This window comes from Hetaerina americana, unplaced genomic scaffold, assembly GCF_022747635.1.
Source record: "Hetaerina americana unplaced genomic scaffold, ioHetAmer1.1.p SCAF_5, whole genome shotgun sequence".
Classification (NCBI taxonomy): domain Eukaryota; kingdom Metazoa; phylum Arthropoda; class Insecta; order Odonata; family Calopterygidae; genus Hetaerina; species Hetaerina americana.
In genome coordinates this window covers 16,451,010-16,573,649 of record NW_027287095.1, presented here as the reverse complement: position 1 = coordinate 16,573,649, position 122,640 = coordinate 16,451,010, and the positions used below count along the sequence as shown (strand labels likewise).

The following is a 122,640-nucleotide window of genomic DNA, read 5'->3' as shown; positions in this document are numbered from 1 at the left end:
ATGAAAGACTACTGACACCTTTTCACTCAGCTAATGGCATCCTTTCTCAAATAGCAATAGGCACCGAAGTTAGGGAATTACCTTCAGGGTGTCCACGACAAACCACTCTGCTCATATTACTGCTAAACTTGGTTCACATAAAATAGGGAATGTTTAATGATTCCTTAGAAAATCCACAAGATGGCACTTTAAGTATCGGAAAAGGTTTGATTTTAATAACCCTCATATCTCTCTAGACTGATGTTAAAGTTTCAACTATTCCATTGCGTGGTTTTATTTTCATAGTCAATTGAAGCTACAAACGATTATCTAGAAAAATCGAGTTTTGTGCATTGATTAAACAACTATTTAAAAGGCTTAACACCAAAGGGATTGGAACCATCTACATTGATTTCTTGCAAAAACGACAAACAATAATTGAAGAGTATTATGCATCGTTTTTGTACCTTTTGATCTAAGAAATCAATAAAATGTATCCTCATTTTGCGAAGAAACAAATTTTCTTCCATTAATACAATGCACAGTTACACACCCGTGCAGTTTTGATGGTGAAAATTAATAAATTTGAGTACGAATAATTACAACATCCACCATATTCAGCAGATGGGGCCCCGAGTGACTTTCTTTTATTTCCAAACTTGAAATAAAGGCTCGGCGGAAGACAATCCATGTGGCAGAAGGAAGTAATTGCAAACACATCTATTTTGAGGACCTTTTGAAACCCTACCATTTGGATGGCTTAAAAATTTTGAGAAATGCTTGGGAAAGTATATTGAGCTATCAGGAGAACATGTTACAAAATAAAAAAATATTCAAAATAATTCGTTTTTCTTTTTTTTTCCAAGGACTTGTTGAATGAACTACCTTGGTTTCTGAGACCTAAACTTAGGTTTTGCCTCCATAGCACATCACCTTTTCAACCAGAATAAACAACAAATTTTGTCCCTGCAACTAATTAAGGAGAGGGGTAATGATATTATTTCAGTACTTTTATTGGAGCAGACTAAAACAGATCTGCCCAGGAAGATCCAAAGGAACTATCAAGAGAGGGGTCGGTCCCTGAATTATTGTCATGATACTATACATTTATTGTACAATATCACATAGTTGTCTATAATTTTCAGTCTATATTCACCAACGAAGCAGTAAAATGAAAGTTAAAAAATGTTCACATTACAAAAAAGTGGCGTACTTTATTGAGGGAAACTTATAAAGCCATCCATGGCATAGACAACATCCCCAAATGCTTGTCTAGTAAAAATTCAGCAAAAGATATTCCTTTATTTATTTTGCCTTAGTCTGAAAGCAGCACTTTTGCCTTTACATCAGACTCTGAACAATGATACAACAGTTGACACAATTATATACACCCAAGCCCTATTACAACTGTACCACTTTCTTGTGACTCATCGTATGAAAGAATCACCTGCAAATATTGAAATAGAAGAGGTATCTCAATTGAAGACTAACCCACCCTCGTGGGATTTACAAATGAACAACTTTTCAATGATTGCAAGAATATTTATTTTAACATCACCAATTTTTAATTCATAATAACCATCAAAGTGCAATAGACATGGGATGAGAATAATGTTAATAAAACAAAGATTATGCATATGGAATGTGCTTTTGTAAGATGCAGAAACATGGCCATTGAAGCAGTATGATGGACGTAGATTGGAGGCTTTTGAAATGTGGGTGTGGAGAAGGTGAAGTAGACAGAAAGGAAAGATTGATGCAGAGCATAGGGCAGCGGGATGTTGAAGACCGTGATAGAGGGGACAATGTTTGGCAAAAAAGAAAGAGGCAGGAGTAGGATAGGGGTGTTGGATGGTGGGAAGGGAGGTTAGAGGTAGGAAGGGGGGGTTGGAGAGAGAAAGGATGGTTGGAAGTGAGGAAGGAAGTCGGTGGATAAAGAGGAGCTTGTGTAGAGTAGGATTTTAGGTTGTGCTGATGTCCATCCAAAACCTGCCTTACCCGGTAGATTACCGATAATAACTTTCTAAAAATAAAATTCATAATAATTTTTCTAAATGCAGAACTTGGTTTTATGATCTTGGTAGTAGTGTCACTCATTAAACTATGCTATCCTTTTATTATGCCCATATATTTAACTGGGCAGAATAAAATGATAGCATAGTTTGTTAAGTTACATTTAAAATCAAGAGGAAATGGAAATCGAAGTGTTAAGTTTTTTATTAGAAGAGTAACATGATTATTCCAAGAGTCTCACTAATGACTAAGCCAAGACATTTTGTATATGATGATTTTGGTACTGGGAGGTTACTAATATGTGTTATGGAATGTAGTTCTGTGACATGATCTGGGTGAGAATGTAGTTTTTTTTGCAAATTTAAAGACGAGATTTCGACTATTTAAATATTTTCTTAGTATCACCTGATATATCATATGTTGTTTCCAGTTAGGGGAGATGATTAGTTGTGACACAAAATCCGCAGTGTGCTTTAGAAAAGTTTGTTACTTGATCAAGATATCATTGATGTATAATTGGAATACTAACGGGCTTATCCCCTGGGGAATACCGTGGTAAGTTGTATTTGAGGCTGATTGAATCTAACTTTTCCAGGAAAATATGAGCATACCGTAATGATTATTCGTGGAGAAGCGTCAGTAATTAAACTAATGGAATAGTCGTATGGAGCAAATGCAAACGAGTAAAAAAATCAGACAAATCTTATTCACATTTTTCGTGAATAAAAATGTTATTTGGATTGGACCTTACACCTTTGTAAGAAACAAGGGTAACATAAAATAGGGAGACATTGTGAAGCAAAATAACTATGCGATGCAATTAATGAATGCAATAACATTTTTTCTTGCTAGTTTAAATTATACGATTGTCTATCATTAATCCGACCACGCCTTAATTGAGAAACGTCACCGATTGGCTAAATACAAGTAACCGGAAATAAAAGGAAATGTTGAATGACGATATTTCCGGTACAGAAAGCTTCAATCACTCCATGGCTTCAACAACCGTCTGTGAAACCGGTAAACATTTAACTATTCAAGTATAGCGCCTTAGATTGTTTATTTCGCCGTCATATAGCGCATATTCTAAATGCCCTGATATATTCCGAAATCGAAAAGCAGCAAAATGTCCAGTGAATCCGTGAAAACCGTAAGTAAAATTACTTGTCTGATTGCTCCGAAGTTCAATAGGTGCTCTTTTATTTGATGTTTTCCTCGTTGAGTTAAATTTATATGACATTTTTCAATTTGGAGAGGGTATTTGCTGATTTTATTCTGATTCAGTTTTCAAGCCTAGAGACACCAGGTTACGTTGGCTTTGCAAACTTACCAAATCAAGTCCATCGAAAATCTGTGAAGAAAGGGTTTGAATTCACACTTATGGTCGTTGGTAAGTTCATACACCTTATCCTTTTGTTCGGTATGCATATCTGTATTGCTTTTTTATCTATATGGACAATTTATAGGCGAATCCGGATTGGGGAAGTCAACTTTAGTCAATAGCTTGTTTTTGACGGATTTGTATCCAGAACGAGTAGTGCCTGATGCAGTTGGTGAGTTCACTATACCAATGGTGTTACCTTTTTTAAGAAGTGATTTTTAAGTCCATCATTGTGATTTCAATGAATGAAGTTGTCATATGATGACATTTCGCAATCAGAATTATTGCATGTAATATGGGGCAGACTTATGAAATGTTACCAAAATATAACGAAGTGAACCCCATGTATTTTTTATTTTAATGTCTTTTTAAAGTTTCTGGCCCGTGAAAGTAATCTGTTGAAGTTACTGAAGGTTCGAGGTGGTTGAGTGATGTTTATTTGCGTTTTCAGAAAAATCTAACAAGACCGTAAAGCTCGATGCATCCACAGTTGAAATTGAGGAAAGAGGAGTGAAGCTTCGTCTTACTGTAGTTGATACACCAGGTTATGGAGACGCGATTGACAACACCGACAGGTAATTATTTTCAGCATTAAGTTTTGAGCAGTTAATTAAAACCCAAAACCATTGTTCCCCCATTTGTAAATTTCATGAGTGGTAACATGATCGTGCCAAAAGGTAGTTGGCAAAAATAAATAATTTTCAATTATTTTAGAAACTGATAATAGTTTTGATGGTGACTCTAATTTTGATTTATTTGATAATACAGAAAAATAACTGTGTGCAATTGTTGTATACCGCGGGCACTTAGTGTAGTCATCAGATAGCTTTTACGGATATTTTTCCATGACTTGGGTAAATGGAGTAGTGGTTGGGTTTTTTTTAAATTTTTGTGTTGTCAACAGCAGTGATTTTGCACTATGCACAACCCACCAGTTTTTCCATAGGCAGAGTGAAAAACAAACTTGCAGTAGACATATATCTAAGTAAATGTACATAGGTACATGAACTTCATATTTACATCGATGTTGATACAAACTCCTAAGTATTATACCCACAAAGACGAACACTTGAAATGTTAATGAAATGGGCATTTAAAGAGTTTTCTACCGAAAGTTTTTTTATATGTATGATGCATGGTAAGTGAGAGGCATGAGATATGTGGTTTTGTTTTTTGTAGGCATAACCGTTCTAATCACTTTGCTAGTGTGACTCTTCCTCCCGCTTCCTCATCCAATATTCTCCCTTCAATATCTGCTCACTTAAGTGTAACAATTTGCCTCTCATTTTCACCTTCATCCAATCCTTCTGACATGATTGGATTTTCACTCACATATTCCCAATCATTATTTGTAATTAGTTGGCCTTTTTAATTCAGGTTTATTATCATTTATCTTCATCCCTCTTCTCATATTCTTGTCATTAGCATACATGTCAAAACACTCCAAATGGTACACTCCCACTTTTGTCATTTAGAAGATTTCAGTGCCTCTGCTCTACATCAAAGAGTTAAAACGAATATTCCCCCAAGGAAATAAATTAAAAAAAATGTTGAAAAATTTCTTTTTAAATAATGTTTTTATAGCGTCCAAGAGTACATAGAAAGAGCCAATGTATGGAGTTCTGTTTTTTAAATCTTTAATACTCATATATTTCATGTATATTATTATTCCTATGAATTTGTATATATGTTAATGCAGCTATAGATGTAATTGAATCTGAAGGAAGCCCATACAATTATGTATTGTTCTATGGTGAATAAATCTAGCTATCTACATGTCAAATACTTAATTTATCCTTTTCTCACCGTGAAGTCCCTGCAATTGACAACTCTCTCTTCTATAGCAAAAAAAAAATCTTATTTTAATATCCAGTGTATAGCTAGAATTGTGCTGCATAGGGCGGTCTCTGAGTTTGCTCAACCCCCCTCTCTGAGGTTATCACAGTGCCGCTCTTGGGGTTACTCCAACCCAATTCCCTCCCCTTCAACTGCATGTCCAGTCCTCCCTCCACCTTTCTTCCCTTCCAGCTATGCATAAACTATTACCTTAACAGGGTTAACCTTATCTGTTAGATCATTAACATAAATTAAACTTAAAATATGGCCAAGTACAGAACCCTGGGGAGCACCCAGGGTTATTTCTTTCCCAGGAGAAATAAACGTGAAGCCATTTCTTGAGAAACTTGGATGTCCCTATTTCTCGCCAAGGCTATAGTTTCACAGGAAAAAATCTGCGCCTGGTTATTGACACCATTTACATGAATTCTCCATGTGAGCCTTCATTTGATTGGTCAGAAAGGCCACAATTATTACTCCTTATGCCCTAAAATTGGTTGACTCTAGTCATTGATGGGGTAAAAAGTATAGATAGGCTAATGTGTGCCATGAGGGGAAAGAAATAGTGAAGGATGAAAAAGAGGAATATGGATGCGTGGGACCTAGGGAGGGAGGAGGGGGGCTGTTGGGAGTGAAGTGTAGAGGGTTGGAAGAATAAGAGGGGGGAAACAGTGAGGCTGATTCCTAAAATTCAAATTGTTGACTGATTTGCTGCTGAAATATAGCCACTGGGGTCAAAGAGTTGATCAGGGGAAGGATTGGGGGTGGGAAATCTTTAATGATTTAAGCAGCGAGAGGTATGACATGTTTGGTATTACAATTGTGTTACAAGTTAAGTGCTTGGTATGGCTGGATTTTTCTGGTATAGTGTATCTAAATTGGACTGAATGTTTCTCATCAGATAGAAAAAATCAGATAGAATAATTTTTTCGTCCTCTCTTACTGTTCTTACACCATCATTATTCCATTAGAAAGTAGTGTTTAAGCTGATTCCAATCTGTAAAGTAATTGTTGCAAGTGATCTTGTGATTACTGCCTTAGAAATTTTTATTGGGTTACAAAATAATAATTGAGGCCAAGTTAAAAGATCTTTTATCTCTTTGACCCAATCATGGTATTCCATATGAACTGTATAATGATTTTGAATAGCATATATGCAAAATATTCATGGCATATGTCAAGATTTGACGGTATATATTGCCTGAAAGGAAACTTCCCGCAAATGTTTCTAACTGTCCACTAATGGTTCCATTCACCCATGGAGTATATTAGTTACCTAGGTTATAATTTATGCATCAGGAATGGTGGGAAATTTATCATTTTTTTGTTTACACATTCAGAGTATATTTATCTTGGGAACATAAAAACCATAAAATATTTTCTAAACTAGCAAAATGTTGAGCGAGGGAAGTTGTTTAAATGCCAAGGGAGCTGACAGCTTGATATAATTGGGGTGGGCTTGAAGGAATTTGACCCAGCAGCACTTTATTCCAAATGCACAATGAATTTTAAGCTAATGAGAAGTAGTAGCAAGGCAGTATGTGCACGAGATAGGATGGAGAAATGCTTGAATGAAAACTTTGTCAAAAACTTCACAACCCTGATTATGTTCCATGTTCTCATTTCTTTTTCATAGCAAGCCTTCAACCCCTAAACTGTTATCTTGTCATGAATCTTGAAATAAAGTTTTCTTGCCTGCTACTGGTTATCTGTTAGTAAATTCAATGTCCTCTCCATTATTTGCAGTTTCCGAGCCATAATACAGTATATAGATGAGCAGTTTGAGAGATTCTTGCGAGATGAAAGTGGACTCAATAGAAGAAATATTGTGGACAATAGAATACATTGCTGTTTCTACTTTATTTCTCCATTTGGCCATGGGTAAGTGTCATTAACATGTTCTATCCTCTGTTGTGCCATCTGATTTTTATGAATGAGATAGCCTTTGTTTTTTAGGCCTTATTGTTTGAAATTTGCTATTTTTTCCATGTTAGTATTTCATAGTATTATAATTCCTAAATCTGTCCTATAACCACTGATTTTCGACCAAAATATGCTATTTGTTGAGCAAGTAGCCCCATTTTACAGCTAGTTGATCTGTCTAGACTTAAATCAGTAGTTTGCATTTAGTGGATACCTTTAATTGATAAATACAGTCACGTGTGCCTTTGTTTGAACAATGGATATTTATACTTAATAGGCAACATCGTACTTTTACTCTAAATAATTAAATTATGGCTGCACAAGGTATTTTGCTGCCCTCAAGCCTATTCAAGTGCACACTGCATGGTAAAAAGGTGGGAAGTTATAGAGACAAGAGAAGGGAAGTGTTGGGGAAGGATTGCATCCTTCTGGGTGGGGAAGAGGCAGAAGGCAAGGCACTCAAATCTAAATCAATCTTGCCACAAAATGTGTGCGCCTAACTGGTGAATTTTTGCCATTCATTGTGTACAGTATGCAGGCCTGTTTGATGTACATTTTTCAATCTTGACCATCGTAATCAAGTAAGCAGCTAGTTATCAATGATGCATGCTTATTGGATGAAGATTATAAATTAATATGGGCAGGTATGACCAGTAATCCAGTAATTTTCCATGTGGTTACTCTTGCCAAAACCACAGATAATGCACATTTAACCTCTACATAATCCAGATAAGTAATGGTTTACTGTACTATCATTTTATTTACTTATTTTAATGTGAAATAATCACTTTAGAGGCTTCAATCATGAACTATCATGCGGCTAAATGTTTAAGAATAGTGATGTTGTGGAATTCAAAAAAAATAGGAGCCCTTTTCCATAAGAGGGTTTTTATTTAAACTATGTCCAGTTTTAATGTAATATATCATCTTCAGGATGGAATCTGTAGATGATGTAGTGCATTGAAAGCGGTTATGATTTAAATGAATATCTAGGTGAAAAGTGCTACTAAGTTGAAGATTAGAGTCTTGTTTAAACCCTGCTATGGATTGCCTTTGTACATATCTCCAATCCAGCAATTAACACATTCTTCCACTCGAGATTTGGCCAGTGTTCTAGTGTATAGTAATTCTTGATTTTAATTATATGGTTTTCAGTGAGAAGTACCAATTTTTTCTGCAAATGGTGCTTTAATCCCCCATCAGCCATAGATGAAACCAAATTAAAATGTTTTGAAGTGTGTCAATCTCTTTTCTTTCTTCTTTCAGACTAAAACCTTTGGATGTTGAGTTCATGAAGCAGTTACACAACAAAGTAAACATTGTGCCTGTAATAGCCAAAGCTGATGTACTCACCAAGAAAGAAGTGCAACGTTTGAAGAAGAGGGTGAGCTATTCAGTGATTTGACTTAAGGAGTCATTGATGGTCCTATCTAATTGCACAAAAGTATTTGGAAAGAAAGAGTCAAATTATTTCCACTCTAATGGCTTAGAAATATTGCATAAACCAAGTGTACAAGTGTGAAGAGGGGATTTTTTTTGGGAGAAAAAAATTTGGTAGCATGATAAAAAGAGCTTTATTCAAAGTATGCTCCATTGTTATTAGACATTTTTCGGGCAATATGTGGATACCACGCCAGTAAAAATCATTCCCTTTTGCCACCAACCATTCATCAAGCCATATTTTTCACATCTCTGTACGAACCAAAGCACATGTCAGGGAGTGCGAGACATATTCATGGTGGTATTCATATTTAAAGTGGTAATCGGAAGGAGCCAAGTCTGGTGAGTAAGCCGCATGGGGTAGAACTTCCCAACTAAGTGCTTCACACGTGTCGTGAACTGGTTTTGCCATATGTTATGGAGCATTTTCATGAAGAAAGATAACCTCGTGTTGCCTCTTTAGGTTATCTGATCTTTTTTCGAGCTGTGAATGGTTCAAATGGAACAATTGTCGTTGTTAGTGAACAGTATTAACTGTTTCACCAGGTTTTAACAGCTCATAATAGATGACACACTTCTGGTCCCACCAAACACAGAGCATCTCTGCCAAAGCAATTTGGTTTTGCAGTCAATGTGGATGGTGTGCCTGGGTCTACCAATAATTTTTTGCCCTTAGGATTCTCAAAAAAAATCCACCTTTCATCCCCAGTGACGATATGATGAAAAAACGACTTCCTTTTGCATTGTGCAAGCAAAATTTCACATTTTATTTATGCTCCCCACCATCTGCCTGTCGCTCAAGTCATGTGATACCCATTTACCGGTCTTCTAAATCTTTCCCGTCTCTCGTAGGTGATTGGAAACAGCTTGTTGACTAACGCTCAATTGCTCTGTAGGTTGCTTTTGTGTTTGTGAGTCATTTTCATCCAACAGTGCTTGCAATTCCACATCTTCGTAACTTTTTGATGGTTGACCGTGTTCCTTGTGTGCAACATAGAAGTCACCATTTTTGAAATGCCAAAACCATCATTCACGCCTATCTTGCGATGGAGCATGGTCACCCTAAGCTTCTTGAAGTACTTTGTATGATTCAGCAGCAGTTTTCTTCAAATGAAAACAAAAATTTAATGCTGTCCACAAATGATTTTTGTTTAGTATAAATTTCAACATATTGAGTGCAGCTATGTAACGCTATTCAACCACTTTTTCAATTTGTCACTCATGCACGCCTGACACTTGTTGATGGCACAACAAAATGCCATAAGTGTCAAATCTTCAGACCACAAACTGCATTGGTGCACCGTCTGGTGTCTGTGATCTGCATTTCATACTTGTTCTCAGGGAATATCTGTTCTAGAGAAATATTGCATATTTTGGCTTGAAATTAATGCAACTTGAATAAGTAATGTGCCATCATCATCATGGAAATAGTAGAAATAGACTCTTTATAATGTGTGTGATAATAAAGGAATGTACAGGATATGGTGCTTTCCGGTCATATCTGTTGAGTGAAATACTCTCAGGTCTTCCACTGTGTTAGTGTCTCAATTGATTGCTTCCGACGTTAAGAAGACCACCTTGGTCATCATCTTCAGGGCTTCTCCTTCATTCAGACTGAAATGGAATACACCAGATGATTCATAATGATGACAGAGTTGGTTATTGAAATGTTGGCAGCAATGGAGACCCCAACCCGGTGGAAGACCCGAGAGGATTTCACTCAAAGAAATATTAAGTTCATAAATATAGTCATGGTACATGTATTCATTAAAATAAAGGCGTAGGAATATCCGGTGAGTGTTCCAATAGGCATTTAAATGAAACAAGGACATTGTCGTGGACTATTTTCATTGCTATTTCATGAGCACACTTTCACTCCACCTGTTGTCATATCGTAGTGTTCACACTTGATGAAGCCGTCATTATAGCAGTGCACTGGGTATTCCATCCCTTCAATGATGAAAAATGATCTCTGCAGTAAAAGTTATTGGCTTGTTTGATTTAATTCTCTTCGAGGAGCTGCTAGGAAGGGTTTTGGATTTAGAAGGGAGACGTGAGGGAAGCACGAGGTCTAATTCCCAGATGGAGGGGCTTATGAGGAGATGTTTACCACAAAATTCATTCTGGAGAGACAACGTATGCCTTCGTCAAGTATATTTTGTCATCCTTCATTCAACATTCAGGCCCATCTCCGTATCATTGAATGACCCCATTCCTTTCTTCACAGATTTGAGGGGGAATATATGGATTTCAGTAACATATATTGTTGCTTGCTGTATTCAAGACGTGTGTCACTGACTGAATTTCTCATGCAGTACCCATCTTGATTTAATTAAACTCTATGAACCCACAAGACAATATACATGGGGATCGTGATGGTGCGGTGGCTAATGTACAGGCTTCCCACCGAGAGGGGCCCAGCTTCAAATCCTGGAGACAACAAACGTTTTTCAATGGTATCTCGATCCCTACTTGAGGTGCTGTGTGAAAAGCACTTTGAATGCATACGACATCCATCGGATGGGACGTTAAACTGCATACCTCTTGGTGCCTTTTGATAAGAGTATGCCAATGCCAGGTTTCTCTCCACCCTTCCTTTCCCATCCATCCCTAATGGCATAAATGACCTCAGCTGTCGGTCGCCTCCCCAAAAAAAACTAAAAAAACTTCCAAACACATGTGCTCATTAGCTCATGAATGCCATAGAATAGCATTAGTTCCATTCCAAGCTCTGCAGTACATAATTTGAAAATGTATCTGATTTCAGAATATCATTCATGTATATTTTGCATTCAAGAATCACATGATAGAATTTGTGATAAGTAATGAAAATGTATTCTCTAGATAATGGTTTGAAGAATATATAGCATTTTAAACCAATGTCCTCATTGCTGGGTGGGATTCTTTCTTAATTTCCTGATGACTGCAAAAAATCTAGGACAACTTCACATTCTTGAATGTCATCTGATTTAGTCACCTAAACTTGAGTAATAATTTCACTTTTTTGTGAAAAGTGAAACCTCGTCACAGCAAATATAGTTTTTATGAAGAGATTCTGGTATGATGTCCATGATGTATTCCTGAATTTACTTAATTTCCAATTGCTAAGATAATGAAACTTATTGTTCATTTCAGGTCATGGATGAAATAAGTAGCCATGGAATCAAAATATATCCACTGCCAGATTGTGATAGTGATGAAGATGAAGACTATAAAGAACAGGTGAGTTATTTGTGTAAACAGTAAGAAATACTGCAACTTTGTTAATTCTACTTAGTGTTTAATCACACGACCCAGGTTGCAATTGGTAGTAACATCTTCAGATACAATGTCAAACTTTCTTTTAAATATTAACATTGGTCATTGGAGGAAAGAGAGGGGGGCAGAGGGAGGTGTATTGGGATTGGATGGGAGTCAGGTTGGAGGAGTTTTTTAAAGGAAGAGATTTCTGGGAGATCCAAGATCCATTTTGGCCGCCATTCATTGTGAAATTCACAAAGTCATAATTTTTCTGTCTCTAATGAATAAGTTCCATGCAGTCAAGCCTGAAATTACCATTTTATTTGTGTAAACTTGGTTGTTTTCACAGAATGCATGCATATTTGAGTGGAAATTAAAAATATTCAAGAGGATCTTAATTTAGTCGAGAAATATTTTGGTTTGGTTATTTTATTTCTGTGTGAGTTTTTTTTTTAACTGATGACCCATGCTGCTCACTGCCCAGTGACTTGAAGTGAAAGGTCTTTTTCTAATTTGCGGTCAGTTAAAAGTACTTGGGAGATCATTAAAGCAACTGCAGATGTTTAGTTAATGCATACTCTACTTGTCCTCTCACTTCCTGGATATTCCTTTTTGATAGTTAGTTATGAAATAAGATGAGCACATTCACAGACACTATGAACAGTTTGCACCCAGACATGTGATTCTTAGTGTGAGAATCACAGACAAGAAAAATATTTTAAAACATGAGCTAGGGCCCTAGTTCAAGATTTTAAAAAAGTGACTGAAAAAAGTAAATATGGTGAAATAACGTAAACCGTAAGTATTTGTATCTTGATAAATAAGTCCATGATAAATACATGATAATTATGATCATGAGAAGGGAATTGATTGCAAGGACGTTGAGTAGGGATGCTAAGAAAAGGCCTGTTAAACTTTGATGTGGGGTGTAGCTATGTACGGCGCGGAAACATGGTCACTGAAGCAGGATGATAGATGTAGATTGGAGGCTTTTGAAATGTGGGTGTGGAGAAAGTGAAGTTGGCAGAAGGGAAAACAAATGAGGAAGTGCTGGGTATGGGGATTGCTGGGAGAAATCCTAAGAAGAAAGGAAAGGTAGATGCAGAGTGTTTTGATTGAAGTTTAAGACAATGTGATGGTGGGGAGGATACTACAGTGTAGCAAAAAAACATTTAATGTAATATGTATTTACACATTGATGTATAATGATTAGTGGGTCGTGGTAGTCCAGTGGGTAGAGCATTGGACTGCTGACCGGAGGGTCCTGGGTTTGATTCCCGGGCAAGGCACCCTGGGCACCTGCAGCTCCACCCAAGCTAAAGTGATTTTTCGGGTACCAGGTCTTCCTGGGAAACCATAACCGGCACAGGGAAAGGAACTGGCCCCCCTACCCTGATGTGTGAATTTCACACGCCGTATAGGGCTTAGTACTGGGTGATCTCTACCATCACCTACTAAACCGACCTTCGGGTTGATTTCTGTGTTTATGGTTTTTTTTATGGTATAATGATTAACAAATAGAAAAAACACGAAGTTGGAGAAGGCAATATCAATGTAAAATTGCAGTGCTTTTGTACTCAAATATTACAATAAACTCCTGATTTTCCTTGTTAATGGCTGGTCATTTGTTCATAGAAAATGGGAAAACATGGGCTGTATGCTTTACACAGGCTCTTTCTGGATTCCCTTCCCTGTGGTGTGCCAACAAAGTGAACTCCCGAAGATAACATCACCAGCTGCCAATGAGTAGATCCTCATTGTAATTGCATTTTGTGGCTGAATAAAATCTGGGAGGGCGGTCCATGCCATGAGCTGAAATGTATGCAAGCCTTGGAGGGGGGCAGGGGACTGAAGCATGGTGTGTGGCAATGAATTAGGTGTTAGGGCCATGATGAAAGCCACAATCAGAGAAAAATAACCAAAGTTCACCTACCTTGATTTAGGAACTTATTTAGGAAGTTAACCTGTCAACATCCGTACCTATACAAGTATGCATGGGGAATGATAAGCAAGGTATGGGAAGGAAGGGCTGGAGGATGGAGTGCCAAAAACTTTCGTAGGAGAGGAACTCATCAAATCAGTCAGTTTTGGGCATGATCAAACATTAGTTTGCCATTACAATTCAACAATTTCAGAGTGTAAAAATCATTCGCTTTGACTGACATTTGAACCATGATCCCTCAAATGTCCAGCCGGTCAGCCAGGGTTTACAATCGTTATCTGGCACATTGCAGAATCAATGTGATAGGTGTGAAATTAGAATCATGATAAAATAAAGGTAATGAGATTATCAAAAAGTGGGATGGGAAAGCTAAGATAAAGATTTTTTGAGGGACATAAGCCAGGAAAGTTTATCTATTTCTAACGTGTTTAGGAGGAAGGTGGGTAGAGAAAAAGATGGTTTGCATCAGGTAACTTAATGAGGAGGTGGGAATTTTCTGGGTTCGAGAGAAAGAGAAAAATTATGTAAAATGCCTAAAAACAACACAATTGTGGTTGCTGTTTCTAGCACACCCCACACAAGTACTGTCAGGTTAAGGAATGTAGAAATAACATGAGCAATATGTATCTTATCTTAAAAGATAGTAACTTTGTAATTCCACACACACTTTGCTTAAAACACGACCTAGGTTTTGATGTTGGACATCATCATCAGATGAAGCATCACAGCCAACATCAAAACCTAGGTCATGTTTTAAATAAAGTGTGTTGGTATGAAAAATTAATTTATATCTTTCAATATGTTGTGTTAATTCCATAAAGTCACGCTTAAGGCAACAAATTGTAACACAACCTGAGGCATATGTGATCATCATATACACATTTAAGTGTGCTAATGGTATTTTTGGTCCTGAGCCTTAAATGAAGATGTTTAGGGTGATGCAAGGTATTTTATAACTTTGTCCCCATGGATTTGTTCTAAATTTCAGGTGCGTCAGCTGAAGGAGGCTGTGCCATTTGCAGTTTGTGGTGCCAACACACTGTTAGAAGTCCGTGGCAGGAAAGTGCGGGGGCGCCTCTACCCCTGGGGCATTGTCGAAGTGGAGAACCCAGAGCACTGTGACTTCATTAAACTGCGCACGATGCTCATGTGAGTCCTCAAAGTGTGATAGATTGTTAGGATAGGGAAGGGTTTGTCAAGTGTTCAGTGGTATAGATTTTGTCATTGGATGCTGCCGAATTTGTTGCAGCTGAATCAACATGGCCATTATAACCTAAACCCATCTCTTATGTTAAAAATGCTTTCATTTTTATTTGCTTAAGATTGCCAACTCATGCTGTTGGCTTTCCAGTAGTTATAATTTTGAATTGTTAGGTAATGCAAGTGGTTATGTGTTTTATGCTTGGGGGTGGTTCATTGATATATTTTGGGTTTGCTGCAACAAATACTTAATGAGATGTGTTTTTGTGGAGAACTCAGTAAAAATTATGTTATACTAATCTGGTGAAAACAGTAATGAGTGGCCAGTGACAGTGCTACTGAAAAATGATTGTTAAGAGGAGGGCTGGTCGTTTAATTGGGGGACAGATTCTGGATAGATTTGTTTGTAGAAATATGATTGCAATGGAACTGTTGCATACTTTGAAAAATGAAACCCTACAAAACTCATGATTTATTTAAAACTGGATTAATTTTAATGTTTTATCAAATATGATCACATTACATAAGTATAACCTATGGGAAGCAAACTAGAGCATTCAATTAATTACAGTGAAACCTCGCTTAACGAGCAACTCACGAAATGAGTAATTTGCATTATTAGGGAAAATAAAATTTAAAAAAATGACTTGTGTAGAGTGACGTTTATCATAACAAGGGATGAGGGCAGGATGATACTAATGATCACACATTTTTCCAAACTTGTGTTCAGACATATTGTTTGTGATTTTTTTGTTTATTGTTATGTAAAAGGGAGCGACAATAATATCTATGCAATGGTTACTTATTCTTAATAATGTTGAAAGGTTGGTTCTCATATGTATGAACAAAAAGCAGTTGCAATGGACATGATTAACTAGAATATCATTTGTGAGAAGGTGTAGATGATTTTTCCCAGCGTCTTTAAGATGATGCTAGGGTCATAAACGACCAAAGAAGAAATATATGAGGGAAGCTGTGAGTGCTTTAAGAGATTGAAATGATGAACGAGCATCCACAGCAGTGTGAGGAAGGGTGAAGCAGGAAGGTCTGAAACAAAGGCAACAGATAACTGCATCAGCGACTTCAAGAAGTTTGTAAATTCCGTGGGTTCATTGCTGCCACACATTTTAAATTATGACAAGACAGTTTTCTTCTGGAAAAATATGCCAAAGTGAACCTATATAACAGTTCATTGCCCTGCCACAAGCCAATGAAATACCACATCACGCTGCTATTATGTGCCAATGGAAACAACAAATATAAAATTAAACTGGTGCTTGTTTACCATTCAGAAACTCCAGGAGCCCTCAATGGAGCGTAACGTCCAGAAGAGCAGGCTAAATGCGATTTGTTTTCTGCAAATCGAGTTTGCTTTCCCAGTAGGTTCATTGCATGATAAAGGAAAAGATGAAGATGATCATGATCCTTCTACAGTAATTTGTATGGGAAAAATTGTTTCACTAAATGAGTGTTTCACATTATGAGTAAAATTCTGGAACATATATTCGTTAAGTGAGGTTCCACTCTATCAATAGTAGTTGATCATCTAAGGGTAGATTTTTGGTGGACCCTGACACTGCACACTATTGTACTTATGAGCCCTAATCGATACATTTTGAAAGGACACAGCCTGAGCATTCATACAATTCTTAGCCTTGCCTAACAAGGCATAACTGGACACACCACAATGCAGTTGCCTGATCTTAAATTGTGCCATGATCTATCTCCCTTACCCCTTTTCTCCCCTACATAGCCGTTGATTTGTTTTCCATTCTGTCCACTCCTCCAATTAGCCTCCAATCTACACCTACCATCCTGCTTGACATGGAAAACACTCGCCATATTTAAGTTTTAGGATCTTACCTTTATTATGTTACTCTTCCATGTAATGATTATGAAGCATCTTTGCAGTGAAACTTCTTGAACCAAAGATTTCTGATGTTGCATTGAGGATCATTACATAGCCATAACAGCACTCACCCGCTAAGTTACATAGTTATTAAATTGTTGGCATCTGAAGGCAATCACCTACCATATTTCCCAGCCCAAAAAGCAAATTGATTTTTCTGGTTAGAATTTACACAAAATCCTTGTATCAGACTGAAAATTATTTTATTGTTAACATTTTATGGAAATAGCTACTTCAAAATAACATTGAAGTGTTATGTTGAAAAAATAGCTACTGTATAAATGTTTACTCATGATAGAATCCCAGAAATTCACCATCACTGCTGCTTAAATCATCATTGCTGACAAATCAAATCTTTCCTCATATGCAATGTAATCTTCATTTCCATCTAGTTCACTGCCAATTCTACGTTTTAAACAGACATTATGATAGTCTTGCTTTTAACTTTCTGTCAGGGTTTTTTCACCCACTCATCACTAGAAATTTACAGCAGTTAACTTCTTCCCGTCAATGTGATATGACCTGAGTTGGTGCCTCCTATCTGTTCTTGCATGGATACCTTGAATGGTTTATCGACTGTAACATCCAGAGGCTAAAACAGGAAAAAAGATGATTTCTTCAGAAGACCACCTCGGTGGCTGATCCACACCTTCCGTAACCACAGCTTCATACCCTCTCCATCCATCCATCCTTGTGGATCAACATGTGGAATTTTACATTCAGGCAGCATTTTTTCAAGAGATGGAGGGAGTTTTGAACCATCAGTGCAACGCGCAAGAACAACGTGGTGCATCTTCTCATTACCTTCCTTTGTCTTAATCATTTTTGACTTTGCACCTTTAACTTACACTGTTCTACTTGATGGCATGTCAAATGTCAAGGGTGCCTCATCCTTTTTCCCTACTTCTCCTTTCTTAAAGCACATCGTTTGTCTCAAATTTATGACATAATTGTGGAATTCCGTTACCTTCCTTTTGCATTGAAGTGACAGTTTCTGGGCTGCTGTAGTTTTGGGTGCAGCATTCTATGCATGCGCAGACTATTTCTCCTTATTAATTTCTCGCGCCATGGCGTCCCAGAAAAATTGGCAATAGACGCACTTATTGCTAATTTACTTGCTTCAGTTGAAATAATTTTTGTTGAAACAGTAATCCTGTTCTTCCTGTGATTTATTATCCAGTTCTTAACAACTTCCACAAGCTCTGGCCATTTAGGAGCGTATGGATGTCAATTTTTTACTCTTTATCTTCATTCACTAAATCAACACTCAATTACCTCAATTCTTGCGTCATCTTGTCAGTCTTTGGGCTGAAATGCCTTTCGGCTGCCTTGTTTCCCACCTTTTGGTGTTTAGTTTAAATCCAATACTTCATGATAATCTTCACTCCTTAGATACCATGAGGTAATTGTAATTTTAACATTTCATGCTACTCCAAGTTTCTCTGTGTTAAAAGAGACATGCAAACTAAATAGAAAGGAATAAACGTATTACATATTGAGCAACACTATCATTCTACTTGGGGTTGGGTGCCTGTAGACTCTTCACTGCAGCAGGATGGGGCGACAGCCCCATCAGCCCAATGCCTTTTGTAACAGCACTATATATGAGATTAAACTAAGTGTATTACATTGTGTACATTTATGATTTATTTGGGAATTTTGTTAGGAAATTATGCCAAGGAAGTAGTAAAACTCTGTTTCTTACTACTGGCTCCAAACACTTTTTATCGAAATTTGTAATAAGGGCAACCATTTTCGATTCCTAATTAGGGAAAAAGTTCTTAATAGTAAGTATTTTTCCTGGCAAATCAGCTTCTGACTTATAGGGGAAGTCATACCCGTACACCATAGGACACTCATAAGATGCGGTTTTGGAGCACACATTGCAGTAAAGATAGTGCATCTTATGGGCCAGAAAATATATATGGAATCTTCTGAGATAATAATTCAAGAAAGCTTTAATATTTAGGTAGATTGATTGAAATAAATGTACTTGAATAAATTTTTTCCTGTTGTAACAGTCAATACATATAATGTTATATGTCATGACGTCAAGATGATCGATGTACAATTAAACTCGTTCAACCGCTTCCAAGTGTACTGAGTTGTAATAAGTGGATTTTTCCCTCTTTCTTCTTTTCAACCATCATAGAACACACATGCAAGATCTACAAGAGGTGACACAAGAGGTTCACTATGAGAACTATCGCTCAGAGAGGTTGGCCAAAGGAGCTGCCGTACCCAAGAGGCAGACTGTGTAAGTAAAACCTGACAGTCGGTCTAGATGCTGGTGCTTAAAGAATTGTCATAGGGGTATTGCGTTCATTTGGAAACCATGGCTCAGGGATGATGATTGATGATTCATCTTATGGTGACATATTTTGGTGTTACATAAAGCTGGTTATTGGGGTTCTCCAGAAGTTTGGCCTCGTCAATAATTCACCATAAGTCATTTTGGAACGCATGAAAGTGGTGGGCAACAGCCTCCACTTCCAATTATATCCCTTGACTCTTTTGTCCCGTGCGGTCTTCCTAATGAGGAGAGTAAGATGCCCAAATTTAACCAAGATCACAATCTTTTTCCTCAATTTCATGGTGCAGTGATGTTGAATTATAACACGTGTGGACCTCCCCCTCATTTTCTCCTGCTCTCTATTGCGCAGGGCCACGCCTTCGCACGCAACCGAGGAGAAGGGAAGCGACAAGGACAGGATCCTGCAGGAGAAGGAGGCAGAGCTGAGGCGGATGCAGGAGATGCTGGCCAAGATGCAGGCGCAGATGCAACAGCAGCATCAGTGAGTCAGCAGTGCAATAGCAGTTGCCATGGCAATGGGGCAAGTGCAGTGGTGCATGGTGCTCGGATGTGGGGCAGGGAAGACTGTCGGGGGAATGGTGACAACTGGTTTTGGGAATGCTTGGATTGTGTTCCCATGGAAGTGAGGCACATTGGGATGGAAGTGCTCTCCTCTCTTTTGCACCGTCTCTGCCAACTGAAACCTGGGTAGGATTTCACTGTGTCGGTGCGCATCCAATTTGAGGTAGAATCCACCTTATCTGGCATCTTTGGATGTATTTTTTTTAGTGTTTAATGATGCTAGTTAGTTGGAATGTCACATTGGACTGGATCACAGAGCCACAAACATGTATTTCGGAGAGTTTTGTGCAGCAGATGCATGTCTAGTATTTGAGCCAGCAGTGTTCGTCTCCAGAGCCTTATATTGAGTAAGTGCTTTTGTGGTAAGGAGCTCGATGCTCTCTTAAAGAAAGCTATCTTCCATTCCTCTTCTTTGTAGCAAGTGTGTATGGTGAAGTACTTAAACTAAGCGGACCAATGCTCCTGTGAGTTCAAGGAATATGTCCTTGTGTGAAAAATAATGCTTTTGAGTGGGGGTGAGACTCCCTGTTCTATATTTCCTTGTATTTCTGTCCAAAACTTGATTTGTCAATTTAAAGAATAGAAAATGTTCTGGACAAAAGCGTAACCTGATTGTTGCTCAGGGTAATGGCTTGCCAAGTTTGGGTGGTAAGGCTTGGCAGTGATTGGCTAGTGGTGAAATGTGAGCGGGGAGGCCTTCGGTGGTGTTATTTTGGCACGGGATAACTAGGATTATATGCAGGGGAATATTTGAAAGAAACAAGGAGGGAAATGTTGTTTGACAATATATTTCCATTTCTAATGTTGATTATATTTTATTTTGCTTGCCATTTGAGGGTTACACGATATTTAAGTGTTTATATTCCAGAAGGTTATCACTAAAACCTCAGTGACTTGCCCTCTTTTAAAATATGTTATGTATGCTTGTATTTTTTGTAAAGAATCATAAGTTAGTCATATTGTATGTATGGTTTTTAAGAGAATTGGTGTCTCTTTCCATCATTCAAAATCCTGTGCAGTAAAGGGAACGTTTGGTGCATTACTTTTGTGCAAATGTTATGGTGCATTCAGTTTCGACAACATTCTCTCGACGTGCATGGAGTTTCATAACATGTGTGTACAGTCACAGTTCTGCCTAAAATCTTGGAGGTTTTAACAATTGTCAAAGCAGATCTGTATACCTATTTCTCATAGATTGCAATTGCATTATTGGATATTGTTGATAACACTTAGGAATGCCTAGTCTGTCTTGTTGGAGTTACAATGTATCCAAAGATAAAAATGTATTTTTCATTTATGATCTATGAATTAAATGCCATGAGGATATGTTCCTATAAAATATTCATATAGCCCGCATGCCTTTGTCATTCACAACACTTGAGTAGAGGATAGTATAAAAAACCATGTATGCAGTAATCAACCCGAAGGTCAGTTTGATGGGCTATGGTAGAGCTCACCCAGTGCTAAGCCCTATGTAGCGTGTGAAATTCACACTTTAGGGTAATATTTATTTATTTATTGACTTAATTGGGCAAGGTTGAGACCTATTGTCCCTTCTTCCACCTAACCCTTACATTACAGACATTACATTGAAGACAATCACATATAACCAAGCCCTAGATGGAGGAAAATCCACCTAGGCAGGATTCGAACCCTCGACCTCTGGGTTGGTTGGCAAGGATGTTACCCCGCCGCCACCGGGCTAATAAGGGGGAGGGGGGCAGCCCTGTGCCGCCTCTCGTTACCCTGGAAGATGTGTTATTCAAAAATTCACACAGCTTAGTTGAAGCTGAGTGTGCCGGACCCGGGCCCTCCGGTCAGTAGTCAAACGCTCAACCCCTGGACTACCACATCTCTAGAGGCTAGTACCAGGGGCAATGAAATGAAAACCAAACACCCACCATAACACAGTCTGCTAAAAGCTACAAGGTTTTGAATTTTCCGCCATATCGTAGTTCCACTGGAGGGCGCAATTGGCGTTCTTGAAAGCTATAGGCATCTAGTAAACAGTGATAACCTCAAAATGGCCGAGATGTTATGTACAAGTGTGGAGTACAATCAAATAGCCACTATAATCAAAATTGTATGTGCTGGACATTATATTTCAAAATAGTTCGATTCTTCTGATACCCCAGATCAATTGTTTACGATATTGTGGCTAAGTATAATGCTTTGGGGAAGTCTGGGGAAGGTTTCGCTAGCCTGGCGAGGAAATCTCAATCGAGAAAATGCAAGCTTGTCAGGATTTAAGAGCCAAACCCTGTCTTTTTGCATATCAATGTTGCCATCGCTGTGGTAGGAGAACTGCATTGTGACAGCTCACAGGCACATGCAGTTGTTATGTCCTTGTTGGTTCGTGGACTGGTTGTTGTAGCATGTGTTTGGTTTTCATTTGAATGCCCCTCATGTTTTATCTATATTTCACAGGGATCAAATCCTGCACCAGTACTTTGATGCTCTTTTGCATGGTGATGGAAATTCACTGTAGAAAAGTCACCTTGACATTCAGGGAGCACATCACTCGAGCCATAACTCTCTACTCATTGTCCATTTTTGCCTTCAGGGTGAATGTGGGTAATTAATGAGTATGTATGGTCAAATATTGCTCAGTAAATTACTTCATGAATCCTCGAATGAAGTCTTGAGCTGATATTTTTCACTTCACAGCAATGAAAAGTGATCACATCATGAGAGTTTTTGACTCTGAATTTGGATTTTTGGAAAAATATATTTGGCCTGGCTACTTTTCATTTTAAATCAGATGTTTATTCATGAAATGAAAATTCATATGCTGATATGTCGCCTTTGTGGGATTTTGCTGATATTGTTCAGCGTGGGATTCCCCTAATGGATAAGAAGGAAGAGCTTTTGTTATGTGCAGCACATGAATGCCTCTAAATGGATAAATTATCCTAGCCTGAATGCCATTGACTGCATCTGAATTTTGTTTTATTAGTAGTTATGAAGTGCCATTTTGATGACACCACTTATTAAAGCATCATCAATGCTGTAAATCAAATTTTTAATTATTATAATGTTTCATCATCGACTTGGATTTTGTTCTTTGGCCGATGTATGGGAAACTCATGGGTGTAAGCAGTGGTGCATTTAAATTAAGTGCTGTTGAGTTTTGTCTTTTTTTTTACACTCCACCATTACATATTTTTATCTCTGTCTGTCTTGAAACTTAACCCTTCGAGTGCCATGCATAATCGTGTGAACATTGCCGGGCTATTTCAATAAGAAATGCAGCGTTTATGAAAAGTGTCTGTGAAAACATTATTCTTTAAATTATTTGCTAAAAATTTTACAACTTATAGTTAACACACTATCCTTTGTAAGCATCTTGATTTGAAGCCATTAAACACATATAACAGTAAAATTATTATACTGCTCAGAAGCAGAGTGAGGCTAACACTCAGCATTTCTGCAGTTAACGACATCCCCTCTATTTGGAAAGTCTGAATCATTGCCTGAGGATTATTATTAGTACTTTACCGGTTAAGGTAAGTTTTGGATGGACACAACTACCAAATAAATATATTGTTTCTCCTAACAAAACACAACCCAACATCCCACTTGACTACAACCCCCTCCTCACCGCCACATACTCCCTTCATCCCACCCTATTTCCGTATCCAAATCCTTCCTCTCATTTGCCCAACATTCTCCCCTCTATCAGTGTCTTTAACATCCCTACCAATCCATATGCTTTGCATCCATTTTTCCTGTCTTCTTAGAATTTCTCCCAGCGATACCCTCTCGCCCAACACTTGCTCATTTGTTTTCCTTTCTGTCCACTTCACCTGATCCATCCTTCTCCATACTTACATTTCAAAAGCCTTAACTCCATACCTATCATCCTGCTCCACTGACCATGTTTCCACGCCATACATAACTACGCTCCATATCAAAGTCTTAACGAGCCTTTTCTGAACATACTTACTCAACGTCCCTATCATCAATTCCCTCCTGGTGAAAGCTTTGCCTAATGCCATTCTTCTCTTTGTGTCCTTACTACTTTGACCATTTTGGTCCATAATACTTCCGAGATAACACTTCCTGCTCTGGTATTTTCCCTCGTATTTGAATGTTTAACTTAGCATTTCTTCATCTGGAAAACTGCATAACCTTTGTTTTATTTACATTTATTCTTATCCCATATCAATTGCACTGAATTTCCTATTCACTCATAAATGCTTGCAATCCCTTGGTTGTCCGGCAAACTAATGCTTGGTAATCATCAGAGCAAACTGATTTTATGAATTCCCTGCCAACTTTCATACTTATCTCTAGTTCTTCCCGTGCCTCTTTAATCTTTTCCTCTGTGTATACATTGAACAGCACGGGTTATAATGGACCCCCATGCCTTACTTCTCTTCCTGACACCGGCCATCCTGACTCCTCCATCCCCCACTCACACCTGATAAGTCTGAGACACATAAATGTTGCGGATTAGTCTCCTACGTCTTCAATCTATTCCTATTTTCTGCAATACAAGGTCTTTCCCGAAAGTGGTAGGACTGAGTCGGTTTAAAATAATGTATTGCCAGAATTGATACATTCGCTCAAAAGTCTTCAAAGTAGCACCCTTGTGCATCAACACAAGGCAACCAGTGGGTTTTCCATTCCTCGTGTTTCTTCTGAAAGGTGGCACCCGGAATGCTGCTAAGCTCCCTTGTCATGGTCTGTTGTAATGCTTCCACCAAGCCGTGGTGGCATTCATTAAGCACGGATTTGAGGTAGGGGAAGAGGAAGAAGTCTGGTGGGGTATTGTCTAAAAAATTTGGATCCTCACTCACATGGTCAAGAAGCTCTAGGCAGATCCACGTTCGAGCTTCCTTATGTTTAATTTAGAGCACTTGTGGCACCAACTTTGCAACCACCTTTCTCACACCCTCACAAGGCAATGCACATCACTTTTAGGAATGTCAAGTTCATCAGAAACTGTGCGAGCACTTAATCTGCGATCCCTGTCCAGCAGGGGTTGTTCACTATTGCAAGATTTTTGTCACTTTTTGAGGCCGAAGGGCATCCTGAATGTGGTGTAGCATTTCCGGGAACTAGTAAATGACAGTGAGGTCATGTAATAGAGGTTTCACAAACAAAAGATGCAAACTCTGCAAAGGCTGGGAGCCACTGGCCTCAAGCCTTTCCTGAGACTCCTCTCCCTTGAAACCACTGCCCACCCGTCTGTCTTTCCGGTAAAAATAAATTCGACTACCTTTGGGACAGACCTTATCTATTCATTAGTTTTTCCCAATTTGCTCAATTAGATGCCTTCTCTAAATCTACAAAACCATTATAAACATCCTGATTGTATTCTATGTTCCTTTATTAATGATCTCATTACTGCAATGGTATCAAGCATGCCTCTCTCCTTCCTAAACCCAAAATGGTCATCCACTAAGTAATCATTTATCCTGCTCTCCATCCTTTGGTTGATTATCCTGAGAACCACTTAAGCTGTGTGAGAAATCAAACCTATTGCTCTAGAGACCTCACATGATGTAGCCACCAGCACTGATCTGATAAACTCTTCCGGGCATATTCGTCATAAATTGGAATATAGTACATTAGAAAAGGGATATTGAGAGCTAAAAACGAACCTATAGGGACAATACATAAAAAAAGTACAAGAAAATCGTGGGTAACAGATGAGATGACAAGAAAGATAGGTGAGAGAAGGAACTAGATGACTGTAAACACATGATATAGGCGGAAAAAAGTACAAAGAATGGAATAATTGAGGTGGGATATTATGGCTAAAGAGTGCTTCCACACCGATGAAAAAACCAGTTAAGACTATGGATAGTTAACCATTGAAGGGTGAAATTGAGTGCTGTACAGGAATGTCTTGAAGTAAGAAAGGAAAATCCATGGACACAATCAAAGATAAATCCAGGATAAATTATTAATTGAACCTGCGAAGTTTCGAGAATGATGGAAGGAACATATAGAGTAACTATTTGGTAAAGATGCGAGGCCTAATTCTTGCCATGAAGTGTGCGAGTAGTGAAATTAATACCATTTGATGTGTAGGGCAAATATAAATTCCTAATATTTTTCAAAATTATAAGGCAGTTTCCAGTAGTTTTTGTATGGTGTGGAATGATTAACCAATACTCTTGGATAAGAAAACAAGGCTGTAAAATCAATTGGATTGCAAAAACCTTTAGAATGAAACAGATTGCAGTTAAATATTCAGCAGTAATGTGATACTCGCTTTTTAGTATTTTTGGCTCGGAGTTCACTACAAGGCCGTCAATATTAGCTAGGCTTGATTGTGATGATTTTAATTTCACTTTTGTAAATAATTCTGATTGTCTTGCGTATACCCTAGCCTACTGATATAAGAAAATTGTTCTGGACATTTAGAAAATTATCCCTTCTCAATATTGATTTCATCTACTATGCTGTTGAATGGAAAGTTGTCATCACGCATGTCCTCCCTTTAACAAAAAAGTCATTTCATTCACGGAAAGTTGGATGATAAATGCCATAAATTATTGAAAGTTTCTCTTCACCTCCCACCATTCGTAATCACCTCCTTTGCATTTAAAGGTGAGAGGGGGTCCATCGCCTCATCTATTCCCAGATCCCCCTTTGGATTCCCATTCATCTTTCTCTCCACCTCTCCCTCTACCTGTGCACGAGAAGGAAAGAGAATGGGGAGTTTGTTGGTTCTATTCCACCCACTGGTTCCTCCCCTCATGAACCTCATCCCCAAAATAGCTAGCCCTTTCTTCATGGATATGACAGACGTAAATGTAAAGGAAGTGCCAGCGGGAGTAAAGAGTAGAAGCAAAACTGCTATGAAAGAATTTTTTTCAGACCAGTCGTCAAACTGAAGGGAGGCTACCATTAAGATATGCTCACACTCATACACCCATTGCTTCTTTTCTCAATCAAATGGGAACGTTCCTTCAAGCTACATGTGGATGCCAATTTCTTCACAATTAATTATAAACAAGTTTGATGTCGAGGGTGAAAGAAAGAGAAAAAAACAACTTTGTACTCGTACTTCCACACACTTTTAATACAACACGACCATGGTTTCGATGCTGCGCATCATCATCAGGTGACCATGATTCAGTACACTGTGATGCACTACATCATTTTCAAGACTTGAAAATGATGTATTTTCAAAACTTGAAAATTATATAGTTCAAGGAAACTAGTCGGGAATAAATCTTTATTAAGTGGAAAATTGTAATAGTCTTCATATCTGTTATTATTGAACAGTTCCACCACATCACATCTTAATTTCATTTATATTCCTCTGTATATTTCTTCTATCTCTCTTTAATCTCCTGGTTCATTTAATACTTTCCCTGATTTATCTTTGACTGTTTGCAAGGATTGTCTCTTCTTACTCCCTGACCTTCCTGTATAGCACACCAATTTCACCCTTACTTTGTAAACTTTCTGTGTGCTCACACTACATCTTCCACCATGCTTCTTTTGTTTTATATCTTACCCACTTCATTTTATTATCTCAATCTTATTTATTTCTTCTACTATGTTTCAATTCTCCTAGTTTCTCCTCTCATCTATATTCATATTCATTTCGTCAGTAATCCACTGAACCCTTTTCCTTTTAACTGTTCATTTAGTTTTGTATTTGGCTTTATATTTCATGTTCTTCCATTTTCCCACTACTGTACCCGTCTCCCTGTTCTCTCTCACTCCACTTTTTTTTTTCTTTTTCACATCTTCTCCATACCCTCCCCGGACCCCTGCTCTAACACTCTCGGGAAGAAATCTGGAAATTTTTCAACTAAAATCATGGAATTCATGGCACCTAAATTGGTTGGATTCAGGGGCACTTGAATAATCCACCTCACTTATATGTTATGGAAATTTCACTAAAGCATCTCTGGGAGACAGAGGAGAGTGAAAGATTTCAACATTAGGTAACTCAACGTTTGTGGTGGTTCAGGTGACGAGGTCAGGGCACTGCCGTACAAGTTCCCTCGGCGAATTTATATCGTCGAAGGAACTCGTGGCTACGAGGAGCCTTCACCAGCAATGGGAGAAGATCAAGCCGAGTGTCTCCGAGCCGGCAGCGGAAACCTCAGGAGCCGCTGCACCTGCAGTAATCGTCAGCAACACTTCCACCTCTGTGGGGAAGATATCGAAGCCACTGCCCGCGATCATCTACGGGGTCATAACCTTAAAAGAGTGAGCCACGGCCTTGAAGCTGGAGCACGGAGACGAGTTTGGGATTGAGGTCCATCGGGGCTCAATCAAAATCGTCACCGAGACAATCGACGGACTCAGGAAAGCCGCGAAATTTTCAAGGCCAATAAAATCAAATTCTTCACCCTACCCACCGAGGGGGTGCCCGGGATAAAACTTTTTATCAAGGGCACCTCACGGTGGATAGCTGTGGAGAAATTATTAGCGGGGATAAAATCCCTTGGATAGAATTTCGGTCCCATTGACCGGAATAGTGCGGAACCCGGGTGCTGTTCACCCAAAGGACATCAAAAAGCTCTGCCTATGCTTTGTGAGCGGCGAGCGCTTCAAGGGGTAAAAAGGACCGCTTCAGGGCAGGCGCATGAACTTCTAACACATTGGCATTGCATGCGTTGTGCTAAAACACACGCAGTGAAGGATTGTTTCCTTGGCCGTGCTGACGTTGCGAAGTGCGCAAAATGCGGGGGGCCATACGCCGCCGTGGCGAGGAAGTTCCCCACATTCATCGAGGCACGAAGGAGACAGCGGCAGAAGCCAGCGACCGCACTTGAAAAATCTGCTTCGGGGCCGCAGGCCAAGAAGGTTTCACAACCACAGGTCCAGAGAAGGCTCCCTCATCCTTCTCCGTTGCGCTCCGAGGTCCCTTAAAGGAACAAAAGGGGCAGGCGACGCCAACATCGGCAGAGCCCTCCCTGGACGCTACAGCAGCTGAGACGATTTTCCAGCCTTCTACACTTCCATGACCGGCTGACGATGCAGCAGCCGTTCAAATAACCACGCCATCCATCGTGCTGGGGAATTTTCACTCTCGGAAAAATACCTCCCGGTGTTGGCAAGAGAACCGCCTACAGAGGATAAGAAGGGTGGAAGAAGAAGAAGGAGGTGAAGGGTCCAGCCACCACCAACACAGCAGCCGCCACATCATCCAAAGCGTGCTGGAAAGCGTACGCGAGGACCTTTTCAGGGCCGCGTCTCCCGAAACCTCCATGAATACGCCAGCCTCCATGGAAGCAGTCCTTTCGGAGACCAAGGCGTCCATAGTTGTCTATAATTACATCGACCACCGAGCATGTCGGAGGATTCATTATCTGCACGTAGAGCCTGTCTCGGTGGATTGACCATCTGGGTCCGACGATACAGACGCACGTGATGGGGAACGTCCTGGATTTCGCGATTGCTCGTGGTATCAGAACCTCCGTAAGAATGTACTCGGGCGTCGAAATGTCGTCTCACTACAATCCTGCTGCTGCTGGCGGGAACGCGAGCGCCTGTCCTGTGTTTTTCACACTGCCTTGATCTGCCGTCCGCCGATTAAAAATCCTTCCGAAGGATTGTCGCCGGAGAGCCGTACAAGGAATCGCCGCCGCCAACATCCGTGGACGTGGCTGATCAGTTGGTCATCCATCGTTCCGCGTCGGTCTCTTTGAAACCCCCCGGAACAGTATCCGGCGGCATTGGCAACGATGCACGACCGATATCTTCGGCTGCAGCTCTCCGAACTCAACAAAGCGATCCAGAGCGCCCTCCGGAAAGTTCTCACGGATTACTGGGAGGCGAATCTGCAAGAGGAGGTCATCTCGGAGGACGGCAAAGAGGACATCAACGGCATATGGAAGGTTTGCAGGAGGTTTTGGGCTCCTTGGCGGCTGGACCCGATCATCGTCAGCGGGGATTATGTGTCTAGAGCTCCCGAGAAGAAATCGGCAATGCTTGCGAACTATATCGCGAGCAGCTTTTCGCCACAACCCGGCAATGAGGATTCTGCCGACATTGAGGAGGAGATGGCAGTGCCAGAGGAAACAGCGGTTGCGGCACCCGAAGACGCTGCGGGTGCCCTCGAGTTCTGGCCGAAGGACGTCATCGGGGCGATACATCTCCTCCGCCCAAGGAAGGCCCTGGTGTTGAAAACATTCCTAATGTTTGTCAACCGGTAGCTTCCAAAGGTGGCGCTGATGTATTTGACCAGCACACTCAACGGGTGTGTCAGAATTTCCTACTTTCCGACCACTTGGAAGAGAGCGAGGGTCGTAAGTATGCTGAAGACGGAGAGATTGGAGGTGGATCCCGGAGACTTGCGGCCAAAATCCCTTCTCTACGGATTCGGCAAGATATTCGAACGACTGCTGAAACGGCCAATATCTGACTTCGCCCGGGAGAATGACATCGTCCCATAGGAGCAGTTTGGCTTTCGCGAGCAGCATTCCACAGTCCATCAGCTGGTGAGAACAGCGGATTTAATTACGGACGCCTTCAACAAGAAGATGGCGGTTGCCGGAATATTTTTCGACGTAAGCAAGGCGTTCGATCGTATCTGGCATCCGGCGTTCCTGTTGAAGATGAGAAGAGTCGATTTTCCGACTTGGATAACCAAGTTGATCCACTCCAACTTACAGGACAGGACTTTCATCGTGCGATGGCTCGAAACGGACTCTGGGGTGCGACGGATCTCCGCCGGCGTACCCCAGGGGTCCATATTAAGGCCATTGCTATTATACATCTTTTCCCACAAAGTTCCAACACGGTGTGGGAATCATGAAGTCCTGTCCCTGTACCCATACGACGCGGCACTCATGTGAATGTCCTTCAAGAAGTGGACAGCTGTGAAGAGACTGCAGGACTCTGCCGATGAGCTGCTGCAGAGTGCTTTCGTCGATGGCGTTTTGCAGTAGAAAGTAGACAAAGGCGATCGTCTTCCAGACGGAGCATGAAGTGCCGCCAGGAGTGGACCTGACGTTGAATTGAATCTTCTTACCGTGGGAATCCGAGGTTCTTTACCTCGGAAGTGCTGATGGACCGGAAACTCCTTTGGAATTCTGAAGCGCTTCGTGTTCGTGCGAAGGTATGGGCGGAGCTTGGTCGGCTCTGGTCTATTATCCGCCCACCTGTCCTGAGCGTGGACACGAAGCGTCGACCGTACCGTGCGTGTGTGTGTTTCCTGTCATCACGTATGCAGCGCGGTATGGTCAGGAATGTCGTAGACGAGCCTCGCATTCGAATTCAAGTGGCACGCAACTCTGCTCTCCGGTGGATTTTTGGGCGTGGTTGTTACGCTCAGGCCTCAGAATTGCACGAATACGGGAAACTGTAACCACTGGACATCCTTCTACAATATATCTTGGGGACATTCTTTGAGCATTCGGCAGAATCGGAGGCGCCGCTCATCAGGAGAGTCAGCGAAATTGCAAGCTTGGACACAACCCAGACCCTCCCAGGGACAAAACGTATGGAGGAGACATTATGCGATGAGACAAAACGCATTGACGACGCAGAAGAATACTCCTCGCCTTAATAACTGTGGCGGCCGGGAAGGGAACCAGCTCGTGGCCCCAAAAGGATCTAGGCATGAATAGACATCAGAACTAAAGCATCTCAGCTTTATCAATATTGGCCCTTTCATTTACCTCCCTTTCCGCAGTGAAAGCCTTTTTCTCCTGCCTCCTGTAACTCCTCTGTTCGTTAATGCCTCTGCATTCTTTTTCCTCCTCCATCTACCCTGTGTTGTCCTCTCAAAATACGTCGAAGTTTTGAAAATATTGCGATTGTCTAATGCGTACTATTATATATCCCACCGCCTCCAAATCGAAACTCTTAGACCCAGAATGGGAGGGGGCGCAAGAGAATGATTTCACGCGGGATAATGGCGCCCGCGCCATTTCACTCTTTCGCTCACTGGGTCATATCGGCGATATCCCTGACCTCTGCCCTTCTCCCACGCCCCAAACAACTCCCCCCCCTGCCGATCAAAAGGAGTATCGCCTTCGTCCTGCCCCCTCTGCTGGCGCGCGTCGAAACCCACTTCTATCCTCCCATTCGTAGTCATACCGTCGGTTCCAACAGAGCTACCAGTCCACAGACGGCGGTGCTGTTGTTGGCTTTCGCTTCGGAGTGCACACCCGATTGTGCGGATTCGCTTGCAGGGAGGAGGAGAGCGAGTGCGGGGGGCTGATCTTTTGGTGCTTCGAAGGAGGAGACGCGATGCTCGTCTGCACCTGGGCCCTCGCCCTCATCGCCGCCGTCGTCCCTTCCGAGGTCCTTGGGGAGGTCAAAGGTAAGAGGCCGTCCCACGAGTCTCGTGGAAAGTGCACAACTTATTCAGAGTCCATCTCTCCTCCTTTGCAGCGGTGCTCTTCTCCCAAGCGTGCTTATCTGCTGCGATCCCACGTGTGTCAATACTCTCCTGTTGGAGAGAACAATGTTCCAGGAAAGAAGGTTATAATTTCCTCGTTTCTTCCAGTCATGTGTTCGCAGATATTACAACGTCTGCTAGAGCTGTTAGTAGATTTTGGAGTGGGTTTACCTGTAGCACCTTGCAGTAGACTTTTTGTTTGCTCTCCTCATGACTGCATTCAGAACTCAAGTTAAGTGCTTTGATTGCAGACTGTGTTACGTATACCCGTCGTGTCTTCCTCCCCCGAAACCTATTATCCTCTCCTTATTATCGTATTAACTTCACCGACTCCCCCCCCCCGGTTCATAATTAAGTTCGTGTTATTCGTATGAGAGACGTTATATTGACTCAGGGTGACCATTTGGTGGGAAATGTTATTCCATATAATTAACCTACTGGCTTCCCACCCAGAGGGCCCGGGTTCGAATCCCGGTCGCGGCGGCATATGTTTTCAGGGGTATCCCGATCCCTAATTGAGGTGCTTTGTTGAGGGCACTTAGAGCGAGTACGCCATCCGTCGGATGGGACATTAAGCTGCGGACCCCTTGCCGTCTTTCGTTAAGAGCAGGCTAATATCGACGCAGAGTTTCTCTCCAACCTTCATCCTTTCCTGTCTATCCCTAATAGCACACAAATGACCTCAGATATTGGTCGCCTCCCTTAAAAACTACAACCACCATATAATTAAAGCCGGCAGTGGTTAAATAAACGAAAATTGGCCATTATCACTGTGTGCCTACTCGATAAAAGGGTTTTTCAACGGAGCTGCTAAGTTCGTCTCCGATGGCGATCACCTCCTTGAGTAAAAAAGGGTCGCAAGCAATCGTGGCCTAGTGTATCGTCCGGCAAACAGAGGCTCTTAGCTCGGGACTGATAGACGTTCTGTGCTTCAGTGCTAACGTCTCTTCAAACGTGTTCAGTACGTCGTGGGGAAATTGCCAGCCTTATTCCAGCAAATATTCTTAGTTTTGTGCGCACAAATACAATATCTATGCTGCGCGAGAGTAAACTTACGAGAACCAGGTGGAATAACAAACGTATTTCCCCGTAATCAGTTTACTTTCCTGACTTGCAGCCAATCATGAGGTTGTTAGAAAGTTGATTTTAGTGAAAACCTTTACTCATTTACTATATTTTTGTCAATATTGTCTTTCGTGACTATACGCAAACGTGCTTCGTATGGTTTCCTTGCAAAACTAAGGACATTAATCGCTTTCAGTTGAAAATAATTTGATGTAAATTTCCTCTTGCTATAACAAAAGTAGGTGTAAATGCACTAAGTTGCAGTCTTCATTTAAAAAAATATTATTGTTGTTTCCTGCAGGACTAGGAGAGGGTTGAAGATCCTTATCAGATTCCGCTTTTCGTTGGCTTTCCTATCACACGTTATTGAAAAATCAGCTTTTATTCTGAAATATACTGACAACGTATGGTAGCTGTAGAAAATTAATTACTACAGTCCGGCAGTATGACCAAGATATGTTGACTTGACTCGCCCCCTTGTTTCCGACAGCCTCATCGTTCCCAGAAATCAACTAATGAACTTGAGTTAATGTTTCTGCTTTGCCTATAGTATGTAACAGGACTGATTCCCATATGTGCCTTGCATCTTGTTCACAACAACTAGGATTGCCATAATTTTAATGAAAGAAATCAGTACATCGAAACTCGTTGCAAGTGAATTATTCTGCAAAGTCCAGGTTACGCAATTAAATTGATATGGGATAACCAAGTTATGCTTCTTAATTTAAATAATTATTCTAGACCTGTTAACTGCGTTCCAACTTAGTGAGCGGCACTAATATCTGTACATATCTAAAATTCCATTGGAGAGTATAATTGATAGAATTTTTATGACTCTTTCTTCCTTGTTGTGTATTTTTTTCCTCTTCATCTGCGCAGGTGATCGTTAAATTTTTGAAAAACTAAATGTCGTACCCCTTTCGCGGCCTATGAAGTCACTACCTCTGTCGTAATTTCCCCTGGTGTCATTCTTTTCAGTTTCTCAATAAATAGTATGCTAGAAGCTCCAAGTTAATTATTTAAACTCCACGCTTGTTATTGTGCGCGAGTTTTTTAGTCCACGACAATTATACATTAATATGAATATCCTTGACGAGCGAAATACGGATTGGTGCGTGGAAGAACGAGTCTGGCCCATTGAGCCACCTTTTACAGTTAAAGAGATTGGTGCAGCGGTTGTCAGATTGTTGATGCATCCGGGGACCGCTTACACTTCTAATCTCACCTATACGCGATTCGAAATAAATACTCGAAAACCCTCCACGCTGTAATTAAACCCTTCCAACTCGGCATTCTTTCCACCTCCCCTCACTCTGCCCAACGTGCCTATTCCCTTTTCTTCCCGCTGTCTCGCCAGCCCAACATTATCTTCCCCTCGCCACACAGATCACACGGCTAGACATTCCGTTACCCCTCGAATTTTTCCTGCCTCCTCTGAATTGTCTCAATTTCACCGTTTCGCCATGGCGACCCGTCTTCCTTCTCTCCCCGGGTCTCCGCGTCGAATGGGTCGCAGGCGTACCATGAGGGCGAGCGCATTCTTCTGTGGCGGTGAAGATGATACACAATTTAAAAATATGGCCTGGTCCCACAATGTCACTGGAAAATCCTCAGGGGACCCGAAAGTGTCTTTAGCGATATCAATGAATGGCAATCAAAGAAAATTGTGGTTTAAGGTTGACAATTCCAGAAAACCTCATGTTACCTCATCCGTCAATCAACAGATACCATTATCCACTGCTGTGCACACCGTTTCAATGCCAGCATATTTAGAATTTACTAGTATGTGCTCTAAAGCACGATGGAATGTGTTAAGCATAGTAGTTATTGTTTGCATAGATGTGTTAATCATTTATCTCCAAGCTGATCCTCAAAATACCATAAGACGCATCTTCGTCAAAGGTAATCCACGAACATCTTCACATACTATATATCCGTCGGAAGATTGTCCGAGGTTCCAAACAAATTTTGAAAGCAAAGACATAAAATCATTTGGCCAAGATAATTTAAACAAGCGAAAATACAATACTTCGCGGTGAGAAACCTCACCTCAATAAGTCATGGCAAGGCAGTCGCGTATCGGAAAAGAAAAATGCCTTTTTTAATTCACTTTTAAGTAATCATTTCCGTGTGATGGGAGCTTTCCGCTCATTCATTATTTTCCTCGAATAAATTCATCCATGATGTGCAACATCGCAATAATCTGAATGACTTCTTTAATGGAGGAAACTGTCCTACTGACTGACTTGGCCATCGGGTATACTATGGCGCGGTGAGAGCGGTGCACCATTGCGTGCGCCTGTTAAAAATGAGCGAGGAAGTGCGTTGGTCACGTAACACGCCTGACAATAGTAAATATATGTTGCAATTATTAGGAATAAAACGTGTGTGTGTGTGTGTGTGTGTATATATATATATATATATATATACCATAGACACAGTAATCAACCCGAAGGTCTGTTTATTAGGTGATGGTAGAGATCACCCAGTACTAAGCCCTATACGGCGTGTGAAATTCACACACACACATATATTTCTATATATAATATTTAAAAATAATTTCGTTTTGATTTGTAGTTTTATTTTTATCGATATAATTGGTTAAATTGATTTTTTTTAATATGTTTACCATTTTCGTGTGCGTTTGAATGAGTACATATTTTTCTCATATATTTTTTTTAAATACCCTTGATTGATGTGACGCTAAAAATAATTAGCTGCCGTCCGGGATTTTGCCCGACCTCGCCTGCCTAACGTTCAACCGTCAACATTCAACCATGGCAAGCAGGCGCCACTGCCCCCCCCCCCCACGCCCTGCCCCCCCTATGTCGGCCGCGAAGATTCGAAGCACGCGGGTGGCGATGATTGGCGTTCGATTCGGGCACGCGGGACACCCCGCCCTCTCGGTGTGCGCTGATGCAAGAGGCGCGGACGTGCCCGGGAGGAGGGCCGCGGAGTCAAGTGTCTCTCCAGCCAAAGGGGGAGGGGTAGGCTGCGTGGGGTCAAGTGTGTGTGTGGAGGGGAGATGCTCCTTTCGGGCGAGAAACCCTCACTGCCATATCCGATGTGAGGAACGGAGGTGCAGAAGGATATGGGTGGGAATGGCGAAATTGAGACCCAGATGCAAGTGGGAGTTGATCCTTAGCACAAACAATTTCCCCAAAGTAGTAGTAATTTTGGGAGGGGACCGAGAGCTGAGGGTATTTGCTCCAGAAGGGATAGGTGGGTAGCCTGGTAAGGGTGGGATGTTTCAGGAAATGGGTGGAGAGAAACCCGGCGTCAGCATTAGTATAGTCTTAAGGAAAGGCACCAAGGCGTGTCACTGTTGAACGTCCCATCAAACGGACGACGAACTCACTTAAAGTGCTCTGCTGGATTCAAATCCAGGCCCTTGGGGTGGGAAGACTACCACAACTACAACTGTATTAGCTACCACAGCAGCCCGATCCCCAATTTCGATTGAATGCTACCTTAAAATGCCTCCAATTTCTCAAACTAAGAGTGAACTGTCAAGTTGTTCATTGATAATCCATTAGTACATCTTTGGTTAGTAATGCATTCCAATGCAATTTAAATTATTATCAAGGGTTGTATAGAAGCTAGTTTGGGTTTAGGATGAACACATGGACTAAGCACCGTTACACTTCCTCAATCCTCGCCTGACACAACATATTCTGACTCCATGCACTACATCGTTCAAATCTGCACACTTCCCTCTCCTTCCCATACTGTCCCACACGCATTGATCCTTTCTCTCTCCTGACCTCGCCTTCCTAATGTTCTGCCCTCCATCGTAGACTTTGGCATTCCATCGCCAATCAAATTGTGCTGCATTCACTTCTCCTGGCTATATCAAATTTCCCCCAACCACCCTCTCTCATTCCCCACCAAACCTAGTGCTTATTCACTTGCCCAGGAAATGAGTGATTGGAAGTACCAAATTTATCTATAAAGAGATGCATCTCTTTGGTGCTTCCTGAAATCCACCAATCAACTTTACGAGGTGGATGCTTAATTTGATGCAACATAAGTTCATTTGATTGCTCATGACTGAAGTGGTTGTGAAGATAGGGAATGACAATGTGGCATATGGTATTCATCTGTCAACAAGGCGATGAGAGAAACAGGAGTCAGCTCCCTTCTCTCTTTGCTGGCTTCCGTTTGCCAGGAAAGTCTGGCACCAGAAAAGTTGCACAATTGAGGTGAAGCTGTGAGTGTGTGTGTGTGAGTGTGTGTTGGCATCAACCAGATTTGAACCCAGGACCCATTTGTGGAAAAAAAACACTTGAAGTTAAATTTGAAAGAAAAATCATGATTAATTCGTATGGATGCTCTGGACCATCAGACCCGTTACACACTTAGATTTTACTTAAGTAATACTTTAATTGCAAAAAAAAGCAGAATCATTGCAATGATGTACCCAATTGTTGTATTTGTCTCCTGCTCAAATTATTCTCCCAATGCTGCAGGACTTTTCATCTTTAATTCCATCCAGGTCCATTTCATGAAGACTATGTGGAGCTATCGAATTGAAGCTAAGGAAGGCTTTGACCTCTTTTCTGCTGGAGCAAAGTATTTCTGCCTAACAGTGTATTACTGCATTAATCGTTTGAGGAGTGTATAAGAAATTTCTTGAACAGAAGCATGTCTTTTTTTTTTATTTTTAAGTGCAACCTGCAGGGATCTCTCAATCTGAAAAACTATGGGCATTTTGCCCTTTGGGAAAATTCAAGGAATTGGTGAATGTTCACGAAAAATCAGTAAATGGGGCAATTTGTGCAGGAAATTATCCAGGCCATCATTCCAAAGTGCATGCAAGAGAATCTTCTTCTTCTTGTAATTCGCACTTAAAGTGTTCTTCTTTGCAGCCCTTGCCAAACTTGACCTTCTGTTTAGGAACATACTGCATTGAGCCTGCAGGAATTTGGGCAGTGATTCATGGTTTGCATGGAAATGAGGCCCTAAAAATAATGTTTGATGAATATTTTTATTATATATTCAGCCCATTTTTGTTTCACGCTCATTTTTGTCAGTTGTATATTTATGATTTTCGTTATTTTGATAAAACTTTCATTATTGTCCCACAGTTGTCAGATTGTCAAGAAGCGGTTTTCTTCTGTTTGTCAATGACGTGCCTGTGGATCAAAGAGAATGATATGAATGTGAATGAAATGATACTGATCTCACCCCTTTTGGTGCTCATGCTCGGGAGTACTATTTTAGTGGCAAAATAGTACTCCCGAGTGCCTCCTTCCTGGGTGTTACCCTGGATAGTAGACTAAACTGGGATAGCCATATTTCTAGTTTATGCCGAAAACTCTGTTCAGTGTGCTATTTGGTACGTTCTATCAGGCAAACTGTAAATAATGAAGTGCTTATGTCTATCTATTATGGTGAGTTTTATGCCCACGTAATTTTTAGTATTCTTTTTTGGGGCCCATTACTCTGTGCTCATGTTGTATTTAAAATCCAAAAGAGGATACTAAGACTAATGTGCAATGCACCCCTCAGAGCTCCATGTCGCCCCCTTTTCAAAAAACTTTGTATTCTCCCTCTTCCCTGTGTGTATATGCTAAGTGCTATTGTTTATGCTAAATGCCATATCTCATTATATACCACTAACAATAGCATTCACAATCATTATACCAGGACCTGCTGTCATCTACATGTGAACTTCATCAGAACTTGCAAGTCTACTTTTTCCCCCCATAACATGGGACTCTTATTATATAATAACCTTCCTCTGGTTATCAAGAGCATAGAAAAAATGTCCACCTTTAAATTCAAAGTGAGGGACTTTTTCATGCTACACTTATTCTACACTATTGATGAGTTTCTGAATATGTAACAATGTATTGTATTTTATGTTAAGATCTTTGACGTGCCGTATATCTTGGAACATGAATGTACCCAGATCCTCAGCCAAATAAATAAATAAATAAATAAATACATCACCATTTTTTGGTGTTATTATATGGTCCACCATCAATAACTTACAATTTACTCTTTGGGTGCAGCTCCCGATTTGTTTTCTTGCACCTCTGTGGAGAAGAAAGGTGATGGAGCAAATCCCTCTCTTCTGAGGGTAAAGGCAAAGCATAGGAGAAAGCTCCCTCTCAAGAGATTTGAGAATTAATATCGATAAGATACTAAATACAGCAATTGTGACACATGGATCATAAGTGTGGATTGTGTTGGGTACCAATGAGAGTGCATTATATACACTTGAAGAGAAAATGTTATGAAGGACTTAAGTGAGAGGGGGTTAATGGACTACCTGATGAAAGAAATAGGATTCTCAGAGGGGAGCATTTGTGGTGTCCTAATGTCTTGCTTGACTCTGTCTTGTGGAGTGGTGGGGGGCAAAGAATGCTGAAGGAGTAACTGCTTGGGAGTGTGGGAGGACAACAAGGGGAAGAGCAGGAATGAGATGGATTGGTTCAAGTATTGGAAGGGGACTAGAGGATCATGTGGGTTGCAAGGAAGTGGAAGGAAGGGGAGATGCACAGGCATTGAGGGGGGGCTCAGGTCCACCCTGGGATCAAGTACCAATGAAGAAGTCAATGCATAACCATGAGGATAATTTCTGCCTAGGGATTTCTGAATTGTCATAAATATAACGGTCATTTAACTTTGAATGACCTGCACTCATATTCCGATATTACTTGTGTGTTCTTCTTTCAAGTTTTCCCCTTGAATTTGTTTCATTTTCCCCCTTTGGCTTTGCAGCACGGCTGTGTGTGGTGGGTCGACAGGATGGCACTGGGAGTGCAGCCAAGTACTGTCCCCAGCTGAATGTCCCAGAGAGCCCAGCAGTTTGTGTCGTTGCCTTTGACAGGCAAGTGCCCTTTGATTACTTACATGACCATTTATGTTTACTGAAACAATAAAAATGTGGCGTTCTAGCAATGCTGTGGGCCAGTCAATGTACCTTGTAGTATATGAGGGTCATCCGGAAAGTAGTACCCGTTCGTGAAATAAAGAGACAAAAGTAAATATTAACAAACATAAAAAATTTTATTTGAAAGAGGATACTTTAAACTACTTCTCAACATAATCTCCAAGCAAATTAAGGCATTTGTCATAACGTGTGACAAGTTTCTGTATTCCTGCTGCATAGTCCTTCGCCGCCAGCTCATTGAGATACGCGAGGGACCCATCTTGCACAAATTTTTGCATAATGCAGATGGTGTTTAACAATTTCATGAACAATTGTTCGAGAAACATTGGGAAAATGCTCACAGATGTCATCAATTGTGACGCGCCGATCGTTCCTCACGAATTCGTCAACTGAGCTCACCAGTTGGTCTGTAATGACAGACGGTCTCTCCGAACGCTCATCGTCGTGTGTGTTCCCCCTCCCCATGTTGAAGTTGCGACACCACCGCCGAACAGACGACTCGTCCATTACATTGTCTCCATACACCTCCTTTAATTGGCGATGAATATCACATGGGCGAACGTTTCTTGCATTGAGGAATTTAATCACTGCCCTCACTTCACAACTGGCGGCGTTCTCAATTTTTTTAAACATTGTAAACAATCACAGAAACAACACAGGCAATGCTAGCGTCACGCAACTTGGCTCAGAGAAGGCAGACAAGCCACTGAAGCTATCTGACCTCGTCCAGCGGCTACTCGCGTCGTCAGCACTTCATGCGGCACGAACGGGTACTACTTTCCGGATGACCCTCGTATATGGATAGAATTTGTTTTATATGCCATAGAGAATAAAAGTTCATATTTAACGATAATAAACTATATCAGTATGTGCCAACTAAAATGAATGGAATATAATACATTCTGGGGTTACAGGATTTATTTGCCCAAACTCTGCTAAACTTAACACTTTTTCTCTGCACAGTTTCCACTGGCACTTTCTAGCAACTGAGTAAGCAGTAAAAATGCAGTGGAGAAAGAAAATGGTTGATCACCATGATCATCCTTAATTTTATTATTAGGTTTGGTTTAGCATGCAGTTTTCCATGCAAGTTGCCCATCAGCTAACCACTTTGTCTAAATGCATAGTTCTCATTTATATCTGTGATTTTTTTGTAATTTTGTGTCAGATACACGAATATTTCCTTCATTCACTCCATATTCATTCATTTTCAGAATTTTGATTTTACCATTCCCCAATTTGTATTGAGTTTTGTATTCTTTCTAGTAATTTCTCACGGTCTTCTAGGCTGCACTATCTTTTTACTCTAGGTACCTGATGTGTGTATTATGGTACATTATTATCACTGAGAACTATTGCTTATAATTGGCTGAAAATATTTAATGGTCCATTGTTGTTGGTCTGCAGAATGATTGAGTTTATGATTTCTGCAATAAAAGTGACAAGGAATGGACTTGTCCTGTGTATGCTTAAGAGGGTTTCCCTATATCTGGGATGCCTATGGAATGCTCTCAACAGGAAAACACATCTTGCCTGGGACCATGACTGTGTCGCAGGGTTGACATGTCTCTCCATTGGATTCTTTCAGGCTCGAGTGTTTGAGGCACCTAACAGAAGGGAAGGCTGACTTTACAGTCCTGGAGGCAGAGGATCTCCTGGTTGCTTCACGATCACCTAACCCTAAAATTCTTGTCACAAATGAACTTCGCATCTGGAAACAAAGTGAGGGTTAAATATTTTTTCTTAATTTATTTTGAATACACATAGATTTAATTTTGGTAAAGCCATTGTTTCCTTTATGTCATTGAATCTGGATGAAGCTATGAATTTGAGGGCCCAAGTCCCCTTTGTACATATAGGGGATGGAGGTGAATGAGGAAGAGATGCGAAGTGTAGCTTTTTTGCATGGTGGCTCCATATAAAGGGAAAAAACAGACCTTGGCTCAATCTAAATAAGTCTTCAATTGTTGTAGGATCAATGGTCAATGGTCCAATTATTCATAACTTCAAATTATTTGTTCTAAACTTCAGTATTTCAAGTCCTAAATATTTTTCCTACTTTCTTTTCTGTTCATATTTAACAATCCATTATTATTTTGGGATTTGTGCAAAAAATACTTTTCCCCGTCAGCTTACATAACTATCCCATCATAGACTAAAACCTTAACATTGTGGAAGGACTAATATTCTAATGACCTCTAAGGCTGTTGTAGCTGGGACAATTATAATTACTCCTGGTAAGGTCAGCCATGCCAGATAGGTTGAAGGGTAGGAAGCAGATGGAAGGTAGTCTGCTCAGTTCCTGTTCCTCATTGAGGTGGCTGCCAAGTAAAGGCAAATGATTATTCAATGATTCAGCCTCAGTGTGTGTGTGTGTGGCTGACTGACGAGCTAGAGCTTGATCATCAACAAAGCTAACTGATTTTATGAATTCCCCACCAACTTTAATTCCCATATCCAATTCTTCCCATGACTCTTTAATCAATTCCTCCTCATGTACGCTGAACAGCACAGATGATAATGGACACCCGTGTGTTACTTCTCTTTCGAAGACTACCCATCCAGACTCTGTCCTCCACTTGCACCTTAGCAGTCTGAGACTACAGGTGGTGGATAAGTCTCTTATCCCTAAATTCTACTCATATTTTCTGCTACACCTACATTAATTCTACCCAATTCACTATGTCAAACAATTTCAAAATCTACAAAACTGGCAAATATATCCTGATTTTATTCTATGTTCCTCTCTATTAGTGATCTCATTACTGCAATGGCATTATGCATGCCTTTCCTCTTCCTGAACCCAAAATGGTCATCCCCTTAGTAATCATTTTCCCTGCTCTCCATCCTCATGTTGATGATCCTGAGAATTACTTCAGCTGCATGCAAAATCAAACTTATTGTTCTGAAGTCCCAACATGATGTAGCCTTGGGCTTTTTTGGGATAGAAACTAACACTGTTCTGACAGTCTTCTGGCCTAATCCCTCTCTCATAAATGCTACAAATTAGTCTATGAAAACTCTTCCCAAACCTTTAAGTAAATCTGTGGGAATACTGTCAACCCCTATGCCCCAATTTAATTCCAATTCTCATAATGCCCTTTCTATCTCACCATCAAGCAAGTCTGGACTTAAGCTACCTTCATCCTGGTCATATTCTCTCTCCATGTTCTACCTTCCTGTCCCAATGCCTTTACCTTACAGTTCCTCTATATACTCCTTTCATTCCTCTTGGATATTTTCTGGTTAAACTAATATTTTGCCTGACTTACTTTTGATTGTTTGCTGCAATTTTTCCTTCTTATATTGTGACAGTGCTTTTGCCTTGCTGTACAATGCACCAATTTTACACTTCCTCTGCAAAATCTCCATGTCCTTGCACTGCATCTTCCACCATGCTTCTTTTGCTCTATTTGTTACGTCTCAATTTATTATTTAACTCTTTGGGCTTCCTTCCACCTAGCTCTGTATTTACATTCTTCCATTTCCTTCTCTCATCCATCTTTCTAATCATTTCATCCGTGATCTATAGTTTCCTTCTCCTTTTCCTATTGACAGATGCCATAGTTTCTTTTGCAGCTTGATTCAAACCAAACAAAAGTGAATGTTTTCAGCCCCTTTGTTTGGAAGTGGAAGTTTTATTTTGGGGAAAAATAATTCATGATAATCAATTGAATGCAAAATTTCTGTTACAGGGTTAAAGATGGTAGCAAGGTTTGAAGTCCTACATGCATTAAGAAGTGGAAAAGAGGAAACCTCATCTTGAATATAAAGAATAAAAAGCAGTTTAAATGCCAAATGATTTTTGGAACACCTATTCATATGGTGAAACATTATAATCCTAGTGTACGAGATAATCCTCGTAATTACTTCCTTACTAATTATCTCTTTGGGGCAGACTTTGTGCCAAAAATGATTCAAGGAAACCAAACAAACATGAGCCCCTTTGAACAATCTAGGAAGAGCATTAAATATTTTTGGCTCCATGTTGCAGCAGTTCAAATTCAGTTGTGATCTACATTATAATTATAGTATATATCGTATTACATAAGTGGTATTGATTGCATCTGACCTGTAAGTAATTACATGTGATATTCTTACCCAGGTAAATATGAATACCAAATGTTGGTGATTGTGCGCAAGACTCTGAATTTAACAGGCATCGCAGATCTGAGAGGAAGAAAATTCTGCCACCCGGGATATGAGCTCTCAACAGATTGGCCAGCAGTTACATCCAAGGTGACGTAGTTCGATATGGGAGAAGTGTTCTATGTTCTCCAACTGGGTTGAGAAGTCAAACAAATACAGGGTCCGTACAAAAGGTATCAGGACTGGTTCCAAAAATAAAAATTTATTGCAGTTATCATTACAATTTATAAATTATCTTCAAAATACATTCTTCCTGCATCAGTACACTTAGTTCAGCGCGTATGCCACACATCAAAAACCTGCTGGAAGTCAGTTTCCGGAATACTGCTGAGAGCCTTTGTCGTTGCCGCTTGAACTGCCTCGATGGAGTTGTACCGATATCCTTTGAGCTCCCTTTTTATTTGTGGAAACAAGAAAAAGTCCGGTGGAGCCAGGTCGGGGCTGTAGAGGGGGTGAGGCAAGGTTGCCATGCCAAATTTTGTCAGCAGCTAAATTTCCATCCGCAACAGTTTTAGTTCCTCGCTCAAGACTTTCGGCACCAGCTTCGCGCACACTTTCCTCATCGCAAGATCCTCTGTTACAATGGTGTGGACGGTCCTGACTGAAAGGCCGATCTCCTCGCTGATAAGGACGATGGTTAAATGCCTGTCAGAGTCCAAAACTTTTTTCACTTTGGCCACTGGAGCATCGTCTTCGACGAGCTCCCGGCCTTCCTTAAACATTTTGTGCCACTCAAAAATTCTTGTGCGGCTCAAGGCATCATCCCCATAAGCCTGTTTATTGAGTTCAAGGGTCTCCGACGTGGAATACCGGAGTTCAATGTAAAACTTCACAGTGTAGCGTTTCTCGACTGTGCACTCCATGCTGGTGCAACCACACCACAAACAATGACACGTCACAAAAATCCCCCTTCTGTCTCAATGCATGCCCCGAGGCAACTGAACTTAAGTGCGCCTGAGTGGGGACCCCTCTACCGAGCCGACCGCTTGGACCCCCATCCACCGCTCCGTTGAAGCTAGAGTGAACCAGTCCCAATACTTATTGTACGGACCCTGTACATTTCAAAGATTGAATCTCCAGGCTATCTTTGGGGTCCTTACTGACTTGGCAGTCTGACAATGGCATCATCTGCATTAAAACCTTTAATATTCTGCTTTGAAATCTGATTTGAGAATGTTCAACACTTTGCCCAAGCAATATGTTGGGAAGAACAGTTCATCTACTTCTGTTAACTGCCCTATTTAATCATCCAGACTTAATATTTCATTGTAGAATGCACTGCTTTTTCACTTTAGTTGGGAACATGAAGGTAACCTTAATACATAATGTGGTCAGAGGGAGGAAGGTTTAAAGTACATGAAGGATGTTGAGTTTAAAAATCCTTTTCATTGCTATCAACAGTTCTTCGAGTCACAGGTGGCTCCACAGGTTTGCCAGCCAAATATTTCTGTTGCAGAGAACTTCATTAAATCATCATCTGAATACTTTGGTGCTGCCTGCAAGCCTGGCCCCTGGGTTGATGATGAAGTTCTGGATTCAGAATTGAGTAAGTAACAGTTTGAATGGAGTAGAAAACTCCTACTAGTGACCTCTATTTCCATGGGTACTATCGATTAATTATCAAATGATTGTATTACCACCAAGCTACTTGAAAGAGCATGTGAGAGTACATTTTGTAAGATCAAAGATGCTACATGATGGTTGCATTGTCTTTCATGTAGAAATAGTTCAGTAGCTATGCAGAAAAAAACTGCCATACTCCACTCTATCCCACCGAATACCACTCAATCACACGACTCTTCTATTTTGTCTCAAATCTCATCAGTTGAGTAAAAATGTCCTCATATGGTCATGCAAAAGAGGAACACAAGCTATTCAAGCTATTGGACAAGGCCTTTTAGTATCCCCCTTAACTTCCACTCTGTGCCTAATGAGGGAAACCTTAATGATAAAATTGCAAACACTTAGTCTCTGAATTTACTTGGAAGAATTTTGGCAGTACTTTTATAAGAGCTCTGAAAGGAGATAGAATATGGCATCATAAACAGTTGTTACTCTTTTCTCCTCTTCTGCTATTGATTATGTCGTCTCCTTCCTACTACCCCCACCACAGGTGGCTACCAAGTCTGCATTCACTGCCCACCCTCCCCACGAGACCCCAATGTCAATGGTATAGTCTCTTTTGTCCATATAATTGACTGAATGAGTGAAAAAGTTAGGGAAAGAATAAAACCCTTGCACCCAGAGTGCAGGTTAAATGAATGTAACATGTCATGGGAAATTCTGCTAGAGTCTCAGGGCTGGGTGACTTATATGAATATAAGCCTTAAATGTTGTCCCCAACATTTACTTGATACAGTCATTCATCCTATTTCTCCTTCTGAAATGTCACATTATTGAAATGGCTGTTAGATGATTAATGGCATTCCCTTTGTCTCATTATTAAGCAGAAAAATCAACAGTCATTGTGTGTGGATGTGTGAATGTAAAATCCACTCAAAAGACTTATCCCACTGCAATTTTCTAAAGTTTTAAATAAGTTTGGTAGAAATTTTTTAAAATAGATATTTATTATAAATATTGTACTCATTTTCCACGTAATTTGGAGCATCAATCACCATTGATTAGGACTCTTAATCTTGGCCAAGTGCAGTACAGCACACACTGCATAGTCATAATGATGCTACTTGCCGGTGTTTGCTTCCTACATTCCACAAGCATATAATCTAAATGAATAATATGAAACAGTAGCAGAGACTGCAACCCTCTGACTTACATACGCAGTGGCACATGTTCCACCATACAGGGCCCTGTCAGGGCCATCCCGGCCCAATGCTCTCTACCATGATTGTCCTCCCTCCCACGGAGCAAACTATTGACCTCCCATATTCCAAAAGTGGTGCAGCTATTTGTCTTCATCTACTGGATGGTACTTACATGAAGAATGTTCAAATGAATGTTTTCCAGGTAAACTTTACAGCTGTTCTAGACCTTCCCTCCCCTTTTTTGAAATTGTTTTGATGTAGAGATGAATTAGATACCTCTATCGTCTCTTGACGAAGAGTACTTTGTAACTTCTTGTCATAATAATCTAGTCTCTATTTTTATCGAGTGTAATTGTACATCTGTAGGCTAGTAAGTATATCACTTGCATGATGCAGGAGAACCTTATTTACATGATTAAATGCCATTAGCCATTAACAATGCAGTGGAAGAGGGGGAACCTCCTCTTGGAGCACCAAATAACCTACCTCCCCATCAGATAATTGGGTATCAGATAACTAGTGTTCCATTATTGGATAGTTTCAAATATTTGTGAGACTAAAGCGTGGGAGACCAAGATGAAAAAAACCTGTAACTGACATAATGCTGTGGATCGTCACAAGTTTTGCTGGACCGGTGGTGGTGGGGTAAAGTTCTAGTCTGCCAACCCAAGGGTCACGGGTTCAATTCCCACCTGGGTTGGTTTTTCATCCACCTAGGGCTTGGGTGTTTGTAATTGTGTCCATTGTTATCATTGCTAATAGTCCGATGTAAAGGCCAAAAAGTGTTGTTTTTGGGCTAATGGGCCTAAATAAATATCTGCTTCAGGTGGTGGGCTTTTAAAGGTGTCAAAACACAAATAAACGAGATGTTGTAAAATATCAAATTAATTTTGTCTTTCAGAGGGAGTGCAGGGGATGATTGCTTTAGGAGGTAAAGTATGGGTCAGGCTTTATTGCTCCAATGTGCTTAACATCTCATGGCAGACTGCCTCTTAGGAAACTACATATCCACTGACCTTCACAAAATACCGTTCCCTCACGACATATTCCAAAATTCACCTGGGTCAGTATGGGTATGCAACTATAAGCATGGGTAGGATGGGGCAATGAAAAGTCATTTCTTGCAAAGGGAAAGTAAAAGTTGTGGGCCTAAGTCTCGTGCGCTATGGAGAAAATTACTTTCCTCCCAAAATGAGAGTAAGTTTGGAATAATGAGCATCTGCTTCCATTCAAGACGTGAGCAGTGAGGCTGTGTGCAGAGCACTTGACTATACATGTCTAATGGTTGATAGCCAAACCTCCCACTCATGGCCACTTTCTTCCCTCCTGTCTTCCACTTTCATAGAATCCAAGTACAAGAACTTGTGTCAACTGTGTGATGTCCCCAGGCAATGCAGTACATCAGACAAGTACTGGGGGCGAGAGGGGTCGCTCACTTGCCTATCGGACGATGCTGGGGATGTTGCATGGGCAAGGCTGTCGGATGTCCTCTTCCACTTTGGGGTGAGTGCTGGGGGTGAGGGCCTTACGCTCATTAATCTGCGCACATGACTGAAGTGAATGGAAGTGCTTATGAAGAGCTGGGAAAAATTCAAAAATGGCTTTTAAAGGGATGTTTGATGCTTTAATGGCAGCGTAGTCAGATGGTTAATACTGTAGAGAGATTTGATCAGAGAATTCATTTTTGAATGTTTTATTTGCATTCGTAGTCACCTTTACACATCAGCAATTCAAAAAAGATTATAGTAAAAAAATTCTTTATAGAAAATTTCAAAATATGTATCACTATTTAATTATACCTTACCAATAAATTTATTTTATGGCATAGAAATATTTTCTATTAAAATTAATGTTTCACAATCTGGTAATTATATAGATTTTTCAATTAATCATCCTGCCAGCTGATTAGATTTTTCTCATTATCATTCGTGAATTAGGGTTACACTATGTGAATTTCAATATCCTCCAGAGTAAATTTGTTCTGGAAAAGAATTGTTGTGGATAGAAAATGAATGTTTAACCTTGTAAGATGTGAAAACAATATATATTAAAAATGATTTTCATTTGCCACATCTGCACCTTGTGGTATATTCACTCCTAAGTGAAACACTTTTTCTGTTTTATGCTAGAATGACACACTCACTCTTTCTCTACAATTACTGGTTATCTGTACTGATTATATGTAATTCATATATGTAGTAGTAGTATTTAAGGGAGGCGACCGACCGCTGAGGTCATTTGGGCCATAGGGGATGGACAGGAAATAATGAAGGGTGGAGAGAAACCCGGCGTTGGCATTAGCCTGCTCTTTATGAAAGGCACCAAAGGGTCCACAGCTTAACATCCCATCTGATGGACGGCGTACTCACTCAAAGTGCCCTCAACAAAGCACCTCAAGTAGGGATCGGGATACCTCTGAAAAATATTCAACACGCCGGGATTTGAACCCGAGCCCTCTGGATGGGAAGCCAGTACAATAGCCACCGCACCAATCCCGATTCAGTAATTCATATATTCTAGCACAGGCTACATAATTAGAAATTTGTGCAATTCAAATTCTGATTATTATGGTTGAGGCAGAGAAATGTAGCAAAGAGCTCACAGCAATGTTCATACATTGTTGCGAAATTGAGCTTATGAGTATCTCTTTTTTAAACGTAAGCAAGCAATTAAATATTGCTGATGATGGCACTTTATCAATTGTTGTTCAAAATATGTACACTGAAAATAAAACAAAGCACAGTTTCTGTCATCATAGTATTTCTAACTTCTTAGGAAATACCTGGCTATAATCACAAATATATGATTACAGTATGTCACTTAACATGGCCCCTGTTCACTTCTCCACTCCCAAACATCTTTTCACACAGAATCACAGGGATGTTAATGGGACCAAGGACACCCATCCTCTGTATTATCGACAACTGCTGAGGTGGAAGGGTATCATTAAATTTCAGCATTCCGTTGCTTTTGTAATCAAAATATAGTGTACACTTTATGTACTCAGTTGGACATTGCTCAACGATTGGATGACTGGAAGTTTTTCCTCTTGAGGCTTTTGTGTCATTAGGAAGTGCAACCTTGGTATTCCTTCAATTCCTTAATGCAAGATTCCAGAAAATCATATCTTTGTCATGCAGTGCAGTTTCCAATTCCTTGAACCTCTTTAATTAATTTTAGTTTTTCACCTTCCATAAAAGCCATTTTATGCCAATTCATTTTAGGAAGAACATACATATGATCACAGAGAAAATCTGAAATTTTCTCTATAACCACTGAGAAATATGTAGGCATTAAGTGAACATGACTTTGCCATTGATTAAAGGGTGTCAAGGTCAAGGGCATGAGTTAGCTTGGCAACTCTATGGGACTTGGTCAAGATCATTTTCTGTGAAATCCATGCACTTGAAAGAGAAGAGTTGTTTTAAAAAAAATATACATGTTTATTTCTCAATCTCTTCTCAGGATGATAGAATATTTTTTATTGAATTTACACATTACTACTGACTACCAATGTATGCACATTGAATTTTTTGCACAGGCAGTTTGGAAACTGCTAGAGCAAACTGGCATCTTCTTGGAGAGTGCCTGCTTAGTAAGTTTAGATTTATTTAAGACAAGGCTTGCATAATTTAGGGGCTTCAAGTACTTGCTTAGTTGAGACATGCTCCAAAAAATCCCAGAGTAATAATAATAATAATAATACATTTATTTGTCCGGAGATTTGTTGCATATTCATACATACACAAATATAGGACACGTCAAATATAATTTTCACAATTTCACAATAGAAGAAATACAATATATATATATATATATATATATATATATATATATATATATATATATATACACACACATACATACCAGTACACTAGTATAATTACATATCAATTGTTTAAGCCGGAATTGACGCATTGCGACAATTCAAGGTATTCATTTACAGAATAGAACATATTATTTTTTAAATGGTTAAACAGCTTTTCCTTGAAAACAGGTACTTTTGTTTCATATTTGATTTCATGGGGAAGTTTATTGAATAACCTTAAGCCCATTGCTTTGGGCCCATGGGCAGTATTGTGTGTCCTGACAAATGGTTGGTGCAGGTCATTGCAGGTCCTTGTGTAGTGACTATGGTAATTGTGGTTGGACTTGTAATGGGAAATATTACCCTTTGCATGTAAGATGACATTAAATATATATATGCAAGGTACTGGTAATAAACCAAGTCTTTTGAAGAGAGGTTTACATGGTGCATCGCAAGGAGCATTGCTCATAATGCATATAATCCTCTTTTGGATTTTGAAGATTATGCCCACATGGGGAGAGGAACCCCAGAAGAGGATACTGAAAGTAACACGAGAATAAAATTCACCATAGTAAATGGATAGAAGGACCTCTAAATTTACAGAATACCTAATATTTCTAATAAGGAAGCATAGGGAGCTTAACTTGCTGCGTAATTTGAAAATATGTTCCTCCCAAGACATGTTTTTCTGCAGGATTACTCCCAGGAATTGGGTACTGGAATTTTGGGGAATGCTCACACCTTCTACATCTACTGAGATTGCAGATGAAACTTTTTTATTAATAAAATAAATCAGGCTGGAATTATTTATATTGGGTTTTAGAAAGTTATGAAGACACCATTCATTGAAAATCTGAGCTACTTCGGCTGCTCTTTCTGTCAAGCTGTCTACTGAGGAGGCTGATACAATGATATTTGTATCATCAGCATACAGTATTGGGTCTATCCCCTTAATGAGCTTAAGATTGTCTGGGAGATCATTGATATAGATTAAAAATAAAATAGGACCAAGTACAGAACCCTGGGGAACACCCAGTGTTACTTCTCTACCAGGGGAAACAAATTTGGAGCCATTTCTTGAGAGCTCAACATACTGATGCCATTCACTTAGATAAGATTCAATCCATTTGTAGGGCGTGCCTCTCATACCATAGCATTTCAGTTTATATAGGAGTAACTGATGATTGACGAAGTCAAAAGCTTTACTGAAATCGAAAAATAATCCTAAAGTTTCAGTTCTATTATCCAATCCTGAAAGTATTTGATTCACCATGTGATATGTGGCTGTTGTAGTGGACCTTGTTTTCCTAAATCCATGTTGAGATGTGGATAATAGCTTATACGTCTCAAGATATGATACAAGACGTTGATAAAAAACTATTTCAAATATTTTCCCCAGCTGGTTTAACAGGGATATTGGTCTATAAGAATTCATTGCCATTTTGCAACCTTTCCCTTTGTATATTGGCACAATTTTTGCTGATTTAAGAGGGCTCTGGAAAATTCCAGTTTTTAGGGATTCATTAATTAAGAACAGCAGCTGATCCTTAATAGCATTAAACGACCTTTTTATGACTATCCCTGGAATGTCATCTAATCCAGGACTAAATTTGTTAGGTAATTTATTGATTACGTTGGTCAGTTCCATGGCTGAACATGGGAATATATATAATGAATGGCATGAGTTAGGAATTTGAGAATAATTAGTTGAATTGACTGAAACTGTGGGATTTTGATGGGATAGATAGAAATCATTCAGGATGGAGGCCATTTTAGAGTAATCTGATATAGCATTACCAGTGGAGTCCTGCAGTTGAAGATCTTGTACATGATGTGGACCCTTGGATTCGTTAATAATTTTCCAAATCTCTCTAGATTTATTGTCTGCATTGGTAAGTCTAAGGTTGTTGAAAGATTTTTTGGCATGCTGTAAGGTTTGGCGATAACTTTTCTTGAGTACTGAGTATTCTTGGTGATCTGCTGGATTTGATTTACTTTTGTAATACACTGCGGCATCTTTCATTTTCTTTGAAAGCCAATGAATTTCATCAGAGACCCACTGACTTTTGTAGTTAACAGAAGAGCTTTTGTTTTTTGTATGCTTCAGGACACGGGGAAAGCAGATTTCAAAGTAATGTAGATAGGTGGAATAGAAATATTCAAAGCTAAGGTCAAAGGACTTCAAGGAAAACAAATCGGACCAGTCATGGGAATTTAATAAGTCACAAAAGGCGATCATATTCTGATCAGAGAAATACCTTTTGTAGTATTTTTTACTTTCTTTGGATGTAGACACAGCAATTGTAGAAAGAAGTGGGTAGTGATCAGATAGGTGGGTATTAATGGTATTTGTTTGTACTAGATCAAGGTCGATATTAGTTAGTACATTATCTAAAACTGTTTGCGAACTAGCACTCACTCTAGTAGGTTCACTGTTGGTAGCATTGATGTTGAATGACATCAGTAAATCCATGAATTCCTTTTTAGCTTTAGAATCGGCCATAAAATTACAATTAAAGTCACCTGTAATTATTATGCAAGGCTCATGGATTGACCTATGGATTATTTCCAAGAGTTTCGTCAGTTTGGTCAGGAAAACGCAAAAGTCACTCTTCGGCGAACGATAAATAGACAGCACATAAAAAACAGTAGTATCCATTTTGAAGCAGGCAACACAGCATTCAAATGATTGTTCTTCATTGAGAAATTCGTATGGGTAACCAATGGGAATATGGGAAAAACATTCAGACAGTAGGATTAAAACACCACCATTTTTGTGAACAGACCGGCAAAAGGCACTAGCGATGACATACCCAGGCACATGAAGAGAGTCAAGTTCACTCGCATTTAACCAATGTTCGTTGACACAGATCACATGGGGTTGGTACTCGTTTACTAGAACCTCGAGGTCCAGTAATTTATTACGTATGCACTGAATGTTTATGTGCAAGAGCTTCAAATAACGGGTTATCCTTCCGGCGCTGGTGGGAGGCGTGGCTTCAAAAAAGAAAAATTTCCCATGAACACATTTTTAGGCCAAAAGGCGGCATTACTGAGGGTTTCGCGAAAATCTTGGCGTATGGATACCCGAAACGATGTATAATTTCCGCGCGTTACCTTAAGTTGTTCGATCACCAGTTCCGTTGAGGTATCAATCTCCGGGATTTCATCTTTTACATAGTTTCTCAACTGGGTAACTGTTGTATCGGAGGTGAAGTTCCACACATGGAGATGGGAAAGACGAGGGATCCCCGAAAGAGAGCATTCTTTCGTAGATGTTCCGATGATCGGCGATTTACGGCGCCTACGTTTGTGGCTCACAGTAACAAATCCATCGTCTCCTTCTGCAGAAAGTTCTTCTACACCACTTTTCTCACATTTCAGAGTAGGACAAGATACCCTTTGCTGTCAGTTGTCTCCATGATTCTTTGCTCAAAATTATGGGTACATTGTGCTGTGTTTCACTTAACCATTTTTGAGCACTATTAATACTTGCCTTTTAAAACTTTGTGTTAAATATATTGCATAGAGACTCGTAAACTATTTTAACGCCTTATTTGGTCCTTATGCATTTCAATGGTGAATATTTTCGCGCCAAATCTTCAATTCGTCTTTCTTTAAGGGCAGTGAGTGAAAAGTTCGAAAATCTTTAGATGGCAGGTTCCTAGAAACCTGCCCATTTCCAATAAGAATTAATTTTTTCATTTATTTATTTTGTTCCATCGGTCAGGCATGTGATATAGAACATTGTCGTGAAGATATGCAGAAATTATAATTATAAAAATAAAAATACAGACTTCAACAAAATATAGCAGTCAAACCCGTAAAATTTAGAAAAGTACACTGAAACACTACATATACACACTTACATGTTATGCAGGTGATAATCTCAGTGTATTACTCATAGACTCATCCATACTGTAATAGCACTTGATAAATAGTGGCATCTTAAGCTCATTTTAAAACCTATTTACAGTGTGTTTATTTTTCATATAAATGGCAATTAGTCAAAAGTAAGGGAAGGAAGACCTCGCTCCGATACAGCAAAAGACTGATGAATTGAATGTATTTTGTCTCTTCCACGAGTGAAGTACGAGGGTCATCCGGAAAGTAGTACCCGTTCGTGAAATAAAGACACAAAAGTAAATATTAACAAACATAAAAAATTTTATTTGAAAGAGGATACTTTAAACTACTTCTCAACATAATCTCCAAGCAAATTAAGGCATTTGTCATAACGTGTGACAAGTTTCTGTATTCCTGCTGCATAGTCCTTCGCCGCCAGCTCATTGAGATACGCGAGGGACCCATCTTGCACAAATTTTTGCATAATGCAGATGGTGTTTAACAATTTCATGAACAATTGTTCGAGAAACATTGGGAAAATGCTCACAGATGTCATCAATTGTGACGCGCCGATCGTTCCTCACGAATTCGTCAACTGAGCTCACCAGTTGGTCTGTAATGACAGACGGTCTCCCCGAACGCTCATCGTCGTGTGTGTTCCCCCTCCCCATGTTGAAGTTGCGACACCACCGCCGAACAGACGACTCGTCCATTACATTGTCTCCATACACCTCCTTTAATTGGCGATGAATATCACATGGGCGAACGTTTCTTGCATTGAGGAATTTAATCACTGCCCTCACTTCACAACTGGCGGCGTTCTCAATTTTTTTAAACATTGTAAACAATCACAGAAACAACACAGGCAATGCTAGCGTCACGCAACTTGGCTCAGAGAAGGCAGACAAGCCACTGAAGCTATCTGACCTCGTCCAGCGGCTACTCGCGTCGTCAGCACTTCATGCGGCACGAACGGGTACTACTTTCCGGATGACCCTCGTATAATTGTATGGATGAGATAGGCAAAAATAAATAATTTTTTTTTCGACCAATGCACAATAAAAAATATATGTGCATAGTATTGTCATTATTTTGAATTCAAGAAACCGTTGACTTCCAAGAGTCCTGATGGGTACTTTGAGCGACAGCCTTAAAAGAACTTTTTTTGGACGGAATAAGTCTTGGCCACACCACCAGCATTTCTCCAAAAGGTTACAACATAGGATGGATATAAATGGATTTTGGCATAATATACTAGTTTTAAGACATCTAAAGAGGGCAGTTGGGATACATTTACGAATCATGAAAGTTCTTATTGCAGTTTTATTGATCGTATCCACTATGTTAGAATGGCAGGCTGTCAAGAGTATCATTTAGTGGAAGTTCCAAAAAGTTGTGGGACTAGATTGTTTGTTTGGTATCAGTTCTGAGAAGTGGGTTCAAAATTTGAAAATTCAGAAAACCAGTTTTATTTTTATATAATTTTTATCAATTTTTTCATGAATTTATTGCTCTTGCACCAGTCACAACAGTCAGATGTGCAGAGTCATTAACCTGATGCAAAAGTTGGGATCTTTTGCACTAGATATTAGAGTAAGTAATAGCTTAAGTGGTGAAGATAAATTATCAGTAATGGAAAGGGTCCTCTTCATATGCATAATGCATATTTCTGCATTCATCTCATTTTATTTGCTTTCTAAATCATGAGTAAATTCTTTAAAATATTGCAATTTTGAGATTGATGGGATGGCAACAATGATTATTGATATTGAAGGGCTGTTTTTAATACCTAATGACGTAAAATTTTATCATTGAATAATGTTAGCTACCAAGCATCCTTATATCAGTGTCTTTGCTTCTATTAAAGCTTATTTTTGTCAGTATTCAAGTATTTATGAATGCAAATGTATGGTTTTAAAGTTCATCTGGAGTTTTATCATGTTCCCTATGCTGCTGAATACAACATTTCTGTTGGTGAAAGTTGAAAAGTCATTTTTTAAAATTCTGGAAGGAAGAATTAGGTGTATTGAAGCCATGGAAGCATGATGAGTGGTGATTTTTTTTTCTGCTCTGAACAACCCTAGAAGCCTGGTTACTTGATAGTCATGTTCTGTGATTGCCCGACTGGCTTGTTGTGATCAATCAAAATGCTAAGGTTATTAAGATTTGATTTCCTCATCTCAGATTGATCCTGAAGTTCCTGCCTTAGCTGTGCCTGCAGAGTTCAATGTCCTCTGCCCCAACGGCACAATGCAGTCGCTGGCACCACTGACAAAGCACTCCCCCCCACCCTGCTCATGGATGTCTCGGCCATGGAGTGTTGTTGCTGCCAGAGAGTGAGCATCGAATGCCTGTCAATTGGACCATTTCCTGATTGTGCCAGTCTCACCTTCGCCCTCACCAACTGATATGCAGCTGGAGAGATTTCCTTTTCCACCCACACATACCTCTTTCCTTCTATCATAGCTATCTCCTCATACTTTGCCTTAATTTTTTCAAAGTCATTGAAAGGATTATATTAAATGTTTCAGTATTAATAAATAAGGGATATAACCTTAGATATATTAAATAAGTATTAAATTAGAATAAGTTAATTAAATTACTATGAAAAGATAAAACTGAAGGTTGTATATTGGTCAATCTCCATAAACACCATCTCTATATTCTCACAACCATTTAGAGCCTGAATTAGTTGCCTTAATATATTTTTCAATGGCATCAGGCTCAACCTAATGAACATTCATCTTGGGGAATAAGACAAACTGTAAATACCCAAAAAATTATTGATACGCTACTACTGGTTTCATCACATAGGTGACATCTTTTGGCACCTGAAGATGTTGCCTATGTGATGAAACCGGTAGTACCGAATTAATAAATTTTATTGAATTTACAAAGTTTGTCTTATTCTCCTAAATATATGAATGAATGTATATTTCCAGTATCCTTGGAAGAATGATGAAAGAAAACACTTTGCTTTTCCTTGTAGAATTTTTTTATTACGACCTAGGTTTCATTAGTGTGTAGCACCTCCAGACCTGAAGATGTTATGCTGTAACAAAATTGAGCTCGAAATACAAAAAATTCTTTGTGGAAAAGCAAAGTGTCTTCTTTCACTATGAAGGATTTCCACCATGTTACATCTGAAACTGTCATTTCTTGGAATAAGTCTAGTTTACAGTGAACAGTATTTAATTTCAGCATGAAAGTCTCCATAGTAATTTCACATCTTATAAAACATAACTGCTCTTCTCTTTTGTTCCAGCAAAATGGCTCAGGACATTCAGAAGTTGGTGCTGTCCATAAATCGGACATCTCCGAATACTTGGCAGTGGAGTCTGCATTACTTTTTGACATCAAACAACCACGAGATAGTTCATACTGAAATCTCTTCACCAGAAGACTATTTGGCCAAAGGTAACCATCCCCACTTGCATAATGCACTTCTTAACAAATAATCATTATAGCTAGCATTAAATAGCCTACATTAGTTTGCCTGAAGAAACTGGGATAGTAGATGAAGTAGGCAGTAAAAGGTGCTGACTTTGGTTAACTTTTGGGGTGACTCATCTTCCCTCAGTTATTTAGTGATGAAATAAATCACCGCTGCAGTAATTAACCCAAAGGCTGGTTTGACAGGTGAGGCTGGAGATCACTTTGTGCTAATGATGTATTAAGTTCACAAATCAGGATAGCAAGTGAGGCCATTTCCTTTCTTTGTGCTGCCCGTGTTTTCTCAGGCATATCTGATGCCGTAGTCTGGTGACATGGGTGAAGCTGTTTGTCTGGAGGCATCACCAGGAATTGAACCTGGGTCCTATAATAGTTTAATAATAAGAAGTCTGAACCCAGAAGTGGGGAGCACACAATTGGTGTGGTGGGTGCATGGTGTACCCTCTTTTCTGTTCCCCACCACTTGGTTACACACTCAGTATTGCTGGAGGGAGTAGATTATATGATTTTAACTAATAGTATTTGAATAGAATGGTTTGAGGCATCACTTTGAGGAAGTGATTCATTTCGGAAAAGAAATTCTTAGTTATTCCACATATATTTTTATTAAACACGACCTAGGTTTCGACTCACAAAGTCATCATCAGTTAAAGTACGAAAGACACAGAGCTTTATATAGTAGACAGAGAGGAGGAGGGGAGAGGTGTTTGAAAAGTGGGAGGAGGGGAAAGAGAAGGGAAACTGGTGTGTATGTTTGGGGGGAGAGGGAGAAGGTGGTTGGGTAGGGCATCAGCGGGGAAGAGGGGCTGTAGAACAGAGGGAGGTCCAGGAGGAGGGAACAGGAGGAATAAGTTAGGACATTAACTAACATACCCTTATGATGACTGTTCTTAAAAATTTCCAACCGTTCCAAGGCATCTAATATTAAGCCTTTTTTCTCTAAATGTAGAATTTTAGGGACAAAGTAACTGGAGTGGTTATTTTCTTACAAGGTGCTGGGCAAAATTGGAAGAAATATTTCAGTTTTTAAAAAGGGCGTAGTGTTCCTTTGCACGATCACTGAATTTCCTCCCGGTTTGCCCAATGTAGAGGGCAGAGCACTCGCAACACAATTGATACACTCCACTTCTTTCCATTATGGGAATTTGGTCTTTGCAGTTTGATGAAAGGTTCCCTAAGTTGGCTCTATTATAGAAGGCTGGTTTAATATTGTTTTCTGTAAAGGATCTGGTGACTTTATGGGATAAATTCCCCAGAAAGAGAATTCTTTTCCACTTTGAAATGTCTTTTTCGGGTGTTGATTTGAAAATTGATTTGACCGCTATTTTCTGTAATTTTTTTTTCATACAATTTGACTAATTGGGAGCAAAAACTTTTGTTTTCAGCTATACCTGTAATTTTTATTAAATGTCCTCAACAACTTTTCCTTTGTTATTTTTCCTTTGTTTCCTGCAGGAACTGATTTAGTTTTCATCTGTAAAGCAAAAGATGATCAGGGTCTACACCTATATCATCCTCATAGAGTTATAATATTTTTCTTTGTTTCCACTAATCCCAAGAAACAACTGCTCATGGTGACTCAGCATCAAGAATTTTTAAGTTCTGTTGTAAAACAGGAATCCAGACATTTAGAAACCCTATGTGTTCCTTCCTTTTCTAACCTTCATCAGTACCGGTTTCCATGTGTTGCTCGGGGAATAGCTGGAAACCTGGTTGAAAATGCATCTTGGCATTTTCATTTAAATTGCTTCTTAAATTATTCGGTCTCAGTAACCACCGGCGCAGGCGAGTAACTTTGTCCTATTGAAGCTAATGGAATGATCCATACCAATGTTGTGTTCAGAAATGGCCGATTTCTCGAACTACCCCAGCCATAGGTGTTTTTAACCTGGTCTCAATGATCCGCCCCATCTCTCCAATGTAGACGTCTCCACAGGCATATGGGACTTAGTAAATGCCTGGGGTCTTTAGGCTGATTGGGTCCTTGGCTCTAGACGAGAAAATTTCTAATTTTCCCAGTGGTGCATGGACAGCCTCGATTTTGTGCCTTGCCATTGACTAATTTCCCGGAAATCGAGGAGACATACAACAAGCAGGCCCTGGCTATTGGCTTCTCTTTTTCCTACTGCATCGTGCGCACTTGCGGGTTGAAGGAACTTTTTAGGGCCAAAGAGATGTTTCCACCAAGAAACAACAGCCACTATGGAACCCCTGACTCGGCGGAAGACCCAAGAAAACTTCATCAAGCAAATACGCCGGGAAAGCACCAGATCTTACTCCCCTAGCTTTGTTTTCTGTTGACCAAATTCCTTGAGACCTCTCTCTATGCAGTTTAATATTTATTTCAGTCGGGTAATATCTGTCAAGTCAAACCAAATATTGTGCAAAAATACAAGGTTGTGTTAAAAAGTTGGTGTAATGTGCACATAGTAAAAGTATCATTTGTTTTACTGCAGAATGGCATCAGTGGCAGCCAATGCAAGTTGATACACATTCAGTTGACCTTGTGCTTAGTCAAGTAACAAGGTATTTGTGATCATTCTTACTGCCTCACAGCCCTTTTATTCAAATATGACTGTCCATGTTATTGGGCTCGGGGGTAAGGTACTTCAAACCATTTTAGTGAGTGCAAAAATCCCATTATCTTTAGGTGAGTGTCTCACATAGCCTATTATATCTTTAACTGTATTGAGTGAATCACTACATTTGGGGTTTTATGATGTTATATCTTGTACCACCAAGTTTGGTGAATGTGCTAAGCCCTGTGTACAAAACATTTTTGAATTTTTTAATATTTTTGCTTGCCCAACAATATACACAATGTTCTTGCAAACAAACCCACTCCTCCTACTAAATGCTGATAATGCCAAGATTACTGGGAAAATGACTGATTTATTGCACAACTTATGGTAGATGATTGATTCATTGATCGGTTGAAACGATGTGAATGAGAAAAAGTATAATGTCTGCTGGCCTACAGTAATAATCCAGAAAGCAGATGATTTTGGAACAAAGTATTACAATTTTATGATTACAGAGAAATTGATCTGGTGATGGAAGAATGACCAAATTCCAAGTATGTAACAGATGAGCAAGTGTATATTCTGAAACTGCCCCTCTTATCTTCCAGCGGAGGGATTCCTGGCAGCAAGTGCACCCAACTCTTGTGGAGCAGAGCGTGCTGTCAGGTGGTGCGTGGGGTCAGCAGAGGAGGCAGCCAAGTGCTCCTGGTGGCGGGAGGCTGCTTTGGCCCATGGTGTGGAGCCCCCCCTGGCATGTGTGCGCCCACAGGAGGCAAAGGAATGCATAGGGGAGCTGGCAGGGGGGGCAGAGGAGGCTGAGGTGACTGTGGTGCATGCTCAGAATGAGGCCCTGGCCAGAAGGTGAGTGAGTGTGCCATTAGTTCTTTGCCCTTGGGTGTGAATGTTTCAAGTCCCTGTTAACCTTTTAGGGATTCATGCGCACATCTCTTGAAATTTCCATGGGCATTGTGCCTCTATTTGAGTGTTGGCCTTCTTGTGTGAAAGGAGACACTCAAGTGGTTGTGTCAAGTGACAGAAAGCAATAATGAACTGTTCATGTTTTGCCGGGTTTACCAAGATTCCTTCATGCAAAGTGGGTCCAGTGACCTAACTCTTTGTTTTTTTCCATTATTTTGTGGCTATTCGATCTTTTGGAGCTAGACTCAAGGTGAATGTGGTTGAAGATCTCAGCATGTGAGTGATGGATACATTGTTTGCATCCTGTTTAGTTGAGGGAAGGGGGTAATGGATGGAAATGTGGAGGTCATGGAAGGCAATACAAATAGAAATGCAATATGCATGAGGCTCAGCCAGAAAATATAATTTGAAATTAAATCAAAACAAAACTACATATGATAAATTCATATAGTCTAAATAAAATTTAACTCTTGACATTTTTATTCAATCATGCTGTGATACTTTTTAAGGTAAAACATTTTTTTGAAGAAAAAATGAGTACATATAATATGATAGATTTTACTATGCATACATTGTCAACCGAATCTGGTTAGGAAGATATCCATTAAGTGACTCTAGGAATTACATCTGTAAAAAATTACAAATCGTAAAGATCCCAATCTTTGTTATTTGAAATCTGTTTTATGCTTTTTAAGGAGTCAACACAAATAAGTGCAAAATTGGACCACAATAAAACTGCTTTTAAATGCTAAACTGGGCATGCCACACGTGTGTTTAAAATATAGTCATGTATGTGCAAATAAGTTATCCAAAAAATGGAAAATTTTGCTGATAAAAATTGAAAAAATTAGATTTTTATACTCTTTAATAGGAAATTAAAATAATTTTTTCTTGAATTTTATACATCGGAAAGATTGAGGTTTCAGTTAGTTTTTGCTTTATTAAATACCTTTGAACCTTGAGCCAAACTACTAAGATGAATGGTAGAGTTAAATAATGTTATTATCATCAAACTAGATAGTGTCTAACAGCAGTTAACCTTCAATCTGGGTGTTTTTATTAACAGAAATCTTCATCATAGCCTCAAGATGCACACATCCTCATTGAAGGTGCCATTGCTGCAGTATGACAGGTGCTCTGTGTCAATATGGCACAGTTGATGCTTCTTCACATGACTTTCTATCATTTGTTTAAAAAAATGAAAAGATTATCTTCCTCAGGGTCCCCGTTAGCCCAATGTGTGTCAAATTTTGCAGTAGCCCCGCATGTGAGATTAAACTAAATTTATACATTTGCAATTCATTTTAGAATTTTTAGTAGATACTTTCTTGGAAATAATAAAGCCAGAGCTGACTACTGGATCAAGAGAGTGGCATTATCAAAATTTTGCGGTAAAGGCAACCATTTTCTATACTTGATGTGGGAAAAAAATACTTACTAGTACATCTTTTTCTGTCAACTGAGCTTGGATATTATGAGTCAAAGTTACCCTGATATGTAGCCCCATGGGCCTATAAGATGCAGTAAGCTGGTTTTAGAGCACATTTTGGAGTAAAAAAGGGAAGATCATGGGCCAGGAAATATGTAAATGCTTTCTTCCAACATTAGGATATCAAACTCATTGTGAATTGAAGGCATATTTCCTTTTTTCACTTTGCCAATTTCGGCCTATATTTTTTAATTATTGAATGATTTTCTTTTATTTTAGATGTATCGATTTTGACTGTGTTGTAACTACCACTCTGGGTCCATAACCTGTTATTGTTCATCTCCTTTTTAACATGTGATCTTCATAGCCATCATGGTGAAACTTAGTTGCTGTTGAAAATAAAAATAAGCGGTGCTCTTTTCAGTGTCTCCCATAAGGCCATGTCGCTCCGAATTTTGTTATTCCATTCCTGAATATATGAATGATTAGGATGACTCGATTGTGAAATAAATTTGAGAAATAAGGTTTCATTATTCAACTTTTTCTTCTTCCTTAGTGTGATCTTTCAACCAAAATCTGGTTTTTGAGATACTCTTTCTCAAATTTTTGACTAAAAGTTTTTGTAGATGGAGGCATGATTATGACTAGGGTATGCCAACAATCATATATCCAGTCATCCATGTTTCCCTGTAATTAGCAGATGGTAATTGACTAAGGTGTAGAGGTTGCTTTTTAGAGGGCAAGTGTGGCTCTTGTTGGGCTTTGTATTTTCATAAATTTGAAAAATAATTAATTGAAATATAAATAATACTGTAAATATACTAGAAGTATAAATAATGAGAAAAAATCTATGAATAAAATGGAAAGTTGTTCCTTTCAAGTCACATGCATAATTGTTAATCTGAATTTCGGCTCACTTTTTTACCTTTCAAAGATTTTTTAAACTGGGTGTTGTGTGATGAGCGCACCAATTATTGTCTTCTGCACGTACAACCTGAGGAAACTAGGTTGAAGAATTTGCAGGATGCCTGAAATTTTTTTGAATTTTTTTATCCAGACTAGGCCTGAAACCATTGGTGTATGAATATTCTAGTAAGCATTCAGATTATTACATCTCCTCAGTGATTGTGAAGGCCAATTCCAAGATAGAGAAGCTGAGTGATCTGCAAGGGAAGAAGGCATGCTTCATGAGTCACATGGGAATTGGTGAGAATTGGTGTTGACATAATCATTCTGTGAAATATTCATTTGAAAATTAATAGATTAGTTCCGATGTCTCTTGAATGGAAAAATTAAATCATTCCAACCAGACCTCATTTTCTTAAAAAAAAAGGAATGGGAACTCTAATTTGTATATTTGACCGAAGATATAATTTTCTAATTATTTTTGAAAGTAATTTTTAATCGTTTTAAAAAAATAATTTTCCATTCAATCATCAAAATACAAGGAATTGAAGTCTGCACAAAAAAGAAAACACAAGAGTTTATGGCTGTGAAAATTAAGAGGAATGTGTTTTAGACTGCAATTTAAAAATATTTTCTGTGCTTACAATAGATGTACTTACCTTTCATCTCTTCTCTTCTTTTTTTGTGCTTTTCTTTAGTGTATCCACAGCTGTGTGCTATCCTTATAGCCACTATGACCTCGATAGTATTCACTATTTTTCTCACCTTGCGATTTTCAGACACCCCTTTGCATCTTCAGGTACTCCCTGAAAGCCTGAAATATTTTTTTTCTCAATGAGCTGAAATTAGTGGGTATGTTTGGCAAATTCTTCCTCTCCAACAGAAACATTCATCTTGGCTTCTGTTGGTGTCATCTCTTTCATTCTTAAATTATCACCTAGTAAGACATGGCCAGAAAGGCCCATGCAATCACAACTTTGATGAGCAATCTACACGCAATGAGATTAATGGATGGTCAACCCCTAGGGAAACAATCCATGTGAAGACCCTCTAAGGTATTCGTTGGAGAAGAGTGCAGTAAGCTGTTGTCTTCCCTGGGTGGTCCTAGTCCTCTCCTGCCTTTCCCTTTATGAGAACGATGGAAGAGCAGGAAGAGAGAACAAAAATGAATCTTTTGACTCCACCGTGACACACAGCATAAGAATAAGGAAAATTTTATAACTGTGGGTTATTCATAAACAATAATAATTGCTATTTCATTATAATTCTAAATATTAGCTTAAAAATAGCTGGATTTTGTAAAGAATTTTCTTAATAATAATATGAAGTTTGCCTTATAAGATGGACTCCATATACATAACTAAAAATAAGATTAATCACTAATTATTGTGGTTTGAGTTGAAAGCAAATATTAGAATACACCACCTACAGATACAGTTCTTCTGTATTTGTATTTCTTTTGTCCTCATTCAAACACACTGTCTTTGTTTGCATTTACATTGAATTATCAACAGAAAAACGTCATAATGAACATACCCATCTCTATGAACATCCTTGAGCATATTTGTATTGTAGAATTTGTATAGATTCAAATATTTGTCATACTCTTACTGACATAAGGGGAAATTGCTCTTTTCAGGTTGGAATTCTCTTTTGAGTGCCTTGAAGGAGGAGGGTCTACTCCCACCCATATGTCCCTATGAGAAGGCCATCAGCAGCTTCTTTGCAGAAGCTTGCGTCCCTGGACTGAATAACACAATCAGATCTCCAGAGGAATATGCACCAAACCTGGAGACATTATGCAGACATAGTAAGTGGTGTACAATACCATACCAGTCCCACTTTAATCTCAGATCTTTGAATTTCAAGAACTCAAATAGTTGGCCATTTCTTGGCGGTAAACTTTGAAATAATTTAGGCTTCATTAATTGAAATACCCATATTTTTGCATAATCTCTCAGCCTCATTTTTTAATGTAGTTTTATCCATTACATTCTTAATATTATTGAAACTATTAATGCTCTTAATTTGAGAAGTAGGTGTGTGTGTTCAAATGGTTGATAAAAGGCACTTGATTAATTGGGAGCTTGCTTTTTTATTTTGATGTCAAAAAATATTGAAGTCCATGGACAGGTATCAAAATGAATGGATATGGTTGGACTCAATCAGGAGGAAAAGGCCCTAGTAAAAACATCAAAGGCAAAATGACTTGAATAATCAATAGAAAAATTTCTTAAGAGTATTCTAGTCAAGTTGGCTCCATGAGATTGCAATTTTTTTAGTGTTAAATAACAAAAAACAATAGTTATCATTGCTCAATAGTTAGGTCATTGATGGTAAAATGTGATTGATGCTAGAAGAGTTGACATGTTCTTGACCAAATTTAATCTTATTAACGTGTGAACTCATATTGAATCTGGATAAACTCAATTGGGGAGAATTTCCTTCAGTTATTGACACATTCAGGCTGCTGTTGAGTTGATTGTATGCACAGTAGAGTCATTAGGGTGGTCCTACCTTGTTCCCACAGGCAAGCAATTGAAGGGGAGGCCGCCCAAGCATGTGAGTGGTGAGAAATGTTGCCAGGAGAATGTTGGACGTGACCAATCAGATGCCTTCCACTGCCTCATGTCGGGGGATGGAGACGTGGCCATTGTGGAGATGGGCACAGTCCACAAGCCAACAGGCAAGGGGGACAGTGAATGTGAGATGAGGGTTTGGATTGGTGCACTGGGTGTCTCTCTTGCATGGCTGATGCCTTTATTAACTCCAATACTGCCCCACAAGACCTCAGTTCAATACTTCATCCAACTTGGCCCTTATTATGCAGGCCCTGACTAAGGGTTTTATCTTAGCAATGCTCTGGTAACAAGCATGTAGTTCCTTAGAACCAAAGGCATTTAATTTATTGGGAATAACTACCTTATCTCCCTCATGATTAGCAACCCTACTCCATTCTTATTATTATTTACTGTATGGAAATGTGGTTTTTAACTAATCACCTAGACTGGTAAAAGAAAAAACTTTGGCTCACCTCATTGACTCATGACAAACCAATCTGGCAGCAACAGGAAAAACCTCCCTTGCCCCCAACTTCACAGGTGCAAACTCTGTATCTTCTCCTCCAAGGCAAGAGGTAATCGCAAAAGACTTTTATCCATTCATACTCTTGTACAATCATTGACCTGTGCTGTTGTAAGTCTGCAGCTGACAATTTAGATAAGCCATTTCTTGTTGGGTTTGTGGTCTGGACTCCTCCACCTCCACAACATGACATTTTTTTCATGCTTCATACAGTTGCCAGGACTTCACAATAATGCTGAGAATAATTACTTTCTGTTTTGGCAATCAATTTATACAGGGTTCGGCAACATAACTTCCTCTTTTGAAAGCGTTTTGCGTATGGAAAAAGGGTGTTACCGCACCCTGTTTATATATATGTACAAGGTACTGGATGTCTACTGTGCATTTAAATACCTGTGAATTAATGCTGTCTTTGGTCTATATGGGAAGGAATAGCTATCTAAGATGACAAGGAGAAAGGGGCCCTTAATGTGCTACAACCATAGCTGTCACAATGGAACCTTAAACCCTTCTCACTGACTCATCATCCCCTTTTGATCATACTTTATTTGTTCCTTTGTGGAGCAATTTGCAGAGTGGACCCAATGTGGATGCTAAATTTGGAAAGAATGATAAGAGTAATATTCAATAAACCCCAGGAATGCTATGAACCATATTTAGGCGATTGTGGAATTATTGGCCTCCATCATAGAACTTGATAAATGGAGCTGCTAACCATTCTTGTGGCCCAAGAATTTAACAAATTCTTTTATAGGCCTGCTTAAACTTACTCTTAGTTAATTAAAACCCCAAATCATTCGGATCATAACACCCTCTGCTGGTTGCATTGATGCTACATGACTTGGAAGATTCCTTAAGCTAAGGTGATGTCAAATGTAGCTTATCATACCTGAACAAACCCCTGCCTTAGTTCATACTATTTCGCTCCATGGATTTTCTCTCAAGCATTAGTTGTTGGAAGACCCACAAAAGGTCAGTAGCTTTCTCCACTAGCAGATTTAGTGAAAGTTGCCTCCATGCTGCAAAATTGGAAGCACTCAAACTTGAAAGAAAATGAGTACTCTTATAGTCCCCTGGCACTGACATCATGTTCAGCAAAAGACTCTTGGTGTATCTCATGCAACATACTCAACTGGAGAAGAGATTCCATCCTTAATAAGCTATCTGACTCTTCATTCAACCCGATGCAAACAGTAATACTCAAGGCATGATAAAATGATTCCACACTTTTGCACACTTGTTCCCAAGTGCTCTTTGCCACTCAATGTACATACAAGTGTAGTTTGATGCTTGTTGCACTGGAACTCTTTGGCTTCAACCCTTTTTGCCACATTTTTACTTCAGTTTGCAATGCCCACGTAACTTGGAGAAAGGTGGTCATTTATCTTCCTCTTCAACACACCGATGTGGAAGTGTTTGCCCTTTAGTTGTTTCTTGGACTGGAGTCATTTGACTCCAGTTGTACTTGGCTGTCATGAGCCGCTGCTGTCTCCAGGGTGAGGTCTTCCAGTTCTGCTTCACATAATGGAAACCTCCCGAGGCTTAGAACCTTAAACATTTTGTGTATTTTGCGCAGCCTGTTAGGAAGTACTCAAAACTTAAGCTTTTCCTTCCTTTTGCACAGATTGAAGATGCATTACCCAAAAGTTTTCTTGATTTTTGGTCTGCCTTGACTTGAGGGCTTTCATGGTGTTTGAATGAGGCTCTCTTTCTTCTTTCTTATGCTAATAGGAAAGTCAAGAAAATGGAAATTTCTTTACATTGATGCATACAATGTAGGAGTATAATTGTTACTTTCTCCCTCTTGTCATCTTGCTTTGTAATAGCAAAATAATCGTAATATAGTGAAAAAATTGTCCAATCAGTGTAACCATACATGGTTTTGATATCCATACTGTTGGACAATTTAAAATAGCCAATTGATCTTTAGTGTGGAATGCTTGATAATTGCATGGCTTTGGCGCTTATTATGTATTTATGTAAAATAGAATGACATCCATCATAATTACTCCAGATAAATGAGCCATCTTGCGTATTGTCCATAAAATAAAATTCATGGTAGGAAAGTCACTGGTTTACAGGTTTAAGAAGTGATTTAGGAGATGTTTATTCTCGTACATCCACCATATTACTAAATTTCAGTCAATATAGCTTCGCTAGGTGCTGAAGTAAAAAGCCTACAGTAAGGCCAATTACTTAATTGTCACACGCATGCCTTCCTAACATGTCTAATAGGTGCACCTACACATTCCACGACAACACTTGCGGTAATATAGGCAATAGATATGACTATAGAGGAGAGGAGGGCAGCAAGAGGGGAACCTGATGCATTGGAGGGTAGTTGAGGCTTCCACCATGCATGTTATATCAGTCTGCTTGTAGTCTTTGATTTCACGGTAAACAATAATATCCTTTATTTTTTCATAAATTGCATGGCATGGGATGCATCATGTAGGAGGGGAAGATACAACATTAGTAATATGCACCCAGGAAACAAATATTTAGCCAGTATCAAATATGAATGTAACAACTTTGGAGTGTAAAAATCATTCTCCTTGATCAGGATACCAGTCACGAGGAATGATTTCTACACTCTGAAATTGTTGCATTTTAATGCACACTAGCGGATGATTTGGTTATAAGTTACTGTTGGGGCACACAGTCATTTAAAATGTATGTAAAATCAGATGCATAATTTTTAATGGAGTCAGTTTATCAGACAGTATTGCTGTAAACCAGTGCCTTTTCAGAGAAAAGGTTTTGAGGGATACCTGAATTTTGGCTAAGATAATTTCCTAAATGTCAGGGGAGATGATTATATTATTTTGAAATTGAATATAGAGGTCCTTCATGGCACTGCAAAAGGGTAAAAAAATTCAAATGGATGTTTTTTCTGGATCCAATTCGGCAGTAGCAGTACAGAGAATCAGTTAAGACATGGTTGTGGTGCTTATAAATAAATATATCACAGTAAAATATGAACAAAGATTGGAAGATTAACATTCTCCAAATTTGAAAAAGGGGTTTCCCTGAGGAATGGACGCACAAAAAATAGATTTATTTGCTCTTTCCAAAACAGAAGGCATATTAACTTCAGGGAGATTGCGGCAGAATATATTCTAAGAGGGAGTAGATCTTTAGTATGCCATAAGAAGTTTCTTTAAGCTGTACAGTTTGCCATTTTTAAAACAAAAATTAGAAAACAGGGGCTCTCTTAACCAGAAAGTTGATCTAGTCAGACTAATTTTTAATTAATGACAACTAGAAATTGTGTTATTACTTAGGTGAATGGTATTATTATCAACCTTTTGCCAGAAGTTAGTCATAGTTGGAGACAATTTATCGTGAATTCGGATAGGGTTTTTTTTACCAAGATATGCCATTCAGTTTGCATAACATAGACAAAATAATGGCAGAGTGGTCTCTCCTAGCTCTTGTAAGATACCAACAGTCAGCAAAATGGATGTATCAATGAAATGGCTGTAACTGCATGTGTATCCCAAGGGATATTGAGGGGGGTATTCCCTGCATGTTGCAGAATGTAGAAAGGTCACCCCAGGTGCCAAGAAGCCTTCCTCAGCCTCACCAAACAAAGGGACATCAGCAGACACAGAATGGTTCTCCCCATTAAATACGCTGAAGGAAGGTTTAGACCCTGATGTGACAAATGGCACGCAATGGGAATACAATCCAGGACCTGAAGTTAAATGCCAAGGTAACTAATGCACTCTGTGAATGACAGAAAGAAAGGAGTGAAATATGCTGAATAAATTCTGTGACATCTCTCTTTTGCTTTATAACTGCCTGCCTGCTCTGAATTGACACAAGGAGCCACTAATTCTGCCATTTGTTGTGGCTTTTTCGATGAAATGCTGTGATGTTTCATTTCAGAGCAAGAAGATGAACCATGGGCTAAGTACATTCCATCCAAGAACTACCGAATTATCTGCACCAAGGAAGACCATGGCAAAACGTGCCACATTGGGTGGTCACCCAAAGGCCTGGTATGTTAACAATTGCTCTGAGTATTTGTATATATCAGTGTATTCTTGTTTGGAATTGCAAGGGAAATTATGCCTTTGAGGGTCCACAGAAGTATTAACCATGCTTACTCTTACTGGTTACTCTTTCAGAAAATTTATCTAAGTGAGGAAATTAAAAGGTAACGAACAAAAATTTTATGGTTTCACTCTTGTTAAATTCATAGTGTACAACTGGAGTATCATATGCTATAGAATCACTGCTGTCTTAAATTGATTGGAATCTTGTAATTTTAAAGTATAGTTCAAAAGGTTGGGGCAGGATATCTTAATTTGAGCGTGATATAAATTAAAAAGCACATTTTCTGATAATATTGATAATTGAAATGAAAGCTCTCGCAAATTTGGTTTATTAATACAAAAGCAAAAGGGTTAAGTTACATTTCAAGTGCATATTTTTTAAATACCTGTAAATGTAACTGTATTAATGTAGGTTGGTGAAGTTATTCAAATAAACCTCTGCAGTTAATCCCTAGCCAACAGTTCTCATGTGTACACATTTGCAAAAGTTCAAAAGTGTCCAAATCTCCTTTCACTCAATGGAATTAATGGTGGTTTTTTAGGTTTTTAGTTCCTGTATTGACTAAAGTTATAACTTTAAAAGCATCCTGTGTCATATTTACAAAGCTGTGAAAATCGGAGAGAAGGTGAGACTGTTGGTTGAAAAGGAAGGAAGGATCCAGAATCTTTGATTAGGAAAGGCCACCAAAATTAAATCCCCTGGATTAAGTCTTTTCAATGTGAATATAAATGAAAACTGATGGGCTATGAAAAAAATGGTACAATGGTCCCACACACAAAGTGCTTCACAATGGTACCAGGTCTTCCTGGGAAGCCACAGGGAAAGGAACTGGCCCCTGATTTGTGAATTAGACACTATTGGGCTTAGTATTAGGTGAGCTGAACTCTCTCCTGTCATACCTATCTTTGTTTTGATTACTGTCATGTCTGCATTTAGTTTTCCGTTCCAGCCTAGAATATCAATGCCTGAGGCCCACTTTCCCAAGGGGAGAAAGGTTAGAAGGGAGGTAAATGTTTGCAAAATATTTAAGAATTTTCAAGCTCCCCATCACGTGGAGCAATATGAAAAGCAAGAAGATTAGTTTCGACTGTAGTGCAAAAATTTATTTTTTTGATCTGACTCTGATTTCATTAGCATTTTTTCCTTTCCTGTAATTCAGTTAACAAATGCACCAATGGTGGTTTTGGTATGTTGCCTTGCTTAATAATGAGCTATGAAATATGTTAACATTTTATTATACATCATATCCTGAGCTATGAAATATGTTAACATTTTATTATATATCCTATCCTGTTTAAACATATGTTCCAGGTAATGAGTGCTGCTAATGTATCAAATTCAAGGCTTGAGGAAGTGTACGTGTTGTTGCTACAGATGGACAGTGTTTTTGGGAAGCGAGGGAAGCAGTATTATAATCGTGGCGTGCCCATCCCACATTTCACCTTGTATGGCCCTCATAGTGGACGCAGCAATGTGATATTCCAGGTGTGTATCCCCTCGGGGTAAGTCGGGGTCTTCTTCATCACGTTGCAGGAGGTCTTAGAAAAAACACTCTTGCTGTTGGTCTACCGTCAAGATCTTTGGGATGAGTTTAGCGCAGATATTTTGCATTACTAAATTTTCAGTCATAATGCTATGCACTGCCATCTATCAATACCAATATGATAAGCAATCATGTGCACAATTAAGACTGTCTTAATTTAGTCCTTCACGCAAACGTTAGGACAATATTATTACTGATACTTTTTATATAAAACTTGTAAAACTATTTCCATCAGTTTTAATGATATATTATCTGCCATGAACAATGAGGTAGGACCTTTCACTCATTTCCATTTTTTTGATCAAAATTATCAAATATGGAGGAATTTTGTGGGGTCAAACCTGAAGACATTTGAAAATAATAGTGAAAATATTCTTCCATTCTATTGAGTTGTAGAGATAATTTGCCAGACCCAAGGCAACTGCAATCTTAAATGAATGATTTTGATGATCGCTTCAAATGATCATACATTTCCAGGGACATACACTATTACGTTCTTTCATTACATGAGATTGACAACAGAATTTTTTTGATAAATTCTGATAGCCAATGTTACTTTGCATCACCCAGCTTCTTTGGGTTATAGGTGAGAATAACATTTATTCTTGAGGGGGGATTGGATTTGTCACATTCAAGTTTTCTGAGCATTTTAATACCCACTGACCTGGCTTGCTTCCTCATTGTTAGAGTTAATGCATGAATGATATTTTATATCAAATTGTTTGTCATATCCCTCCCTCCAGCAAGAGCCAACCCTATTTATGAATAGAAAAAAAGAGGAAGGAATGAGGCCATAGTGAGGGCAAATTAATGTGCCTGCATTCCATCTGAATTCAGAAATAGAGCAATTTCACCAAAAGATTCTGCTTTGTGGTAATGCTTCAAGAAATCAAGAATACAGCCCATCATCACTTGGTTCACTCCAGAATAGTCTCCTTCCTTTTCCTCTGTCTTGCACAGACAACAGTCTTTGTAGGCTGGCCTTCTTTCCTGTAGGCAGAATTCTTCTCAATTAATTCCATCGATGAGTCATGGAAGTATAGTGGGCCAAATGGCACCATAGTGCATTAATGATAGATATTGCATGGTCTCAAGTTTCCACTTCACAGGTTTTCTCTTGATAAGTTTCTCCTGCATTCTAGTAGGCATATTCAGGGTTAAAGTGATATTACGGGCAAAATTGCTAGCTTTTGGTGGGTTGGTTTTGGATAGAAACAACCACCAAATATCTTGTCTCTCCTAATAAGACTCAACCCAACATCCTACTCTACAAGTGCCTCTTCATCTCTGTATACTTCCTTCCTACATTCATTCCGTCCAACATCCATGTCCCCTATTCCTGCCCTTTCCTTGCTTGCCTACTTATTCATTCCCTCGATCACGGTCTTCAATATCTCATTGCCAATCAAAATGCTTTGCCTCCATTCTACCAGTCACCTTATGATTTCAACCAACAATGCCCTCTCCTCCTCCCCCATCATACCTAGCACTTTCTCTTTTATTTTCCTTTCTGTCCACTACTTCACCTTCTCCACACCCACATTTCGAAAGCCTCCAATCTATTCAATAGGATTTTCGAGTTGGAAGGAAGATTCCTCAGCTTAATTGCATAGGTGTGGCTGTAGGTGGGAGGGAGGAAATAATGGATACTTGGTAGTAATCATTGAAATTTTTGCTGAGGGTAGCTGTATGTCTAGGAACTGGGAGGGAGAGGATGGGTCACAGGATTCTCTTTTGCGGTTAATTCAAATATTAAGGGGCTGGGTGCATTGGCCTATATAGAAAGCTGGAAGTAGTCTGGAGGGATGGGAGATATTTGAGCAGTAGTTGCTGCAGAAGGGAATCGGTGACAAGGATGGAGCAGGTTTTGCATCTAGCATGATTGCATGGGGTCGGAGGAGTTCTCGGAATTGGAGTGGATTTAGAAAGAGGTCTGGTGGATTTAGAAAGATTTGCAGGATGTTTAAATGTTATAGTTGGGCATTTGGAGAGTAGGTTGGCAGTGGTTCAGCTGTTGGAGAGGATGGGATCAAGATTTATAGTAAAATTTTTTAGGGACTGCACGCCAGGGAGTTAGGCTGTGCAAATGTAGTGTCATATTCCGAAACGATAGTTTAGGGGTGTTTGTGTGTGCTTAAGGATTTTCTGTATGAAGGGAGTCAGGATAGCCATGCCCAATGAGAGAGCCATGTAGCCTTGAGAGGAATTTATTCAAGGAATCAGGATTGTTGCAGATAGTGGCTTTTTTACAGTAATTTAACTAATTTACTATAATTTACTTTGCTTACTAAAATTAAATGCAGGACTGCATCAAGTGTGTGAATGTAATTTATATATATGTACGTATATCCAGAAAGTTACTGCACCATTAAAAACTGTTTTAATTAATCAGATGGTATGGAAATGAATCAAGAGGGGCTTATTTTGAAGAGAAAACAAATGTTGGTAATCCATATTCTCTGATGAGAAGTACATATCCCAATTTCAATTTTTGGTTCCAAATGAATGCTTTCCCTGAATTATTACTTTTCAATTTTAGGACACCACACACTACTTGGTTAAACTTGATACTCTGAAGAAGGAAAGTCCAATTAAGCATAACTATGAAGACATTTTGAATGATGTGACAGAGTGCTCATCCGCGACGTGGCCTACTCCAGCAGTGTTTATCATAAGTCTTTGCTCATTTATTACATTGCGATTAAAAAATCTAGTTTAGTTTTGAATAACAGTTGCTCTTGAGTTGTACCCAGCTCCTTAGATGGAGGCTGGTATCAGACCATTTTCGCAAGAGAAATGGGAGACATTTTGGTGCCTTTTGGCCGTGAAGTAATTTTCCATTCTGATGTGATGGGCACAGTCGATGAGATTAAGCAGTGAAAAGTGCCACTTCTCAGGGATATATAATGCAATGGTAAATTTTGTAGATCTCATGTAAACTATTAATATTTTACAATTAACTGTTAATAAAATGTGTTTATTACTTATAGAAATTAATATAATTACAAAAATAAACTATGCATAACATAACAGCATTTCACAAAGAGAGTGAAATGGCCATAGTTTTTTCCCCAAAATATTTAGTCTCTGCCTTGAATGTAAACCATCCTGTGAGACATAAAGAGCACTCCCTTGGCCATGGGAGGATAGCTATTCTGCAGATTTAACTCTGAACTGCATTTCTATGCCCAAAGATTTGCTGCCTGCTTCAACAAGATCTCCTGGTTTGATCAGTGAAACACCCGTGGGCGAGCCAGTTATAATAAGGTCTCCTGGTTCCAGAGTCACACTCTGAGAAACATGGCTCATGATTTCTGGGATGCTGAAAATCATTTCAGAAGTGTTTCCATCCTGCACAGTTTTCCCATTCACCTGCAACAACAATGGAGTACACGCATTAGACACATTCATTTCAGTTTCATTATTTTTACGACATAAACATTACAAATGGTAAGTTTGTCAGAACACTCAGAAAATTAGAACATTGACCTCTTCCTTTGTACAACTTTAATTACCATGCAATGGCACTTTTCCAATAATTAAAAATTTACTACCAAGCAGGGGTCATTGCACTACATTATCTTCCGATGTACTGCATGAAACCTGATTAGTAATAAATTTCTAAACTAGTAGAAAAGTGTGCTACCATTTGGCCTTATGTGTTCAAATTCCACTATATAATGCCTGAAACTATGCCATTTATTCCTATAATACAAAATGTTTAAAAGCTGACTTCATTTAAATCACGAATATGTAATTGTATAAAGCACTCGTGTTATATTGTGGTTATTGTAAGAGGCATTGTGGAAGTGGGAGCAATTAATCCTCTACTATCTTTGTTTGACTATTTCTTTTACTTTCTCTCTTTACTTTAATTGGATTTGGACTTGTATTATTTCTTCAATGTTGAAAGTAATTAAAACCTTCACAATTGGTTTCATCTAGTAGGGTCTTTGTGTCCATAAAGCCTGGTATCATAATCTCCTATCAAAATGAAGGTTAACCTTAACCTCCAATCAAAGCCAAAATCAGTCTCATAGTCACCCAAGTCTGAACAGACTAATAAAAGTGATCATTAGCTTAAATGTAAAATCCTACAGTTAGTATGCTCACATTTATTAATCAAAAGTCCAAATTTTTTATAAAATTGAACCTGTTGGTTACCTTCACATTAAGTATACACCCATGCAAATTATCAATTGGATTTAATAAGGGCTTATAAACTCTTAGCGAAGCAGATGCCCTTAATTACGGACCTTTGGGGAAAAACAAAACTCTAAAAGCTGCTGTTTCAACAAGTAATTCAATTTTAAAAGCATAAATAATTTTTTATAATTAATAATGCTGTACTAGATGCTTTTGTATTAAAAAAATATAATTTGTGATGACCAGAGGGCAAAGCAAATCACAGTAGTAAACCCAAAGGTAGGTTCGGCAAGTGGCCATATTGCCCACCCAACGGCATATAAAATTCACGCATTAACAGGGAGGGGAGGAAGTTCCTTTTCTTGAGCCACCTGCATTTTCCCAGGAATTTCTCGCAGAACATAAAAATCTCTCAGCTTGAACAAAGCTGGCAATACCCAAAAATGCCAAACCTGGGCACAGGATTTGGCTGTACTACATACTATGCCTTTAGAGGACCAAAAACACTGCAATTCCAGCTTCCTAATTTATTTATATGAAAACTGTTTTGCTACTGGGCTAGAAATTCATTAAGAGTCACGGGCACTATTTGTCAATCAAATAGGTGGAGGAGTGTGTGTATGGTACCTGGGACAATGGCATAAGGGGTTGCATTTTGACAAGTATGGAAGGGGGAGTGGGGTAGTTAAATGAACAGACGTGGCACCTTTGATTCCTCACAGTACATGTCAGAAGGAGGTACCCCACTCTTATGGTGATTCCAACCTAGGTCCTTAGCTCTCCATGTTTAAGGGCTTGGGGGTGAAATAATGGTCATGCTTATTTTCTAGAAATGTTTGGTAAATTATTAAGTGTTTTTTGTAAATGAGATGAACCTGGCATTCTTTTATCATGTTGCCCACCTTCCTACCTGCCCAAAGGATACAGCATTATGGTGGCAATCATTGACTTGACTTCAATTCATTATTTAAACTTTTGTCTGGATTTGACCCAGTAATGCTTTTTAGCTAAAACCTAAAAGTGACCCCAACTTTCTTCTTGGGAAGTGACTGTTGAATATTAGGGATATTTTACTAAGACAAGGGAGACTGCACCTCTTGGATCCATCATCTTGTACAGTGTAGCACTGATTATCTCCTCATTCGCTGCGTGGGTTTGTTTCTATCTGTGAAGTGTATCAATTGGTTTTCTGGCATATAAAATGTTAATAATGATAATCCTGTATTGTTCGACAATTTCAAAAGAGAGTGAACTCTTCAGTATTAGAATTTTGGCACATATTCACAGGAAACATTTTACTCTATAATATAATTAAATGAAAGAACTGACTATATAACCAAAAGTGATTATTTTGTAAGAGGTTTCTCATTTTCTTTTCACCGCATAATAGCCTGTGCGGGGATCTATTTCAGGCAGGGTACCTCCGAAACTGGTATTAAATGTCAAAGGAGTATGGCAATTTACATGGCGACTGTTCATGAAGTTAACAGATGCTTCTCTTTATGATACAATTTCTATTTACAATCCCAAATTTCAACGTTTCAAACAATGCAGTGGTATGACCCCTATAAACTTTGTATGCACATTAACACAAACAAACACTATTAACACCTCAACAAACAAGCAAGGTATTGGCGATTTATACCAGATAAAAGCAAGAATATGAGAGTATCATAAATGTTTTCTTCAAAAACTGAAATAAAGAATTGTGGAGACATGGATGTCCTACCTTACACCAAAGATGAACATCATGAGGGTTTGGAACCTTTTCAGTTGGGACAAAGTGACTGACTGGGCATGCTGTGTCAAAACCTTTCACAAATGTCCATGGAAGGCCATTCTTCCTCACATCATTCTGCAACAGAAACGCACCGATTAAAGTTTACAATGAAGTTTTGCATAAAAAGAGGGTTTGAGAAATTACCACATGACTTACCAATTGACCAACTTCAGTCAAATCCAAAGAAATGCAGTAGCCAGCAACATAATCAAGTGCCTTTTCAGGTGAAACTTTCTTACATTTCTTGCCAACAATGACACCCAATTCTACTTCTTCATTGACTTTGAAACCACTAGGAATCTGGAAAGGAAATCTTTTATAAGTACATATCTGAATGCAAACACTTATTGTAATCGGAGTAGAGTAATTTTGAAATTATATTCCAGTAATTTGAAAACAAGTGGAAAGGAGGAGAGCACTTAATGATTACTTTGAGCTTAACTTTACACGCACAACTCAAATCACGCACATTTCAAAGCAGAAAAATTGCGAAAATGGTTCCAAGCACACAATTGAAATCAAATCACCAGAAACGAAGGCATTACTAAATGGTCACATGGAAGATTCCTCTGACCTTCTCAGGATATAGATTCCATTTCTTCAGTTAACAAAACTGGAGTGAAGGGAAGTTCTTGGAGTGGCTGCTGTGTTCAGCTCTGACCTTGTTACTAGTGTCAGATCAAGACTTGAGGCAACATTGGACCAATTACACTTTCATGTCATGAGCTGCAGCAAAAATTGAGGATATTCCACAAAAGTTACACTAATGCTTACTTTCTGCCTGAAATGTGAAATTTTGACTTTCAAAGTAAGATGCATGATATCAAGGAGGCAGAAAATTTAAAACTTTCAGGGTTACAAATAGACCATCATCCTAAGCTGGTAATTTCAGGTATATAAGAAAATTAAATCAAGTTTACTGCCTGATATCAGTTTTAAAACACTTAAGATGTCCTAAAAATGTAAATTCTTATGGAATTGTAATCTGAGGAACATCATCCTCATTAAATCAAGTATTTTTAGTTCAGAAAAAAATTGTAGCATTTTAAATGTCTGAGAATATAAACTGTACCTTGCAACTATACAGGATACTGTTACAGGTACAGTAAAGGATATGGTGAGGGAATATTCACTGAAAAATGAGAGGGGGTTAGGACGGAACAAAGATTTAACCAACATACGAAAACAAAATACACTCTACCTAAGGTGCACTAAATAGCATTGACCCTCGCCCATATCAAGCACTCGCACGCACAGGGCAAGAGAGATTTCTCCCAATGCCAGTGGCCCACCAATCACATGTAATAAGATAAATGCAAATTTATCACGCTCTCTCTACCATAGATATACTAGATAACATTGATCCTTTCTGATCTCAAGGACTCATACACACAGCGAGTACAAATAAATAAATACAAATAAGCCAGTGGTTTATTTATTTTATTACATGTGATTAGTGGGCTGCTAGCTTAGGGAGAAATCTTTCGTAAGCCCTCTGAGCGTAAGTGCTTGATATGGGTGAGGGTCAATGCTATCTAGTGCACCTTAGGTAGAGTGTGTTCTGTTATCATATGTTGGTTTAATCAATTGTTCTGTCCTAACCCCCACTCATTTTTCTCTGAATACTCCCTCACCATATCCTTAGCCCACCATTAAGAGTAAGGCTGGGGTTGATCTTTTTCCCTGAATTTCAATGTTTCTCCTCTTAACTACTCAACAAACAAATGAGTGAATATATGCTGTGCTCTGGGCCAGGATGTACGGAACAATAAAGAACATGCGGCTGGACGATCCATCGTGCTGTGCTACAAAGTCAAAAAGCACACTTCACGTGGAGGGACATCTTTTTGGTCAGCCTGCTCGGAGCAAACTGGCGACTGGCTGCTTTGTAAGGGCAGACCCTCCACCACATTTACTGACCAGTTTAAAAAGCGCTGCCATGGATAGTCACATCAAAATGAAATCATGTGCATTACTTTCATAATTGATCATGTATACAATTGCAGCACCAAATTATTGCTTTGCTAACTATGGGACTCTCATCCCAACTAACAGGACAGTGGGACACGATTTTGAAATTTCAGTGCACTTTAAAGGAAATTCACTTGATTAGCCCTCGTATTTTAAAAACTCCCAGGATTATGTAAATGGATCCATTTTATTTGTAGTATGTTGATAGGGTATAATTCATGTTTAACCTTACTATACAGGAAGGAGGTTCAATAAAACTATATTTTTTACAACTGCAACATTCTAAATATTTTATACCTTTACTTAGATTTATGAAACTTGAAAATGCCTTGTAGTATTAATACTTTAACATCAAAATTATCAACAAATAGCCAAAAAAATTAAATCTTACAGAATGAATTATCAATACATTGAAAACCATACATCCAATACTTTTTTTTTTTACTGCATATTAATGGAAACTCATACTTTACTTGCAATTGGTTTAAATGGTTTTTATTAAGTGTTTTTCGAGGTATATTTTCTCCATAAAAATACACTAAGTTAAATAATTACTGCTTAGTTCATCACCAAAAGTGAATAACTGAAAACCAAATATGTGATACCCCAACATCTCACACCTACCAACTACATAATAAGGTCATCTAACTAGGCATCCTTTAGTTTGGGTTCACAATTCCATTTAGAATATTGTTTTTCACAAAACAAAATTTGGAACCTTGAATTTTAAACTGCAGACCCTGTAGGCAAACTGGATTAGTAATGAAAGATGCTGCCACAAAGATTAAATGTGTGAACATGAGGTGGTGGGAGGCAGCATGGTGAGCGGAGAATCTGGTGACTGACTGACTGGCAAGACTTGCATTCAAACCCCAGGTGATGCCTCTAGGCCAAAACATATCAATTCCAAGTGGCGCTATTCCACAAGAGTAACATGGAAACAGAATAATAAAGGCATTGGCACTCCTACCATGAATGCGTGAAGTGATTTCGCTAGGTTCAAGTCTTAGTTGGGTTGAGCTCCACCTAGAACCACTGTCATGAAGGAACTGAAGGAATGGTGATGCAGAGGAAGGAACTAGTCCTGCACCTGCCCTGAACGTGTCAAAAGCACAAAAGTTTCAAGGTGAACACGAGCAGCCTTCACGCTAATATCTATGGCAGTTGGAAGAGGTTGGTCAATTTAAGTGGAAAGTTATATCAAAACAATCTAAAAAGAGCTTACCATAGAAGATAATGTTGAGAAAAAAATAACCTATGCTTATTAAGGAGATTTTGCATGGCACCAGGAACCAATTGTGATAACTTTCCATTGTTGTATAATTGCTCAATTCTCATTTAAAAATTTGCTGATCTAAATAATCTAGTGCATCTTAATCTTTGGTTTAATCCCTTATTTTAGTGAAAGGTCAAACTATACATATGTTTCAGATGTGTTATTGTTCCAATTTTGTAAGGGCCCTAACCAGTCATGAGATGCAACCTCATGGTGAGCAACCCCTGTGCTTGTGATGCCATACCACAGTGCCTGTTAATGCCACACCACCCATGTGGAGGAATGCAGTGCAGCGTATCCTCCCCCATTTGGTGAGTGAGCATTAATGCTTAACTGATCCAATGTCTTATGCCAGCCAATTTCTAAAAAAATTGAGGAAATCATAGGGTTAAACCTGATAAACATCCATTTAGCAGGTCAATATTACAGAATGTTTTGGCATCATACCTGGAGCCAGCATATCTTGGAGCTTTACATTGAATCTATCATGAAGAAGCTAGGTACACCATGTCATCTCCTATGATACAACTCAGCTCAAGACTTACTCATAACCAAATACTATGGCTGGTTTTACTCTCTCTACAGCATCATATTCTGGGGATATTCCAACAATTCATTAAGATATTTAATATTAGAAAACAAGTAATCAAAAATGTTTGTAAATCATGCCTATGCTCTTCCTAGCACCACCTTTAAATTACGAAAGATTCTTCCTTACCCATGTTAATATTCTTTTCCGTACTTTAATTGTAAGAAAAATAATAGTTCTAATAAAATGTCACCAACACAAAACTTCGGTTTTAAGCAATAAGCATTTAGGTAGTTGTGTGAGCCATATCTACCAAACCGGGGCTAAGAGAGATGGGTTTTGAAATATACATTGAATTACCTGTTGGGCTAAAATACATATTGCCTAATAAGATATTTTAATCCAGACTGCAGAAGTTTCTACATGAGAAGCTGTAATACTGGTTAACGACTGTTACTGGGATAAATGATCTCATAATTGTACACGTTGTACTAGCATTGTGCCAGGCAATAAATGATATTTTTTTCTATAACTAATGTGTTTTATATCATTTTTATAACGCTCTCTCTAGATGCATGGGGTACTATTATATTTATGTCGCTGGCCTAATACCCTACGGAAGGTGGGTTAGGCGGAAGGCATTGGTGCAAATCTGGGAGGCTCTGCGCACCCTCATATTCATCCTGTGAGTTTTCACTTATCAGATCTTCATGCGAAGCCCCAAGTGAAAGGAACTGGTACTGCATATACATATGACTGAAAAGGGAACCTCTTTTTTCTCATTGATTACCAAGGCCGAATGCTATACAAACCTCAATATCTTGCCCGGAAGTGATATAGCTTGATGTCGGCTTTAGAAACACAATCGGAGTCTTTGGTATCGGAAGGTTGCGTTCAAGGAGAAGGCTTCTGCAATTTAGTAAACATTAGAATTAACATTAACTCGTTGGTCGTCTCCTTCGAAAAAGTGAAGCAGCATGACCTACTTGTAATTTAAACCAACACCAACAATTTTTTTCCCTACTTGCACAAATTTTGCAAAATTTAAAGCTGCCTCCATCTTAAAGGTTACTTCAATGAACACGTACTTCTGAAGTCCGAAGTCCTCATGCAATCTCAACCCTAATTACGTATTTCTTCCAGTTCTTCTTTTGCATTTCGTACGTCAAATGTTTTCCATACATTTTTGTAGCGCCATCTACCAGGTCAATGACGTCACCATTGGAGTTGAATATTGACTTCTTGTATTATGAGTGACAAAGACTGAGTTGGTTGTTGTTTGCTCTGTATGCGTGTGTGTATAAGATGTTAGGTATGGAAACGGACAAGATCATTGAAGATTCGAGCCCTGATTCCCAGGTAGTAATGAATCAATTCACGTACAAGTACTCTAATTCATTGCATTTAACAGCGACTGCAACTTTGACGCCATCTTGCAATTATTTCAGTTGGAAGTCTGCTTCTGCATATTGCATTTTGGATAGGAATGCTTGTTTATGAGTTACAGTGCATCGTACAGTAGTGATTTAAATACTCATATCTATCATTTTAATTTTAAGTCCATCGCTCAGTGGAGTGCCATCACTTCGTATCAACATGAAACGGTTCTGTGGAATACTTTAGTCAGCGTTCTACTATGTTTAAACTACTGTTTATCTCACATAATTTACTCTTCTCTTAATTAAATGTGCTATTTAAATGGTTGTAGTCAACTATTTACCGAGTGATAGTTTATTGCCACTGTATTAAGATGTGATTCATGAACTTTGATGCTGCATTTTCAAGTAATGACCACGTAAATAGTATCTCTCTTCCAAAGTAGGTATATCTTCGGCAATGTTGTGATAATTTAATGCTGGTGTAAATTTCAATCCCTTAATTAGAAAGTGAATCAGTATTAATTTTGATTCGCTGCAATGCATAAGCGTTGTGATGCTTATTGTTTAACTTGGAAACTGGTCCATTTTAGAAGACCAGGCACCTGTTCGTTGGATGGAACTCATTAACTCAGTCGACCCCCCGAAAAGTGTTATGGTGCCGTTATGTTACTTAAGGAAATGGAACAATTTGTGAAATCACGTACAAAGTAGCCTGTGATCTCCAAGTATGAAATTTTGGTATTTAAACGGGACATGGGGCTGTTTGATAAGGATGAAACGGGGCCAAAGCTATTATTATAATTTGTTATATAATATAGCTTTTATATTGTCACATTATCAAAATTATTGAGGAGTAAGATTGGGAATCATTCACGGAGCAAAGGATAAATTACAGATAAAATCCCTAGCATAAATTGGACAGATGTCTTGTTAGCGATCATTTTGAAAATTCATTATTACGCCCATCGTTCGACGGTAGGGGAGATCGTTAAAATAAAACGAACGAGATTAAGTGTATAGCATTTAGATTGAATATGTCAAATTTTACTCGAACGATATGAGATCAGAGTAATAACGTCCGATCGCGGAAGGGGGGAGAAGTATATTGGGTCAAAAGTAGTCTATTGTGTAGTCACCTGGTTTACACCCCGCGGTGGCTTGCAGGGTACTATGTAATATACTATTGGTACAAGTCAGAATAGATCTTTGGAACAAGTGCCTCAGCTTACGGAGGGCCTTGAAGCCATGTGAAACAGCCCTACCGTTGAAATCTAGACAATTTCATGAGATCTCACATGTCTTGAGGATCCGATGACCACCTAGACTGCAGTTCTGACTTATCCGTCTTAAAAAGTTACTATTGTTTACGTATAATTGTCGAAACACTGGTATGCAGCAAAAGTGAATAATTTGTTTCTGTGTATTGAACTTCGGCAATATTCCCCGTTGATACCGTATTAATATTTTTATCGAAATAATTCCATGGCATACAGTTAGTTATGATGAAATATTTTACCTCGCCATGCTTTACTATCAATATTTTTGTGTTATTTAAATGGGTATTATCAGTAAATTACTAGTTTTTGTGAAATTTTTCATTGCGAAATTAGAGCCTAGACCATTGTAATTTCTGGAATAATGTTGACAGTCAGTTTTCAACGAATTGTTTTAGCGGCGGAGTGTCCTGCTATGTTATCCAATATGCGACCCCAGTCATGCATGAGTCTTGTGTTATGGCACAAGATTGATAAAGTGAAAGATGACTCCATTACTCTGATAAGAATATTAAATTTTCCAGGATAGATCCGTACTTGTTTAAGCATTTGTTGGGTTAATGGTATGCGGTTTTATTGATTCAGATAGTATTTCGTGAAATTTGGGCTGATCTTTTGAAAATATAAATCTTTCAAATCAAAAAAAATGTGAAGCAGTAGTAGAGGCAGAGATATCCTCAGAATATTTAATTAAAAAGGGCAATGCGTTGTGCTGTTCTTAGTTTTGTTTCCTTTAACCTATTTGGTATAGTGCAATTAAAAAAACCTTCCACTAAGCGTATTATTTCAGCGCGTGTCCCCAAGGGAAACATGAAAAAATGTGTGAAACAAACTTGTTTGTGGTTACAATCGAACTCTGTTGACATATATTTCGCAGGAAGACTTTAAGATAAGCTTGCTAAGCCTACCAAAGAGTTAAGTTCGTCTTAATGATGGTTGTGGTGAATATATCTTTTTTACTCTTTGTTGTCCAGGTTAGAGGTAGTAAAAATATCAATTTTTATCATCGAGAATACAAAATCTTGTTGTCCATAGGTAACCATAACTGGCTTAACTTGTCCTGATTTCCGTAGCCTACTCAACATTTCAGCTAGTTAACTGAGTTGATTCCAAGAACTCTTGATCAATAATAGTTTGAATTAGATTGTCGGGCAATGTTAGTCAAGCTGACTCACTTATTCCTGACGATTTGTCACTGATGTTGTTTTTGTCGTGATAGCTAAATCATTCAGAGATATAGCGGGTCATTTCAGGAGCGCTCTGCGTGATAGCGCAAGGTGGTTCGGCTTGACCGCATCTTAATGATTTCGTTCTGGATATCTGTGAGAAGAAAACTATCGTCGTTTTCCTCCGCCCAGCGATGTTTTTCTTCAGAACGATAGCATAATTGTGATGTCGTTAAATTTGGCCCCTATTTGCATGGGTGGTGGTATTTGGCAAATGCAATCATTGAATGCGAATGCGCAATGAGCGCACATCGCCGCCAACATTTCAATTTAAATCGTCCGGAAGGGCAATTTTGCCACTCAGCCGGGTGAATTGAGGGGAGGGCCGAATTTTTGAAGAAATAGGACGTTTAATATTCTATTCGAGAAATCCTCTCAAGAACGACTTTCCTTGAAATTGTGAGATCAGTTCGCGTTTGGCCATCAGAATTGGCAGAAACCGAAATTAAGTCCCACCTATATCAGCCAGCGAAGTGTGAGGGATGATCCACGAAAATGTCTAATTCGAATCAAAAACACGCGTGAGGAAAATCGCGGAAAAGGACTGCAGATTCGTGTTGGGGTTGGCAATCCTTGAAATGAGTGACCGGCGTTAAAGGAGGGGAGAGCCATCTGATCAGGCGGACACGTGCTACTCGAAGAAATGATTCCACTCCCCACCCCTGGGTCCATGTCCTTACGCGAAATGATATCGCTCCCTGACCTCTCCCCCTCGGGATAATTTCGCGTCAGCGTACCACGGCCTCGTGAAAGGAAGGGGCCGCTCGCTCCCTTTCCTCCCTCCGGGCGAGGAGGCCGCCAAGCGGTGCGCCTCGCCGCTCCCGGAAGGAGGGGTCGACGCGACGGGTCCCACTTGGTTTGTTCTCCCACCGGTTCGACGTCCGCCCGCCACTCTCTTTCTTCTAACGGTACTATCCCCCACCCCCTACGTCTGGTCATTTTCTCAATTGGAAGAGCATACAAACAAGAGAGGGAGCACTACCGCGGTGTGGTGGTGCCCGAAAGAGTGCGAGAGAGATATCAACTCCGGGGGGGGGGGGATACCCTGGCCTGCGTGTCCCGGGACTTTCACGCTCGCTGCCCTCTCACGTCGCGAGATTTCCCCCTGCCCCCTCCCCCTCTTGCCCTCCAGTCCGTTAGGCGGACGCTGCCGCACGCTCGGGAGAGCGGGGTCTGCGGGCATGTCGACGCGGCGGCGAGAGGAGAGGAGCGGCCGCGGAGGACTGATGATGAGGGTGATTCACTTAGCCGCCCCCTCCCTCCCCCTCTCCGCCCTCGATTACAATCAATGATGTACGTGCGCTAATCCCTGGGCACCCGAATACGTCATCGGAATTGGACTCGTCGAAAATAGTGAAGAACCCTCATTGTGTTTCTGAACGTTCTTTGTTCTCCAACCAGTTATGCAGGTGAACGGGTTTAGCATGGTCAATTCATTATTTTATGAGTAAACCATGGGAACAGCCCAGTATTCTGAGTGCTCAGCATAACTTGTTTCTACAGGTTGTTTGTATTGTCTGTTAAAAGCTATTTTAAAGAGTAGCATCCATGCATACCTTTCAGTGTGGTCGCAGTTGAAAAAATTAATGAAAACATTATGGTAGTTAAAATGTTGAACTACAGCAAATGAATTTTGTGCTTATTGAATTCTTTAAATGATTTATTCCTCCCACTATCTCTCATATTTTCTGTGGGAAAGCAGCTGGATTGGTTTTGTAGTCATATATTGTTTGGTCATTGATTTTCATTTTACTGTAATAATAGGTGATAGTAATTGTTTGAACATTTTAGATTCTGATAGGGTATAATAGGAGCAGTTCAAATCAAAATGAAATACACTATGTTATCCCACAGAAGAGCTTTATTGTACGACCCGGGTTTCGTCGAAGATCGACATCATCAGGACCTGATGATGTCGATCTTCGACGAAACCCGGGTCGTACAATAAAGCTCTTCTGTGGGATAACATAGTGTATTTCATTTTGATATGAAGCAATTCCACAAAGTTACTATGGATACAATTAACCAGATAGGAGCAGTTCCTTGTGACAGTGTGCCAGTGCACATTCCTCTCTTGAGTTCAGTATAGTAGGCAATTAAATATTTGACTTGAAATTTGAGATCTCTTGCTGCGAAATGACAGTGATATCTTTGTGTAGTGTATATACCTGATTGGACGCTTTATTTTGATGTGCTTAAAGTAATGACGGAAGAAAATTGTGGAACCATAGGATGAGAAGGTAGAATTGGTGGGTTAGTGTGTTGGTGGTTTATTTTAACAAAATATTACAGGAATAGTAGATTACCTAATCAGTCAAGAGCAGTACCACCCGTCACTTCTTCTCCTGCATGCATTTTCACAACACTGGGCAAGTTCCATCAAAGGAATAATATGTGAACAGAATATCCTAAGAATAGTCATGGACCATAAATTGATCAGTGGCATTAAAGTCAAGTACACCCTGGTTTAATTGTGCCATTTACGAATGCATTCATTCCTAATTTGTGCAATTTTCTTCTGTCCCTTTTGGTTTACCTGCTTGCTGTAGGGCTTCCAGTACCCAGCCATAACTATCCTCTTTGATGCTGCCCGAAAGAAGGAACTGTCTCCACCAGGCACGGGGGGGCACCACCCCCTTCCGGGCTCGTATGCATCCGAGCGTGAGGTGTGCCTCAAACTGTTTGACAGATGGAGTGAGCGGGACCAGGTGGAGTTTGTGGAGCACCTGTTGTCTCGCATGTGCCACTACCAACATGGACACGTCAACTCATTCCTCAAGCCAATGCTGCAGCGGGATTTCATCTCCCTCTTGCCCAGTGAGTTGCATTAACCCTGTTTCTTCTACTCGCCCCTCATTTGCTAAGCTTCTTGATTCTTTTCTAGCCCTCTGTAAGTTTCATAAGGAAATCAGATAAAGTCAATTGTTCCAATTAAACTTAAACAAAATCAAAAACCATTGCTTGTTATTTACATTTTTGTCATTTATGCAAACATTACCGTACATCTTACTATGGTCAGGCACCCAAAAAAATATTTTTTATGATGAATTTGTTGATTTATTGAAATTTCATTGTTGGTCAAAAAATATCAGTGGGGTAAATATTATGTGGTATTAGGTGCTATGAATGGTTTTCTGATTCTTAGCTGTTAAATGCATGTAATGCATCAGACCATTTAAAAAAAATGTAGAATCTTCTGTCTATTTTGGTTGGTTGCAGGGGTCTGTGAAAACTAAGGTCTTGTCATGCTGTCTGACAATTACCATTGGATGGTAAGGTTGTTCAGCCTTAATTATTTGCCTTTAATGGGAGAAAAACTCATGTGGCTCTAAAAGTATTTTTAACTGGTGGTAGAATTGAACAAAAATAAATAAAATTGTTAAACATGCAATGCACTCAATATTGTCACTTCCTGTTGATTTGTGAGGGGCTCAATCCCACTCGCAAGGTTCAACTCTAATGGGCACTGCACAAGCAACAACCACATCATTAAACTTGCAGTTACATGGTGTTATTGATTTGTAAAACAACATCATGCCAGTCTTAATCATGAGACCTCGCTCACAATATCATTAAGTTATTCCACACAATGTAATAAGCAATGTAATAGAAATATGCCTCTTTGATCATGTCATTTGTATTTGGTGTATCAAATTTTCCTTCCAGCTTTTAAACTAAGTGGCATTTTCTTGTTGAATTATTGCTGGTTTAGTTTATGGATTGAAGTATTTTGTTTGAAGTATTATAGATTGAAGTATCATTAGTGGCTTGGAATCACGTCCAACTTGCAGTGGACAATTAACATGCACGTAATTATCTCCAAAAATGTTTCAGCTAATTAAAAATATTTACCTATGCCATGTTATCACTCCCAGAATTCCATTCATGAAGGAAATTATTCACTTCATATTTCTTATGATCACTAAAATTTAAAGTTTGGTGCATTATGTGGTGACCATTTAAATTTCCTGATGGGTAACTGCTTCTTATTCTTGCCTGAATTAATTTTGATGAAGAAGTGAAGGTTCTTGTTTAGGATTCATGCCGTCAGAGTATCAGAATGTGGCATATTGAGGAAAACTTTACTTCCATTTCTTGTTTTTTGTCATCTATTGCTCATTACTCTGTCTCTGATGCAATGAATGTGTAATGTGAATATACTCTGTGCTCTTCCAGAAAAGGGATTGGACCATGTGGCAGAGAATATCCTTTCATACTTAGATGCAGACTCAGTGTGTGCTGCTGAGTTGGTATGCAAAGAGTGGTATCGTGTTATATCGGAGGGTATGCTTTGGAAGAAATTAGTTGAGAGGAAGGTGCGAACAGATTCATTGTGGAGGGGACTAGCAGAGCGCAGAGGGTGGTGAGTGGTGAATTTAGTCTTACCTCTTTTCTTTTTAACCTCCTTCATGTTCCCCCTGGATGGATGCTTGTCCGGTGAACTCAGTAATACCAGGTTAAGGCTATGTTTTCATGTATCTGGTTTTGTGGTGCCACAGTGAGTGTAGCCAATCAAGACGTAGATTACCATCTCATATCGTGGTCCTAAAGAAGTTGCCTACATCTCAACTTTCATCGTAAGCTGTGGTTTTTTTTGCATTTTGGTGAGCGAAAACTGATTCTCAGTGCCTGTCATTTTGTTCACAGACCACGCATGGATTGCTGCCATCACCTCCTTCCTTACGGCACTGTTGTTGGCTTAAAATGTGTTATGATGGTGATGAAAAATTGATGATAAAACCAGATAATTAAAAAAATAGCATAACTTGTACACCTTGGGAATGTCACTTTGGGGGATTAGATTTTGATGGACGCTTTTTGTAACCCCTGTTGTCTAAGGGACCTAAGAGTGTGGCTTTCTACCGTTGCTGTTGGAAAGGCAAAAAAAGTTCTAGTAGCTCGGAGGTTAGGAGTTAGCAGGTGGGCCGTTTTCTCAGCTTGTGTTCAAGTGGCATTCAGAATTATATTTTCAAATTTGCCTCTATCCTAAAACTTTCTAAATTTCGTCTCATGTATGGATTGGCTATTTTTGATTGTCGGACCCCAAGTAATGATCTCCTGTTACTTCTCTTATTGTCTAATTGTATTATTAGTCCACTAGGTTTAAGGCAATGAAAGATGGCATGATAGGAAAACATTGTTAAACAGATAGTTTTGAAGGAGATGTGTATTGAAAGTGTACAATTTCATGCACAATTGGAAATGTAAATTAGGTTTTAAAACGACTTTAAATTTCGAATATATTTTGCAAAATTGTTGCTCTTACTGAATTAATCTAATTTGTCAGATTTTAGTGGTACCTTTGATCTTCAGATAAGTTTTTTCTGTAAAAATGTATTCAATATCTCCTCCTTTCATCAAGACCTTTTGAGTGAAGATGGTGAAGAGTTAATGGTCATTCTCTCCACCATTACTTTCTTCTGACCTTTATAAATTTCCTTTCTGTAGTTATCACTGAATTGAGAAGGTTGGAGGCTGTAAGATCAAGTACCCAATTAAAAAATGTAGCTCATGCTCTTGTTATTTGAACACCAAAATTGTTTAATGACTCATAAATTAATTACTGTGATATTAAAAACCTCTAATGTTCAATTTCAGGATCCAGTACTTATTCAAGCCTAAGCCAGGAGATTCACACCCTAACCACACCTTCTATAGAACACTGTTCCCAAAAATCATTCTCGACATAGATGTGAGTATGACCATTTTATTTTATTCCAATGCATGACTCTTAGTAACCTCTGTTTTGAATGTTTCAACCAGCGTGATGTTTAATGTGTGAGGCTGATATCTTGATGCATTAGTGTTGGTTGTCTTAGTCACCTTGGGTGGAGGATAGAAATCTGTAGGGGGGTCCCTCAATGTGTATAAAGAGGGGGCCGTCAGGACTCCTCTTCAAGGACACAGTTTCGCTGGTTGAATGGATCAGTAATAAGATGTATATAATTTTGGGCTGAACTCTAAAAACAATGATATTGCTGCATTGGTTCCAGCTCATTCTGGGCATGGGCCATTATCCTTGCAAGCTCTGGCGAATGGCTAAGCATTTTGAGGGGTGGCTGCAACAGAGGTAACCTGCTGCTGACTGCACTTAAGTGAAGTGCTCAACATTTCCATTTTCACTGCTTTTGTGTATGTCTATTGTAAAAGTTTCCAGTTTTTGAATATTTTTCCTTATCTGACTTTATGTTGTGCAATCAGGATGTCATTTAACTTAAGAAGCCAGGAAAACTGAATTAATTTGTCTCCCTTGTGCAACTGGAGGAAATGAGCAAGTGTTCTGGAAACGTCAATTTTAGGAACCTTTTGGTCAGCAAATTTTATCTTTCTATCGATGTGAACTGTATGCTAGCTCACCAAGAAGTCTTGGGGGTGATAAAGAAGTGTTATGATAAAAGTAATGCTTGTATTATGCTTAAGCAAAAACTTATTTGCTTTGTGATTAGCTCCTTGGATGAATTGCACGTAGTGAAACCTTTGCTGGGAATTGGGAAAATATTCGAGATGTTTGTAAATTGGTCATTTGTGGAAAAATATTTAAATAATAATGTCTAATAATGTATTTCAAATTTTTATAATAAAATGCCTGTTAGGATTTCAGTAAAACAATGAATATTGATGATAAAAATTTTTATGCAATTGGTTGCAAAACTCTCCATTGTTCATGTGCTGCGGATTATCCGTGCTACTCTCTCAAAATTTTAATAAAATTATGTTTGAAAAGATAATTAAATGCTTGGAAACTATTATGTGAAGTTTAAATGTAAACATTTTTGTTCCATCCGTACTTTCTCATTATCGCTTCCCTTGCATTAATTCACTATCCCTTAGAATCCCTATATTCTCCTAAAAGGCAAATACGTAGCTTTACTATGCAACAAATAAGTCAGTGGCTGTCTTCACTGCATTATTTTAATTGAGGGTATCGTATGAAGGATACGAATCTTCATCCATAGTTTCTTGTCAATACTTGTCCTTCACCTAGGAAAATACTTCCTCCTATTCACTTTGTGATAGTTCTGCTTACTTGTAAAACTCTAATTACACTTTTTCATAAAAATGGCTGAAGGTGGAAGTAAATGTTCTTTCTATTGCTAAAAAAAACTTGAATCAATCCCTGGGAATGAAATAGGAGTTTCCATTTATACATCTGTTTATATCATGACCATATTTTCCACATACTTTGGTTATCTGTGTTTTACAATTAATCCTTCTTCATCATGCATCCATTGACATGGGTAATCGAGAGTTGACTGCATTTAGAAAAGCTCTCCCCCTGAAAATTTATATGACTCCTATGTGAAGATTCCCTATGTATTTGCACAGTTCTTCAGGATTTTCAGCTTCTGCTCGATTTTTGTGATTTTGTTTTATTATAGCCTTTCTGGAGCAACATTGATCAATATTAGAGTGAAATAACTTTTATATCCAGCTTCTGCTTGATTTTCTTAGGTTTCAATGTTATTTTAGCCTTTCTAAAGAAATACTAGCAGTGGCTTGCAGGGCACTAAAATATCTAAAGGCAATAATCACTGTTACAATGAAATAACTTATAATTAAGGTCAATCTGCAGAACAGCTCTGGTATTATTTTAAGCCAATACTACATGAAAATCAAGGCTATAATGGTAATTATGTTTATTGGATTCTAAAAAACATGTATGGTACATATCACCTTGATTGCATATATCACCAACCTACACAATACAAATGCAATTGGAATTAGAGTACAAATTATACAGTCACAGATAAAACAGTAAACAGGAGCAGTAACAGCGAATTATTATTGGGTAATCTACTATTTAAGATAGGTTTTGGAGGGACACAATTACCAAAGAAATTTCTCTTGACAAAAAAACCCAATATCCTACTCTACAACAAGGCCCATTTTATCCCTGTGTCCTTCCTTCCTTCATACCATCCAACATCCCTGTCTTATTCCTGCCCTTTCCTTGTTTTGCCTAACATTCTCCCCTCTTTTACAGTCTTCAACATCCCTTGCCGATCAGTATGCTTTTCATCAATTTTTCCTGCCTCCTTATGATTTCTCTCAAGAATGCCCTCTCCTTGCCTACCATACCTAGCACTTATTCATTTTTTTTCCTTTCGGTCCATTCCACCATCTCCATCCTTCTCCGGACCCACATTTCAAAAGCCTCTAATCTATGTCTATCCACCTGCTTCAGTGACCATGTTTCTGCGCCAGACATAACTCTTGCTCCATATCAAAGTTTTTAGAGCCGTTTCTTAACTTGCTTGCTCAATGTCCCTGTCATACACTCCCTACCCCTCATGAAAGCCTCTTTGCCTAGTGCAAATCTTTTTATTATGTCCCTGCTACCTTGACCATTCCCACCAGCACAGCTCCTAGGGGTTGTCGGAACACAGAAGTCATTCCACCACGTTAAGGTTGTAGTCATGGGAGTGTAGCAGTGTATATAAGAATAAAAGAATTTATCTGTAAAGAGAGAAATATGAATTCATCCTCAGTATAGCATTGATTCTTCCATAGGAACTGATAAAGTTAAATGACAAAATATTTTTATTTCTCTTAGTTTTTTAGGCAATGATTTCAGGAATTGCGCACATCACGACAAGGGTTCTTAGAAAACATCCTAGTTGTGAGTATTTATCCTCAAGTTATTACAACCTCTTGTCATGTGCCTACGTACGAGGGTAATCTCGGAAGTGCCTAGTCAAGGTTCCTGGAATCACTACCAGATGTCAACACTAGCGCAATGAGTTTCCCATACAGTAATAGGTAATCCTTTATGAGTAAACAAGTAATGCATCTGTGCTTTGAGAAGAGATCTGTGTTGTGGATGCCTCTGTTGTTCCTGTGTAATGATTTGTGAAGATGGAAAAAATGGATAATCAAGAAGTGATTAAATACTTTGTAAAGAAAGATATGAAAGCAATGTAAATTGAGTTTAACTTTGGTCAGGACAGCTTAGATGACGATATGCATAGTGGTCGGCCGAAATACGCCACTATCCCTGAAATTATTGCATAAGTGTATAAAATGGTCATGAAGAATTGCTGACTTAAAGTACGAGCAATCGCTGAAGCTGTAGGGATGTAATAACAGCCATATTACATTTTAACAGTGGAATGGGATATGAGAAAATTATCTGCTAGGTGGGTGCCACGACTTTTGATGTAGAATCACAAATGCATCAGAATGAATATATCCAAACAATGCTTGACCCTTCCAAGACTCTGTGGGAGATGCCGCAACAGTAACTTTTAACAGTCATCTTCTAATATGCATTTCAATGCAACAATTTCAGGGTGTGAAAATCCCGGTCAAGGCAAATGATTTTTACACTCTTAAATTGTTGCATTGGAATGTTTGACCCGTTTTAAGAGCAACCAACAAGATTTCCTGTGCCTGTTTGTGACCACAGATGAAACTTGGGTCCACCCAAGACACTGACCCTTGACCCTTGGGTCTGCCCCAGAGTCAAAACAGCAGATGAAAGATTGAGATGAAGAGTTGGTTACTTTTTCTGCAAAAGTCACTCATTTTATTGGACATTTAGGTAGTCCAATTGAGGCTTTTGTTCGAACAATTCCACTTTCAGAAACTTAATTGTCGGCCACCATTTTGTTAACTCAGGTACCATTAGCTGATTGGGGAGATAAACATTGCTGGTAGACACCGGCAGCCTCTTCATTGACTTTCAGACTAATTTCCTTTACCCTGGTACCTTTATGATGAAAAAAACATCTACAATTGTCTCATGAGAGGACTTGATCTGAGGTAGCGAGGCAATTTTTACGGACACTTGGATGTTTAGCCCGGTCATCACCATTTTTGTAAATGTTTAGAGTCAGTGAATAACTTGTCTGATGCTCATTTAGAAATTTATTTATATAAACATTTATACACTGGTATGAATGACATATGGGAAAATATATGATTAAAAAAAGACTTATCATCTCTTTGAGATAGTGAGATTCTGAGCAACCTATAGGTTTTTAGGAACAGGCATTGGAGGTTTTGGTTGAATTGCACTTATTTATATGAGATGTTCAGACAATTGAAAGAATAATGTGAATTTGATGATTACATAATTTCAAGATTTCCTGTAGTTTTAACCTTGGGTGTTTTATGCCTTATGAAATTGTTTTTTTCCTAAATACATTAAAGATAATTTTGTTTTCAGTTTTGAATGTTAATGTTGATGAGTTTTCATTGAAGTAACGTATGGTTATAAAATTGTTAAAACGTATAAGGGAATAGTAGGAATTGTAACGCTTAGTAAGATTGTAATATGTTTGATTTGATTATTAGTTAGTTATCTAATTTGCAGTAATCTTAGTCAAAAATGTATTTTTAAAATTTACTTTATAATTCAAATGTTTTTATTACTATTTAATTCAAAGAACCTCAGAAAATATCGCGACAGTGACTTTTTACGGAGTCATCCACTGATATGCATTAAAATGCAGAAATTTCTAGGGGCATAAATCATATGCCTTGACTGGGATTTGAGCCCATATCCCTCAATGTCTGGCTGGTATGCATATATGTAAGTGTGTGTGTAAATATGTATGTAAATGCTGGTATATAATTAAGGTTGCATGTATGTTATTTCGTCACAACATCTTTTTCCTTTAAAGTCCCCAAAATTTCAGTGTGAAAGGACGCCTTGGTAGCTTAACCAGCTAAAGCACTCGGCCGGACATCGGACAAGAGGGATCTGGGTTCAAATCCCAGTCAAGGAGAATGATTTTTTTCTTTTAAAGATTTCTGTATATATTATCCAGATTTATTTTATTTCCTTTCCACATGATTCATGTCCTATAAAATACACCAGTGGTTTATCCTCATTATCCTAATCTGATGCTTTTCTTTCTTTTACAGAGTATAGAAAATAACTGGAGAATGGGAAGGCACAATCTTCAAAGGATAAACTGTCGCTCAGAGAACTCTAAAGGAGTATATTGTTTACAGTATGATGATCAAAAAATAGTTTCAGGCCTCCGAGATAATACAATAAAAATATGGAATAGGAACACATTACAATGTGTGAAGGTTTGTTCTTTTTAGATTTTTATCACTTTTTCTCCATTCACTCTTGACTAACCTCTCTGTATTCAGTGATTTCCCTATGCATCTATGCCCCACAGCCATGAAAATGTCATTCATTTAAAATTTAATTCATTGCTATTGATCCAACTCAAACCTCTTTCCAATGAGCATTCAGTTTTAGTAGAAATCTTTGATTGTGGTCAACATTTTCATTTCAGGAATTCCCTGTGACTATATTTATCAGTATACTTAAATATTTGTTACTAATCAAAATATCTGGCCAAGAAATTCTCAAATATTATGTTAGCAATCAATAGTTTTGCGATAACAATTATAATTTGATTGTTAACCTGTGGTCACTTGAGATTTAACTTTTGAATGGTGCAACACTCAGAAGCATTATCCACTCATTTTAATGATCAAGTTAACTAGAACTGTGATGTGTTTTGTAAACGATGAAGTAGCCATGTGAAAAAGGTAAAACGAATTTTTTTAATTGTATGGAGAGTGTGATAGTGATTAAGAACAACGACAGTAATTGATGCAGTGTGTTGGCTATAGTGAAATGGTCAGCCACTAAGTTTATGAAATAATCTACCATTAGAAGGGATGAGAGCAAGTGCTGGAGTTACATTTAACCTTTGTTAATAGAAATAAGCAACTCCAAACAATTCAATGTTTCTGGGAGTATTGGGCATGCATTTTTTCACGTTAAATAATAATCAATGTGATGGGTAAAGCCACAAAAAAAGCTTTTTAGAGAGCCTCCCACTGATTTGTGTACAATGCAAGAATTTTAGTCATTGACCTTCAAATTGTGTTAAAAGGGCAGAATAGATGGCTCAAACATGCCAAGCTGGAATCCAAGTTTGAATCCCAGTCAAGGATGATACCTACGCTGTGAAATTGTCAAGTTTTTTGGATAAATTGGTATTTGTAGCCACATGGATTTTAGATGCTGCTAATCATTTGAGTAACACTTATATCTGCTTCACCAAACACCAGTGTAAAGAGTAATTAGTATGTAATTCCAACCCAATGCCTATAAATGAAAACATGAAATAAGTAAATGGCCAAAGAACAAGGCAAAGCAAGGGTGATGATTTTTTTGGCTCAATGACTATCAGATTACTTCCGTACGCTACCGAAACATACTACCTTGATCAAAAAGTTCCCGGAATAACCACCGTGTGGCGCTCCCATCGTTCCGATTTGAGTTCTGTTTTTTTTGTTAAATTGGTACATCTGTTGTTGATATTCCCTTTAAATCTTAGTGTCATAACTTGACATTTGCAAAAGTTACGTAGCCAAGAGTACATCTATCTCTGTGTGTGTTGGCGATTTTTTACAATTTCAGAAATGGATTTAAATTTGCAACAACGAACTTGTATTAAATTTTGCGTAAAAAACGGATTTAGTGGCGCACGGACGTTGGAAATGTTGGAAAAGTGTTTCGGCAACGATTCTCTAAAAAAAACGGTCGTTTACCAGTGGCACGAGCGGTTCAGAAGTGGTCGTGAGTCAATCGAAGATGATGAACGCAGTGGCAGACCATCGACATCGAAAGTCGGTGAAAAAATTGATAAAGTAAAAGAAATGTTGGTCAATAACCGCAAATTAACCATCAGAGAAATAGCGGAGGACTTGAACATTGCCTATGGATCCGCCCAAGACATTGTGGTTAATGATTTGGGTTTCCGTCGTGTAGCAGCAAAGTTGGTGCCAAAAGACCTCAATTTCATGCAAAAAAGAGACCGTGTTGACGTCGCAAAAGACATGATTTGCGAGGCTGAATCCGATCCCACATTCATCAAAAGGATCATTACTGGAGACGAGACGTGGGTTTATGAGTACGACACGCAATCCAGACATCAGGCAAGTGAATGGCGTTCACCAAATGAGCCGAGACCAAAAAAACCACGTCTTTTTCAGTCAAAAAAGAAGGCAATGCTGACGGTTTTCATGGATTACAACGGTGTAGTGCATCATGAATTTTTGCCAGAAGGCCAGACAGTAAACAAAGAGTATTATTTGGGCGTTATGAGACGTTTGCGTGAAGCAATTCGCCGAAAGAGACCAGAAATGTGGGCAGAAAACTCGTGGATTTTGCACCATGATAACGCACCGTCGCACAGTGCTATCATTATTCGTAATTTTTTGACGAAAAATGCAACAAATACCATCCAACAGCCACCGAATTCACCTGATTTGGCTCCCTGTGACTTCTTTCTGTTCAATCGAGTTAAAAAACCATTACGGGGAACGCGTTTTAGCAGCCGAGAGGAAGTAATGGAAAAATCGCAGGAAGCACTGATGGACATACCGAAAACCGACCGTAACTTTTGCAAATGTCAAGTTATGACACTAAGATTTAAAGGGAATATCAACAACAGATGTACCAATTTAACAAAAAAAAACAGAACTCAAATCGGAACGATGGGAGCGCCACACGGTGGTTATTCCGGGAACTTTTTGATCAAGGTAGTATGCTTTAAAAATATTGGTAAGTTTTAGAATATCTGCTACAATAATATCTAGGTAAAAAGGTCCATCAAAATATCTCAATGAACCAGATGAAGTTTTGCAATTTTTGGAGTACACTTTTTTCTTTTCCTTTGACATGCAGTTGAGTGACATCCAGTAGAGATTTTGATGGGGTCACTGCAATCATAACTCCTCTGCATGGGGGTTCTGGTGTCATGGTAGTGTGCACCATTCACCAAATTGGAGCAACCTGATTAGATACATGAAAACTGTTTGTTCCCCAGGTGCTGACGGGTCACACGGGATCTGTGCTTTGCCTCCAGTATGATGATAAGGTGATCATCAGTGGATCTAGTGATTCGACAGTGCGAGTGTGGGACGTTGCCTCAGGCGAAATGGTGAACACATTGATCCACCACTGTGAGGCCGTCCTTCATTTGCGATTCAACAATGGACTCATGGTCACATGCTCGAAGGTGGGTTTGTGTGTGCTGCATCCCATTCCCCCCCTCCTTCCTGATCGGTGCCATCTAACCCCCCCCCCCCCCCGCCCATTGTCATAATGGCGCCTTGGCAGGTAGTTGTGATTGAATAGGGGCACAGTTCAGATATTCAGGAAACAGCTTGAAGGCCTTCCCTGAGCTAGCAGCAATTCTGTTTTCCTGGCACTTCAATGACATAAAGTGTTTTAAGTTGAGTTTTCAATTCTATGAGGTGTTCAATGTAATAGAAATATGATTTGGATATTACTGCCTCTATCCAGAGGTATATGAAGGTTGTCCAGAAATTGCTGCCCATATGAAAACTCTTTGAGAGCTGAAGTGTTGTGCCAATATTGATTGTTCTTTTTCCATCATAATCTGAACTTTTTTAGAAATCTTTAGAAATTGGCCTTTTTAATTACCGACCAATCCATGTTCTGATACCAGCAGAATAATCCATCCCTAATTGTTTTGGGGAGTTGTTTTCAAGTCAGTAAAAATGAAATAAAGGCATAAGGAATTCACAATGGAAGAGGAAAATGCAAGTAGTGGCTTCCCTGGCCTAAGTCCTCCGTTACAAATGGAGTGATCGATCATCTGCCGCAGGGAAATATTTTTGTGGTCGTACATTTCTTAGAAATGTAGTAGGAGGAATATATTGAACCTAGATAATGCGCGTGTACATGGTCAATGGTGAGATTATTTTTTTTACTCCAAAGCATGGATTTTGGGAACATTAGGTTAAATTGGCAATGGACTTATTGAAAGAAAGGAATTAACCATAAAGACTATTGTGCCTTGTGTAGTAATTTTGAAGTCAATAATTTCTATTTAATTTCAATCGTCAAATCATTTTGTTTCTATATAGCATTATGATGGAAACCATATTGCTGTCATTATCAACCTTCATATGTTAAGTGGTCCTTTCCACAATTTTATTTTATAAATATAGAAATACTGTGAACTCTCAATTAATCATGAATGGGCTGTCAAGCTGCACACTATCCACTCATGATTGTAATTATTTTGAAGACTTATCTACCAGGCAAGGTTTTGTTGGAACCGACTATACCTAAGCTCTGCTTTAGTTCTCAACCCATGTTCTTATTAATCATTTGTGATATTCTTTTTTTAATGCTGGAAGTAAATCATTAATGGAGGCTAATGAAAGCAGGAGTCCCTTATTAAAATTACTCACTCTTTCAGTTCATGTTATTGATAGAAATTATTATATTCTTATCTAATGAAATATGTTCAATCTCAGCATCATAAATTTTAAACTTTGAATCTCTTTAGGGATCATGTCAGTTATGATTCTGGCCTTCTCAGAATTTGTGCTGGTTAAATTGTCTCCTTTTGTAAACCGCAAGTTTTTTCAAATTCATAAAGTTGCAAAATTAACTTCTGACTTCCGTTTGATCATGATCTCCAGTAAAAATTTTCACTTCCGAACCTATGTAACCAAGTTATTTGTGATTCCGCATATTTTTGGTGCCATTTGTCATTGGTCATTCATGGTTTGCAACATTTACAAATTGTTACTGGGTGTCAAGTTTTCATTTCTTAAAGTGGTTTTGCTATGGGCACAGGAGTTTTGAATGAGGGATGTCCTGGCATATATTGTGAGCATGAATTCAAGTTGTGTGCAAGTCACATTGTGCCACGGGATGAATTGTTTGCCCTCAGGATCGATCAATAGCAGTGTGGGATATGACGTCGCCAGCAGAAATCACATTACGGAGAGTGTTGGTGGGCCATCGAGCGGCTGTGAATGTGGTGGACTTTGATGAGCGGTACATAGTGTCTGCTTCAGGCGATCGAACAATAAAGGTGTGGAACACGTCCACGTGTGAATTTGTGAGGACCTTGAATGGGCACAAGAGGGGGATTGCGTGCCTGCAGTACAGGGACCGTCTTGTGGTGAGCGGCAGCTCAGACAACACCATCAGGTAAACTTCTTCATTTTCATAAGGCCCCTGTCCACAACTGCTCCCTTGCGTAATAACTTGCCCTGGTTGTTCAGCTATTCTAGCAATTAATGACCAATCCTGCTCAGTCTCTGCTGTAAGTATTTGACCCAAAGAAAATACTTATAATTTATTGAAATGATATAACTGACTTTGTAATTCCACACACTCTATTTAAAAAATATGACCCAGGTTTTGAAGTTGAACGTCATCATCAGGTGGTTCAACGTCGAAACCTGGGTCGTGTTTTTTAAATAAACTGTGTGGAATTAGTTAGTCAATTATTTCATTTTAATATGTTATAAAAATTCCATAAAGTTATGCCTGAGACAACAAAATACTTATAACTCTCAATCCTGTTTTCAAATGCAGCTTTCTGTTACTGATTTCATTGGTACACATTCCTCTTGCCCTCAATCATATATTAACCCAATTTTTCATGCTCTTCTCCAAGTGCTGCTAAGTATTATCTCTCAGATTCCCCCTCTCATCACTTCCTTATACAAGCTTCAAGCCCAGATCCTACCAAACGTCATACATAGTCTCTCCATTTCTCACAATGTCCTCCTCATATCCAAATATTTTCTTGTGTGTAATTTTGGTGTATTGAAACTATTTGATGTATTAAATTAAATTTTGTTTGATGAATGATAGCATATTTCCACTGGATTATATTATTATTTAGCAGTGATAAATAATATTATTTTATGATTTATCTAATGGAAAAGTGTTATCATTTGTTCATTATTATGTTTGAATTCTACCATATCATGTCTGAAACTATGCAGTTTGTTTTATCATTTTATTATATTGGATATAAAACATTTTCACCAAGTGTCTGAGCCTGAGACATTATCCTAGGTTGTGATGACTGGGAATTCAGGGGGTTTGAATGGCTGGGAGTTAATGGATGCATTTCAGTAAACATCCTAGGCTTCTATTTATGCTAGCAGGTTGATGCAAATGATTATTGGCTACTGGGGAGAAAACTGGTATCATGTCTTTTTTTTCTAAAAATGTGCATTGATTGTGTTATTCAATTACATTCCCTTGGCTAAGTCCACAGCAATGTGTAGCAATTAAGTCCTCCCAATGAACCCTAACATTGTGATTTTTGGACCTTGTAACATAAATTCTTGGTTTACTAGTTCTTTTATTCACTTTGGTTTGAATGTTGGAGAGATCCCACTTGATTCCATCTGCAACTTACTATTACTGTGAGAGGGGGAAGGAATTTTCCTAGAGGTTTAATGTGAGTAATCTCTTTCAGAAATGTTCTTATAATGTGAATCGTATGGCAAGAAATTTGCAAATGTTGAGTAAAATGTCTTGAATGGAGGTAAATGTTCTCGAGTGGTATGCTTGAGGCCAAACTTTCTACCACTTGGATATTACTGGGACTGTATTGGAGGGGAGGATGAATTTTGGTTGGGAAGGGGTCTAAGGAGGGTTATGCTGAACTTCTTCTTGATTTACATTCTCCCCTTCTGTTTCCCAGGCTGTGGGATATTGAGTGTGGTGCGTGCATGAGAGTGTTGGAGGGACACGAAGAACTTGTGCGGTGCATCAGGTTTGACAACAAGAGGATCGTCAGTGGCGCCTACGATGGGTATGTGATAATGGATTTCTTGGTCCTCTCATTTCTTTGGTTATGCATCTATGAGCTCTTGTCTGATTTACCGATAAAAGAAGTGAATTTTTGTGGAATGGCAGAAGTAGTTTTCAAGTAATTGAAGGACTAACACCAAGGATGAGAATTTAAAATTTAAATTGTTGCCATCAAGTATATTTTTTTAAAAAAGAGAGTCCTTGCCTTCATATCTCAACTTAGAATATTCATATTCCATTTGGCAAGTTTTTATTTTAATGTTAGGTAATCAATAAACTTCCACAGTGAATCGGCACACTTATTTTTATTAACTTTAGTCACTCCAAATATCTGATATAATCTTTATGCCAATATCTGTATTGTCATGGTGTGTCCATTTGGTATTGAATGATAAGGGGTCTCTTCTTTAACCATTTCTCAAATCCATTGCCCCTATGAACTGAACAGGAAACTTCTATTTATTGCATGCGTTACATCCTCTTCTTTTGGTACATGAACACAGAAATAATACCATGACAGTAAATACAAAAATGTGGCATGTGATTGCATACTATATCTGCCCAAATGGAATCCATCCCCAGATTTAATCCTAAACACCTCATCCTCCCAAACCCCCTGAAGTCTGAATGTATTTTGGCAAGAAGTAGTTTGTGCGCAAATATTCCAAGGCAGGCATAGATCACCTAAAATAAAGTGTGTTGTTGCATTTTTAGGAGGGAATTTTGAGAGAAATAGTGGTAATTATAAACATGCAGGCATGTTTTTTGGCATGATTTTAACTTTCCATACTCATTTAATTGGCCAAACCTGTCAGACGGTGAATGTAACCTGTTAATTCATTTTTAATAGCATGTGAAGTCACTGTGCCTGACAAGGAAGGTTTATTTTTTCGCGACCAATTCAAAAAAAGAATGTTTTTGTCTAAAGAAGGGCAGTGTGCACTCCAAGGGTTCTCATTTTGATTTAGCTCTATCATTGCATTTCTTCCAACCCATGTCTTATAGCACTCTTGTATGAATAAATTAATACGTACCATTGAATGGGATCTTTTCTTCTTTCTTCTTCTCCCTATTTCCGTTTCACTGTAATTCTATATCCACATGCTATCTTATGCTGGGAATTGGTCCTGTTAGTCCCAAGTGACGATAATAATTTTATAGTGAGTTCAATTTCTTGATTGAATCAACATGAAATCTTGCTTTCCTAAAGCAGTTTGTTTATTCCATAACTTGCTTCCAAGCCCACGGTTTCTAGCGTAGGACACCCAGTACACTAAATTTGATTGCCACAAAGTGATGCCTCAAACCATTTTATTGATTGCTACCCCTATATTCCTATCACAATTATTGGGAGATATCAATTTCCATACAATCATTCTTCGATAATAACCCTTTAATGTTTGAATCACCCCTAAATCCAGTGGTTGGAGCTCACAGGTACAGTTTGCAGGAAAACATTGTAGCTGTAAATTTCTCAAGGGTGCATTTGGTGGATGGCTGGACACTGATCAATAAGCCGCAGAATTTTCCTGTTCTGAGACCCCATTTATCATCCAGAAGCTGATCATATTATATTTCCAAGGCCAGCCTCGCTTTGGAATTTGCTGCGCATCCAGTAGGCAATGCTTTTGCATCTATGAAGCACCTAGGGCTCTTTGATTTACCAACCATTAGTGGCTGAAGTTTCTCACTTCCAACTGCATTTGTGATTAATAAAACAGTAAAAGACCCCGTTTGTTCTGTTTCAGTTGAGTTAAAGTATGCAGCATTGGCTGAATACTTGTGATAGTCCATTTTTTTAACGGAATTCATACATTTGAGCATCAAAATCGTCAACAAATGATTAATAAACCTGAGCACTTAGTACACTACTAAATTCAGTTATATAGGTTATAATGTGATTTTGTCAAAGTGTTGGAATGTTTACAAGCTGCTGTGATTGATGAAATCAAATTTCAATTTTTACCATGTTTTTTGGTATCTAAAGCTAAGTTTACTCCTTGTAGGAGTTTGTGGAAACTCGGTCTTATAACGTCAATGTCAGTTCCAATTTTAGCTCGTTGGCATTTGTTGGATTTGTTGGATGGACATTTTGGTGATGAAGGTGTTGTATAATGATATAGGTTTTCCTTTTGACTTACAGCAAAATCAAGGTGTGGGATTTGATAGCAGCTTTGGATCCAAGGGCTCCTGCCAGCATGCTGTGTCTGAGGACCTTGGTGGTATGCTATTTATGACCATATCAATTTGTCACTATCACCTGCTCTAATAAATAGAGACGTTTCAGGCGTGATATGGTGGAATACCATGATTAATTAAAAATTGGCAACTTTCTACTAAATAAAATTTATTAAGACTGGTTTCAATGTGACTACATCATCATCTGGTGATCTGATGATGATGAAGTTACATTGAAACCAGTCGTAATAAATTTTATTTCGTGGAAAATTATCAATTTTAAATTAATCACCTGCCACACTAGTGCGCATGTCCTCTTGTTGGCAGCTAAATCTACTTTTTATTTAATTAGTTGATTTTATGATCTATTTTTGGAGATAATAGAAGAATGATGTGTGTGGTCCCTGTACACGTGTGTGTCTCAGTGCCTCTTTGTGTATATTTGCTAGTGTACCTGTGATTTTTCTCTGTATGAATATGCATTTGCATCTGTGCACATGCGAATCGATGTGCAGGCATGTCTCTCAGTTTCTATGAATGTCTGTGTGTATGTTTCTACAGATATAGTGTATGCTTCTCCAAAAAGTTTGAAAGGTTATGAATGAAGTATATGTGCAAATAAATGCTCATGAGCAAGGAAAAACTAATTTTGGTAATCTTGTTGTATCGTGGATGAACCTTGGTCCATAAAACTGAACTCGAAAAAATGTACGTATTTTATTGTAGACCTACTTTTGTGAATGGAGTATATGAAACAGATAAAAGCAAAAGAAATAAGGGAACACTATTTTGGGGTAAAAATCAAAACCATAATGCCTGTCAAAACATCCAGTTTACTCATGCTTAAATAGTATTCCGGACCTGTTCCATAACAGACAGCACTTATCTTTTGAGATATTGATATTCATACATATATTCTGCCTTTTTCACTTGAACATAATTAAAAATTATTGAAATTTAGATATATCACATCAGGTGTGATAAAATTTAATCACAGCATGGGTAAGAATAAATTGCAAATCCCATTACATTTTATTCTCAAATTTTATTTTTAACATTGCACTGTTATTGCAATAAAAAAATATTAGAATTTTTCGTGTCTTATTTATTGTCTATAATAACTTAGTGTGATCTACTAAGGGATCTTGCTTAGCAAGCACCTTCCATCGTTAGTTATTTGCATAATGAGTGCAATTTTTTTTAGAAAGGCGACTCACATAATGAGCCACTTTTTGCATAATGAGTGACAAGAAGAAGAGGATTCCTGAAATGATTGTGTGCATACTGCTTTAGTTAGTGTTTAGCTGTCGTTCCGCTTGCATGTTAGTGTTGCCAGTGATCGCCCAGTTTCCCTAAATTGCATTCAGACCTATTATTTGTGATTTTTTTTGTGTCAATTTTAATAATTTTTTGTGCATAGTTTTAAAAATGTTTTCAAATGAAAAGATGCAGGAAGGCAACCTTAAGAGAATAAAAATAACAATAGAAATGAATAGTAAAATCATTGAAAAGCGAGGACAAGGTGTGAGCGTGGATAATCTAGCACGCACATACTATAGATGCTTCAAAGGGAGTGATGAGACTTGATGGAGATGTTCCATATCAATATTGCCCTTGTCAGATCAGCCCTAACAACTCAGCTCAGTCTCTACCAGCCCACAACATCTTGACCCTTTCAGTATATGGTGGCAAGCATGGGAATGCTCATGGGTGATTTCCAATTCCTAAATGTTGCAGCTATGTTCAGGAACGCACTTCTGGCATATACCATAATATACAGTGAAACCTTGCACATCAAACATAATTCATTCCAAAATCTCTTTCGTAAAGAGAGATAATTTTTCCCAAACAAATTAATGTAAAATACATTAATGCATCCCATGCCAAAAGAAATACATTTTGTAAAAGATTTATTCAAAGAAAATTGTGTATATTGTTTAGGATGGTGAATCATGTTGACCTATCGACAAGAACTGTGCTTACCAGCTAGAAAGGGCATGAAGTGTGACTTTAGTGAGACCAGGGCAAGATTGTATTGTGTTTGAAATACAAATGTGTGGCAAGCCTTACCCTACATAATTAAATGATGCACTTACATGAAATTCTGGCATTGTAAAACCTTTTGTTTGACAGTACAGATGTGTTCATGGCATTTGGAATCCATCCTGATGAGTCTCAGAAAGTCTGGCTCCCTCTCGTCACATTTGCTTATCTGCTCTACTTAAGTGTGCCCTGCATCTTTCCTCAGGAGCACACGGGGCGGGTGTTCCGGCTGCAGTTTGATGAGTTCCAAATCGTGAGCAGTTCTCACGATGACACAATCCTTATCTGGGACTTCCTGGACTGCACACCACCAGAAGGGACTCCACCCCCACAGGGGGGAGGGCCTGGAGGGGGTGGTGGAGGGGGGGGACAGCCCCCTGGGGGATCCACGCCCTCACTCCCCTACCATGGTGCGGGCGGTGGGGGATCGTCCTCATCGAACTCAATGAGCCACCGGACTCGAATGCTCGGCAGCCTGATGGAATCGTCGAGCAACAGCCTCTTCCACGACGGGCTGCAGCCTCAGCAGCAGCAGGCACCCGTGCAGCAACCACCGCCCCAACAACAGCAACAGCAGCAGCAGCAACAAGACTCCCCTCAGGCACCGCCCGTGGCACGCCAGCAAAACCGCTCCCCTTCGCGTAAGCACCTTAATTTATTTTCTTCCATGGGTTGGCAGTCCTTTTTGTGGGGATCGTGAGAGGAGTGTTCACTCCAAGGAAAAGTGTTGATTTCTTCCAGTAACCTTTGGTACTCCATTGTTGAATGAGACTGGACACGGCTAGTGCCGGTACCAGCTTGTACGTCAATTCACACTTGACACAGTTTCGATGCTTGGGAAAGAAGTATTTTGGGTTTTTTCAATTAATTCTCTTAATGCCGTCAGGATCAGGGAAATATTATTACATAGATACATGGATTATTTTATAAATAAAGAATGTGTATCTTTAATATACCTACTCATCAATGCTATCTTGGACCAATATCGCCACCATAGCAGACACTTGCTAATATCTGTTTTCTGGATTGTTATTGCTTTTTCCCTTCAGTTAATTGCCTATTACTTCTATGCATTCTGCGTAGTCAACATGTTGAGTTGGAAGGTGCGTGTGATGAGTTATGCTGTTTTAGCCCACATCAACTACTTTTGATAAGAAGCCTTTACATATACTCTTGATTCGGACTAATCTCGATATGGAAGTAGGGGTTTACAAATCACCTTTTCTCGGAGGTCTTCTGAAGTTCCTTGTAGGATTTTGCAGGTTTTTATAAGCCTGCATCATCTTCCCTAAGTAAGCAATCTTATCAAATTTTCCAAAGAGTTTGAAAGCAGTGATGAGAAATTTAACATTGAAAATAAAGGGACCTATTGAAAAAGATTATAGTGTTGAAAGTGAGATCTCAGATCTCTGCATGGGGATGATGAACTTGAGGCTGATCGGAGATAAACGGAAAGGAAAACGTCCCTGCATTCACCAAAAGATCAGATTGAATGCACTGGCAGTGACAGTGAAGACAAAACGAAGATGCACAATTGTTGACTCAAGTGTGTGTTGGAGCTATAGGTGATACTATTGTGAAATCGGGTATAACATTGAGTGAGAAAGATGTTTTTTGTGGAAAACAAGAAAAATAAAATGGAATGCTGTATCTGAAAATGACTAAAAGCCAAGAAGAACTTCCTTTTCAACTGGTCGGTTGTGCATTAGACCTCAAATTTCATCTGAACGTGCCACTCTAATGGATTTTTCATTTTATTTTTACTGACGCATTGAAAACCAACAAAAGAGTGAGACTCATGAATATGCTAGGTATAAATTTAGTTAGAAAAAACTATCGCTCAGCGATCCACTTGGGATAATTGGAAAGAAGAGACAGTCAAGGAAATTAAGGCCTTTTGGAGTGTAATGTTAAATATACATTGAGGAGTACTAAGGATATATTGAATCAACCTAACTTGCAGAGTTATTGGTCCATGGATTTCTTGCAGAGTCATACACCATTACTTCGAGCTGTTTTCAAAAGGAAGAGGTTCCTCCAAATATTTTGGATGTTGGACTTGAAAACAATGAAAAATCAAGTAAAAACTTGTGAACTAGAATGGAGAAGGTAAACTCTTGTGTTGCAACTGGAAATGAAATTTAGGGAGAGATTCTCTCCTGGAAGGGAGATATCTGTTGATCAGGCTGTTATTTGTTTCAAGGGAAAGATACAATTCATCTCACCAACAAAGTGGGGCATTAGTTTATGTGGCCTCTCAGATTCCAACTGTAGATATGTGCATTCATTTGTTCCTTATTACGGTGGAATCACACCTGACACCTTGGTGAGATCTAATCACCCTTTCACCAGCAGAATAGTTTCAGAACTCTATGAGAAATTGAAGAACTTTGTGCCCTAGATCATGGCTATCATTTCTTCACTGACAGGTACCACCCCAGTATAACCCTTGCACGGGAATTGCTCAAGGATTAAACTCTCCTGACAAGGGAAATAATGCCCAGTGGATAAGACAATGCCACTGTAATCAAACATCCCTAGCTAAAGAAAGGAGAGGTGATGGTTTGTAGGAATCAAAATGTAGTGCTTCTTGCATGGAAGGACCAGGGTAGTCACATGCTCAGTACATGGGACAATTCACTGGATGGAGTCAGTGGAAATGAGAGTTAGTGGTGGTGGAAAAGAATTTATCGGATTATCAAGAGCAACGTGCTGCAGTGAAATTTTGTTTCCTGTTGGGGAAATTGGCCACCGAAACTATTGTAATGCTCAAGACTGCTAATGGAGAAGCTGCCTTAAGCAAAACCAGAGTCTACGAGTGGTTTACACATTTAATAATGGTGAAATGTCAATTGAAGACCAACCCCGTTCAGGCCGCCCTTCAACATCAAGAACTGACAAAAATGTCAAAACAATCAATGCCCTCATTCGTGAAGACCATCGCAGAACCATTGATCAACTCTGTGAGATGTCTGGAGTGTTATGGAGTTCAATGCGAAGGATGATAGGGCAGATCTTTGGCACTCAGGCGATTGTTTCTTCCATCATGACAATGCGCCGGCTCATACTGCCCTTTCTATGATGCAGCTTTTGACAAAAATCAGCTTGACATCGATTGTTCACTCCACCCTACTCACCGGATTTAGCTCCCTGTGACTTCTTTTTGTTCCCCAGACTCAAAAGGGACATGAAAGAAAAGTGTTTTGACACTGTGGAGGAGGTAAAACAAAAATCACTGGAAGGCCTAAAGGACATCCCGATAAATGAATTTCAGAAATGTTTTGAATAATGGGAGCATTGTTTGGAGAAGTGCATTGTGGTTAATGGGGAATACTTTGAAGATGAACAAAATTTAATGTAAATATATTGAGAACTAAAGAATCTATAACAACATTCCTTTTATTTTTGGGTCCCCCCTCGTATAACTTTGTTTTTTTATTCACTAAGAATAGATTGACTGTCTGTTTTGTTAAATTACCTTGAATGTCTACTCACCCTAATAAAGCCAACTCTACTACTATCACTAATACTTAGCGACTTAGGTTGCTGGCCAAAAATGTTATTTTTTTGTCAAGAAAATTCTCTCTCTAATGAGGTGGTTGCTTTGATAATGAAATTGAAAATTCATAAAAGCTACCACCCACGCATAAATGCTGTTGTTGTAAAAAATAATATCATCATAACTCAAGTATGCATATGCAAGAACAATTTTTTAAAGAAAATATGAGTCGCGAATAATTTATTCAACATGGAATGACCCTCGTTGGTTTTGAAAATCTAAGTTGGGGTGACATTGTCCTATGTCCTATCCTTGAGATAAGTTCAGTGATGAGGAAATATGTTTTAGACTACAGAAGTGATTTATGTAAGTGATGCACAAAGTTCATTTTATCAGCTCAAAAGGTTTTTTTGTGGTGTAGGTTCTTTAAAAATGTCGGAAGTGAGTTTTTACTGCCTCTCAATGGGCATATAACAAATAGGCATGGGGTATTATTACAACTTTCATTTAACAATCCTCATATCTTTGCTCCTTTTTGTGTTGGTCAGATCGATTTAATTTTTTACTAAAGAATAAAAAGTATTTTCTTCTTTTCATTGACCCCTAAAATCATGATTGATACATAGGTCATAATCTTCATTATAAATCCTAATGAAGTGATCTTGTAAAACAAATCCTATTATTCACCTCTGGTCTTGTGGAAACCTAATGTAAATTAATATGACTACATTCCTCCACCAGATGGGGGGGATCAAAGCATCTGATGCGTTTCGCAGACTCCCAGGGAGTCCCATGCAATCAATGTCTGTTCAAGTTAACTTGAACTTTCTTTGTTTATCAAACAAAAGATTATGACTAAGATTATTGATGAGTGTTAATGGTAGATACCTTGAACTTTGATTGCTGAATATTATTTTCGGTATCCAGAAACTGAAATACATCTGCTTTGTCAGAAGTTCTCTGTTAATCGTCATGACTAAATCACATGAGCCCATTGTTCTTTTTGATATTTTTAAAACTGTTAAATTCTTGAGAGTACAGTGGAACCTCTGTACAGGTAACCCACAGAATCTATGAGTTTCTTGAAGTGACCTTTGAAGTTCTATTCCCTTTGACTCGGAGCTTGCAACAGTTCTTCTCATTAACTTCTGAAGCCACTCATGGCTACCCTTAAATACAGGGTCCGTACAATGAGTATCGGGGCTGGTTCCAAAAATCAAAATTTATTGCAGTTATCATTACAATTACTTAATAATTTTCAATATACATTCCTCCTGCATCGATACAATTAGTTCAGCACGCTCGTCCAGCCGCCCCTGCCACTTGTCAAAAGCCTGCTGGAAGTCTTTTTACGAAATACTGTTGAGAGCCTTTGTCATCACCGCTAAACCGCCTCAATGGAGTCGAATCGTTATCCTTTGAGTTCCCGGCCTTGATGGAGCTATTCTTTGAGGTTGACGAGCTCCCGGCCTTCCCTAAACCTTTTTTGCCTCTCAAAAACTCTTGTGCTGCTTAAGGCATCATCCCCATTAGCCTGTTTAATGAGTTCAAGAGTCTCTGGCGTGGATTTCCGGAGTGTAACGCAAAACTTTCACGGCGTAGCATTGCTCGACGTTGCACTCTATGCTGGTGCGATGATACCACAATCATACGTCACTAAAATCCACCTCCTGTCTCAATGCATGCCTGGAGGCGACTGAACTAAAGTGCGCCTGAGTGGTGGGGGACCCCTCTACCAATCCGACCAGTTGAACCCCCACCTACCGATTCGTTGAAGCTACAGCGAACCAGTCAAAATACTTATTGTACGGACTCAGTACTTTCATGGCAAAAATCACTCTCCCCTTGTCACTAACGATATTCGTGATAATAGTGTTGTGTTGCAATTGCTTTTCATTTATCCTTGTGGAAAGCAACCTTTCAACATGTTAAAGAATGCATAACTATTGTGTAGATATTCTTGTAACTATCTTGGAAGTATATATCTCCTTATTCTTGAAGAAAATGCAAATTGTTGATGTGCATGCTGAATCAGCTTTGCTAACACCTATTTCATTTCTACTGTTAATTTTACTCTCTTATTATCTATATCTATCAAAACCATTCACAAAATATTATAGAAAATTGCACAAAAACTCATAAACAATATGTCTAGACACCATTGTGGAAAAATGTGTGATCACTAGTGACACTAAGATGCTAGTGGAATGAGTGCTAAACACAAACTGAAGTAGTAGGTGTGCAATTATTCAGAGATTTCCCTTCCCCTCAACACATTATGCGAGAAATCACTTGTTAAGCAAGTTATTTTCGGGAACATTATTTTTGCTCGTTACCTGGGTTACTCGGTATGGGAGGTGCTTGTTACTCGAGGTTCCTCTGTACAGGCATGTCAGAACTGGGCAAATTAAAGTAAAGCCTCGATTATACAGCCCCAAAATTTATATTTTCCTTTTATTTATCTCATGTTCTTCTTTTCCTTATGGTTTTTCAATCCTTTAAATGCAAACTTATCCTCTTTTGTTCCCTTTGTAATTTTGAAGTATCCTGAAATTTATGACTAATGATTAAAAGCAAAATAATGGCTGGTGCTTTTAAACCATTGCCAATGGCAAACAAGACTGAGGTCACACGAATCATATTTAAGCTTAAATATGAAATATATTGTTTCAGTTGATTCCTTAAAAAAGCATTTCGAGTAATACATGCACACATAAAATTTTGTGCGCGCCATAAAGGTAACTAATTAAGAGGTCATTTGGGCCATTTAATCATTAGTTTTTTCATTGAGGTCAAAAGGTTAAAATTGCAGTTAACTCCCAAGCCCTTATTTTGCAACTATCTTTCTCTTGTTTTTCGAACTTATGAATATCTGCTGTTCATCTCGAGTTTTTGGTAAATCACTTATTTGTTTGACGAAGTGAAGAATTATGTACAACAATAGTGAGGTCAGACATTTTAAATCGGCAGACAATTGAGTGAGAAATACAGTGTCATAAGAAGACACAATCATCATTTTGCAGAGTTGACTTGTACATTCATACACTCAAGAGATCCTGACATGGGTGGTCACAGAAAATTATAGAAAAATGTACGAAGGATCTTGACCATTTGGTTTAAAAGTATAAATTTATTAAATGTAAATAAAAAGTTTTATGAACTTGAGTATTTAAGACAGTTTTAATCTTCCAGGGATGCAAAAATTTTATCAAATCATTGTTAGTTCCCATCCCAAAGAAGGCAAAGGCCATATGTGAGGATTTCAGGAAAATACTTATGATTTTTCATCCAGTTAAAATGGAACTACAATAATAGGATGGAGAGGAGGCCAAATGAATACTTAGGGGGTGATCAGCGTGAGCTTAGGAAGGGTAGAGTCACACATGATGCCATAGCAGTGATGAAGTCACTAATAGAGAGGGAAATTAGAATATCATCAGTATTTACTTGTTTGTTTCATAATTATCGGGAAGGCCTTTAATAGATTGAATTGAGAAGGATAGAGAAGGTGAAGTGGACAGAAAGGAAAACAAATGAGGAAGTCCTGGCTATTGTAGGTGAGGAGAAGGGATTGTTAGGAGAAATCATAAGGAGATGGATGTAAAACATATTGATTGGCAATGGGATGTTGAAGACTGTGTTACATACACAGAGGGTAGAAGGTTAGGGAAGTGAGGAGGGAGGAAAAGGATAGTTATGTTGGTCAGAATGAATGGAGGAAGGAAATAGGCAGAACTGAAGAAGAGTTTAATGTAGTTTTGGAAGTTATGTTGTGTTTTGTTTGGAAAGGCAGGGAATGCATTGTTGTGTAGTCTCTGTCAATCCATAACCTACCTTAACCAGTAGATTACCAATAATAATTATTGTGTATACAATTTTGTAGTATATTTTATCATAAAATTGGGTATGGGCTAAGTTTTCCTGTGTGTATTCATCTTTCAACAGTAATTGTAAATGCTTAATTTTTTAAAATAGTCATAATAAGTACACACATGCACGGTTAATATGTTATAAGGAAGAATTCTAGCGGCAAAGTAAATTTTGTCTTCAATTATGGTAGTTTTGTTTGTTCAATTCTTTCTGCCAGGTTTCGGTGACCCATCACGTATTAAGTAATTGAAATACAATTATGGAACATTTGGTTATGATTTCCTTTGAGATTCATTCGCAATTACACTTTCCTGTGTCCCCCTTAAAAGTGCAAATGAGGGGTTCTCGGTATTATTATAGCAAACCTAGTCATGTAAATAACTTGCTAGGAACTCAATCCTAGGTTTTGTGTTAATAATGATAATATTAGTAGATAACCACAAAATTAATGAACAAGTTTTCTGTATGGAATTTGACAATACAGGCAATTTTTTCCATCAATTAAAGTAACCAAGCCCACATAAATCATTCTCGCAGATAAGGCCCAGAAGAAATTGCTCTTTCCTTTCCTTTTAAGTAAAAATAATATTAAATACATTTTTTCGGTCCCAGGACTTCACAAAGTAAAACATAGGAAAAGTCAGAGAACAAACAATCAGCTGTTTCAGTGTTCCAAAGATTCTTCCACGCTATAATAGCATTTCTTTATCAGACATTGCTTGAGATATTTCTTAAATGTACCCTTAAAAGGAGCAGATTTTATGCCTGGTGGCAGATAGTTGAAAATTTTGATGGCCATATGAAAGGGACTCCTATTATACATAGCAGAAGAGTGGCAAAAAAATATGCATCAACAGTCTGTCGAGTATTATGCCTATGTACTTGAGCATTGGTGATTAGTTGTTTCATATTATCCTTAATGTACATGCATAAGTAATAAATGTAGAGAGAAGGTAAAGTTAGCATTTTCAATTGTTTAAAATGAGGTGTGCAAGTTTTCCATGGCGCTAATTTTGATATATACCTAATACATCTTTTTTGCATCATAAAAACTCAACAGGAGCCAGGTGATGCTCCCTAGAAAAAAATTCTCCAGCTCATATGTGCGGAAAGTTACCATAGTAAACCATTTTTAGTATATTTAAATCTACAATGTTTGTAGGATTTCATAGAATAAATCCTCTTTGGAGGATTTATTGAAAAGTGGAACAGAGGCCATTGGTATGAATCCCCCAGTTCAAGGACTCATCAATAGACAAACCTAAAATCTTGGTGCTCTGTACCTTTTCTATGGTTTGCCCTTTTAAGCAGAGGTCTATCTGAGGGACTTTCCTTTTTTATATTGAATATTATTTGTTTTTAATGCATTTATGGATAGTTTGTTAACCTAAAACCATTTTTCCCAGAGCAATAATGTGTTAACCTAAAACCATTTTTCCCAGAGCAATAATGAGCTATTAAGCTTAGCTTGCAACAAGTTGGGGTCCTTGTGGTTCATGGCCAGAGTTGTATCATCTGTATGCAAAACTATGTTGTTATTCTCAATATATCTAGGCAAATCATTGATATATAGTAGAAATAATGAAGGCCCAAGAATGCTACCTTGTGGTACCCTGAAACATTGTTTCAATGGGTGATAAGTGATTTATATTGTTTACCCCAATGCCAGAAACCTTAATAATCTGTTACCTGTCCTGGAAATATGATTGAAGCCATTTATGGGCAATATTGGGTGGATGTTGATGGGCTTATATTTAATTCTATTAGTTGACTGTGTTGCTTTGTTATTTTAGTATGCCAGTTTGATTCATTTCTCCTGGAGTGGAAGTTCATCTTTTTGTGGCATGTAAATCTTGTGGATCATTGGAATTGAAACAAAAAGTAAATGGTCTTAGAAGGATGAAAAATTCTTTTTTTTTCAAGATAGCATAATTGATACAATTATTTACTCTTTTAGAAAGATGTTATTTTCTTTGCTATGGTGTGAAAATGAAAAAAATAAGTATTTATTCACATTCCATTGTTTATAATACCCTGATTTTAGAAATGGCAAAACATACTCATGGTAACATGTTTTCATAGTGATTATGTGGTTGTGGTATATATCACATAAAATTGGCTCATTTTTATTTCCTGGTCTTGTGTATACTTACCCATTTTAATGGTGAATTTTTTCTCTTGTAGCCTTTGAGTGACCGTCCAGATGAGTGTGTTCAACTCTGTGATAAAAATGTGAGTAATTAATACATTCATTTCGTGGCCTTAAGAATTTTTGTCATTGCTTCCTTTTCTATATCTCTTGTATGTATATTCGACCCTTGGAGTAAGGATAAGGGAAGCAATTGCTCTCCACCCTCACTTCCCGTATGATGTGATAGAAGGTAGGGTCTCCTGGTAAATGGTGGGAAGGAGCACACAATGTGACCATACACACCTCTCCCCAAGTAATCAAAGTTCCTATGCAACAGTGTCCCCATATTTTCGTACATATGTTCAGTGAATACTGCATAAAGAAGGGATCGAGAAGGTGGCTATTGCACTGGCTTCCCCGGGTTCGAATCCTGGTGGCTTCGAATATTTATCAGTGGTTTCTCGATCCCTACTTTAGGTGCTTTGTGGAGGGCACTTTGAGTGGGTACGCCATCCATCGGATGGGAGGTTTAAGCTGCAGACCCCTTGGCGCCTTTCGTAAAGACTAAGCTAATGCCGACGCTTGGTTTTTCTCCCCCCTTCATCCTTTCCTGTCCATCCCTAATGGTGCAAATGACCTCAGCTGCCGGCTGTCTCCCCTTAAAACTACTACTTATGCTACTACTTAAAGAAACTAGGAATTGAGGGGGTGGAAGGTGGCAGGAATTTTCAGTGGCATCCATGACTCACTTTGTGTGAAGAAATCACTTCTTCATAGTGGAGTATGCCATAAATTGGAGTGGATATTAAACTGTGGACACCTGGGTACCTATCAGAAGAGTAGGCTAATGCCAGTGCCTGGTTTCTCTGCACCATTCCCTGGATGTCCTACCCTTGCCAAATACCCACGCATCCATAATGGTGATGATGACTTATGGTCTGTCGATTGCCTCCTGTAATACTTCCGCTCCTCCTCCTGTAGTAATGCCGCTACTGCAACAAAGGTAATGGGTTTTAGCTGAAGCAGTGACCATGCATGGTTGTCCAAAATGAAGGATAAACAAAGAAAAGTAATATTGATTAGTAAATAAATTATTCCTTCCAGGGGTTATCTACTTTCTGAATGATCAAATTGGTTGCCTGTACTGAACTATATTTAAATGCTAATTGACCTACAGGACTAATGGACCCCCCTGTATAAGGAGCTCTATCACAGTATGGCTTAGAAACCTATTGTTAGACACACACAAATAGGTGTAGATTATTGACGACTGATGTCAAGGTGTGGAAAAAATTAGGTGTATTAAAGACTAAGTGAAACAATAAAATATAACAGAAGGTGTGCAAAAAGAGGAAGTTGTTAGGTAAAATCCAAATAAGTCAAAAAAGTGAATGGTGGAGACTCAAGAGGTGGGATTGAAGGATATCTGAAGGCTGTGGTAAAGGGGAGAATGTAAGACAAAGTGACAATTGAAGGAAGGAGGGGAGCAGGGTGTTTAAGGGGATGAAGGGGGAGAAAGCACGGAAGAATGAGAGGAAATAATGCAGAGCAAGCAAGGTGGGAGAAGGCGCAAAATTGAGTAGGAACCATCCAAAATCTACCTTAATAAGTGGATTCCATGAATGAATTGACCTATGATATACTTCTGGATGGAATGTTTTAGTGTTTAGTCTGTATCAATCAGCAAAATCATTTTGTCATTGTGGCTGTAAGATTTTCCAAGCCCCTGTTACTTGGTGAGGTGGATGCACATTAAGCTGGAGCAAAAATGCAGTATTCATTTGAATTTTTTTATTTAAAGAAAACCCAATGTTTTAAATTGCTTCTGAATCCACTCTTTGTATTATTTCCAATGACATATGATAAATTGTCACAAGAATACTTCAGCTCAGACTTATGCATGAATATTTATACTAGTCTCTCAGCTGTGGAAGGGTTATATTTTGCATAAATTCCTAAAAATATCATTTCATTCGTAAAATTTACATTGATTCACCTGCTTTCTAAGTAGGGCGAAAATTTATTTCTAGTTTGAACTGGAGTTTCTTTTTCTGAGTTTAAGATGTTTTCATGTCGTTTTGCGATAACCCCCTGGTACTTTCAAACTCTGATAGTGTGGAAACACCTCAAAAATTCATGTTTGAGTGACTCTAAGCCAAATGCAGCTTCATAAATGTATTTAACTAAAAGCCCTTGTGACGGAAGGATTGCATAATTACTAAGTGACAATATTCAAGTACTAGGTTTATTTATATATTTTGCAATACATTTAAGTGAGTACTAGATTCATAAATATTCAAAATATTTTTTCCCTTGGTTTTGTTGTTGCATTTAATTTCATTTTTTCATATTTAATTGGAGATTCCGGACACCAAGCATGTGTTGTATTATTGAGATTGCTAGAGAGAGCATTGCAGTCTATTTTGTAACTTTGATTGCAGTAAATTACCATATCATGGGTGTATAATCTAACTCATTACATTGATGATTTCTTTTCTTATGGCCTTGCCTCTAAATTGTCATTTATCAAATACATTGTGGCAAGAAATACTCAATCTCTATCAACCTCTCTTGATTGAGACCCTGTAGTCATCATTTGAATTTTGAATTCTCTTTTCTTTTTCTGGTATGAGGGAGGAACCTAAAATGTTAAAGTTACCTCATGGATTGATCCAATTATCACCCATGGTGGTTTTCTGGCATAGTGTCTGCATATGTAGTGTGTGTGACAATTTAACTTGTGTGTTGTTGACAGGTGTGCGTGCAGGGGGCCAGATGCATCAAAGGAGAGCTCACACATGCTGTCATACAACGCAAAGGATGGATAAAAGGAGAGAGATGTGTACAAGTGCAGCCTGCCTTGTCAGCACCCTCAGCTGATCGGAAAAGTGCTCAGGGTGAACCCACCCCAAGAGTTTGCGTTGGGCGGAGTGCACAAGGATGGGGGGGGGGGCCTCTGTTAGTTCTGTTTCTCTCTCCCTCTCAACTCCCCCTTCCCACTCCTTTCCCTGCTAACCCCATTTATGTTCTTGCCTTTCCACCCTTCTCCCCTAGTATTCCCACAGACTTCCTCCTTTCCATGCTCACCACCAACCCACTGCTTGACTGCATGGTGCATATGGCGTCGCTGCTGCTTCCAAGGTCTCCCATGCTGCAGCCACACTCGAGGTGCTGGCGTATTCTGTACAGCCAAAGCATATGAGGCAGGAAAAGAGGGGGAGAGTGCACTGTGGGAAGCTGTGCACGCTGAGTGGGCACTTCTTTTCATCTTGCCCCTCGGTACCAATGACTACATTCTCCTGCAAGTTGTTGTGAACTTGAAAGAAAAGGAAAGAAATATGACCAAAGGTGTGGCCTGCAGTGGAAAGTTGGGAACGAGTGACTTCTTCGATGCATCTGAGTGCTGATATATGCAGAGATTTGTTGTGTGTGTATATGTATGTGTGTGTATATATGTATGTGTATATGTATACGTATGTGTGTGTATGTATGTATATTTATATATGTATGTATAATATATATATATATTATATATATATGTATATATAATATATATATATGTATATATAATATATTATATATATATGTATATATAATATATATATATATGTATATATATATATACATATATATATACATAATATATATATATGTATATGCTCACACATACATGTACACACACACATATATGTATAATACTTTTCCTCTTCTGTTGCACCATCTTCTGGGACGTGTGCATGGTTCTTATTGTTTTTACTTGGGCTGTGCGTGAAAATGTGTATATATGCTCGATTGTTTGTTTCTGCGTGTGCATATGCGTTTGGTGTGAAAGTGAGGCAACTACCATCTCTATTCTCTATATTCCTGTTGACCAATCGTTCGTGCACTGCCATGCAGTGTATCTTGCTGTGGACATTTAGTTGACTGAGAAGGTGGTCTGGTTCTTGGGGTTGATATAAATTGAAAGAACTGAGAGTATAAATAAATATATGGATGAGTGTTTATTGTTTATGAATGATTGAATGCATATGTGTATGTATATATGTGTGTGGAGAGGTACCTAAGTACAATGTATGCATGTATCTGTAGATATGTGTGTTTATATGTGTATATATATATTTATATATACGTGTACACGCACACATATATATAAATACAAACACACACATATATATACATGTACACACATATATATATTTGAAGCCGTTGCATTCCGTGTGTGTGTGTGTACGTGTGTCTTAGGTTTCATAGCCATTTGTCAAGTGTGTACTTGATGTCATGGTTTCAATTGATACAGGTCTGCCTTAATTGTTGAACATGTTGGCACAAGGAGCACCAAACTCCCTGCCATGCGCATGGATGTTGTGGGTGGTGGGAGGGCAAGGTTTGCTTTGTTTGGCGCTGCTTTTCGATGCAATAGAGCTGAGACTCCATGGGCAGAAATGTAGGCACACACACCCTTTGGTATCTTGTGCACGTGGTTGCATTCAAAAGGACTCAAAAGAATGAGTCGAGGGAATAGCAAGAGCATTGAGTGTGTTTTTGACGAATTGCCTCCATGTTTGCAAAACTCTGCAGAAAGGAATGGTCAAATCATTTTCTTGTGTCTTAAACGTGGTATTTGTTGTCTCTTCTTTGGTTTTCAGAAAGGCCACGAGTTGTAAGGAGTGATTGATGGTGTTCAATTCTCTTGTCACAACCTTAATTTTTACCAAGGTTAAATACCTGAAACGAAAATCAGTGTGGATTGGAGCGTGTAGGTGCCCACCATGAATGGCATTCATGGCAGAAGCTCAAGTGAAGCATTCATTATGTGAATAATTCAGAATCGCCTCAAATAGCTCGTCTTTGCTTCTCCGCTTCCATTGCTTGACGAATATGAATATTTTTATGCACAGGACTTTTGAATGGCAACCTGAAATTAACGAGTAACATTGATGAATGTATTTCTCTTGATTCTATTATTGTTTAAATTATGATAAACTTGTAACATCATCCTACTTAAAATCCAGTGTTGAAAGTTTCTTTTCTATATTTATACACATATGTCAAAGCATTAATCTCTTGTAATTATTTTAGTCCTGAGCAGTTACTGTCAATGGAAAAGTGGCACAGTTTGGAAATTCCCAGTTTTTATTAAGTAATGCTGGTAATGATGTGGAATCACCATGGTCACCTGAAGCCCTTCCCTAGGTGTTCGTTTCCAACCCATCCATTCAGTAAAGTTTGCTACTCTGTGGCCT

The 122,640-nt window shown here is 38.8% G+C and overlaps 4 protein-coding genes across 4 annotated transcripts; 3 read left to right on the top strand and 1 right to left on the bottom strand.

Annotated features, from left to right (window-relative positions):
• Positions 1 to 2,972: 2,972 nt before the first annotated feature.
• Septin1 (Septin 1) lies at positions 2,973 to 21,085 on the top strand. The gene is made up of 10 exons (XM_071592458.1): positions 2,973 to 3,142; positions 3,277 to 3,382; positions 3,459 to 3,545; positions 3,825 to 3,948; positions 6,956 to 7,090; positions 8,399 to 8,516; positions 11,708 to 11,794; positions 14,743 to 14,903; positions 19,016 to 19,120; positions 19,527 to 21,085. The coding sequence occupies exons 1-10, from the start codon at positions 3,119 to 3,121 to the stop codon at positions 19,660 to 19,662; spliced, it is 1,083 nt and encodes a 360-aa protein (XP_071448559.1). The 5' UTR covers positions 2,973 to 3,118; the 3' UTR covers positions 19,663 to 21,085.
• Positions 21,086 to 31,769: 10,684 nt separating this feature from the next.
• Positions 31,770 to 75,484, top strand: Tsf3 (Transferrin 3). Its single transcript, XM_071592636.1, has 16 exons — positions 31,770 to 31,988; positions 39,861 to 39,969; positions 41,621 to 41,754; positions 44,138 to 44,271; positions 45,583 to 45,727; positions 48,292 to 48,449; positions 56,785 to 56,936; positions 57,866 to 58,017; positions 61,184 to 61,436; positions 63,980 to 64,128; positions 65,468 to 65,638; positions 66,359 to 66,514; positions 70,451 to 70,627; positions 70,804 to 70,916; positions 72,286 to 72,459; positions 75,057 to 75,484. The coding sequence occupies exons 1-16, from the start codon at positions 31,916 to 31,918 to the stop codon at positions 75,234 to 75,236; spliced, it is 2,430 nt and encodes an 809-aa protein (XP_071448737.1). The 5' UTR covers positions 31,770 to 31,915; the 3' UTR covers positions 75,237 to 75,484.
• LOC139694200 (oxaloacetate tautomerase FAHD1, mitochondrial) lies at positions 75,474 to 83,368 on the bottom strand. The gene is made up of 5 exons (XM_071592637.1): positions 83,206 to 83,368; positions 83,032 to 83,128; positions 78,600 to 78,743; positions 78,393 to 78,518; positions 75,474 to 75,889 (listed from the first exon to the last, which is right to left on the bottom strand). The coding sequence occupies exons 1-5, from the start codon at positions 83,277 to 83,279 to the stop codon at positions 75,668 to 75,670; spliced, it is 663 nt and encodes a 220-aa protein (XP_071448738.1). The 5' UTR covers positions 83,280 to 83,368; the 3' UTR covers positions 75,474 to 75,667.
• Positions 83,369 to 83,453: 85 nt separating this feature from the next.
• Positions 83,454 to 121,845, top strand: slmb (beta-transducin repeat containing E3 ubiquitin protein ligase slmb). The gene is made up of 15 exons (XM_071591727.1): positions 83,454 to 83,578; positions 88,648 to 88,915; positions 90,275 to 90,461; positions 91,697 to 91,790; positions 96,968 to 97,138; positions 99,904 to 100,095; positions 101,788 to 102,050; positions 103,567 to 103,677; positions 105,820 to 105,898; positions 108,103 to 108,538; positions 117,060 to 117,112; positions 117,451 to 117,498; positions 120,153 to 120,294; positions 120,452 to 120,764; positions 121,695 to 121,845. Exons 1-15 carry the CDS (start codon positions 83,525 to 83,527, stop codon positions 121,843 to 121,845), a joined length of 2,562 nt encoding a protein of 853 aa, XP_071447828.1. The 5' UTR covers positions 83,454 to 83,524.
• The last annotated feature ends 795 nt before the right edge of the window (positions 121,846 to 122,640 follow it).

Excerpts from the sequence above, each read along its gene's own strand:
- Septin1 (XM_071592458.1), top strand. The coding sequence starts at position 3,119 with ATGTCCAGTGAATCCGTGAAAACC. Across the intron at positions 3,546-3,824 it reads AGTAGTGCCTGATGCAGTTG|AAAAATCTAACAAGACCGTA; the intron begins GTGAGTTCACTA and ends TTGCGTTTTCAG. Across the intron at positions 14,904-19,015 it reads AAACTGCGCACGATGCTCAT|AACACACATGCAAGATCTAC; the intron begins GTGAGTCCTCAA and ends CAACCATCATAG.
- Tsf3 (XM_071592636.1), top strand. The coding sequence starts at position 31,916 with ATGCTCGTCTGCACCTGGGCCCTCGCCCTCATCGCCGCCGTCGTCCCT. Across the intron at positions 56,937-57,865 it reads AGTGTTGTTGCTGCCAGAGA|CAAAATGGCTCAGGACATTC; the intron begins GTGAGCATCGAA and ends CTTTTGTTCCAG. Across the intron at positions 61,437-63,979 it reads AATGAGGCCCTGGCCAGAAG|ACTAGGCCTGAAACCATTGG; the intron begins GTGAGTGAGTGT and ends TTTTTTATCCAG.
- LOC139694200 (XM_071592637.1), bottom strand. The coding sequence starts at position 83,279 with ATGGAGGCAGCTTTAAATTTTGCAAAATTTGTGCAAGTAGGGAAAAAA. Across the intron at positions 83,129-83,205 it reads GGTGTTGGTTTAAATTACAA|AAGCCTTCTCCTTGAACGCA; the intron begins GTAGGTCATGCT and ends ACTAAATTGCAG. Across the intron at positions 78,744-83,031 it reads CTTCCGGGCAAGATATTGAG|ATTCCTAGTGGTTTCAAAGT; the intron begins GTTTGTATAGCA and ends TTTCCTTTCCAG.
- slmb (XM_071591727.1), top strand. The coding sequence starts at position 83,525 with ATGTTAGGTATGGAAACGGACAAGATCATTGAAGATTCGAGCCCTGAT. Across the intron at positions 97,139-99,903 it reads ACACATTACAATGTGTGAAG|GTGCTGACGGGTCACACGGG; the intron begins GTTTGTTCTTTT and ends TTTGTTCCCCAG. Across the intron at positions 102,051-103,566 it reads AGCTCAGACAACACCATCAG|GCTGTGGGATATTGAGTGTG; the intron begins GTAAACTTCTTC and ends TCTGTTTCCCAG.